The 144,179-nt window shown below is 38.7% G+C and overlaps 2 protein-coding genes across 6 annotated transcripts in view; both read right to left on the bottom strand.

The window, feature by feature from the left end:
- CHPT1 (choline phosphotransferase 1) overlaps positions 1–19,013 on the bottom strand; it is a 31,189-nt gene extending 12,176 nt beyond the window's left edge. For 3 of the 5 annotated variants that reach the window (XR_004300929.1, XM_032416448.1, XM_032416451.1), the window contains exons 1-3: positions 18,542–19,013; positions 5,627–5,774; positions 5,189–5,330 (exon numbers count right to left, since the gene is read on the bottom strand). Coding sequence is in view for 3 of the 5 variants with exons in the window: in XM_032416448.1 (XP_032272339.1) it covers positions 5,189–5,330; positions 5,627–5,774; positions 18,542–18,814 (563 nt within the window). In the remaining 2 variants the exon portion in view is untranslated. The remainder of the gene's footprint in view (positions 1–5,188; positions 5,331–5,626; positions 5,775–18,541) is intronic. The other 2 variants (XR_004300930.1, XM_032416450.1) reach the window with 2 other exon arrangements.
- A 14,227-nt stretch (positions 19,014–33,240) lies between these two features.
- Positions 33,241–104,930, bottom strand: MYBPC1 (myosin binding protein C1). The gene is made up of 29 exons (XM_032416908.1): positions 104,826–104,930; positions 91,205–91,316; positions 90,664–90,699; positions 88,969–89,079; positions 87,099–87,247; positions 86,645–86,762; positions 85,120–85,171; positions 83,006–83,062; positions 77,655–77,821; positions 75,196–75,328; positions 73,349–73,473; positions 72,355–72,460; positions 71,249–71,415; positions 69,650–69,812; positions 68,581–68,687; positions 68,115–68,248; positions 60,156–60,315; positions 58,739–58,843; positions 57,765–57,953; positions 56,755–56,889; positions 53,540–53,593; positions 52,440–52,607; positions 48,787–48,875; positions 46,327–46,522; positions 44,259–44,398; positions 41,197–41,356; positions 40,096–40,232; positions 38,281–38,467; positions 33,241–33,517 (listed from the first exon to the last, which is right to left on the bottom strand). Exons 1-29 carry the CDS (start codon positions 104,928–104,930, stop codon positions 33,417–33,419), a joined length of 3,663 nt encoding a protein of 1,220 aa, XP_032272799.1. The 3' UTR covers positions 33,241–33,416.
- Between the last annotated feature and the right edge of the window lie 39,249 nt (positions 104,931–144,179).

Genomic DNA, 144,179 nt, shown 5'->3' with positions numbered 1-144,179 from the left:
CTCCTGATTCTCCTACCTTGCTGGAAGCTCTTCTCAGGCTCCTTCCTAGACTGCAGCTTCTTCCATATCTTAAATGCTACTATTTCCAGAATTCTATCTTTTCTCCTTTTAGATTTTCTTAACAATTATATCCATACTTAGACTACCATTTATAGGCTAAGGACCTCAAAATCCCTATCTCCAAATCCACATTTTTTTTTTTCTGCTGAGCTCCAGATTTTTATATCTGTCTATCTACTTGAAATCTCTGCTTGGATGCCCTGGACTCTTTAGATGCTAGAGGAATACTTACTGCTCTGCAAATATAAGATATGTAGCAATTACATGACAAAATAAAACCAGACAGGTAAGAAAATACTTCCAGACTAAGTTACTTTGGGGGCAGTTAGTAGGAGAAGGTGAACTGAACATTAACCCACAAATAAAAGGAAAATATAAAAAATGATAACCAGTATTTATAACATCAGTGGCAGGCAAACCAAGGCCTCCGGGCTGCAAGTTAGTTGAAAAAAGTAAACATAATAATATAACATGTAGTACTTTGTAGAGAAAAAAGGAAGTAAAGTACTAACATTTACTGAGCATCTGAGTCTTATCAGCTATAAATTATTCCAATAAATTATTTTTTGGAGAGGGAAATTGAAATGATTTTTCCATGCCTATACTGGAACAGCTGAATATTGCCATAGGAAAATGAGTCCGAGCCAGCACTCTTTCTACTACACTTATGAGTCATTATCAGAGTTTTGTGCTCTTTTTCCAGTAACAAGAGTAGAATTACATTAAATTATCCGTAATTTTCCTAGGTTATGACTAGTGACCAGAAGCAACTAGGAAAGCTGGTAGGGAACAGAACAAGCTTTCTCTCAATGAACTAAATGACCCAAATGAGGATTGAGCTAGGAACCTTGGTTTCACATATGCATCATTCATACCACAGATTTTAAATTAAACTCAAAGCTTCATTCTCCCTCTCTGCCTTTTAAGGATAAACTAAATAAATGACAATTCTTGAGTCTGGAAGAAAAAAGCTGAAAGGATAGATAAAAAAGAATAGAATCACTTATCAAATACTCAAACATCTGAACTGTGAAGAAACAGTTGAAGCTTGAAAAATATATTAGACAAATAAGAGAATATTCTGTATAACAATTTATAAACTTAGAGAACTCAATAATGGGTCCAAGTTTTGGATCCAAAAAAGCCTTTAAAGGATATTGGGGATATTGTGCAAGTATATCCTTAATCCCCAGTTGTTATCATGGAGGACAATCTACAACAGTGTTATTCAAAGTGTGGTCCAGGGTTTGTAACCAGTTTGCAATGAGATAGGTACAGAAATTGAGAGTAAGCATTTCAAAACTTTTATGCTAATTCGACAGAGTAATTTTGTATTTGTTGAATTAAATGAAATATTGAGGGCTGTATTTTTTAAGTTGGTTTTTGTTTTTTATTTTTAAACCGCATGTTATTAGTCCACCATGGATTGAGGGTAGGGGCAGAAACTAGTCCTTTACCATAAAGTTTTTTAAGAAATGAACCTAATACCATATGGAAATTCTCATGCTTTTGAAATAAAAGAAAATTATCACCAAGTCTAAATGTCCACATGTAAGTAACAAAATAGTACATAATACAAGTAAACATTGGACTTGGTTTAGGTTTTAAAATTAAGCTTTAAACATTGCTCTATAGAATTGCACAAGGTACCTGCTACAGGAGAGCAAACATGCTATAAATAAGATATGCCCTATTCCACATGGCAAACATTAATATAGAGACAGATTTTAACTATAATCCTATATTATGCTAAGGAAAATACTAATTAATGTATTTACTAAATTTAGTAACTGTTAAAGATTTACTAAAAAAAATCTTTAACAGTTGAAAATTATAGTTAAGGGGCGCCTGGGTGGCTCAGTCGTTAAGCGTCTGCCTTCGGCTCAGGTCACGATCCCAGGGTCCTGGGATCGAGCCCCGCATCGGGTTCCCTGCTCAGCGGGAAGCCTGTTTCTCTCTCTCCCACTCCCCCTGCTTGTGTTCCTGCTCTCGTTGTCTCTCTCTCTGTCAAATAAATAAAAATTAAAAAAAAAAAAATGAAAATTATAGTTAAAAATACTTATTAATGTTTTATAGTTTAAATGATCTAATTCAAGGTAACAAATTCATATTGGCACTGAAATCCACATATTTTCAAAAGATAAAACATGTTACAATGAAAATATCCACAAGTAAAATAGTTTTTCTATTTCTCTTCTGTATTCCAATAATATAAATACTATAAAAATTAAGCCTCTCAATAGATGAACAAAGAAGATATCACACACACAAACATGGGAATATTACTCAGCCATAAAAATGAACAAAATCTTGCCATTTGCAACAACATGGACAGAGCTAGAGGGTTTTGCTAAGTGAAAGAGATGAGTCAGAGAAAGACAGATAACATACAATTTCACTCTTTTGTGGAATTGAAGAAATAAAACAAACGAACAAAGTAAAAAAGAGACAAACCAAAAAACAGACTCTTAATTAAAAAGAGCACAAACTGATGATTACCAGAGGGAAGGTGGGTGGGGGGATGGGTGAAATAGGTGATGAGGATTAAGAGTATACTTATCATGATGAGCACTGACTAATGTATAGAACTGCTGAATCACTATACTGTATACCTGAACTAATATAACACTGTATGTTAACCATACTGGAATTAAAATTTTTAAAAAAATTTAGCCTCTCAAAAAGTGACAAATTTTCAGGAAATCCATCCAAGCCAACAGATAATTGATTCTGACACAGTTTGTAAGCATTGCCAAAGGTGCGGCCGATGTCCTACATGTAGATCCTTCTTGTAATGTTAAGCTGAACCATCAATCTAGCCTACTCAACGCTCCATGATATTTTTGACAAAGTGAAAAAAATATACTACTTAGGATCTCTGCCATCCAGTGTTAGTATTTAATTAATTAATTAATTTGGGGGGGAGGGGCAGAGGGAGAGAGAGAATCTTAAGCAGGCTCCACGCCCAGCATGGTGCCAATGCAGGGCTCAATCTCACAAACCTGAGACCATGACCTGAGCCGAAATCAAGAGTTGGACGTGGAAGCCTAACTGACTGAGCCACGCAAGCACCCCACAGTGTTAGTATTTTAAATGGCTGCCCACCCCCAGCACTCAGGATCTCTTCCTGCCCCTACATGCTGGGGACTCAATCACAATAGTCATTTGCCTAATGTTCTAAGAACTTTCTTTCCTGCCTAGGGTGCTTTTACTCCAATTTGTCTGGCATAGTCCATCCACAAGTAACTCATCTTTGTATGTCCAGTTCTAGGCACACATTAGGTTCTCAATCAACAGCAAATGAGTGTAAAATTTACAACTAGGCCAGGGTGAACTAATTCATTTCAGAAAGATTTTTAATGAAGTTAGAAGCCAAAAAGGTAAATGTTAGTCATTAAATAGTAAAAACATTAATAATTAACCAGAACACTGCATTATTATACTACTCTAGTTTACCATAGCAAGTTCAGCCAATTAAAATGCATTAGATTTTGCAAAGCTACTTTTCTATTTTAGCATATCTTAATTTATAAATACATACAGATCTTAATTTCACATAGTTGCCTTGAATTTTTAGCCAGGCTTTTTGATCCTTGGGCTCTTGATCAGTAGATAAGGAATCAGCTAAAGACTCACGTTTTCCATAAAAGCTTTCTTAAACTAATTCAGCCTACAGTTACCTTCTTACTTAGGATTTCTTCAGTGCTTATGGAAACCTACAGCAAGTCATTTTACACTTGGTGATGGACTGTATTAACAATGTCACAGGAGTATTATCTCATCCCTTTAATACAGTGTACTATATAGCTCCTAAAACAGGGATTTTTTTTTTTTTAAAGATTTTATTTATTTATTCATCAGAGACAGAGAGAGAGAGAGAGAGGCAGAGGGAGAAGCAGGCTCCCCGCTGAGCAAGAAGCCCGATGCGGGACTCGATCCCAGGACCCTGGGATCATGACCTGAGCCGAAGGCAGACGCTTAACCATCTGAGCCACCCAGGCACCCTAAAACAGGGATTTTTAAAAAATGCATTTTGTATCCTACAGAATCTAACACATTGCTGATCTCATGGGTCTAAACAGCAGTCACTAAGAATATTGGGTTTGGAATCAAACAGATTTGAGTTTTATCCCTCACTCTATACTTATTAGCAGTGTAAGAAAGTTACAGAATCTCTGCCTCATTTGTACAGTGGAGGTTAATGTGAGGAATAAATGAGATAATGCATGTAAAGTACTCAGTATAGTGCCTGAAACATGCAAGGGCACATAGCTGCAATTACCCATAATTTAGAATCAATGTGATGAGTTGCCTAAGGCCTTCCCTCTGTTAACATGATCCACAGATTTGAGCTTCTCTCATTTTTATCATCATCAGAGGTTTTGGATTTTTGGTTTTTTTTCCAGAGCTGTTTCTCCTATGCAGCAATAAAAGAGGGGCCAAAAAGAATCAGTAGACGTGGGAAGGCAGAGCTGAGAATGAACCAATGGCAGATAGTTCCTGAAGGATCAGGCAGAGAGGGAGCTAATGGGAAACAGGAAGAGTATTGAGCTCCTGCTTCATGCACTGTTTCCTGGTGTCTAAGGCATCAAACACATATATATCATCTAATGTTTAGCTCTAACATTTTCAAGGTGCTTTTACACTCACCAATTGCCTACCACAACTGAAGAATCTCAAAATTACCTGTTGTTGGTGACTGATGTAATGGGTGCCCCTTTTTGGGCACATGAAGATTTGACCAAAAAGGACCTTTAGATTCCATATTTCATTATTTTATTATATAAGTCAAATGTTGTTTACTTAAGTACTGCATATTCTTTTTCTATATTATTCAGGTCCCTTATTTTTCTTTCTCCTGTATAATGTAAGCTTGGGTTAGTAAGCTATTGAAGTGGAGAAAGGGAGAAAAAATAAAATTATTATCAAATACGTAGCTATTTATAACATGCAGAATACCTACAAGACTTAAATTAAGGTGTAGCATTTATGGATGCTCCAATAATTTAAAAGATAATTTAAATTCCTGATTGAAGCTTTGTCTTTCTTATGGATAAATAAAATATAAAAGATTGTGAAAATAAATTGAATTATATTTTAAAATGTACAACTTAAAAAACATACTTACTTTCCAAACCTCAACACGCCTGAAACGTAAGTCTGCCAATGAGCACAATAAAACATGAACATCCCAATAAAAGAGCAGAAAAACAACCAGTCAGGATGAGTTCCTAAGCGCACAGCAATTGAAGCTCCAACTGCCATAAATACTGAAAGAAACAAGGTTTAAGAACCATTAAGAATTAAAAATAATTAATGAAATAATTGCCATGAATTGTTTAGAAATACAGTTTTAAAGTATGTAATCTTGGCATTACAATAAGGTACACTAAACAAAATTAATTTTTGAATATACTTTCAAAATACACTGTGCAAATTTGCTCCCAAATGTACACCTACCCAAAAAGTTGACCATTCAAACAGCTCAGTTCATTTTAGTTTTTGAGCCATCAGCAAAAAATAAAAAATAAAAAAAGAGAGAGAGAAAAAACCTTCACTAACTTACCTGTAGAAAGAGAGTCACAACCATGGTCAAAAAGTTCCCCTAAAGGAGAACAAGAATTTGTTCTTCTGGCTTGTTTCCCATCAATAGCATCCAGTGACTGGTAGATAAAGAGTCCCAGTGCACATAAAAGGTATGTCCAGTACGGTGCCTAAAAATAAATGTAAATAATACTATTAAATGACAACAAGCTAGCTTCCGTTTGAAAACAGTTCAACCTAAGCCAATGGACACATTTTCTTGTGTTCTCACCTTATATCACCTCCGAGTGTTAAACATTCATAACCCTCCTTTTACAGATGAGAACTAAATTGAAGAATCAAATGAACTGTTCTAAGTCCTATGGGTAGAGGGACAAAGAAGTCCATATTGTGAGAAGCACAAAATTAAATGAGCAAGGATTAGGACCCTGATTTTAGTCCTAATCCACAGCTCTCTCAATATGTTATTTACAATATGGCACTAGATTTGAAATTATTCAGTAAGATTTTGCTATGAAAAAAGATCTTAAAGACAAATCACAGACTTCTTCCATTCATGATGGAGTATCAGGGGACTGGATCTATTTTCCCCCCTCATATAACCAGAAAAGCAGTAAAATAAATGAAACAAGTTTTCAGACAGTGCAGGCAGTGAAGCACTGTGATCCCTGACAGGGGGAAACAAATGAGGTGAGCCCTGTAACTACTCCAGCTTAGTACCTACGGGCAGTTTTCAGACCACAGTATAGGAATGTGGAACCTGAACAGAGCCCAATGATCTTGCTCTGTTGAGGAGAAACGTAGCAGAATTCAGGAAGGTCAAAGCAGCTGGGATTTGTGGAGCACAGTACCAGAGAAAAGAGGGACACAAGACCTACAGAAGGGTACCTTTGAGTCTTTGGCTGAGAAGTGACCTGTGCCTGAATGAGATAAAACTATTAACCAAGGCCAGGGAAAGAAACACTGAACAGCAAAAGGCCACATAATTCTTGAAGGCCACACAAAGCTGGGAATTTTTCATGTTCCCACTAGGCACAGCAGAAAGACTTTGTAATACCTAGGACATTGGGTAGAGTTCTCAGAAGTGTATTGCCCTAGCAGTGGAGAGAAATTAGCCTGAGACTAAAGGCCTCTTGGAAGAGTCCTAACAGACATAAAGTCCAGCCTAAAAAGAACCCAATTGATCCTACTTAACTCAACTATAACCAACACAAAGTACGATATCTTAAAGGGATTAAAAAAAAATCTAGTACCCAAAGATATAAAATTCACGGTGTTTGGCATCTAATCAAAAATTACCAGTCATGCAAAGAGGCAGGAGAATATGATCAACAACTAGAAGTAAAATCAATCAATACAATCAGACCCAGGAATGACAGAAAAAAATGGAATTAGATGGAATTAGATGAGGCCATTAAAAGTTATTATAAATACACTTCATATGTTCAATAAGGTGAAGGAAAACATAAAAGACTCGGGTGAAACCCGAAGATATTAAAAAACAGTATTTGAAATGTAAAATATACTAGATGAAATTGGACAACGCAGAAAAGATCAATGAACTTGTAGACTACTGATGGAAACTATCTAAAATGATGCACAGAAAGAAAAAAGACTACCGATAATTGATCTGGGTATCAGTGACTGGTGGGACAACAGAAGCAGTCTAACATTTTTATTGGAGTCTCAGGGGAGAGAAGAGTGGGTTGGACATGAAAAATGTAAGAAATAATGGCTGAAAGATTTCCAAATTTGATGAAATTTATACACTCCCATATCCAAGAAGCTCAACAAACACCAAACAGAATAAATATTTTTTAAAAACCCACCAAGGCACATCATAATCAGAAGCCAGAGGAAAACTGAAACATTATATACAGAAGTGTGGATAATACTGACAGAGGAAAGAGTCTGTAAACTTGAAGACAGGTGAATAGAAATGATGCAATTTGAACGAGAGAGAAAAAGATTTTAAAATGATCATTCTTTAAGCACTTTGTAAATATACTCTTCTTCCTCAGGGACCTATGTGATGATAGGAATGGTCAACCCAGATTTCTTTTCTTTTTTTTAAAGATTTTATTTATTTATTTGAGAGAGAAAGAATGAGACAGAGAGAGAGCATGAGGGGGGGCAGTGTCAGAGGGAGAAGCAGACTCCCTGCTGAGCAGGGAGCCCAGTGCGGGACTCGATCCCGAGACTCCAGGATCATGACCTGACGCTCAACCAACTGAGCCACCCAGATGCCCCTCAACCCAGATTTCTATGTCTTAGAGAGGAAGTACAGCAAAATTATTAAGAAGTAGGGTTTTGAAGTTAGATCTGTGTTTCAGTCCTTGGCTCTGTCATTTAATAGCCAAGTGACCCTGGGCAAATCACTTAACCTCTCTAAACTGTGGTTACTCACCTGTAAGATATGAATACTTACAGTCGTTATCAGATGAAAAAATTCTTAGATAGTTTTTTACACAGAGCCCGACACACAGTAAGTGCTCAGTAAAGGTTAGCTATTCTCACTAAGTTGTTCTGTATACTTTCAGTGGCAAATATAATTTTTAAAATACCAATCTATGTATGGTTTATGGGGGAATTCTACAAATATCCAATCAACCTGCTAACTCGTTCCTCAATCTTTCTAAGTAAATAGAAGTTTACTCTGAATTAACTTTAATAAAAGTTTCCTCATTTGTTAATATTAGACGCCCAGTATTAATGACCACGCTACTAATTGCTTAAAAGGACTTATTGAGTCTCTTCCAGTTAAAAGACAAGCAGTATAAGAAATAATTTAAGAATAGAAGCAACCTGAGTTATGAATATGCATATTAAAATACCATAGTCAAAGAAACCGTAAGTGTTGGTGAGGATGTGGGGAAGAAGGAACAGTTGTGCACTGTGGGTAGGAATGCAAACTGGTGCAGCCACTGTGGAAAACAGTCTGGAGGTTCCTCAGAAAATTAAAAATAGAACTACCCTACGACCCAGTAATCACACTACTGGGTATTTACCCAAAGAATATGAAAACACTAATTTTAAAGTATATATGCACCCCTATGTTTATAGCAGCGTTATTTACAATAGCCAAATTATGGAAGCAGCCCAAGTGTCCACTGGTAGATGAATGAATAAAGAAGCTGTGGCATATATACAAGGGAATATTATTCAGCCCTAAAAAGAATGAAATCGCCATTTGCAACAACATGGATGGAGCTAGAGAGTATAATGCTAAGTGAAATAATCTGAGAAAAACAAATACCATATGATTTCACTCATGTGGAATTTAAGAAACAAAATAAATGAACAAGGGGGAAAAAAAAAGAGATAAACCCAAAAATGGACTCTTAATTATGGAGAACAAACAGAGGGTTACCAGAGGGGAGGGGGTTGGGGGGATGGGTGAAATAGGTGACAGGGATGAAGGAGTGCACTTGTTGTGATGAGTACTGAGTGAGGTATAGAATTGTTGAACCATTATATTGTATACCTGAAACTAATATAACCCCGTGTGTTAACTATGTTGGAATTAAAATAAAAAACTTAATAAAAAATTAAAAACTTAAATGTCACATTCAATTCTGATTACCATGCTTTTAAAGGCTTATCTGCAAACTATGAAACAATTAAGAGGGAGCTAAAAAACAGAATTGATAAATCATTATGACAGTATAAAAGTGGAGAAAGCAAAACAAACCACCTAGAATCTTTCTTGAAAGAATCCCAAAGTGTTTTGAAGAGAACAATCCCAGTGACTCTTTTCAAACTAGTAAATTCTTACCCATTTTTTCCTACTATGAAAAATTATATTGTTTTAATTCTGATAACCAAAAGCGAGCAAAGTTATATTTCAAATCTATGTAAAATTGGAAATTGAAGTTATTAAAATTTCTGGAATGACTAAAGTCACTTTTCTTATCTATTTACCACCAAGCACCTTCCCCCTACATGACAGACTTCTAAAAGTACATCATCTACCTGACAGGTATTCCATTTCTCCCTTCTATGCACAGAACCTTCTTATACTGAGACACTGGAGCCAAGGTCCATGTTAAAACCTTATTTCTAACCTCTGATTTGGGAGACTGGCTGCAGGCAAATCAAAAGGTCAAAGTGTTAATGGAAATCCATACTAAGATAAATTTGGTCACTCCTGGACACCACAGTTGAGGGTGGACTCTGCCCCTCATTTGGAAAAAGGAAAGGAAGACTGGTTCACTAGTTTAAAACTACTTTATTAGGATACTAGAGGAGTTAAGATTTAGAGCTTAATTAGGTAAAGAGTACAGGGGAATTTGAACAAGGAAAAGAGAGAGGAGGTCTTAGCCCAAATGAAGGTTGAGGCCTGGAAAATGCAAGGTTTACTCATGAGTCAGTGACCAGATCCCTGTTTCAGGATCAGAAGGTCAACAGGGAATCACAGCAATCAGATTGGAAATGTAGTAACATTATCTTAAACAGTACAACAAAGGGCATTTTTCAGCATTATTTTATTTGATATGGCAATCCACAGAGACAGGACAGTTATCATGTTCTTTTTATTAAAGTCAAAAGTAAAACTTAAAGAAGGGGTGGTGACATCCCATCGAGATGAGTGGCCAGACTGGGCCTGGGAATCAGACCCGGGTCTCCTGCCCTGCCTTAGGATAAGGGATCCATCATGCCACAGGCTGCAAAGACCTGGATTCTTACTTCACAGAGTACCTTTTCCTTCAAACCTGCTGAGAAGCACTCTCCTGCTCACACAATCCAATTTCAAATGTAGTGAGCCTAAGAATATGGCTGTGAGCCACGGGGGCCAAACCTATCTTTTCTTTTCCCTGATGTCATCACCTCCACCCCCACCTGAAAGCTATTAAATTAAGCCTGCAAATTGTCATCTTCTTGGGGCACCTGGGTGGCTCAGTTCGTTAAGCATCTGCCTTCGGCTCAGGTCGTGATTCTGGGGTCCTGGGATCGAGCCCCACATCAGGCTCCCTGCTCGGCGGGAAGCCTGCTTCTCCCTCTCCCACTCTCCCTGCTTGTGTTTCCTCTCTTGCTGTCTCTCTCTCTCTGTCAAATAAATAAATAAAATCTTAAAAAAAAAAAATTGTCATCTTCTTTTCTAACCTGTTATCTCTGCAAAACCATCTCCAGGTTGGAGATCCACTGGCCAGGAACCACAGGACCCTTCCTTCCAGGAGTCTTCTCAAAACAGGTGTAATTACAGAACAGACTCCAGGTTGAAGGAGGATCTACAAAAGCCACCCCAACTCATTTCATCTTTTCATGTGGACTTATTTTCAAAAATTTAAACATAAGCATGGAATAGTCAGGCTTAGATTACGCATTATAAAGTCACAAGCAATTTATCAGAATACTACTATAGAAGGAACCTAGTCAAAAAAGTAGAACTTCTCCAGGTAATATTAGATTCCTAACATTTAAAGTTTTAAATTATATAATTTTCATAGTATCTACTATATCTTTTAGGATCAGAATTTAAGAATATGTCATAGGAAGCTTTCCAGGTCAACCATCAAGAGCTACATCAATCTTTTAAATGATGACATGTATTCAATTATGTGGTAATATCACACATAATAACTTCACTAATAATGAATCTTTCATTATTTCATGAAAAATTATTATGGAAGTTTATTCTAGAAAACAAAATTATTATTAAGAATCAATCATAACCCCTAGTCGTTTAAAAAAAAAAACACTAATAAATTTAAATTGCTTTTCAGTTACACCACTAAAAAAGAGCCGTATAAAAGTAAGTTTTGGGTAAATTTTACTTTTTCAGTTACTTGAATTATAGGATGCTATTATTCATTTTACAATTAGAGAAACCAGAGTTCTGAACCAGACCATATGGCAATTGTTCTCATTAAAAATAACTCTGGGTCAGAGAGAACACTCACATATAAACCAATTATTTATCCTCTTTTTTATATGTGGGTCTGAATGAGCACACATGCATCAGGAAAAGGAAGAAAAGACTTAGAAAGTGATCAGTGAGCACTCTCTGCTCACTGGACAAACTTAATTTACAGGCTTGGACCTTAAAATACTCAGTTTTCTGGAACACATACTTAGGTCTTCTGTAAATGAAAATGCTAGACTAGATAGTCTCCAAGGTCCCATATTTCATATTAGAATATAATTCTCTCAAGGGGGCATACTATCTTGTTTTTAAAATCTGCTCTACATACCACAGAAGCTAAATTACTAGGTAATCTAATTGTTCTTATCAGGTAAAATGGTTTCCAAAGAGAAGAATTCATGCCCTGGGTTGTTCCTGCAGAGTGGGCGCCCGGGTGGCTCTGTCGTTAAGCGTCTGCCTTCGGCTTAGGCCATGATCCCAGGGTCCTGGGATCAAGTCCCACATCGGGCTCCCTGCTCTAGGGAAAGCCTGCTTCTCCCTCTCCCACTCCCGCTGCTTGTGTTCCTGCTCTCGCTATCTCTGTCTCTGTCAAATAAATAAATAAAATCTTTAAAAAAAAAAAAAAAGAAGTGTGCAGTCTGGGACACCTGGGTGGCTCAGTTGGTTAAGGGTCTGCCTTCAGCTCAGGTTGTGATCTCAGGGTCCTGGGATCAAGTCCTGCATTGGGCTCCCTGCTTCTCCCTCTGCTTCTCTCTCTCATGAATTAATAAAAAAAATCTTAAAAAAAAAAAAAAGTGTGCAGTCTGGACTCTATCTGCACCCAGATCCTTGCTTTCATCACTAGCTGAGTATGGATGAGTTACTTAACCTTCCAATGCCTCAGTCTCCCTTTATCAAACATGAAAATAATCACTGTTCCTGTCTCATCTGAAAATCAAAGTATTACAGGGAAAGTGTTGAGAAAAGTGCCCGGCATGTGGAAGGAGCTCAGTAAGTTTTAGTTGTTGTTATTACTGATACCACAAAGACAATTTTAGATGATTCATGGGTCAACTTTCATTTTAATAATTATGTCTTTATTTTAATATATTTTGGAAATATTTTAACGTATTTAAAAAAGAACTAGCATTAAAAAAAGCTAGCATAGCTATCACAGCTATGACTTTATAGATATTAAGGCTGAGAAAGAGTCCACGTCTTTTTTTTTTTTTTAATTTTATTTATTTGTCAGAGAGAGCACAAGCAGGGGGAGCAATAGAGGGAGAGAGAGAAACAGACTCCCCGCTGAGCAGGGAACCCGATGTGGGACTCAATCCCAGAACCCTGGGGTCATGACCTGAGCCGAAGGCAGACGCTTAACCAACTGAGCCACCCACGTGTCCCTGAGTCCACATCTTTAAAAAGGAAGAGATTTAAAGTTGATGTAAAGAAAAATAGTAAATAAAAAATAGTGTATATATAGATAATACACAAAAGTAAAAATCTCCCCAAATTAAAATCTAGGAAATACTGGAACTATATAATGCCTGTTTATATAAATTTTTATACTTAAAAAAATTATCTCTTTGCTTTAAATGGCCTTGGGTGTGAGCTGACACATATGCAAAAGGTATTATATAACCAGTAACAATTGGGTCAGCTGCTAACAGGGAGATCTCATTTATCCAAACAGCAATTGACTTCTCTCTCCATAAAAACAGAAAGTGCATTTATAAGAGGTAGGAAGAAAGAAAATTAGAAGAGGGGGTCATGAAATGTGAAAAAATGTAATGCTATGTGGTGTTAAAAAGTGGATTTTTTTAAAAAGAAAATTCAGGGCGTTTCTAATTGACAAGGAATCTGACACCGTTTTAGCCCTGTGATACGATGAAGAGGTTGTTTACTGTGCGCCTGTGGCTGATGGGGCACTTCCTTGTTTACAGAGGGAGGGTTCCCACCAGGCCTAGAAGTTTCCAAGAGCAGCTGGTGGTCAGGAAGGGTAAGATAATTCTCAGTCTCACCAATCAGGAAGGAGCCTAGGGGCTTACTGGTTTCAACTAAGACCTTCAGGCTTCAGCTATGGTTAGGAGCCAGCATTTGAGAAGAGCATACCCATTTTCAGGAAATGAAGCAGGTTACAAGTAGGCAGCTTATACAAATGCAGTTTGACCAGCAATTCAGGACCAACAGGGCTCTCTCCTGACTTTAGAAATTACTTTGGAAAGGTAACTTTCTTTCTTTTTATATTTTGGGGAATAGTCCTTTTTTCCTCTCTTTTTTGTAAACCTTCTTTAGTACTTACTAGAGTTCTTGTTGAAAAGGCCAGTCTCTCACTGTGCTCAGGGAAACAAGAAGGGAGAGGGGTACGAAGAGAATCCTTGGGTCAGATGGATCATCAACATCAACTCTACTGGGTGCTTTCACACCTGTTCTGTTCTTTAACGTTGCAAAACCCAAGTGGTCAGAGCCTCGGCGTAGGTCAAAAGTCTAAGGAGGAAGAGCTTATATAATCAAGTATAGGAAAACCATAGGAATCAAAGGGACAAGCCCCAAAGCAATTACCTGCAGAAGCTCCTTCCAGCCAGAGCTGGGACTGTGGTGAGGCCAGTGAGCTACCTAGGCTTCAGAAGTTGAGGCGGCATTTACCCTCAGGGTCAGGGTCCTGCATCTGCCTCTTTAAGTCCTGAGGCCTGAGTGCCTGCTTGCCTCATTTTAGTGACTTCCCTGCCCCGCTCTCTAGAATTTTCACCTCTGGAAAGGAGTTGGAGTTTATATTTTGTTTTATTAAGAGAAGCCACTCCCTTACAAGAGTCCTGCCTTAATAAATGATGCTTGATAAGTTACTGAACTGGTTAAAAGAAAAAAAAGACGGAGATAGGTAGTAAAAAAGGAAATACTAGATTTTGAAGAAACCAAACCCAAGGAAAACAATCTGAGTAGGAATCTAAAGATTATTGCCTTTTCTTATTATTCCCCAACAAATAATTATAGTGCAAAGGCAACTATAATCTGAATTATTTCAATAGGGAACAAACCATTTCTTAAGGTCTTTCTGACTTCCTTAGAAAAACTTCCTTTTTGGTTCAACTTTCTATCATCATTAACAAAATAAATATATTAATGCCCTCTGACCTGACCCTATGCTAGGTACTTACTTGCTATAATCAATGACACTGGTGTGTCATTGAGGATGTCACTAGGCTAGAAAGAACTAGATTCGAATCACTGAGTTTTCTTATATACAGATTTAGGAATTGCATTAAATAAGCTCTGAAGTCCTTCAAACTGTAGAAGGCTGTGATTCTATTTTAGGATTAGGCAGGAAGGAATGGGGGCCAACGACTCCATGCAGAGTAGTATTCAGATAGAAATGCTTCATCCAGGTGAAGAGGGGGCAATTCAGTTCCTCTTTTCTCTAGTAGCCCTAACTCTTGCTTACTCTTGTTAAAATTCCCAGGACAAACAACCAATAAGTATTTAATCCAAGACCAGCTTAAACTGAGTAAGGGTGGAAAAACATCATCTCCCAAAATGACATTTCATTCATGCCGGCAATAATTTAGTGAATATTTACTAAGCCTCTGTGTTATGCAAGGCGTTGTGCAGTGCAGAATGTACAAATGGGCAATCTTGTCTGAACTTAAAAGCTGGAAGGTTGTCCTGCTCAGTAAGGACACACATAACCAAAATGAAATGGAGAAGTTCCACAGGAGACCTACAAAGCCCCATGGCTGAAGCATAGCATTCTGGCTTGGAATCCTGGTCTCCATTTAAAGCTATGTACCCTGGGACTCCTGGGTGGCTCAGTTGGTTAAGCGTCTGCCTTTGGCTCAGGTCATGATCTCAGGGTCCTGGGATAGAGCCCCACATAGAACTCCCTGCTCCACGGGGAGTCTGCTTGTCCCTCCCCCTCTACTCTTACTCTGTCTCTCACTTTCTCTAATAAATAAATAAAATCTTAAAAAAAATAATAAAATAAAGCTATGAACCCTGGAAGAGGTTAATTTCTCTTCAGTTTCCTAATCTATAAAACGGGGATAATAACAGTACCCCTTCATAAAGTTGTTGAGAGAATTAAATGAGACAATAGGCTAAAGCACCTTAAAATAATGCCTGATACATAGTTAATACCCAGTAAATGTTAGTTGATATTGTTATTTTTATTGGAGTTTAGAGGACTGACTAGAGAAGGAAGAAAAATTTTATAAGGAAGTCATGTTAGAACTGGGCATTGAGAGATGGAAGCAGGACAGGGGGAAGGAAGGGGAAGGAGAAAAGAGAGGGACAAAAAGAAATCCTTGCTATAGCAAGTAGTTAATTTGGCTGGAGTGGAGAGTTCCTTAAAAGAATGGTAGCATGACATGCAGTTCAGAACACCATTGTAGAAAAAAAGAAAAAAGAAAAAAAAAAAGGAACACCCATTGTAGAACTTAATATAAATCATTTAATTTTTTCTATTAACTTCCCTTCGTCCCCATTTATGTCCTAGAAGTTAACACAGTAGTTAAAAAAAAAAAAATAGATCAAGTGTTATTATTAATATAGATATATAGTCAGCATTGCATTAGGATTACATCCCATATGGGTACATAAGCCTAAACATCTAAATCCAAAACCTTATGTATTTTTCCTAACCCTTTCTGGAAGCAATCTGTCAAGTTTGAAAAAGCACTAAGAATCCTTAAGTCTAAGAATCAGAAAACACATTCCAATCCTGGTTAACATCACTTAACCCTACGGGCCTCAATTTCCTCTTAATAAAAACGTATATACTACTATTACTTCAGGATGGATGGATAGAAGAAATACTAAAATGGTGGAAAGGCCATTCTAGGAAGGGAAAAAACTTGCCAACCTCCTTGGGTGGATAAAACACAAAGGCAACAATGGATGTGAAAGCATTTTACATACCTGATAAATCTTATATAAAACATAAGGAATTTTTCCTGCATACAACATAGACAAAGGCAGGAACACTGGACCAGAAGGTGGTGATGTGTTGTAAATATATATACATGTATACACACATACATACACACATAGGCTTTGGGGTCAGATCGACTTAGATCTGAATCCTGTCAGGTCCACTCATTTACTAGCTCTGTGACCTGAAAGCAAAGTAGCTTGAACTGCCACACTTCTTTCCTGCGATTGCTGGGATTTTATCAAACAGGCACTGTGAATCCTATAATGGCTTGTCCCCTCACTGCTTCAGCCACTTAGAAGCATGTGCAGGAGGATCTAATGACATACATTCCAGAAACTCTTCTCAGTTTCATCTTATTATTTTAACTCTTATTCCTCCTTTTGGGGCCATTCTGATTTTCTGATTTCACTTTTTTTTTTTTTAAGTGTCTGAGATTCCTGCCCTCCCCAACCTTTTTTGTTTTTTTTAAATGAGGCTGAGCCTAAAAATTAATCATAATTTTACCTCTTCCATCAGGCCCCGCTTGACACAACTAAACAATCTCTTGGACTTGGTTGTGTGTCCTGGTTTTTAAGTGCTCAACAAATGGTCCTTAAATTAATAATATCGACAAGGTCACAGTTCCACTGCCAAGTATCAGAAACGCCCAAATGCTGTTAGCCAAATTTAGGCCTAATAAAAACTAAATTTTATTATATGTTGTCAGGACGTTTTTAATAACAGTGGTATTTTTAATGTGTTGAGTAATATTTTAAATTTGTTGGGCAAATTGCCATTTTCTACATTTCTCTTCAGGTAATACAGTATTTGATCCTCACTGTATCCTTGTGAAATTGGTTTGGTAGGCATGATTTTCTATTTCACTCATGGGAAAACTGACCAGCAGGGAGAACCCCAGCCTTCCACTTCTAAACCCAGTGCTCCTTCCATTCTAGCACACACCTCTAGGCCTCAAGGAAATTCTGTAAACAGGCTGCAAAAACCAAAAACTAAAGAAACTTACTTTTTGCAAACAATATGGAAATGAATAACAATGGAAACATCTGCCAAGAACTCATATGTAATAAATATAACCATCGATTGGCAAGATAGGTTTAAAACGTCGGCTCCATTAAGTATTTTTTTAAATGGATGCATAGCATGGAAGGCATAAAATATTTCCATTGTATTCCTGCTATTCAACCTTAATTTGAATTCGTTCCCCACAGAACCTATACTCAAATATGATTATAAAAGGGATTTCACTATTTGGAAGACAAAGATAAGAAAGCAGTGTCACAGAATGTGCAATGTGATATTTATCTCATGTACTCCACATTAAAGCTAAAAATTCGAGTGAACCCCCTCGGCCTCCTATCCTGTCCCGAGCCCACAGGGTGCGGTGCTTCTGATTAACAGTTGTCCAAAGCCCACGTTATTTACTCTTATTTCGGACACATACGCATTGCTAATAAAATCTGTCGGCTTTTGTGATCCCTGCGTCATGATAATAAGGATTATCTCCTTGCCAATACCTTAGTGTTTTTTTGCATGTCAATGAAGCAAAGAGGAAGTTACCTCTTGGAAGTAACTTTCTTTGATCAGTGCTACCAGTAATTTCAGGATCACCAGCACAACCTTGAGAAACACGCGATTATAAAAGTGTCCAAAGGATAACTCGGGCTTGGCCAACCCGACCTCAAGCCCTGGTGCCGGGCCGGGCGGAGCCTGGGGGCGTTCAGTCCCCAGTGTGCAAAGTAACCGACGGCTTGTCCATCCCACAGCTTGGCGCCGGACCGGGTGGAGGCCGGGCAGGCGGCCCCCGGCTCTCAGTGGCCCGGGGGTTGGCTGGAGTGGAGCCGGGGCTGAGGCAGTGACCTTGACAACCCCTCCGCCGCCCGGGGAGGCTCGGTGTGGACGCGGGGCTGGGGTAGCGGCGCGTCAGCCTCCAGGCGGCCGGGGGAGTCTCGGGGCGGACGCGGCGCAGGGCAATGGCTGTGTCCGCCCCCCCGCCCCGGGAGGGTCGCCGCGCGGGGGTCTCCCCGCTCCCCCGGCGCCTCCAGCGGCGGGACAGCGGCGCACTGGGGCGGGGTTGGGGTGGGGGGGACGCGGGGATCCCGGGACAGCAGTTGGGGGTCCCTCCTCCTCCGCGGCCGAGGCGCGGGCCGCGGGCGGGCGGCAGGCCCTACCTCCTCGGTGGCCGTGGGGCAGTAGGAGATGAGCACGAGCGTGGTGAGCAAGTTGATGGCCAGGCCCAGGAGGGTGATGGAGTTGGGAGCCATCCACAGCGGGATCCACTGGAGCAGCCAGGTCCAGTAGATCTGCAGCGGCGGCTCGAGCAGCGAGACGCCCGCCGCGCTGTAGCGGTGCTCCTCCAGCCGCCGCAGCTGCGCCGCGCTCAGCGGCTCGGTCAGCGCCTTCAGCCAGCGCGGCGCGGGCCTGCCCCCGGCGCCCGCCGCCATGGCCGCCTACGGGCCCCGCCGCTGGGAGGGAGCGCGGCCCGTGCCGGGCGCCAGGGCGGGGAGAAGGTGGAGGGAGGGGCTCGCGGGCCAGGGCCTGCGCTGACCGGGTGGCGCTGACCGGGTGGCACTAGCCGGTCGGGCCGGCTCGGGCGAGGTCGAGGTCAGGCCGGGCTGCCCCAGGTCCCGGGGCCCCCGCCCCCAGAGCGGCCCGGCCGCGGGTGCGACAGCCGGGGGAGGGGGTGAGGGCGGGGCCTCGGAGGAGGGGACCTAGGGGAGGGGTTGGGGAGAGTATGGCGAGGTGTCAGGGAGGGTTGGACCGGCACTCGCAAAGCCACCAGGTCACCACTAGGGTCCCACAGACAGTAACTTTCTGGTTGGCGTGCCAGGGACTTGACTTCAAGGGGCTGATGCACCTGCCTCTAAGGTTCGATTCTTCTCCAGGGACGTCTGGCAGCGCTCCCGTGATTAAAGGCTCCTCCCAGGCTGGGCAGTTAGAGGCTGGTTACTCTAACGTGTGGTCTTGTGCACAACTCTGTTCTAGTGTGGGTGTGCTCTGGCCTTTGGCTAACCACTGCAGGACGACGCTGCCTGCGGAGCCCGGGAGGAGGGGGAGGGGGTTTTGTGAGAACATGAATTTGCACGTCTTGGGTCACTGGCCTAATGGCCCCATCTGTCTGCCCAGAAAGAGGTCCTCCTTGAAAAACACACAACAAAAACAATTCTTCCAACGCTGAGGACAGGGCCCCTGCCATTTATTAGCTCTAGAGAACACTCACTGGGGGTTCAAGGTTCAGGGTTCAGAGACCAAGGTGTTGAAACGAAAAATCAGGACTTGGAAACATTTGCTGAGAAGGGGACTGAATGGTTGAAACCCAAATGCCCCCCCGCCCCCCCGCCTTTTTTTCAGAGCATCCAATACCAGTAACAATGGATATTTTTACACGCAGCCTTCTCTGGGGATAGAGGACACGGATCCAGGCAATGTCCTCCCACTGCAGAGTGGACTAAGCACACTTTGCCACACAATGGTAGTTCAGCAGCCCCTTACCTCACAATGCACCCGTTTAGGCAGGGGACACCCTGTCATAAACATTGCACAGCCTGAGATAAGCCTGCCACTTGCCTTTTTTTCACTTCCTGGTTCTGATCTTTATGCAATTTTCTAAGGCATAGAACAAGCTCAGAAACTGCTTTTGAGATAGTATGTTAAGCAACGTCTATCAGCAGTTGGAGTTTGTCCCACAGGATTCATTACAACACCTTGGAGAGGAGTCAGCAAACTACTACCCAACCCACCACCTGTTTTAGTATAGCCTATGAGCTACGTGGCTGAAAAATGGCTGAAAAAATTCAAAAGAATTTTTTTGATGCGAAATTATATGAACTGCAAACTTCAATGCCATGGATAAAGCCATGTTTATGCCTTATATATTGTTTACACTACTTTATCACTCCAAAAGCAGAGTTCAGTGGTTGTGACAGACATTGGCCTGGAAACACTGGAATATTTACAGTCTGGCCCTTCACAGAAAAAAGTTTGGCAATCCCTGCCTTAGAGCAATATGAGAGTTCCTACAGACCAAACCATCCATTGAATATACATCTCCTAATCTTTAATGTGAAAAAAAAAAAAAAAAAGATGCTGAAAAATGCAGGAAAGGAATCAGAATGACAGATCCACTTTTAACTATGCTGGTTTTATGTACAGTAAACTTGGGGACATCGGCTTTTTAATTTATCAATGCCATGAATAATCCAAGGAGAAATCCTTTTCCACATTAATAAATTTAACTATATTACAAATAATTTTTCGTGTACATCAAAACATCAAAGGAGAATGAAAAGACAAGCCACAAACCAGGAAAAGGTATTTCCCTCAAATAAAATCCACATTGACTAGTACCCAGATTATATAAAGAATTCCTAAAAATCAATGAGAAACAAAAACACTCAACTGGGCTTGAATTCAGATACCTGTAACAAAAATCCCCCAAATCTGGTGATTTAAACAAAACAAAAGTTTATTTTTTTCTTGCCTAAGTCTAGAATTATGGTGGCGTCGTGATCACCAGGAAGGTTATCTCTTGGTTCTGAATGGCTGCTGTAGCTCGAGCCGTCCTGTTTGCATTTCAAGTAGCAGGAAAGAGAAAGATGGTGAGAAAAAAAAGTTGGATACCATTCAGCTGAGCCAGCAAAGTAAGGTGCTTTTCTAGAATTCCCAAATGACACTTCTACATACATCCCACCGGCCAGAACTTAATCATGCGACCTACCTGAGTGCAAGTGTTAGCAAGGAGGAATAGATGGGGACAACCATTTTGAAAAACAATCTGGCATTATCTGGTAAAGTTGAAGATGCACACATACTCTAACACCACAATTCTGATCCAGGAGTATATCCTAGAGAAATTGCTGCACATGTGTCCTAGGAGACAGGTATAAGAATATTCAGAGCATCTTTGTACAAAAATCAACAAATATAAATATCCTAAGTGTCCAATAATGCTGAATGGATACACTGAGGTCTTTTCATATAATTTAATATTACACAGCGAGTTTAATATAGCAGTGGAAAACTGATAAACCATAGCTACACTTATTAACACGGATGGACTGCACAAGTATAATACTGAGAGAGGAAAAAAAGCAGGTTATAGAAAAAATGCACACAGTATGATTTCATCCATACAAAGGTTGAAAACATGCATGACTTTGCATTTAGGAATATGTACATATGTGACAAAGCTATGAAGAAAAGGAAATAAATGATATATACAATTCCAGAAATGGGATTGTAGAGGCACACACAGATGGCTTCCAAAGTATTGATAATTATATTAGGATACAAAACCACATGGCCTAAATATGATATGTGTATTTTTCTCTCATGTAGTGTCAGGCAGTTCTGGGCTGGTATGGCAATGCCAAAATGTCAGGGACACAAATTCCTTCCATTTTATTAGTCTGCCACCCTTAGGATGTTGCCCTTTGCCCTTGTGGTAAAAAATGGCTAACCATAATTTCCAATCAATTGGAATGGTTAAAAAGAGAAGGCGATGCTTCGCTCATTTCCTTGCTGGGGCGTGGCCTAAAGTGGACACGTCACTTCTGCTCTCATCCTACTGGCCAGAACCTGGTCACATGACTGTACATAGAGGCAAGAAAGGCTGGAAATGTAGTTTTTAGCTGGCCAACCATTTGCCCAGCTAAATAATTTCTATTACTACTGAAAAGTGGGAAAATGGATAATAGAGGACCCTCTTGTTATCTCCCCCACAATTTTTAAACTTAGGTGGTAAGAACATGGTTTTCATTTTATTATTATTTATGCTATATATGTATAATCATTTTCTTTGGCAAATATGGAATATTTTATTTTATTATTTTTTAAAGATTTATTTATAAAAAAATATTTTATTTATTTGACAGAGAGAGAGAGAGCACACAAGTATGGGGAGCAGCAGAGGGAGAGGGAGAAGCAGGCTCTCTGCTGAGCAGGGAGCCTTTTGGGGGGGCTCACTCCCAGGACCCTGGGATCATGACCTGACCTGAAGGCAGATTTAACCGACTAAGCCACCCAGGCGCCTGGGTGGCTCAGTCATTAAGTGTCTGTCTTTGGTTCTGGTCAGGATCCCAGGGTCCTGGGATCAAGCCCCGCATCCCTGCGTCAGGCTCCCTGCTCATAGGGAAGCTTGCTTCTCCCTCTCCCACTCCACCTGCTTGTGTTCCCTCTTTCACTGTGTCTCTCTCTGTCAAATAAATAGATAAAATCTTAAAAAAAAAAAGTAAAAGTAATAAAAAAATTAAAAGCACATTTTTTTTTTTAACACTCATGCTCCTAAGCTGCTTTCCCCCTGGTTTTTTGTTTTGTTTTGTTTTTTGGCAAGTTTTTGGAAATTCAAATGAATTCAAGACCTAGTAAGGCCAACCTGCCTAATGTCAAAGAAAAGTAGATTAGAGATTTTCTATTATCTTATTTTTTGCATCATGACTCCCTTTGATTATCATGGTGATTGATGTACACAGATTTTCCTTTTCTTGAACTAACATGGTAGCTTACATTTATGAGCTCCAACGAGGCACTATTCTAAGCATCAGGAGTTATTTCATTTAATATTCATAAAAATCCTGTGAAGTAGGTACAATTATTGTCTCCATTTTGCAGATTTTTTCACTGGAGCCCAGTGAGGTTCAACTTGCTACAATTGCACAACTAGAAAAGTGGTGAAGCAGGGACTCAAGACCACAGTCAGTCCAGACCCTATACTCCTTACCACTGCAAAATGCCACCTAATAAATTATATATATATTAAATATTGGACTTACAGCCAGAGAAAGACAAATACCATATGATTTCATGCATATGTGGAATCTAAGAAACAAAACAGATGAATGAACATAGGGGAAGGGAAAACAAAAAAAGAGAGGGAAGCAAACCATAAGAGACTATTAACTATAGAGAACAAACCGAGGGTCACTGGAGGGGAAGTGGGTGGGGGATGGGCTAAATGGGTGATGGGCGTTAAGGAAGGCACTTGTGTTAAGCACTGGGTGTTATCTATAAGTGATGAATCACTAAATTCTACTCTTGAAACCAATAAATAAATAAATAAATAAACAAATAAATATTGGACTTAGATGGGTATTTTTGTCAATATCAAACAGTCCAGTTTCTGTAGATCATGTAGATTTTGTGCCATTCCAGTCCATTCTAAATATTATGTAAAAAATTGTTTTACCTAAATACTAAAACTGACGATGAATTCCCCTGTTCAGATGCCTTTGGTAAAGCCCAACCTCCCTAGCTTGGCATTTGAAGGCTGAATCTAATTTTTCCAGTTTTATCTCCCAAATGTCTCCTCTTCCCTCACTGCCCTTTCTACATCCCATGCTTCAGCTTCCATTAGCTGTTCCCAAACACACCCAGGGCTTCCTCATGCCCTGATTTGCTCCCTGGGCTTGGAGAGTAGCCTCCATCCATCATTACCCTTAAAGCATTGCCCATCCATCCAGGCTCAGCTTAAATTCCACCTTCTCTGAGATGACCTCTCACATTCTTCCAGTTTGACCTCTCCTGCTTCCACAAAACCAGAGACTTTGTACTTATATTCCAATCTGTCTTTGGTCACTTACTTATGTACCAATCTGCCTCTCACCCTGCTTACAGAGTACCAAGACCACAGCCTGCACTGAGTGTTCCTCAATGCCTGACATTCAGTAGACATCCATACTTTTAAAAAATTTTAATTTTGAAATAATTATAACTCAGAAAGTTGCAAAAATTATACAGAGAGATCTCTTGTACTCTTCACCCAACCACCCCCAATGGTAACATCTTAGTACAATAGGTCCATAAACTTTTATTTGCTTGTTTAGCTGAATTGAATTTCTTTCCCCAAAGACAAAGGATATCTTGGTTTTACCACTGGTTCTCTTTGTGTATGTAACTTTCACTCACATTTCAAAACTCCTCCCTCAGCATCCTCAACATCTTAGCCAACTTCCCACGAATGTGACACAGTAGTCTCACACAGCCAAATTAGGTGCATCTGTTGTGATATAACCACTCCAAAAAGCCACTGACTTTTACTGGTTTTGGAAAAAGGCATGGGTTGCCATCAAGAAATCCACTGGCTAGATTTTTGGTGTAGCAGAATGTTATCATTTAGGGAGTCAAGCTATCTGTGTGTTTAGAGGTTTAGACTCATAGGCTGGAGTATTTCTAAAGATTAGAATGGTTCTGCAGTGTGAAGACTCATCCTTTTTTCATTTACTTCCTTTGATCTAATTCCTTTTTTCATTTACTTCCTTCCTGTACTTTGAGACGTAAAGTCCACAAATTTTATAGAACTATGATGCCTTACAAAATGTATGAGTAGACATGCAGTGTTTACTAATAGATTGCCAAAAACCTTTGCTCTCCTCTTTTACAAATGCTTGATTTCCTGGACGAGATCAGAAAACAAAATTTCACAATACTGTCCCTAAGATGTTGTAATTGTACTTTTTATCTGAAATTGCGAAAGCAATTTAGGATTAAGGAAACTGATTTCCCTCAGAGACAGTTCTTAGCACTCTTTTTTAATATCCTTTAACCTTTTTTATTTATTATCCTTTTCTGAGTTCACATCCTGCTGCTTTAAAATTTTTTCCACAGTATGATTTGAGGAGCATGAGAGGGGAATGTCTTTCCTCAAAAATTCCTTCTTCAGCAGTCTAGGGGGTCTGAAATCCCAAGAGTTATTCCTTTGTTCAGGTTAGGGCATTTAGGAGTGACAGGTTAGGTCACATTTCTTTTTTTTTCTTTTTTTGGTAAAGAGGTCAGATTTTATTTATATGTAATTGTATTTATGATTTCATTTTCTTATAAACAATACCTGCCTCATAATATCATGTGAGGATTAAATGACATAATGTTTGGAAAGCAATTAGCACAGTACTCAGCATGGTAGGCACTCAATAAATGTTAACAATTTTTACTATTTAATTTTTATAACATTTTTCCCCATTTTTAAAATTTAAATTCAATTAATTAACATATACTGTGTTAGTTTCAGAGGTAGAGGTTAGTGATTCATCTGTCTTATATAATACTCAGTGCTCATTACATCATGTGCCCTCCTTAATGTCTATCACCCAGTTATCTCATCCCCCCACTTCTCTCCCCTCCAGCAACCCTCAGTTTGTTTCCTATGATTAAGAGCCTCTTATGGTTTGTCTCCCTCTTTGATTTCATCTTGTTTTATTTTTCCCTCCCTTTTCCTATGATCCTGTTTTGTTTCTTAATTTCCACGTATGAGTGAGATCATATGATAATTGTCTTTCTCTGATTGACCTATTTCACTCAGCATAATACCCTCTAGTTCCATCCACGTCATTGCAAATGGCAAGGTTTCATTTTTTGATGACTGCATAATATTCCTGTGTGTGTATGAGTGTGTGTGTGTGTGTGTGTGTGTGTACCACATCTTCTTTATCCATTCATCTGTTGATAGACATCTGGGCTCTTTCCATAGTTTGGCTATTGTGGACATTGCTGCTATAAACATTAGGGTGCAGGTGCCCCTTCAGATCACTACATTTGTATCTTTGGGATAAATACCCAGTAGTACAATTGCTGGGTCATACGGTAGCTCTATTTTCAACTTTCTGAGGAACCTCCAGAGTTTTCCAGAGTGGCTGCACCAGCTTGCATTCCCACCAAGAGTGTAAGAGGGTTTCCCTTTCTCCACATCCTCGTCAACTTTTGTTGTTTCCTGTGTTGTTAATTTTAGTCATTCTGACTGATGTGAGGTGGTATCTCATTGAGGTTTTGATTTGTATTTCCCTGATGGCTAGTGATGTTGAACATTTTTTCATATGTCTGTTAGCCATTTGTATGTCTTCTTTGGAGAAATGTCTCTTCATATCTTCTGCCCACTTCTTAATTGGATTATTTGTTCTTTGGTTGTTGAGTTTGATAAGTTGTTTATAGATCTTGGATACTAGCCCTTTATCTGATATGTCATTTGCAAATATCTTCTCCCATTCTGTCGGTTGTCTTTTGGTTTTGTTGACTGTTTCCTTTGCTGTGTAAAAGCTTATTATCTTGATTAAGTCCCAATAGTTCATTTTTGCCTTTGCTTCCCTTGCCTTTGGAGACGTGTCTAGCAAGAAGTTGCTGTGGCCAAGGTCACAGAGGTTGCTGCCTGTGTTCTCCTCTAGGATTTTGATGGAATTCAGTCTCACATTTAGGTCTTTCATCCATTTTGAGTCTATTTTTGTGTATGGTGTAAGGAAATGGTCTAGTTTCATTCTTCTGTACGTGGCTGTCCAATTATCCCAACACCATTTGTTGAAAAGACTGTCTTTTTTCCACTGGATATTCTGTCCTGCTTTGTTGAAGCTTAGTTGACCGTAGAGTTGAGGGTCCATTTTTGGGTTCTCTATTCTGTTCCATTGATCCATGTGTCTGTTTTTGTGCCAGTACCATACTGTCTTGATGATCACAGCTTTGTAGTAGAGCTTGAAGTCTGTAATTGTGATGCTACCAGTTTTGGTTTTCTTTTTCAACATTCCTTTGGCTATTCAGGGTCTTTTATGGTTCCATACAAATTTTAGGAATATTTGTTCCAGCTCTGTGAAAAAAGTTGATGGTATTTTGATAAGGATTGTATTGAATGTGTAGATTGCTCTAGGTAGCATAGACATTTTAACAATATTTGTTCTTCCAATCCATGAGCATGGACCATTCTTCCTCAGTTTCTTTCATGAGTGTTCTATAATTTTCTGAGTACAGATCCTTTGCCTCTGGTTAGGTTTATTCCTAGGTATCTTATGGTTTTGGGTGCAATTGTAAATGGGATCAGCTCCCTAATTTCTCTTTCTTCTGTCTTGTTAGTGTATAGAAATGCAACTGATTTCTGTGTATTGATTTTATATGCTGGGGTTGGATCACATTTCAGTGTTAAGTTAGGTCATTATCAGGAATACCTTAGGAGGGACACTTTTATCAGAATATCTTTTCTTTGGGCAGGTGAGAAAGAATGGCCCCAAGTAAAGATCCATGCAAGGAACTAGAAAGAGGGTTGGAACTGCACCAACATGGACAGGTACAGGACTCACCTGGAGATCCTGTTACAATGCAGGTTCTGCATGTGGAGAGTGAGTGGTGCTGAGAGTTTTCTTTCCTAACAAACTGCCAGGTGATGCCCATGCTGCTGGTCATAAGACCCCACATTTTGGATGAGGAGGTACTGAAACATCCAGTCTTAGAAAGCTTGGGTGGAGGCACTGCTCTGAAGAAGACCCTTGAGCCCCAAGTGGAATGGGGCTGGAGCAAAACAGAGAGAGAAAGCACTCAGGGCAGTTGAGGGTCGAGAAAGACTAGTTTGGCTCACCTGATTTTGCTTAAAGCTATTCTTTCCTGGGTGGCTCAGTCAGTTAAGGGTCTGCCTTCCACTCAGGTTATGATCCCAGGGTCCTGAGATCAAGCCCCACATCAGGCTCCTTGCTCAGCGGGGAGACTGCTTCTCCCCTGCCTGCCGCTCTCCCTGCTTGTGCTTGCTGTCTCCCTCTCTCTCTCTCTCTCTCTCTGTCAAATAAATAAATAAAATCTTTTTTAAAAAAGCTATTCTTTCCAGGGCAAAGAGGAGTTTGATAGATAGATACTTAAGATTTTGTATTTTATTTTATATTTCTGATTTTATGTTATATATATCTATTTATTTAAAACTCATTACATAATACTCTCTCCAGTGGAATTGAAATCTACTTGTTGGTCCCTGGTGAAGGTGTTGGGTGTTGGTTGTTGATGAGGCTTTTCTAAGATTATACCGTGCTTCCCAGACTGGGACACCTTTAGCTCCCTGACAGTATGTCTGGAACAACATCCATTGGAAAATCTGGGAGGAAAAAAAAAAGTTTTCTATTAAAATAAACTCCTATATCACGGAGAAGAATACAACATGTGGATGAACTTCAATGGGTAAGCATACCAGGGGTTGTGGTCATAGCTTCAGGCTATGCTCTCAGGTTCTGTCCAAGGTTTTCCTTTCTTCTGCAAAAAGGAATAGGGCAGTGGTAGACAAGTTAAGAAATCACAACCGAGATAATGCCTGTAAAGCACATAGGTGGTGTGCTCTTTTTTTTTTTTTAATTGTTGATTTTCTCAATGCCATTTCCTCTTTCTTCAGTTCTTGCCTCCTGAGGTTATTTCTGGATTCATTTCTATCTCACTGCTCTTGACTTCCCTTCCCTCTGTACAAATAATATGTGCTAGTCTGTCCTCCTTTTCTCCCTCTTGTTTGATGTTGGTTCTTGGTCTTGGCCTTCACTGAGTCCCTTCTTGCCATCTCCTGCTGGTCTGTCCATCACTCTTGCTTAACTTCCTCAGAGAGTGGAGTTACGAATGGCAGACTTTGGGTCAGAGTCCATGCTTGCCATTGTGAGGACTTGACAATCATGGAAAAACTTATCTTAACAATGAGCTCCTACTATTGCTAGCTAATGTTTATTGAGCCCTAACTATGAACTATTAAGAAGTGCATAAAATAACCCTGTGCAGAGATACTCTGCCTCTTCTTGGCAACCTGCACTACCACCCCACCTCCCTCCAGCTCAGTGGTGCCTCCCTGTGCAGGAATGGGAACTGAATTGACAATGACCCCCAATGGACACTCAGGAGTGGGACTGGGATGACCAGTCCAATGGCACTTCATCCCATAGCCTGCAGGGGATACATTACTTGGCTCTCTAGTGCCTGGAATTTTCCAGATAACTGTATGACTCCCAATCAGCTTTGGTTTATTTTGCAACATGATTCCTTTCCAGTTACCCCTTGTCCCAATCATTCAAGAGGTACGCTTTACAAAGTCTGAATAATGGTTCCTTTCCTTGCCATGGTGTTGCTGGTAACCTCTAGTTTTTATTTATTTATTTATTTATTTATTTATTTATTTATTTCATTAACTAAAAAACTTTGAGTCAAGATTTTAAAATTGGTATATAATGTCTTTAAAATGTTTTCTTGGGCTCCACGACTAGGACAAAGGTGAGAGTACAGTAATAAAGGAGGGATACTCTTGCCTGTGGATAACAGTAAGTGCCTATCTACAAAGAACAGAAAGATGTTTTCTAAAGCTATTGCTTGGGAACGAAAGAAATTATGCTGGATTGTGCACTTGAGTGCAATGTTTTTTCCTTTCATGACTTGAGTCAGCCTGTGCCCCAAGTCATACTGAATGACCCCTCTGGAAGTGTTTAACTGTCTTGCTGCCTCTCTGGTATTTTGTTCCTAGTAATCTACTCCAGATAGAAGAAAAAATATTCAGCTAGGCCATAGATTGCTCAGGCCAGTGCATTTAGGGACAGAGAGAGATCATCAGGTGACATTAAGAGGGTGATGACAGAGCTTATAATCAGGAGAACTGGTTGTTCCACTAGGTGGTTTCTCTCATCCATTCTAAGTTATCAGAGTTTAATTACAAAGGATTTTATAAATATCTACATGTAGCAACCACCTGAATCTTTGGTACAAGGATGGTAATTATTGGCCTAGCTAAAATAGGAAATAAAACAAATGTAGAGTTCAATCTAGAATCAATTAATATCATAGGAGAATTGGTAAGAAGACTGTCTGGTATTGTTATTCCTGACTCTATTCCTACTCCCAGGAAAAAGAGGCCAAACTTGTATTTCTAGACTCCCTTCTAGGGAACCTAAGTGAGGAAGGAGAAGGAAGGTCAGACATGGAGTTTGGGGAGGAGGGGAAGAGTTTGGGGGTGGGGTGGGAGAGATGTTGGATGGGGATACAGGGAAGGAAATAGGTGGAGGGCTGGCTGACCCTTAACTTTAAAAACTCGTATACATAAATAGTTATTATAAATCAAGCTAACAGATAGTTAATAAAATAGTAGTATCCTCTAGTCTTCATGAGCTGAATCCATAATGATTTGGAAGGCCAGGTTTGAATTGTAGAATTATCAGATTCTTCAGAGATACTTGCCAAAATGTTGTGACCCACGGCCAGTCTCCAGTTTCCCTGCTTTTCATATCCTAGCTCCTTCCTGCACCACACTACAAGGGCTCTCAGGCACACATGTGCAGATGCCCCAGCCTCAAGCACAAGCTCTAGTCACATTCCCCACACTCCAACCTCCTGACAAACAGGCGTCTCTAAGCCAACCCTTGGGCCTCAGGGTGCATAAACTGGTGATGTGTTTCTTTCTTGGGGGTTTGAACTCAGGAAAAAGGCCCATAAAGGTCCTAAAAGTGAGGTTGGGTTCAGTCTATAAGAAAGAGGTGTGGGAAGGGTTCCAAGTAGGCACATCCCCTTGGCTTCATGGCCTTCCTGTCCTGTGGAGGGAGATACAGGTGGAGGAGGGCCACAGTGAGGCTCTTGAAAGTAGAGGGGTCCCTCTTGCCCAGCTCTAAGGCTAGTACTAAGTGGTAGAACTCTCCAGTGTTCCCACAAAGAACATCTTTAAAAGTAGCAGGTAAAGAGCCAAGCTATGGCTTTGGAGGTTGAAAGACCCCAGGTCCACACTTGTCCAGGAAGTTTCGGAGTCACTTGTCTTTGAGTGGACCATAGTGGGCTGGACACAGACATCTCGGTAGTCATCAGTGTGGATTAAAATGGAGAGACCTTCTTTCTCTCCATTTTCTAGGCACAAAAAATATTCCAGCTAACCCAGAGCCTGAAGTAGGACCTCCAAACAGGACAGAGAGAATTTCTCAATCTCCCTGCCTAGTGGAGAGCTTATATTTTAATTTGACTTAGAAAAATAAAATCACACGGCATGTCTTGTACTTCATCCTAGTGTGATACATACATGGATAATAACAAAACATAAGCCACATTATCCAACTTTTGAATCCTTATAGTGCTCTCTTACACCTGTTGTCTGCCCTGTTTATGTGTTTCCCTTTGTTTACTAGTCTTCTACGTTATAAATTCTTTGAAGGCATGAAGATGCTTATTCATCATTGGGTTCTGGATTTGCACGCATCAGATATTCAATAACTCATTTGTTGAACTGAATAGGATGTTTCAGAATTATTAAAAATGAGTGGCTAAGGACATATTACCTTATTCCAATATTTCTTGGAGTTAGTGGGTTTTTTTCAATTTCTGTATTAATTTAGATGAAGTATTCATTAAGCTTTTAAAGTAAGTAAGTAAGTGCGATCCTTTAAAACATTTTATAAATGTTTAGTTTCCAAAAAGAATTCCTGTGATATATAATTTTTCTCAAATAAAATGAAATTCAAACAAAATTAGGACAGAGTTGTAGGAAAGCTAATAGCAATGACAGCTTTGGACATTTTTTGCTCTTTGTAGTTTCAAAATAGACTTTTTCTTCTTTTTGGAACTTTGTGGTGCAAGAGCACCCTTAATAAGAGAAGAGATCATATGTAGAAAAATAACATTATCTAGTACAAAATATTTTTGAGAGCATAAGTCATGACTGGAGAACCAATATTTTGTAAGGATACTTTACAGTCACTTTTAGGCAATGTTTATAAAAAGCCTAACAAACTTGACCCTGACTTGGCAAAATCAGTCAATGAGGGTTTGAATTAAGCAACCAGCTCAGTTGCTGGGGTCCTGGGGTTCTGACCTCAGCAGCCAAACTGCTGGGGCCACACTGATTGGTTTTGCCAGATAGTCATTTATTGGGTTTGCACACAGAGATATGATCTTCTTGACTTTATAGATTCACTAGACTTCTCTTACATAAAATAATGTGTAAATATATTTTCTGATTAAGATGGGTATTTACATAGGGGCTGCACACATTGCTATTTCACAATTATTGAGAATATGGGACGGTAGCCAATACTCTTAACAACCAGTAAGGCAAGATCACCAATCCATCAGAACAGAAGAGGCCAGAGTTTGGACAAGAACACGAGTTTTCCCTTGCTGTTCCCAAAGGTACTACAACTACCTGGATCATCCGCTCCTTCCATCGATGAAACCCACATCAACCCAGGAGTGTGACCACCACAACTTCCTAGCCCTAATCTGGAAAGGAAGCAGAGCAGATATTTTAAAATGCTGTGCCAGGATGCTATGGGCCCATCTGCAGGTCACAATGTATTTAGCTCCTAGGACAAAAGACCAAAAGGAAGAAATGGAGGGAGGTGAAGGAGTAAACAATAGTGGTGAGTTGACCTACTCACACTTCACTCCATTCCCTGACTGAAACTTTCTCTAGAACATCAGAGTGAGAGGAAAGCATCGAGAAGATGGGGAGCTCCTACAAATGTTTCTCAGCTTCCGGATTTTGATGGTCTCCATCAATTGGAAAGGATGCCATCAGCAAACTCTAAATCTGTAATTTCTCTGTAGTCTTCAATAGCTCTCTGTCACCATGACTATCTGTTTTGGCAGGAGCCCTGGTGCATTCGGCCAGGAGACCGCACCAGAGACCAATGAAGGTCAGGCCCAAGTTGGGTAGCACCCCAGCTCCCAGCCTTTTGTCCTCAGTTCTCTCTGAGCACACAACCCCAGACACATCAATGAGCACTGTGTCACCTCATCATAAGCACTTCAAATTTATTGTACCATTTATTGAATACATTTTCCCTTCCATTAAGAAAACTCATCTGAAAGACTTTATGAAGTCTTACAGTGAATTCAAATGGCAAAAAGGGTACAGATCCACTGGTGTTAAGCAGGATTGTGTGAAATAAACAGCCCTGCTTTGCTTAGAAAAATCTCTAAGATCAAGAAAAGAGGGGGTTTTCAAGAGAAAGATGGGTTTTCAGGATCTGACTGTGCTGTATTGTACGATGTGTTTTTATTCTGGGAAAAAGAAAGCATTTACCGCCTACTATTTTAAACTAAAACGACTGCTTTTGCTAATTTTATAGCTTGCTTTTTTTTGTAAAGTGCAGTGACCAAGCATAGACAATAATGACCAAAAAAAACTGACTGCAAATGAAATTTTGTATGCAATTTTTAATTAAGCAATCCGTGCAAACATTTTTTTTTTTCTTCAACATCAGGAGGAAAGAAAACGACCACACTTGAGTGGCTGGTGGAAAAACAGAAAATGCTTTCTCATTGCAACCAGATTTCAAAGCAGTGGAGTGTAGGGAGGCAGGGCCCAGGCCCTTAGTATTCCTCAGGATTGCTTGATTGCAAGTCTCGCAAATAGGAATCAATTATGTTAGGAGGCACACCTTGCAAGAGGAGCCTGCAGAAGGAAAGGCCACCTAGAGAAGACGAAGAGGAAAAGGCAAAGTCAAAACCGTCTATGTGAAAGATTACTCAAATACTACTTCCTGACTAGCTGCCTAGAAATGGGACTAATTATGTTCCAGTTAGTTACAAAGATTCATTCAGTCCCTCCTTGGAAATCTTCTAGAAGGAAAAGCGAGTTCTCGGCAGACCCATAGCAGTTTTTTGTTCCCTATTATTCAATCTTAGTTGAAATTCCTGACCGGTTGGAAAGCATCTATTGCTCTTGGAGAGGTTTTGGGATTCTTCTGCAGATGATTTAAGCCTTCTGACTGAATGGCAGATAAATGCAAGTCATGTTATGAATCAGTGGGAAGAGCTGTTTCCTGTTTGTTAATGTTCTTTTTTTTTTTAAGATTTTATTTATTTATTTTAGAGCATGAGCAGGGGGAGGGGCAGAGGGAGAAGGAGAGAATCTAGAGCAGACTCTGCCCTGAGTGTGGAGTTGGACGTGGGGCTCAATCTCACAACCCTGAGATCATGACCTGAACGGAAATCAAGAGTCAGACGCTTAACCAACTGAGCCACCCAGTGCCCCTTGTTAATATTCTTTTTAATTAAGCACAAAGAATTCCTATTCAAGTGCATTAGAGAAGAAAAAAGGGACCACTCCTTTAGCTTTGCCTATTTATACCCTGTCAAAACTGCAAAAATTGGAAAGATTTTGTTAAAAAGAGTAAAACCCATCCAATACTTTCTGAAGGTGAAACACCTACTAATATTTCAAACTTACCTTCCAGGTTTCTGAATTATATTTAAAAAAATAAAAATACTCCTCACAAGAGAACCCATGAAACCGTAAAAATTCATGGTCCTTTAAGGAAGTGTTTCACTACTTGCTAATAAATTCACGTCCAGGCAAAAACAGCATGCCATTTGAACATTCTTAAAACTTATTTAATGCAAATTTGGGAAAGTCATTCTCCTTTTTTAAAAAAAAAATATCAAGTCACATATTGGTAGAAATGATGCCACTTATGTACATGTCCATTCCTTGATGCAAAGCGTTCAGAATGCTTGGGTATCATTTTCATCTACATTAAATGCTTTAAGTCATGCTCTACTGCATTCAACAACTTGCTTCATGTCAACAGGAGATTGTTGTGATGAATAAGTACTAGCGGTTAATTCCAAGATACTTAAATACAAATTAAAACTACAAAGTTAGAGATTTTAAATAGTCTATTTTCATTGGATTACATAATGAAAATCATGCCATACTCCACAGGCTTTGTATGGCTTATGACAGTCATAAGCTTCATATGCCAAAACCATATGAAAGCTTACCTTAGATGATAATATACATTCAAAAATCCTTACTGTGCTACGACTAAGGGAAAGAGAGAGAAAGAGAGAGAGAGAGAGAGAAGTTGTAAGCATTAATAAAGTGCTAAAACCAAAGTTGAGTACTTGTTGGATGAAATTATAGTCACGATTATGATGAGGTGATTTCATTAATCCTTAGTCATGTGAAAGATGGAGGAAAATAGAAGCGCATGGAATGAAGGCCAGGATCCAGTCACTTCAAAAGGATCATTAATATGTAAAACATTTATTAATATGCACAACCACTTGGCCTGAACAGGTGGTAAAGCCAATCTGATTGTACAGTGAATATTTATGGTAAGAGCTTCCAAACCATTAGCTTAAAAAAAAAAAAAACCCTACAACATATATATATTGTGTTTTTCAACAAAAGAAAAACAGAGACAATAGACAAAGAATTAGTGTACATATATATATGTTGAAATTCTAAAAGGCAAAATTATCAAGTAGATGTAATATTAGACTAGTGTATTTTATAATATTGTATTCTGAACTGATTATATATGACTGATCTAAATAAACATAAGGCTTAAACAAACTTAGACTAGAAAGTGACTCTATGTATAATCTAAAAAACCTTAAAGAAAGAGCCCTAATTCTGTCATCTTTTGCAAGCTGACATTATCTCTGGGAATTGTAAACTCAGGCATAGATTTACATCATTAGAGTTTACGTCAGGTTGCTTACCCAGGCGCAAAGAACTTCTTAATTCATTCTTCCAAATGGGGGTGCATTATACATATAGGATAGGACTCATTTATTGCTTAATACACTTAGTAATGGGGCCTGGAATTTTCCTTCAAGTTCATAAATATATGAAATAATTTTGATCCTATGAAAATATCCAAAGTGCCCAACAGATAGATGGCTCACAGATATTCTACTAGTAAGTTTTTCATCGGAAATCTTAAATATGAAAGTTTCTAAATATTGGATCCAAAGATTTCCAAATATTTTTATTTGTGTCCTCTCTCCATCCAAAATGTCCAGAACACTTTTTCTACAACTTAGCAATTTAAAAACATTCAGTCTTCTGAATTTTAACAGGAATCTAAGGAAACTACAGTGGAAACTATCTTAAAGGAAGATCATATTTCTCTACATTTAAAAAATGAAAATATTAAAGAACTGTCAATGAGTCCCAAGTTTTAATCATCTGATGTCTACCATGAGGTTATCTTCAAATGTAGCTCTCTGGCTTTATTTATGGGGATGTGTGGTATGGTACTTAGTTTTCCGACAAAACATAGTGCCTACATTAATTAATATCCTTGAATAATTTGGCCTTCCTGTTCATGGCATAAATACTGTATGCCATGAGCTGCTAAGAAATACAATGAAAAGCAAATGAAAAAGTCAAGCTTTACATGCAAAGTGCGATTTCATGTAAGAGGAATGGAACAGAAAGTAGAAATATCCAGTGGGATATGAACTTTTAAAACCTGTTGCTGCCCCTCCAGGAAGACTGGTTGTCCAGGGGTATTTACTCCTTGATATATCACTGTAGAATTAGAATATTTGTACCAGTATTTATTTATTCTCAGTTGACATTCTTACCTTTTTTTTTTTTCACAGCTTAACTTGATTCAAGTCACCTATTATCAGATAACAATCTGATGATCAACAATCTTGGCTTTACTCTTAGGACCAAAAGTTTTCACCAATACAGCACAGTTGGTACCTTATTATGAACTTACATACTAGTGTACATTACTTGTATTATTAAATGCAATCACTATACAACTTACTATACAATTACTATAAAGGATATATCATCCATATGTACAATATTATTTGCTTCTATGGAGGACCCCAAATGTTGAGCCATTTGTGAAATAATCATTTTATATCATTAGCAACATTTGTTTATTTTCAAAGCATGCAGATGTGGTACTGGGTTTTTGTTGTTGTTCTTTACTGGCTATTGAGACATAAGTACCAACAATACCTTGATAATAATAAAGCTAGGAGTTGAGAAACCAGATATATTTGCAACTGTTAACTTAGCCTGCATTAGAGCTAGTAAACAGCTAAAATAATATTTAAACTTGTAAACACTCAATAGTCACATTTGACATTTTCTAAGAGTATTTTTGTTTTATATTTGAGAAAAAAAATTTTCCTCTTGTTCAGTTATGAATCTATTATTCTGTATTACTTGAGGATGGACAGAAATCATAGCAGAAAGAATACTGTTTTTTTTTTAAGTTATAAAAAATTTTTTTTCAGGAAGTATCTTTACTGTATTTTATACTAGATTTAGGACTAAAACCTCTTTTTATATTAGTATCTTAAGTATTTACTATGTTTTTTTCTAAATAGATATTTACAAAGTTATCTTTCAGATTTTTGGATCATAATTTCTTCATTACAAAGAGGTAGAAAAAATAAAGATTTCGGTTATCACAGAAAGGCAATATAATATAAGAAGAAAAAGAGAAAAGACATTTGGATCATGTCACCCATTATCTCATAACAGTGACTTTGACATCTGTAGGAGTTCTCACAGTATCCCAAAGTAGGTTTTTTTTTTTTTTTTATTTGACAGAGAGAGACACAGCAAAAGAGGGAACACAAGCAGGTGGAGAGGGAGAGGGAGAAGCAGACTCCCAGCTGAGCAGGGAGCCCGATGCGGGGCTCGATCCCAGGACCCTGGGATCATGACCTGAGCCGAAGGCAGACGCTTAACGACTGAGCCACCCAGGCGCCCCCCAAAGTAGGTTTTGATTGTCAAGAAAAAACTTCAGTATAAAAATTATACTCAATTACTGTAAAAACTGATTAAGATGACAGGGTATTATTCTGAGACCTTTCTACCACGTAAATCCTTATATGTTTTCTTGGTTTACATTAGTTGCAACACTTCTAAAAACTAGTATAAATGAAATGCATATCTATAAATGGAAATTCTCTAATGAGATTTTAAAAGCAACTGATTATCATATGGATATGTTATATTCTATATGTGCAATAGTAAACACTAAATTAGCAAACTGACCCATATATATATTAGAAGTTTCACAGAATAGTAAACTTATTAAAAATAGTATAAATTCCTTAATTGCAGTTTCATTAGATGAGCTTTTGCACTAGGCTTTTTTCCTAATAAATGGATATCACCAAAGTCATATCCCCCTGACTTTATTCATTCCCACTGTGTTATACACATACTAGCATTCCACTGAAATTAATATTCCTTTAGGTAACAAGAATTGCAAGAGATGAGAATAAGTCTACTTAAATAAATCAGAATGAATGCAGAACAGAATAATGTCTTCTCTCCCAGAATTTTCTCTCCCCTTCCCCCACCACCCCCAGACATTTTAGAAAACAATTTGGATTTTGCAGTAAGGGCAATAATCAAATGATTTTCTTTCATTTTAGTCTATACATGAGATCTTCGATGTCATACCTTTCACCTCCAGTTTGCATTCGATCTCCACCATCCCAAGGTCATTGACTGCTTTACAGCAGTAAGTGCCTCCATCATAGGGGCTGGGCTTGCGAATCTCCAGAGTACAGACCCCTTGGTTGCTGAACATCCTGTACCTTGGGTCATCCACAATAGCAACTTTGTTTTTCATCCAGGTTATTTTGGGCTGAAGATTGAAGTAAATAGGTCAAAACATATCAGTACCTAGCATAATAATAGACCATTAAAACCAGTGACCAGATTTTAAAGTGTGGCTTAGAAAGAAAGTACATCTAAGAAGAATCCACATCTGCTTGAGCACTGTTTCTTTCAAATTAAATTCTACTTAGTGCTTGGCAAGAAGACAAATGAGCAGTTCTGAAGAAGCAAGCCAGACTTGTTCAGAGGACAGCTCTGGGGCTCTCTTCCCAAACAGATTCAGACCCATTCCAATTTGATCTACAGGTCCCTGAGGTGAGCTCATCCTGGAGAATGTATACTGCTGGGCATTTTTCAGAGAATCCCCATAAGGTGTCATAACTATCTGCTTTTCTTCACTTCCTTTTTCTGACATTCTTTTCTAATTCTTTATGTGCTGCTTATGCCTCCCCACCATTTCATCTCTCTTCCAGTGGAATGGGTCCACTTCAGATAATGCAAGATCAGTAACGACCAGTCAGTCACCCAGGAAGATGACTTTATTCTCCTTGGCCTCTGAATTATATTCGATACCCTTGACCCTCCCCTCCCTTCCCATACTGTCTTCTCCTCCCTTTGGTAAATGCATGCTCTCCACATTCTCTCTTCCACCTCTTCCATGCTTTTACCTTGCTCAGACCCTAGAGACTTGCTTCTCTGTCTCCTTCATACCATCACCTTCCTCCTTCCTCCTTTCAAATGGGACCATTCCCTGAGGCTTACACCTTGGACTTTGGCTTTTCACTCACCACTGTCTTTCCTGGATGATATTCCTTTCTAGAGCTTTGGCTCCAAGAGGTGGAACATAGCACTCCCATGCCCGGGGCTTCCAAATCAAGAGTCACAGCCCTGGCCTTTCTCCTATAAGCTCTGGTGAACCGCTCCTCTCCCTCCTGGTCATTCCCATTTGGATATACCGATGTCATTTCCAACTAAGTATGAATTCAGGATCTTCCTCTCATCCTTAGTCTACCTTCTCCCTTGACTCTGTTCCTGCTCATGGTATAATGCAGGAAAAATACCACTTTGCAATTTTTCCAAATCCTAGGGCACTTATCCCACAGTGTCACCCAGGAATAGATATCACTATGGGCAACATTCATTAATTCATTGTTCTTTTCAAATGCCAACAAGAAACCTTAAAACCTTTCTGAATCTCTTCAATCAGATGCAATTTCTTCCTTCCTAGTACTCTGTACCCTTATCCCAGCACATTTTAAATTCTGCCTTGTATTATAATATCATCATTATTTGCTTTAATCTGTTTCAGAAAATTTGATGAATTAATATTACCACCTAATTTTTCAGGTGAAACGATATTACTTCCATTTCCTTAGCTCTCAGCTCTTTTAAGACTAGGTGTTTTGGTTTTTCCTTAGTAGGTATCCTTTAGTTAATAAAGAAATATAAGCATGTTTTATTACTGTATTTAAATGGTGGACCGAATTATCCACCAACACTATAACACTGCACCCTTCTTCCTATCCCAGAGAAAGACACAAGAGCACTTGGAAGGTCAGTTTATATTATTACCCACAATAATAATATGTCTAATATAAAAAAGGGAATTTGGGACTAATTCTTAAATTTAACTAATGTGATAAAAAAAAATGGTACCTTAGGATTTCCTCTCACACTGCAGTTCAGGGTGGCATTGTAACCAGCCACAGCATACGTATTAACCAAAGGCTGAGTAAACATGGGTGCCTCTGTGAAATCAAAATCTTCATACACTGGATTTTTGTAGATTTTACCTTAGAAACAAGCATTAGAAATATACAAATTGGCCTGAGAATATATTATTCTTGGCATACTTTACTCATGATTAAAATTCCCCTGAGCTTAGAAAAACTTGTAAAAACATGGGTGAACACCACCGACATTCATTCTGAAGGGTACAAAGGGACAGCCAATCTCACCTGGGACAGAAAGCTAGCGTGGTCCTCTGTGACTGAAAGAAATATTGAGAAGAATTTGGTGTCTGAGTATTTTGATCAACAGTGTGCTTTAATGTGAAAGCAATGAGCAAGAGCTTTAAAGGAAAGTGGCTTATTTGAAATGAAATTCCTATACCTATGACTTGAGCCATTTCTAGACCCACAGCCCAGAAACTGGAATGAGTTAAAGCTTACATTTTTAAAAAATGTAATATTAAAAATAAAAAAATTTTTACTGGTAAAATGAACATTTTACTCGAAAATTTTTACCACAATTTAAAAATGTGTGTTTATCAGTTTCTGAATTCCCATTCATCACATCTCTTCTTCCAGGCCTCTCCATCTAGTCATGGAAAACTGAGGTTTCCAGATATCCAGTTGTTATATTGTGATTTATAATAAGAAGTAGATATTTGGTCTTCTGGCCACATTTCTGGCACAGAGCTCTCCTAAAATCCTTGAAATTTCCTAAGTGAGAGGAGCTGTAAAGGGGTCTTTTTTACATTAATGAAGTGACTTTTGGACCCAAGGATGGGGATCAGTTGCCAGGGAAACCAACCTTGTGATTAGTGGGTTCAAATGTTCAGCCCCATCCCCAGACCTCCAGGGACGGGAGAGGGGCTGGAGCTTGCATTCAATCACAAGGCCAGTGATTTAATTAACCATGCCCATGTACTGAAGCCTTTACTAAAAAAAAAAAAAAAAAAAAAAGGAAACCCCTCCCACCCCCACATACTGGTGAGTGCAGAACCCCCTTTATACCAGTCCACTGCTAACTCACCATCCTTGGCAATCACAGCGCTCTCCTTAGTCATTGTTGCATCCTCACTGAGGCCACATATGTTCTCAGCAAAGACCCGGAAATAATACTCATTTCCTATGACCAGTTCGGTAATGGTGGCACTGGTTCGGTGATAATGCTCAATGACAGTGAACCATTCCTATTTGAAAAAAAAAATTTTTTTGAGAAAAATCATCTAAAAATACACAACTATTCCCACTGTTGACTAGAATAAATAATAGGGATGTTTCATTAACTAAAAGAAAAATAGTGCTGATTTTTATATTGAGAGTAGTAACAATGTACATTTAATTTGTTTAATACTTTACAATAAACTTATACTTGACTATGGATAATTTAATCTTCATTTACACATTAGATTCATATATCCTAGATGTCAACTCCTACTTTTATATTTTCTTCATAAGTATATAGTGTCTGTCACCTATCTTTTGTATAACAAAGTCTAATTACAGAATTTTAATTTAAACTTATCTATTCTGAGGAAGAGATGATGTTAAATCACTAGAGAAAAATTAATATCACCCAATAAATTTGCCTAATATTATTAACGTAGGTTTTTCCAGGTCTTTGCTCAGATATTACCTCCTTCTTAATTGTTTACCCTCCCACCACTCTAGGCTGGTCATACTCTATCACCTTAACCGGGCTAGGTTTTTTTTTTTTTTAACAGAACTTGCTACTTTAACTTTTTTTTTAAGATTTTACTTATTTATTTCACAGAGAGAGATAGCAAGAGCAGGAACACAAGCAGGGGGAGTGGGAGAGGGAGAAGCAGGCTTCCCGCTGAGCAGGGAGCCTGAGGGTGGGACTTGATCCCAGGACCCTGGGATCATGACCTGAGCCGAAGGCAGACGCTTAATGACTGAGCCACCCAGGTGCCCCAGAACTTGCTACTTTAAATTACATTATATATTTACTATTTTACTTGTTTACTCTCTACCTCCTTCACTGAAATGGACACACCATGATGGTAAAGACAGACTTTTCTTCTCACCCCTGTATTTCCAATGCCTATTATAATACCTGGCACATAATAGGTACTATGCAAAAAATAAATATTTATTGGATACTTGAATGAATGAATGAGAAGCTAAAACAAGTAATTTTCTTTTCAATTTTTTCCTCACCATACTGAGAAACATAGTGGTCTCAAAGTTTGTCTTGCAACCAGTAAAGAACCATATTGCACCATGTATGTTTAGTACCACTAATTGAGAAAATACGTTTTCTGACAAAAAGTTCATAAAGGAGAATTTTTCCTAGAATTTTTAGGGGCCATCATCTCTGTATTTTGGATATTTTTAAGGCACCAGACAAATGAAGTTATGCCCTCCTTTATTCCCAAAGCACTTTATTCCAACATTTATTCCAACATTTAGGGTCCTGTGCTATCATTTGGTTTTAGGATGTCTTTCTTCTTGCCTAGATTGTGAGTGCTCCTTTCTTTTTTTCCGATCCAGCAGCTAGAACAGTGCTCAACACATAGTAAATGAATGAATAAATTAATGTGTTGCACACATAATGAAAACGATGTTTATGAAATCATGAATAACAATAGGAATTTAAGTGAAGAATAGCACCTGTAGCCACAATGAGACAATGGTGGGTGATCTCCTGGGACTTACACTGGGCAGAGGGAGCATCTTTTGGTCTATAGGTCTGTCCCTGTTGAAATGCAACAGAAACACAGGGGTGCAAGGGTTAGGGATCAGCCCCTGTCACCAGGTAGAACTCAGTTACATGAAGCATTGGGAAAGTCCTGGTTCATCTGGACTTGACTGGATATCTCAGAAGACAAACATCAGGCAAGTATGCTGGGGGTGGAAAAATGGGGGGGGGGCGCCAGAAGGACCCTCTATAAGAACCATGGTACCCCTGGATTCACTGCTAATATCTGGGCCAAGATCCAAACAAGAGCCCTTCTTGCTGAGGAAATCCAAAGTGTTCAGATACTTCCCTTGCAAAGCAATCCACTCATCTCGCTCTGAAGCTGTCCAGGTTTAGCAGGAAAATGCTGCTTTAAATGTCAAATCTTACTTAGTCATGGAATACCCACTCAGGAAACAAAACCAAAACCAAAAAGGACATGCTAGAAATAGTTTATGGAAAGGAGAGGCTCGAAGTTCATTCTTGTTACCTAGCCTGCCCTTTCCAACCCTCTCCCCTTCATAACTTAGGGTATGAAATTACAATCTGATGTGATTTCATAACCGAAGTTCTTACTGAGATCTACTAGCAAAAATGCCTAAGGATTTCCTATCAATATCATTAAATATGATGTTTTACTCTTCCTGTGAGAATGAAAAATGGCTCTATGCCGTTGTGTGTCCAAACAGTCATTTATTCATTCATTCACTTACAGGTAGGGCAGTAGTACGGTGTAGTGGATGGATTCTGATGTAGGAACATGTAGACTTTAACATTTAAAATCTGGTGATCTTGAGCAAGTCATTTTGTCCTTTCTGAGCCTCAGCTTCCTCAGCGATAAAATATAGGTAATAACAATTCATACTCTGACTGGGTTGCTTCTGGAACACACTAAGCTCCTCCCCTCTTCAGGACCTTTGCACATGCTGTTCCCTTTAGAATCCTTCTTTTCTAACTGGTGTCTTTCTGTCCATGTTACCCAACATTTATTTTATAAGGAGAAAGAGTTGCATGGATTAAATCTGAGTTAGAACCCAGAGTGAGTAAATATTTGGCGAACAAATGAATTTATTAAATTCCATTGAGCATTGTGTGCCAGCTGCTTTATATAGTTTTAGCCTCACAATAACCAAGCAAAGTAAGTATTCGTATCCCTATTTTACAGATGAGGAAAATGGAGATCAAAGAAGTTAAATGACTGTCCATGTACACATGCTCTTAAGTGGCAATGCGGGGATTCAAGTCCAATGCCTTTGCCTTTCCATGAGGCCACATTATTTACCCATGCCCCTCCCCCATGCATTCCCCTCCACAGAGGACCTCATGCCCCACCTTTACCTCTGATAAAATGTGATTTTGCTGCTGCTGAACCAGAGTAAGCCAGACCTTACCATGCTCTTCTTGTCAGCCTTCTGGATCGTGTACCCTGTGATGGCTGCATTTCCATCATCCTTTGGTGGTATCCAAGATAGAGCAACGTTCTCTCCCCACACATCCTCAATCTTCACCAGCTGAGGTGGACATGGACGGTCTATAAGATGAATTCATGGCATCACTGTGAGATCACCTTCCCTCCCAACCTATGCGGTGGTCTCCTCCTTAACAGCAGTTTTGCTTTCTGTGGGCAACTGATGTCCAGAAGCCAGATGCTCCTCCTTCTGACATAGTGTCAGAAGGTCGATGGTAGCCTAACGCGATGTCACAATACCTGCGTCATTCACCTCACTTCATGTCATCACATAGGCATTTTATCATCTCACATTACCATCATCAGCAGGGTGAGTATAGTACAATGAGATATTTTGTGAGAGAGACCACATTAACTTTATTACAGTATATGGTTATACTTGATCTGTTTTATTGTTAGTTATTGTTGTTAATCTCTTACTATGCCTAATTTATAAATTGAATTTATCACAGGTATGGATGTATAAAACAAAATATAGCATATATAGGGTTTGGTACTACCTGTGGTTTCAGACATCTGGGAACGTGTCTCCATCCACAAAGGGGACCGCTGTACCTCATTACAGGAGGATATTTGAAATGCCCTTCCTTCCCTGCATTTCTACCTGCATTTCTTTCACCATTCTTAAACATCAGAGAAGTAGAATGCACTCCAGCTAAGTTTATCTGGAAACTCTTGACTTTCATCTTCATGGAATGAAAAGGATTTTGAAAAGGAAATTTAAATGAAACTTCAAACCTCATTAGCCATCCCTCCAAGGGCAGGCTACTGGCAATGAAGTACAAGGCTACCCTGCCTAATGGGAAATGAAAGCTGACCTCGGACTCCAAATCATAGAGCCCATCTGGGCCAAGCATCTCTGGCTTTTGGTGAGAGGCATGGAGGCCACAGCCTGTGAGTGGGTTCCTCTGTTGTACCCAAAAGACACCTTTAGTAGGCATGAGGAAAACTTGTTTTATCTCTCTGCCAACATAAATTTGGAACTAGTAAAATAACTAGAACGATAATTATTATTTATTTGAGTGTGTAAGCAATGGCCCAGGCACTTAGAACTACCTGATAAAGTAACTACGTGTCAAAGAAAGGTTCTTTTGTATGTTTCAGAGGGCAGTGCTCTTCCAGACCCTCCCATGGGGGCTCCCATTACAATGGAGCCCGGCCAGATCCAAGGGCACAGGGTAGCCTCAACACTTCTCAACTTAACAATAATCAAGAAGGTTTAGCCAATAGGAAGAGAGTACTTAATTTAAAGGGCATGAACTTTTATCCAATCTGCCATAGGAAGTTGCTCCTTTGGTGAGAAAACCCCTAGTTTCAGCAAATTTGCTGAAATATAATAATAAAAATGACTGGAAACAAGGCTTCTGTAGCTCTGCTCTTAAATGTATTTCTTGACATGGCAAAAATTATAGCAAGTGAGAGGAGTCCATCTGTTAGCCTCCTCTATTCCCCTAACTCTAGGCAGAAGTAAGAACTACACTTATTTATTGTTTGGACAGGTGAGTGAGTATCTAGCCCTACAGGATCAACCATTTTAGTTTAACTGTTTAGGTAATCTTCCTTACACTTATTAAAAACTTTTCATTCTCCATTAAAACTTTATTATTAGCATATTTTAGGTGTAGTAGGAAACATGTTAAGTTATGTCTAGAATCTACTATGTTTTTTATGCAAGAATTCAAAACAGGAAATACTTCATCACCAAGGAGTTGAGAAACAGAATAAGAGAGAAGTGGATTATAAAGCAGTACAAAGCATTTGCACTAAAAAGTATATACATTAATTTTCTTTAACATGTATGCCCTAAGTCTCCAATGATTAGTCTTTTTAGTCAGTAAAAAATTATTTTAACAAGTCTTACTAATTTATCTATATTTTTTTAATTCTAAAAAAAGAACTTAACAAAAATTCTTACTCTTGCCTTAATGATAAGGACAATTAGTCCAAATACTGCTTTGACAGAACATTCTAGTTCCCTCTTCCAAACCTACCAACGATCTGGATATCGATTGATGCAGTTTCCACAAATTTTTCCACTTTGACTTGCAGATCATATTTCCCAGAGTGGCTCCTCTCTGCTTTTCTGATAAATATGATTGTATCAGTCTCAGAGTTGCGAATGTTTATTTGATTCTTATCAATTTCTGCACCATCTTTCTTCCAAGTTAATTCTGGTCTTGGTTTTCCCTAAAAAGACAGAAAAAGTAGAGGGGGAGGGAAATCAGATGGTCTTAAGACTTTATTTTCAGCAAAAAATGACAGTTGCGGGGCACCTGGGTGGCTCAGTCATTAAGAGGCTGCCTGTGGCTCAGGTCATGGTCCCAGGGCCCTGGGATCGAGCCCCGCATCCGGCTCGCTGCTCCGCGGGGAGCCTGCTTCTCCCTCTCCCACTCCCCCTGCTTGTGTTCCCTCTCTCGCTGTGTCTCTCTCTGTCAAATAAATAAAATCTTAAAAAAAAAATGACAGTTGCTTACCCCATTCTAGGCAAAGCTGGAGACCGTCTGGTGGTCAGCAACTATGGCAGAAGCAGCGGTACTCACATTGCCTGTTGACTGCATTCTTTGTACAAGGCACTACATTAGGTACATGATGTTTACTATTTCCTTTAATCTTCACATTAAGATAATAAGTATCATTATTTGGATACTTTTGGATAAAGGAATTAAATGACTTGCCCAAGGCCTTGTAGCTTAAGGAAGTGCTGGAACCAGGTCCAGCTACAGGTCCAGCTACAGCCGCGTCTCTCTAGCTCCAAACCTGGTGCAACACAGCATAATGGTTAAGAACATGGGCTCTGGGGCCCTGGAGTCTGTATTTGGATGCAGTGACCTCTCAAGAGCTCTATGACCTTGGTCAAGTTACTTAACCTCTCTGTGCCTCAATTTCCCAATCTGTAAAATGAGAACAATGATAGCACCTATCTCACAGGATGGTTATAAAGATTGAAGTGACAAGCTGGACACACAGGCCCCCAAAATGTGGGAACTGGGATTAGTACCAGCAGTAGACAAGGTGGGAAAACTGGAGGGCAGATTCGGCAGCCCCAGTCCACCCTGAGTGCCTGCCTAGTGCCAGCTCCTGGTTTTAGTTGAGGCTGTGGGGAGAGAGAAGTGGGAGGAACCTTGCCAAGCTATCTCCTTCCTCCTCCGCTGTGTTTATACTCGCATCCTCCTTGGCTTTCCTTCTGATTTCACACACTATATGTAGAAGGTAACTGCCTCTTTTAAGCTGTAGGCCCCAAGTGCAATGAGGGTGGTCTGAACTGGCTGTCCTTTAGCTTGCTTGTCATGCATGGGAGCCTGGGTTTGAATGAGCTCTGTGTGTGTGTTCAAATGTGTGCAGACCTAAATTTTAATTCTAGAGCCATGCTGTCTGAGATAAGAGCCACAAGCTACATATAGCTATTTAAACTAAAACTAATTTAAATTAAGGAAAATGAAAAATTAATCTTCCCAGAGGCACCTGGGTGGCTCAGTGGTTAAGCATCTGCCTTTGGCTCGGGTCATGATCCCAGGGTCCTGGGATCGAGTCCCACATCGGGCTCCCTGCTAGGCGGGGAGCCTGCTTCTCCCTTTCCCGCTCCCCCTGCTTGTGTTCCCTCTCTTGCTGTGTCTCTCTCTGTAAAATAAATAAATAAAATCTTTAAAAAAAAAAAAAAAGAAGAAGAAAAATTAATCTTCCCAGTTGCACTGGTTCCAAGTATCACATTTCAAGTGCTCAGTGGTCGTATTTGGCTGGTGGCTACCATATTGGACTTTGATGCTATAAAACATTTCCATCATTGTAGAAAGTTATATTGAAAAGTGCTGTCTAGAGGCATAAAGAGTCCAGCAAGTAATGGGGTGGTGGTGCAGTATGTGTGTGTGTGTGTGTGTGTGTGTGTGTGTGTGTGTGTATGAGACCAAAATTGATTACTGTAGGTGAAGCCTGGTTAATCTTGTAAACAACAGATTCTTTTGCTGGAGCAATGTTTAACAACGTTTGCATCTTTTCGTTAGTGGCATCAAGATTTCAACATTCAGTTATCCCTCTTCCTTTGGCTTGGAGTGATTGTGGGAAGTACGTACATGTTGTTTTCCTGAATGTTACACCAAGAGCTTCACTTAAAATGAAGACTAGTTTTATTATAGATGTGCAGGGCCAGAATCTTTAAGCATTTCTTATTTTGGCATCTCTTTGGTATTTCCTCTCTGCCCAACCTTAGTCCCTGAGCTTCAGACCAGTCCAACCTAGGTGTCATTCACCTCATGCAGAAGGAAAATCTATCAGTTTAATAGATTCCTCAGCAAGCACGAGATTCTTTACTCACTCCCCAAATCTCTTGCATTATTTATCCACTTTTCCTCTGAGGAAATCCTGAATCATGATGAGCTGAAGTGCTTGAGTACCTGTTTCTACTTCTTAAACACCTCAGCACTGGAAAGAGAAAATAAGTGACCCTAAATTATTACCTGGAAAGGTATAACCAGATTGACAGCTTCTCCAACTCTGCGGATATAAGTTTGCTTCAGGTGCCTTGGGATGCGAATCTTTGGAGGCTCTGAGTGAGGGTAAAATAGCATAATTTTGTGATCAGTAGAGTACACTGGAAATAGCCTTACATAAGCACACTGGCATGATACTCACTGGGATATCCTTGTGCTGACGTCTCTACAGTAAAATCTTAGATGTGCCATTACCAGATAATGTACAGTAACTTTGGTTCCAAACATTTTCTTCAAGCAGAGATGTTTTCACAGTTTGACTCAACAGAATCTATCCTTGACCTCCTTGATTTTATGGCAACTTCCTATTTTTATAGTCATTAGAAGTCTAAAGCAACTTTATAGAAAAACACCAAATTTTCTCTTAGGACCTTACATATATTTTTCATAGTTTCTCACCAGAAAAAAACAAAACAAAAAAAGTTTTTGCACCTAGCACTTGTTATTTAGGTAATTCTGTTGGAACTGGATAGTAACTTTCTCCCTGTGTGGCTAAGAGGTACGTAATAGGTGGCTCTAGCCCACTATGTACTGACATTCATTAATTAAACACCATAAAGATACTAGAACATGTTGTTACAAACCCATCAGAAGCAGGGAGTCAAAGGCTCAGAGGCTCACAGGGATGAAGCAGTTCTCATCATTTGAGTGCTTAGTACGTGACAGACACTGGACTAAATACTTTTCATGAGGGGACTAATTTAAACCTCAAAGCCACCTTGTAGGATAGGTACGGTTTTACTTCATGATAAAGAAACAGGAGCATAGGAGGTTAAGTAACTTGCCCTTGGTGACACAGCCAGGATTAGAAGCTAGAGTTAGCCTTGAGTGCTTATGATCAGAAGCATGGACTTCAGATCAGAGATCTGGGTTTGAGTCCTAGATCTGATATATAGGGGTTCTGGTTTCAGACTCTTCCATAAAATCAGAATGATGAAAGCATCTAATTTGTACGATTGTTGTGAGGATTAAATAAGGTTATCCACGTAAAGAATTTAGCATAATGGCTGAGCATAATAAGTGCTCAATAAACTTTAGGAGATGATGATGATGATGATTACTGAATGTTGGGGCTGGAAGAGAACTTGGAGATCCCCTAGCTCCCTAACTTTATATATGAGGAAAAAGAAACTCAGCCAGATTCTGTAGTAAACCATTATCATAATAAAAGCTAACACATATAGAGAGCTTATTATGTGGCAAGCATTCTGTTAAGCAGCAACATGGATCAATGTATTTAATCCTCACAGCCTCTTGATGGGTCAGGTATTATTATTACCTCCGTTTTGCAGATGAAAAAATTAAGGCTCAGGAAGATCAAGTCTCTTGCCTGAGGTCACATGGCTAATACCTAATGAAAACAGGATTCAACTTATAAAGGCTGTCTCCAGAATCTACTAAGAAAATGTGCAAGCTTCATGCTTTCTTTCATCCATCCATCCATCCATCCCACAACTCACTTCCGAAAGGTTTCAGGCAGCCACAACATGAGACTGTGGCAGAAGGTGGTCTAGGACCCAGATATCCAGGCCCCCCGTCCAGTGTTCTTTCCCCTGGAGCAGCAACTCTCAAACATTTTGGTCTCAGTATTTTCTCACACTCTTAAAAATTAACAAGGACCCTTCCCAAAAAAGCAATTGCTCAGCTATTGTTTATGTGGGCTGTATCTATCAATATTTACCATATTAGAAATTAAAGCAGGACATTTGAAATATTTATTCATTTAAAAATAAAAACATAAATAACATTTTAATGGCATTAGTTTATATTTTAGCAAATCTACTTAATGTCTGACTTAATAGAGGATATCTGGAGTCTCCTATTTGTTCCTGCCTTCAATCTGTTATAATATGTTGTATAGGTTGAAGTCATTTAAATGAAGAAAATCTGGCTTCACACAGACAGAAGAAATATTTTAATAAACTTTTTAGACAATTTTGGATATTCCTTTTTGCTTCTACACTAAAACATGATAAATTATAATTTCTTAAAGGTGAGCTGCAATGTGGAATCTGAAACCATTTCAATTAACTCTTCACACCCTATTACATTAAAATCCGCTGGTCTAGCTTACATTTTTAATATATATTTTACCCACGCATATTTTTAACATGTATTTGTCATTTGGAAAATATTACTTCACCAAATTATGTAGATCTTCCAAATGTTGACACATTCCATTATTCATTATCAAAAAATTACATTCATTAATATCACTGCCTACTTGATGAGAATAGTTATAAGTGTTGAGAGCTGTCAAGTCCATGGGGGTGGATATAAGTTTTCCAAAATTCTAACTTTTGCTTGAAAGCTCACATTTTTTTTCATTGAAATGCTGACAACAAATACTATAAGTTGTTTTCTTTGAAGTGGCAGGCTTATTGTTTTCGTATTCTACAAAATGCCTGCCAAATAGCCATTTTTTTCCAAGTAAAAATGGAATTTTCTGAAAAAGGTCACTAGTTCAGCCTCGCACTCAGTTGCATCAGTGCTATTTCTAGACACAACCACGGCACCACGGTATGCAGGGTAAGGCCTCTGTGCATACTTTGCAGTTCATTGCCACATAGACATAGGAAAAATGTGTACTCAAGGACCAAGGTTTACTAAAATTAATAATGTTTATGCTTCATCAAGAACATGCCGAGGGGTGACTGGGTGGCTCAGTTGTTAAGCATCTGCCTTTGGCTCAGGCCATGATCCCAGGGTCCTGGGATCAAGCCCCGCGTCGGGCCCCCTGCTCAGCGGGAAGCCTGCTTCTCCCTCTCCCACTCCCCCTGCTTGTGTTCCCTCTCTCGTTGTGTCTCTCTCTGTCAAATAAATAAATAAAATCTTAAAAAAAAAAAAAAAGAACATGCAGAGGTGGGGCACCTGGGTGGTTCAGTCGGTTAAGTGTCTGCCTTCGGCTCAGGTCATGATCTCGGGGTCCTGAGATCGAGCCCCGCATCGGGCTCCCTGCCCAGCAGGGAGTCTGCTTCTCTCTCTCCGTCTACCCCTCCCCCTGCTCATGCTGTTTCACTTGCTCTCTCTCTCTCAAATAAATAAATAAAATCCTTAAAAAAAAAAAAAAAGAACATGCCGAGGCAAAGCTGGCCCTTTTATTTTAACTGTGAGTGCAAGGTGGTGAGGGAGACAGAAATCACTAGCATAGTTTGGTGGCACTGACTGGGTCTGTGCTGAGGCCCCTGCAGTTTTACTCACCATCACTTGTGCACCATCAGTGCAGATGTCAAACATTGAAAAGGGCAACTAATGTGTCCATTTCATTATGAAGATGGTTCTGGCCTTGCAGACCCATCGGAGCCATGTGGCGGCTGTTTGTTTGCACGGCTGCATTCATGCTCCCTCTCTTCAATGGGAATCAGCAGCCCGGCCAGAGATGGGTCACGGAACCTGGTGAGGTTAACTAACTGGTCCTCATACCGAGTTACAAACCCCGAGCTGACCTCCACACTGGTGGAAAGGAGCTGTTTTGTTCGTTCCTAACTCCCAGGGGCATTGACAATACATCAAAGCAGTGACAGCAAAATAGAAAGTTTTGAGAAAAAAAAAGGGGGTTAAAACATAAAACCAAATAATGTTGGAAATGGAGACAAAATTTTGAAAGTCTTGCCACCTACCTATGATTTCTTTCACCAGAATGGGCTGGGAGTAGTACTTCGGCTCGCTGGCACCTGCCGCGTTCACAGCCTTCACACGCACAAAGATCCTCGCATCCGTAGGCAGACCTGTGATGGTGAACTTGGTCTTCTCGATCAGCTCTGTGTTTGCAACTATCCAATCTGCAGCTAAAATCCACAAAAGAAAAAGAAAAGAAGGAGAAATTGTGTTTAGAGAAAGAAATCATCCTCACTGGTACAGTCGGCTCCAAACTAGTGATTGACTCATAATTAAATCAGTTGGAGGAAATATGATTTTGGTCTGGAGTCGTACTACATGGGTGAGCATTTTTCATGTTGAATGAAAAATGGTCTAGAATGGTAATGTAAATGACAGGAAGAAGGATAATCAGATTCTGCTATTTCTGAAAAACCTCTTATTCAGGATACTATAATACTAGAGTATCTGAATTCTTGGGGACAGTTGGGGTTACTTTTCTGAATCACAGTAACTGTCCCCAGGAATTTTGTAGCAGTTTTATTCCAATTCAGTTTTATAAGGATTGACATAATCATGACATTTAGCCACCAACATACGTTAAACTTCAGAACAGGAAAATGCTACTCTTATGAATGAGAGACACAGGCCTTTATAGTCATATAATCTGTTTTATCTTAGCTGGTTTTTTATTATGAGGCACTATTATGGGCCCAGGGAGTCAGATCATGCTCCCATTTATGAAACAAGAAGTTAATATCCATGGCAAAAAGGAAACACAGCTCAGGAGCCAAGACCTCATAAGGAATTGGCATAATTCTTTTACCTTGATCAAAAATGTTGATATTTTTAAAAGGTTTTGGTAGCTTTGTCTATAACCTCAAGAGAGGGGTTTGCAAATATTTCAACTTCTTAAAAGTTTCTATGCATTATGCCCTCGGGGCGGGGGGGGGGGGGAACGCTTGCTTTCCACATTATTAGCTCACTGCCCGCCCACCCCCTTGATCTCTAAGGGCTTTTTTGTGTGTGGGTAGTAGGTGTACTTCATGCTTGGTCATGGAACATTCCCAGAAACTTTTATCATATAATAAGAAAGTTTGAAAGCTTTCACAGAATACTTTACCTGGTAGATCATATGCAGCCTCCCCATTTTCATCAGACTGATTTGCTGATGTACCTTTGAGAATCCGTCATTAAAATTAATTAAAGACACCCACTTTCACACCAGAAGAATATCGTATCAGTAGTCAGCATTCTCTGTTAGTAAAGTATGCAAAGTATGCAAAGATATTTGTCTTCAGAGCAGTGACGGAAGAGACCAAACACATTAGGGAGAGGGGGAGTTCCTCAGGAGAGCCACAGCCTGCTCTGTTCAGACTGTGGTTTTTGTCCTGAGTCCTCTGCCACAGAGAAGAGGAGGAGAAAAGAGGTTGGGCACTTCCAGCTGTGGGAACAAGAGGTAGAGAGGAACAAAGCAAGACCCTGAAGAGAAAGGAGGAGCAGGTCTTGGACTCCACAGAGAAGCAGCACACAGTGGAACAGTCTATCCCTTGACCGGTCCTTGCCCCCTCCGCCTGGGAGGGTCCTCCCAGGTACCCAGGGAACACAGTGCTCCCACTATGGGGTTTAATCCTCACAGGCTGGGAGTGAGGGCACTCACGATAAAGCCAGCCCTGTCTTCCCAGCAGCTTTGGAGGCAGCCCACTGTTGCCACGGCAACGAGTTCTGCAGTCAAGGAAACAAATTGAGCCTGCCTGGGTCCCTGCGTTCCACATGGGGTGGAGGGAATGTCGCTGGCTCATGGGCTAGTTGTGGGTATACCCCACTGGTTTAGGATGATGCCTTTCTACGTTCTCAGGAGAGGAGCAGGGGAGTGGAAACCCCTGGAACCTTCTCCTCTCTCTTATTCCATCCCTTCTAGGAGTATCAGGGAGAAGAAACAGGGAGGAGAATATCCTGGTGGCTGAGAGGGCATGCGGATTGATAAAAATTGAAAAATTTCAATAGGACATCGAAAAAGAGATATGTCTTTAAGCCAATGGTCAGATTGGGAGCTACCGTGCTGATATTTTCGTAGTGAAGAAGCAGTTGATGAGAAAGTGAAAACAGGAGACAGAAAACGTGCTTGAAAGAGTGAAGAACTAGTAAAGGAGAAATTTCAAGAGAAAACAGGATGAAACAAGATCAGAGGGGAACAAAAAATAGCCCATCCCTTCACCTCTGAACGACTTTAACTGAGGAAAACAGGAGAAAGAAAATGGTGTCTGAGGGATGGGGAAGGAATACGAAAGTTATTTGATACACGAGGAGAATTTTTAAGAAAGAAAAGAAAGAGCTAGAGTGAAAGAGCTACAAAGAAGAGTAATGTGCTGCAGGCATTAAAAAAACCCAAAAACCGAAAAACAAAAACAAGAGAAAGGCAGAGTCAAAACCAACACACTATCTTATAAAAGAAAGAATTTTCTTACAGAATAAAACCTGCCATATCTAAAAGCATTAAACACTACAGAAAATTAGTCTGGAGGACAACAGCCATTAAAAAGAATGAAGAATAGGGCAGCCACATAAAGAAAGAAAAGACTGCAAGAAGAAAGATATACACGTTATGAAAGAACTTCCATAGAAAGCTAATTCCAAAACGTTATGTGGCAAAATATATACATAATAATGACTGTGTACATATATATATGTATATACACATATACATATATATCTACACAGACCACACACAGAATTATGTAAAATACACTTCGTTGTATTTTATCTAAGGTGGGTAACATCAAAATGACAGCCATCTATCATTTTGCTGTATCTTCTTACTTTTTAAACCTATCAGAAAGAAAAGAGTAAAGAATTTGCTCTGTTTCATACATATACAAATGTTCGTGCTCAGCAGCCACATCACATGTAAGATTGGGAGATTTTGCTAGTGGGGTGATATAAATAACAGAGTGGAATACTCAGGATTTTTTGAAATAGGGGGAGGAGGAATGGAATGGGAATACACCATATTTTGAAGCACTCAAGAATTTACCTGTTGCGTTAGTAATACTACCTCCCTCCCATGCTGGGATACCTGGGAACTTTCTCATAATGTCCCCACCAGTTTTGGTTAGTGGCTTTCTAAGTCCTGGAGAAATCAAGCAGAGTGTTCTGTGAGCTGAGCACGTGAAAATGGAACTGTTACCAGGATGCCTTGCCCCGCCCCCCCCCACCCCCTTCTTGTTCCCTCGCAACCACAACCGACATCAGTGGTGGTCATTTCCAGGGATGCCCCAATCCAAGGGCCTGGGATTTCCTTTTCAGCAGTTTTTTTCTTCATACGAAGTTTCTTTTCCGTAGAAGTTTTCCTCCTGGAAAGGTGCCTTTGTGTTCACATTCCTGATTTCTCAAATGTGCTCAGTAGCTTCTTTCCTTCATGTAAGATCCACGTTAAAGTTTGGGGTCCAAAGAGTTTTCTTAGAGGTTAAATCTTGGCCTATCATTTGTGGAGATAGGAACAAGCTTCCCCGGTGGACTGTTTACCTACCGTCATCTAGAGTGGAGCCTGAGTTCAAACTGGGGCAGTTTTATTCGCTGATTTTCAAATCACGTCAAGCAGGAAATCAAACAACACAAGAGGCTTTCAGTGAACTTCACATCATTTTTGGTTTTAGGTACACTCTGGCCCATATTTTCTTGTGTCGTTTCTCTTTTTCTATTAACTTTTTTTTTTTTTTGCCTGTTTTCTCTTCTCCTCTTAAATTTAAGTGATTAAATTTTTCTATACCGAGACAAGTTCTGTCACATGTCAAACCATCACAAGCACCCTCTGGGATTGAATTCTGCTTCCTCTAAGCATTGAAAGTTGTCCTTAATTATTCTTCTTCTTTTTTTCCTTTAGGAAGGCGGGGGATGATCACCAGCTAACCAAATATATAGACTTTCTTTATTACCCAGAAATAAGCAGTACTTTTGATAACTGCCCTCTGCTCAGTATAGAGTTCAGAATTTCCAACTTGCTTCATCCTAACTAGACTTATGTTGCTTGGTACAATTTTGTTCCACCAATTCAAGAAGTGGAAATCTCCGAAGTTTTGTCAGACTCCCTTCCTCCTATGTCTTAGAACTATCATGTTGTCTGATCTGGCAGACTAGCTCGGATATTTTTGAGATCTCCATTTGTTAGCATCAAGTACCGAAGAAAGGCTAAGTTTTTATCCACCTTATAAAGATGACCTTTGCTTGTTGTCATTTTCGGTTGGAAGGAGATTTCCCAAGAATGAGCAACAAAAGAAGGGCGGGGGCGTATCTCACCTATTGATGATAGTATTCATTTTAACTACCAGTTGTACTTACTTCCTTCAAAGCAATACTCTAGCACATAGCCATCTAAACCTGCTGCACCAATCTGGTCTGGGGGCCGCCACTTCATCGTGACAGTGGTGTCAGTTACAGAGTCAACGGTCAGAAGGGTAGGAGGGCTGGTTACAGCTTCAAAGATAAAAAAAAAGAGAGAGAGAGAGAGAGAGAAACAGAAGACATCATTAACTATGGTGTTACAGCACAAGTGGTGATAAAACGAACTAGGATACAAAAAAATGTACACAGCAGGCCCATGTCTTAATAAAATTCAGTGAATACTCCTCAAGCATATGCTGTGTGGAAGGCAAAGATCTGCTAGGCATAGAAAATTTTAGAAACACTGCCACACTTTCCCTCCCATTCGGGAGGTTGGCGTTGGAGGCTGGGAGGGCCAAGGAAGTTGAAAAAGTCAAAGTTTGAGATCTAATAATCCAGAGTAAATTTCCCATAACCTTCTAACTTTAAAGTGCAAACTCTTGTACTAAATCTTCTTTCTATTGAAAAAAGTACTTCACTATCAAAAAAAGAGACATCTTATCTTGGTGCCTTTGTCTTTACCAACTGACTGCGTTGGATCACTAGATAACATTTAAAGTGTGATTGTAAAGTGAAGAGACTAGTTTTTGAGTGTGCTTTGTTGTAGTGGTCTCTGTTTTGGTTATAATGATTACACCTAGCTGCTGGGTTATACCTTCAGAAGGACATATGGGGAGTGGTCATGTGTCAGGGGGCTCAGCTAAGTGCTTTAAGCTGGAAATAGCAACCAGAGCCACCTACGGCTCTCATTGGAATTCTGGTAATAAATTCCAGGTTCTACGTTATGAAGACACTCAACTCTACCAAAGCTGTTTTTCAGTTTCTTAGAAAATTGCCCCTGCCTCCAACCTTCTGCTCACCCACCACTCTAAGAAGCCTCCAGGTCTGCTCCAGTTAGAGGTTGGAAGGTAGCAGTCACAAGCCAGGGCAATGATTTGCATGACAGAGGTGCATCTCTCTTGACTCACCCAAAGGAACAAAAGGCCTGGAGGGCATACTGGGCTTGGAGATGCCAATGGCATTGACCGCAAAGATGCGGACCTCGTAGGCCACACCTTCAATCATCTTCTTGGGCTCAAAAGTTGTTTCTTTGCAGAGATCAAAATTTAGCCTCATCCATCTGGAGCTTTGTTTCTTCTTCCTCTCAATAAAGTATCCTGCAAGTGACACAAAATGGAAACTGAGGTTTTTCCATGGGCTCCAAAATTAAACTTTGTCAGGTGTTAGAATTCTTAAAATTTCCCATATTCTTAGCACCCTAAGTGAAATAGTCAGGTATGCACGTATTTTTAGGCCGCCTTATTCCATCAGTTGTTTGAGAGAGATTATAGGGAATACAAATATTAATGTCATAGGATATAGACAAAAAGAATATAATATTAAAATATTAAAAATAATACAATAAAATTGTACAGGAAGAGAAGAGAGAAAAATAAATCACAGATACGTAGACTGTAGAAACTTATACCTTTTCTATAGTTGGGTAATAGATTTGGCTCCGAGTCCCAACAATGTAGATAAGAAAAGGGAAATGACTAGTTTTATGAGTTTCAAGTAGAAAAAATTCTTGTTCCATAGGGGAAGCAAATTCTTCTAAGTATTTACCTCTAAAAGAAATTTCTTCATAGACATAGTTCTATGGAACTAGACATTTACTGACTGGACAATTTAAAGTTAGACTTCTAGATGCTGCAAAATTAGATATTAAATGTAAATGTCAAACAAAAAAAGAGGACAGGCAGTTAGATGATACTCATCAGAGTTATTTAAATCTCAAGTATTTACAGAGAATTCCAAAATATATTTCAATTTGAATGGATATTTAAAGTTACCGTATGGTAGGTTTTCTTCTAAATGCAATATTTTAAAATGTGCTCTATACTAATGAGCATAAAGAGGTTTCCAACTCCACTGGCAGTTCCACGGACAAACAAGTAGTTACCTAAGATTGGGGACCCTCCATCATAAGCAGGAGGTTCCCAGGTCATGATGCACCAATCATCTCCCACATCTGTCACATTTGGTGCCACTGGAGGATCAGGGATGTCTGTAGCAAACAAAAAATGGAATAGAATAGAACAGAATAAAAAAATAAAATAAGAGTATATGAGAGCACAAATAAAAATGTTAATTGGAAAATAGATTTTGATGATAATCATTGAAGCATTCTTTTCTGAATACTTTTCCATTCTTATCGAAATGCACATAGTAACTAATTTAGGCAAAAAGTCATGTTCCATATGAGATAAGGGAAGGTGAGCCCAAAAAAGATAAAAATAATGATGTATTCAAGTCCTTTAAACTAGTGTCACAACATTAGAGAACAAGCCCCATATGGAACTCAAGACACTTGTCCTTTACTTTGAAAATGGCAACTAAGAAATTATTGCCTAAATATCAGATGTGATTTTGTTTTGTGTTTTGTTTTTTTAACTACAAAGTGAACTTTTAGCAGAACTGAGTCAAGGACTAATTGTTGTAAATCAGTTGGAAGAATCAAGATGTTGACTGGTAGAAATCCAAGTCAAAAATGGCAAGTGACCATGTCTTGTTAACATAGTTCAGTGCCTGATAAAATGACCCTAGTTTCTGATCCATTTGAAATATATTTCTTAAGGGAAAAATAAAGTGAGATGAAGAGACCATGAGAAACTGGGCCATCAATAATCGCTGGACTCATTTCACTTGGTTTCAGGCTTAGGAATAATGTACTCAGGAGGTCATCTAAGGACTGATAAAGATCTTACTCTTCTATGATGATTGTGATGATGGAAATTGTTTAGCAAGTGTGTTTCAGTGAGTTTAGAGGGCACCAAAAGGGAATATAACTGTGGAGAGCTAATGACCAACAGCCCCAAATGGTTAACCTTAGTTATGCATTCCTGCAATTGGACCTCGAGACAAGAAGAAAGAAGAGAAAGAGAAGGGAAGGGAAGGGCGGGAAGGGAAGGGAAAGAAATTTTAAAGATTTTTATTTATTCATTTGAAAGAGAGAGACAGAGAGCACACAAGCAGGGGCAGACATAGAGGGAGAGGGAGAAGTAAACTCCCCACTGAGCTGAGAGCCCGACGTGGGGGTAGATCCCAGGACCCTGGATCTACCTGAGCAGAAGGCAGATGCTTAACCATCTGAGCCACCCAGGCACCCCAGGAAGGACATTTTTAAAAAATGAAAGGAAAGGAAAGAAAAGGAAACGAGTGGCAAAGGTAGAAAGATGGTGATTTATAAAATATAGCTATACTGTGTTTTTCATTGTTGGCTACCCAGAAGAGCCAAGAGAACCAAGAGCTGCCAAAGTCTACTCTGGATATGGACATGTCAATTTGATTCTAGAAGTTTGTTGACCCAGAGGACTTACCCACAACTTTAATCTTGATGTTTGCATGTGCTTCCCCAGCTTCGTTTTTCAGATTTATGTGGTAAACACCGGAGTCATCTCTTTCAGCGACATCAATGACCAGAGTACTGCTGTCAGGGTAAGATTCTGCTCTTATCCGGCCGCTGCCCTCCGTAATAGCCTAAGAAGAAGCGAAACAAAATATGGCATGACCTATATGACAAGGACTACTCCAGAGTGTCTTAGAACTTAAGCTGGATGTGGTGCTAATGCCTAAAATACATGTTCTTAGTGTGATCCTCCACCAATCCTAAGGACAAAAGTATTAACATTCCATATTACACAGCAGAAAGCTGTGGGATTTGTCTCAAAAGCCCACTAACCATGAACTCACCAAAGAGAAAGTTGGAGGACTAAAAATATGACGGCAGAAGTGTTATTTTAGGAGAGGAGTCTCTTTGGATGTGAAATTAGAACACTTAAATTCATATCAGGAAATAATCATGATTTGCTTATTTCCTTATATGCCTTGAAAATTTAGAAATACTGAAAAGGGTTGAAGAAGACCACAATGCCGATTTTCTATACAAGTTGTTGAGTATTGATTTTTCCCTTCTAATAGGACATGAAAGAATGAACATCTAATTCCCAAAGTAAAGACAGGGTAGGTTGGGCCTTCCATTATATTTTCTTTCTTTTTTTTTCTCCTCCTCCTCCTCCTTCTCCCCCCTTTTCTTCCCCTTCACTTCTTTCCTTCTTTCTTTCTTAAACCAGAAATTTAAAACAGCATTCCAATGTTCTGATTCCTAGGTCATATCTCTTACATGACAACGAACAGCCCGTATACAATGAGAAAAAACAGAGAAGGTCAAGGTAATTTAGAAACTGGGTAATTTTCTAATAACTATTAAATTAACTCCTTACTCTTTTGGGTCTGGATTAGGACTCATACATCTTCAATAACAAAAGATTGTGACAACAATAAGAATACCTGTGATAGTTTATAGTTTTCATAATTCTTCTGTTTTACAATTGAACAAAATTTCCTCAGATTAGCTAAATTCTAATCTTAAGATTATAAAAGATGTTCTGCTTTCTTTTTAATGTGAAGAGAAAAATATTTATTTAGGGTAGTATTATATTATTTAGTTTTCTATATTTTGTTTGCTTATCTATTGTGCTGTCATTTACATAGAGTAAAATTCACACTTTTTAGACATAGAGTTCTATGAATTTTGACAAATTTGTGTGATTATGTAACCACCACCACAATCAAGATACAGACCATTTCTGTGACCGCCAATAGTATCCCCATGTTCCTTCACAGTCAACTCACTCACTCCACACTTTGGTCCTGGCAACCACCAACCTGTTAGTTGTCTCTCTAGTTTTCCTTTTTCTAGAATGTCATATAAAGGACTCAACCTGTATGTAGCCTTTTGGATCTATCCTCTTTCACTTAGCATGATGCTCTTCAGATTCATCCATGTTACTGCATGTTTTACTAGTACCTTCCCTTTCACTGTTGAATAGTAACCTATTCTATAGTCTATGTGCCGTTGGTTTATGCAAGTACAAACTGTATGTTTGTACAATTGGACTTCTGGGTTGTTTCCAAGTTTTGACAATTATAAATAAATTGTTATAAACATTCATGTACAAGTTTTTGTGCAGACGTATGTCTTCATTTCTCTAGGGTAAATACCTAGGAATTTCACTGTAGAGTTGTATGGTAAGTGCATGTTTACCTTTATAAAAAAAACTACCAAACTGTTTTCCAAAGTCGGTGTACTATTTTGCATTCCCATCAGTGATGTATGAATCTTTAGTTGTTCCATATCCTTATAAGCATTTGGTATTGCCAGTTTTTAGAAATATTTTTGTTGTTGCTGTTCAGCTTCTTTCATTCAGCATAATTATTCATCTAAGTTGTTGCATACATCAATAATCCATTCCTTTTTATTGCTAGTAGCATTCCATTGTGTGAATATCCTATAATTTGCTTATCTATTCACCTATTGATGGACATTTGTGTTGTTTGCAGTTTCTGGATATTATAAATAAGGCTCCTGGGGCTCCTGGGGCTCCTGGGTGGCTAGTTGGTTAAGCATCTGCCTTCGGCTCAGGTCATGATCCCGGGGTCCTGGGATCAAGCCCCGTGTTGGGCTCCCTGCTGAGCAGGGAGCCTGTTTCTTCCTTCTCCCTCTCCCTCTGCTGCTTCCCCTGCTTGTACTCACTTGCTCTCTCTCTCTCACTGTCAAATAGATAAATAAAATCTTTAAAAAAAATTATAAATAAGGCTACTGTGAAGATTTGTGACAGCGGATTTTTTGTAGGTTACATTGAATTTTCTACATCTACGATTATGTCATCTATAATAACAAAAAGTACAGTTTTATTTTTTCCTTTCCAATATAGATATCTGTTATTTCTTTTTCTTGCCTGATTGCCCTGGCTAGAACCTCTAGTACAATGTTGAATAGAAGTGGTGAGGATGGTGGGCACCTGGGTGGCTCAGACCATTAAGTGGCTGCCTTTGGCTCAGGTCATGATCACAGGGTCCTGGGATTGAGCGCCCCCTCCTCGTGTCGAGGGTGGGGTGCTGCTTCTCCCTCTCCCCTTCTTGTGCTCTCTTGCACGTGTGCTCTCTCTCTCTCAAATAAATAAAGAAAATCTTAAAAAAAAAAAAGTTGTGAGAATGGACATCTCTCTTTTGCTCCTGATCTGAGAGGGGAAAGCATTCAGTCTTTCGCCATTAAGTATAATGATCATTGTAGGGTCTTCACAGATTTTTTTTTTTCATGTTGAGGAAGTTCCTTTTACTTCCTAGTTTTCTGAGAGATATTTATTAGGAATGGATGTTGGGTTTTGTCAAATGTTTTTCTGTCTTTTGAGATGATCATGCTTATTTTTTCCTGGTTTGTTAATATGGTGAATTTTATTAATTGATTTTCTTTTTTTAAAAAAAGATTTTATATATTTGTCAGAGAGAGAGAGAGAGAGAGTGAGCACCAGCAGAGGGGCTGGCTGGCAGAGGTAGAAGCAGGCTCCCTGCTGAACAAGGAGCCTGATGCAGAACTTGATCCCAGGACCCTTGATCATGACCTGAGCTGAAGGTAGACACTTAACTGACTGAGCCACCCAGGCATCCCTATATTAATTGATTTTCAAATGGGAAACCAATCTTTGCATTCCTGGATAAAACCCAGTTGGTCATAATGTATTATTCCTTTTATATATTGTTGGATTTGATTTGCTAAATTCTGTTTAGAATTTTTCATCTATGTTTATGAGTGATATTGGTTTATAGTCTCTTCTAATGTCTTTTCCTGGTTTTGCTATAAGGGAATAACTGAGCTTCAAAAATGAGTTGGGAAATATTCCTATTCTCTTTTCAATTTTCTGAAAGAGTTTGTGTAAAATTGGTATTTTTTTTTCTTAAATCTTTGATAGAATTCTCCAATAAAGCCGTCTTGGCCTGGAATTTTCTTTCTGAAAGGTTTTTAACTACAAATTTCATTTCTTTAATTGATATGGGGCTATTTAGTACTGATTTAGTAGCATTATGCAAATTCTGATATGTGGTGTGCTCATAAATATTTTCTAATTTCCTTTGTGGTTTCTTTTTTTGATCCATGATATATTCCGAAAAATGTGTTTCCAAATATTTGAAAATTTTCTAGAAATCTTTGTTATTGATTTCTAATTAATTCCATTGTGATCAGAGAACATACTTTGCATGACTTAAATCCTTTTACATTTATTGAGACTTATGGCCTATCTTGGAAATTTTCCATATGTAATTTTAAAATAATACCCATTTTGCATGTGTCAGTTGAGTATTCTATAAATGCTAATTAAATCAAGTAATGTTCAAACCTGGAATATCCTTACTGATGGTCTGTCTTCTTCTTCTTCTTCTTTTTTTTAAAGATTTTATTTATTTATTTGACACACAGAAAGAGAGAGCACAAGCAGGGAAAGCAGCAGGCAGAGGGAGAGGGAGAAGCAGGCTCCCTGCCTAGCATGGAGCCCAATGTGGAGCTCAATCCCAGGGTCCTGGGATCATGACCTAAGCCGAAGGCAGACGCTTAACCAACTGAGCCACCCAGGTGCCCCTGTCTTCCTCTTCTATCAACAACTGAGAGAAGAGTACTGAAATCTCTAATTTATCTATTTTTCTTTGCAATTCTATTATCTTGCTATTTGTTTTCTACTTGTCTCATCTCTTCTTTATGCCTCTTTTCCTGCCTTCTTTTAGATTAATTAAATATTTTTTGTGATTTCATATTATGTCCTTTGTTGGCTTATTAGCTATAACTTTTTATTATTTTAGTGGTTCCTTTAGGGCTTATAGTACACATCTTTAACCTTTCAGCCTGCCATCACGTGATATTACAATAGCACACCTCCCTTTCGACCCTCCTAGTTCTTACCTTCCATTTCTTCCCTCTTGACCTTATGTTTCTATTGTCATAAATTTTACTTACACTTTTGTTACAAACACCACAGTGCATGGTTATTATTTTTGTTTAAACAGTTAATTATCTTTTTAAGAGATTTAAATAATAAGAAAAAACTCTTATGTTTATCCATGTAATTATAATTTCTGATGCTCTTTGGTCCTCTGTGAAAATGTTTCCGTCTGGCATCATTTTCCTTCTGATTTAAGGACTTCTTTTAGCATTCCTTGTAGTGCAGGTCTACCAGTGATGATTTCTTTCAGCTTTTATATATCTGAAAATAATTTTATTTTGCCTTCATTTCTGAAAATTATTTTTTACTTAGTATAGAATTCTAGGTTGATTTTTTTTAGAATTTGTAGAATTTTTTAGAATTCATAGAAATCAAGGTTGACAGTTATTCCTTAAAGATGTTCCTTCACAGTTTTCTCACTTGCCTTGCTTCTAGAGAGATCTGCTATCACTCTTGTCTTTGTTTCTCTATATTTAATGTGACTTTTTTCTCTGTCTGCTTAAAAATCTTTTCTTCTTTCTTTTTTAAAAAGATTTTATTTATTTATTTGAGAGAGAGAGCGAGAGAGAGATTGAGAGAACGAGTGGGGGGAGGGGCAGGGGGAGAAGCAGACTCCCTGAGGAGCAGAGAGGCCTACATGGGACTTGATCCCCGGACCCCAGGATTATGACCTGAGCCAAAGGCAGATGCTTAACCGACTGAGCCACCCAGGCATCCAAAAATCTTTTTTTCTTAATCACAGGTTTTGAACAATTTGATTATAATGGGTCTTGGTGTGGTTTTATTAATGTTCCTTGTGCTTAGATTTTATTGAGCTTCTTGTATCTGAAATTTTATTTTTTATAAAATTTGGAAAAATTTTGACCCTTATTTCTTTACATATTCTTCTGTCCTCTTTGGGGACTCCAAATACACATATATATTTACTGGTGTAAAGTTGTCCCAAAGCTCAATGATGTCCTTTTTTTTTTTTCTCCAGAAAACAGAAACTCATTTTTTTGGTTAATAAATTATTATTATTTTCTTTTTTAAAGAGAGAGAGTGGGGTTGAGGGGCAGAGGGAGAAAGAGAATCTTAAGCAGGCTCCACGTCCAGAATGGAGCCTAACACAGGGCTCAGTCTCACAACCCTGAGATCATGAACTGAGCTGAAATCAAGAGTTGGATGCTTAACCGACTGAGCCACTCAGGTGCCCTAATAAATTATTTTTTGAAGCAGATTTAGACTCACTGGAAAATTGAATGGAAAGTACAGAGAGTTCTCATACATACCCTTTCCCCACACATGCACAACCTTCTCCACAACTGACATCCCACATCAGAGTGGTATATTTGTTACAGCTGATGAACCTACATTGACACATCATTATCATTCAAAGCCTACATTTACATAAGGGTTCACTCTTGCATAATACATTCTGTGGGTTTTGCCAAATCTATAACGACAGGTGTCCATAATTATAATATCATATGGAATAGTTTTACTGCCCATAATACATTTTATATAGGGAGCCACAGAGTGACACTTGAGCTTGTACTACTCTACCACTCCAACCTTACTATTTTTCTCCTCCTCATTCACTCTGACCCAGCCATACTGGCTTTTTTTTTCAACTCCTTCAACACATCAAGCTCATTCTCTCCTCTCATCTTGTCCTTTGCACTTGCATTGACTTTACCTGGAAATCTTTTTTCTTTAATCTTCATATAATGGTTTCCTTGTATTTCATAGAGACTCTTGTTATTTACCTCCCAATCACATGCTAATAATATTACCCTGTTTTTAAAAAATCTTCATAGCACTTATTACTATCCAAAGTGATTTTGCTCATTTATTTATTTAATAATTTATTGTCTATTTCTCTTCCACCTCATTCTCTGAACCTATTAGAATGAAAAATGGGCCACACGCAGAAGAATGAACCTGGACCATTTCCTTACACCATACACAAAAATAGACTCAAAATGGATGAAAGACCTAAATGTGAGACAGGAATCCATCAAAATCCTAGAGAAGAACACAGGCAGCAACTTCTTCCTCCTCGGCCTCAACAACTTCTTGCTAGACCCATCTCCAAAGCAAGGGAAACAAAGGCAAAAATGAACTACTGGGACTTAATCAAGATAAAAAGCTTCTGCACAGCAAAAGGAAACAGTCAACAAAACCAAAAGACTACCCTGACAGAATGGGAGAAGATATTTGCAAATGACATATCAGATAAAGGGCTAGTATCCAAAATCTATAAAGAGCTTATCAAACTTGGCACCCAAAGAACAAGTAATCCAATTAAGAAACAGGCAGAAGACATGAACAGACATTTCTCCAAAGACAAATGGCCAAGAGACACATGAAAAATGCTCAATATCACTTGGCATCAGGGAAATACAAAACAAAACCACAATGAGATACCATCTCACAATGGTCAGAACAGCTAAAATTAACAAGATTTTGGCGAGGATGTGGAGAAAGGGGAACCCTCTTACACTGTTGGTGGGAATGCAAGCTGGTGCAGCCACTCCGGAAAACAATATGGAGGTTCCTCAAAAAGTAGAAAATAGAGTTACCCAAAACCCAGCAATTGTACTTCTAGGTATTTATCTTAAAGATACAAATGTAGTGATCCGAAGGGGCACCTGCACCCCAATGTTTATAGCAGCAATGTCCACAATTGCCAAACTATGGAAAGAGCCCAGATCCAACAGATAAATGGATAAAGAAGATGTGGTATATATATATATATGTATATACAAGGTAAATATATATATATATATATACAATGGAATACTACTCAGCTACCAAAAAAATGAAATCTTGCCATTTGCAATGACATGGATGGAACTAGAGGGTATTATGCTAAGTGAAATAAGTCAATCAGAGAAAGACAATTATCATATGATCTCACTAATATGTGGAATTTAATAAATAAAACAGAGGATCATAGAGGAAGAGAGGGAAAGATAAAACAAGACAAAATCAGAGAGGGGGACAAACCATAAGATACTCTTAATCATAGGAAATAAACTGAGGGTTGCTGGAGGGAGATGGGTGGGGGGATGGGGTAACTGGGTGATGGACATTGGGGGGCACATGATATAATGAGCACTGGGTATCATATAAGACTGAAATACCTCTGAAACTAATAATACATTATTAGTTAATTAATTGAATTTAAATTTAAAAAAGAATTTAAAAAAAGAGTGAAAAACGGGATCTTGTTTACTGTACATAAAAACTTGCCTGGTGAAAAAACAAACAGCAACACACACACACGCACACACACACACACACACACACACACACACACTTGCCTGGTCACATAGTAAGTAGTTAGGAATATGAAAAGTAAATGAATGATGATTATATTTGCCTGAAAATCAGTGATCTTTCTTAATAAAAGGAATTATATCTACACTGAACCCCTGTACATATATTTGCTTTCTTTTTTTATCTGACTAATGGAAGGCAGGAAGTGGGATGGGCAGTGTGTGTGTAAGTAAAACAAACCTTATCTGCTCGGCTCCAAATGGCTTTGGGAGGTGGCTCTCCAGTGATGGGAATCTCAAGACGAAGCTTGCTTCCTGCAATTACTGTCACTGTATTGTCCGCATCAAGACCATCCAGGATGATCTTAGGAGGATCTAGAATATTGAACATGGCCTTTGTTATCAGACAATCATTTCCATGTGAATATCTGGGCTAGTACTTTGCTAGTGCTAAATATTGGTAGTAACCAACATTTTATCTGGCCAAAAAGAATATAGGAGAAGTCAAAGTAGTTGGTGCCTGGCACCTTGCACAACAACTTCACTATAAGACTTCTTAATAATCAACTATTATGATTAATGACATACCAATTCATGTACTTTTTCTTTAAATATCACAGTTTTGAATGTGTTATATTTCCAAGATAAGCAAACAACAACAACAACAAAGCAAGAGCACAAAACTCTGCAATGATTCATCTACTCACCAATAACATGAACTTTGGCAGGCAAAGTAACAGAGTAAGCATCTGGTGCAAATACATAATCACCTTCATCCTCAACGACAGCATTGGCTATCACTAACTTGTGGATTCTAAGGAAACAAGAAAAACATGTCTAAGAATTTACAAAGATTTAGATTGTTTATGGCCCAAGTGAAGAAACACCCAGCCTTTATCTGATTAACTTATTTAGTGCCAGTTGGAGAGAAAGACAGATCAGGAAACAGAAAGAATATGAATGTGAAGGCTTAATTATCCTATTTATTGACCTACACTAAATATTCATTTTGGAGTATATGGAATTATCTGTTCAAATACAGCTTGCTTATTATGCATGCAAGAGTCTATTATTCCTTTCTCATCATATAGCTTTAAAAAAAACCTAAAATATAACATCTCACTAGTGCCATACTTTAAGATTTAAGAAATTACCAAGAATAATCTTGACTTTGGCTTTATATGCCAAATCTAAAAGCAGTAGTTCTTAACTTTTTGGGGGTCAGTGAATATCTGATAGACACCATGGATCCTCTCTCTAGAGAAAAGTGTGTATTTTTGTATACACAGACCTTGCTTACAGCTTCAGAGATTTATGGGGCCCCCTGAAGTTCATTCATGATCTCCTAGGATCCACAGATCCAAGGTTAAGAACTCTTGCCTTAGATCTTTGCTAGATTCTAAGGTATTATGTCCACCCAAAAAATTGTGGGAGGTCACATGACACATATTAGTTAGGGACCGTTAATCCATTTTGATTCATTCCTTAACTAGGATTCAATATCAGTCCTTTAACCTCACGTTTAGATGGAAAGAATCAGTTGATGGCTTTTGAATAGACAAAGTACCATGCCATGAGGTACAGATAAAGGATCACTGGTAGGACAGGATGTAGAACAGAGAAATCCTATGTTCTTGCTATTTGGAGCAAAGAACCAGACATAGATCCTCTCTTTATGACTACTCTCCAACACTCCTCACCAAATATGTAATTTAGGAAGTGGAGAAAGTGGATATGGGGACCAGCCCTCCCTTATGGGCCACCTAACTTGCTTACCTTCCCTTGTGAACAATCTTTAGATGGTCACTTTCCTGAACAGGTAGGCCATTTTTAGTCCATTTTCCTGGTAGGTTTTCAGAGATTTCACACTTCAAGTAGATTTCTTTTCCAAGATGTACAGTTTGATCAGTCAGAGGTGTCAAAATCTTCAGAGGTTTCACTAGAGAAAAATAAATAATTATAGGTGCCAAACTCAAACTCCAGACAGGCCAAGATGGTATCTTTTTTTGAAAATGAGAATTTGTTCCAGTGCAATTGATATGTTGGGGACAACTGGAACATAACACAGATTTTGTGTTTGATGATGCATAGTTTTATTCATGAAAAAGAGAAAATGGCACCCAGCTGACTGAGCCAGGTAGGACTGCACAAAATGCACACACACAAACACACACACATCAAACATCCACCAGCTACCTGAATTCACCCACGTGGTATGAGCCACACTCATGCACATCTGAGATTACCACTGTCCATTCAATTTCAAATAACCTCTTTCTATCACTTCACGGTGGCTCACTAGCTACAACACTTCCCACACCACTTACACAAGCAAATTCCAGGTCTCATTTAACATAAAGTGCCATATTTATTAACTATTTGACCTGTGTAAAACTGTGATAGTGTTTTTTTTTATTAGGTTCTTATTGTTTTTTTTAATGTGTGGCTGACAGAATTTTTGAGTGTTGTGCCCATAACCTCACTTTCCCCATTAATCTTGTGGTTTTATTGCATGACTTTGTATAGCACAGTGATTTTAGAAATGCGTATATTGCATTATAGCAGAACTGACTGTAATTGCTTTAAATGAATACAAATATAAAGTAAGGATCTGCCTATGGTTGAAACACTTTTTTGATATTAAACTAAAATGGCCGCAGTTCCGTGAAGCATAAGGAGCGTAACTAAGATAACCTCTGAATAATTCAGTGATCCTATGGATCACAATTGGACTAAGAAAGAAGTAAGGAAGCAAGACTTCTGCTCTGCATGTATTACCAAACTTCCTGTGAGATTTGCTATTTTAATTTTCATGGCTAACTGGAAGAGACAGACTCTGCTGTTGAGGACTGACTACTATTCAGGGGGCATTTGGAGAAGTACATAAATTCTCTTATGCCTCTGGATCCTGGTAGCAAATGAATTCTTACAATGTTCTCATTTGAGCCTCCTTGGTTTGAGCAACTTCCTTCACACTCCAAATGTAATTGCAGAATGTTGAATGTTTATTTAATGAATAGATAGCAAATTCACCCCTGGGTTACGCAAACATCAGGATTTTATATCCTATCTAAGTATTTACCATCTATTTATGTGGTCGTGGGATTAAAGTATTTCTTGACTATTTGGATAACTTCTCTGACAGGTGATTTTTATACTCCCCAATACTGTGTTTTACTATTAAATTGAGTAGTCGGTTTCTATCTCAGAGACCCTGACTGATATGACATAGACACTTAGTTAGAATGGAATCCAATTTTACATATTTAAAAATGCCACAAGTAGAAATCAAATAGATTGAAACTAAAATTGAATTAACAAATGCAACATCAATAGTTAGCCAACTTGGAAGACACCCAAGGAAATCTTACTTACAGTCGACATTAAGCTTAGCAGACGACTGTCCTCCCGTTGTCATTACAGAATATTCGGCACCGTCAGCCTTCGTTGCTTCTTCTATGATCAAAATATGTCTTTTGCCCTCAATTTTAATTCGGTATCTTGATCTTGGACCAGGGATAATCTCTTCACCATTCTTAAACCTGAGTTAAAATAGATTATAAAATAGATTATAAAAAGAGTTTTATAAAAGACCCTTCAGAAGATGGACATTATTGGTCTTGTTTTTTTTGTTATATCCTGGAATCTAGGAACTATTTGTTGAATTAAAGAACATATGGATCATAATATCAAATGGATTAGTAATGTAACAAGTATTGTCTGAAAAATTACATAAGAAGAACACATAAGCCCCTTCTTCCCATTCAAGATCAATCCGATGAAGATGCTAAGAGCGGATATTACCTCTTGACCCACACTAGTAAGAATAGCATCATTTAATATGTTCTAAAGTTAGCTATGATTCTAGATTAGAATGAACATTCTACTCTGTACCAATTACCACAGATATATGCTGTGTAATTTACTATACTTCTCAACAAAGCATTTCATTTTAGGATTCTGAATCTCTTAGCTTTAATTTTGAGGTTACTCACATAGAACTTGAGAAAACACTCCCTATCCAGACCAAAAAAAAAAAAGCTTTTATTTTTTAAAGTAATTGGTGATTCTTAGTCTAAAATATTTTCCTGTGGTACTATAACAATAAGGTAACTGGGGATTAAATGAAAAATATATATGTAAGTAAGTTGCCAGCATGGCATAGTGAGAGTAAGCAGGTATAGAAGTTAAGAACATCCACAGGATTTGGAGTCTAACAGACCTGGGCAACTGTGAGTCACCCATTTCTTAGTAAGTGCCTACTTCCCTACATTTACCAATTTAGATTTCTGGATTGATTTCTAGTTTCATAGGTGAAAAAACCCCCAGTATCTTCACAGTTTTTGTTACCATTTCTACTAACATGAACGAGGTTGCTATTCTTTTTTAATATGTGTAAAAGCCATTTCCTGTTCTCCAATCTATGAAGGCACATTTTTTTAATCTATTAAAAATGGACAGACCTCAGGAAAGCTATTTACCATTTCACATTGGCATCGTCTTCAGACACTTCACATTCTAATTCCACTCTTTCCCCACAGTAAGCATTCGTATCTTCCAGCTGTTTGGTTACTATAACTGGAGGCTCTAGTGTGAAAAAAGGGAGAATCAGAATCATTAAATGTCCAAAACCTGCTCACGACCACAGATTTGTTCACAGACAAAAGACCAACAGCAAGGAAGTATTATCTACCACAGGGCTATGGTTAGATGGTGGTAGATAGTAGGTGGGTTTTTTTACACCTTTTTTGGCAAAATAGATAGCTAGTAACCCTGTGTAGGTTTTCCCAATTTTCTCAGAACTCTTCAAATCAAATAAATTACTGTTCTGGAGAGCAGACAAAACATGTATCAAATAGCCTTCTTTTGGCAAATGAGAAACCATGTGGTATACTTTTCTGATGAAAGAGAATCTGTAACAGTATGATTCTTTGATTCTGGTTCTAGACGGATGATAGAGATTGCAGAGCTGTCTGTATTCAGAGGGCTCATGGACACCCTCTGGCTCTTTCATAATGTTTTAGTCAATGATCATCTTCAGCACCCTCAGTGGCAACCATTGATACCCTTTTATTAATGAAGCTGGTTTCAAGAGAAATCTGTGATCAGCTGAATGTGTGAAATGAGGACTATCCAGTAGAGTTTGTTGGGTTTCAGAAACTATAACCAGAATAATTATATACTGCTTGCTTGAGTCAAAAGCATGTGGCATTTTGACTCACCTGTTTTTTTTCTCCCCTCAGCTTTTCTAGTCTTCAACAAACTTGACGATTAATTAGGATATACAATAACTGCCAGTGTAGAGGAGCTCCCATGCAGAGCCAATCTAACACCCAGGCTAACCCATTTCTAGAGGTACTATTACCTCTGCTCTAGAGCTCAAGAGCTCAACCTCTCATGTTCAGTTTGATTACTACCCCTGGGAGGAAGAGTGCTCAAGGCTGTTGAAGACTACAGTAAGAGATTTCACCTTACCTCTCACAAAGAGCTCGGTGGAACATTTCTCATCACCAGCTGTCACATAATACTCTGAATCATCCGTCAGCCCACAATTATTGATAAACATGATTCTTTCACATCCTTTATGTTCAAAGATGTATCTGTTTTAAATAGGAGGGAAATAACAGTCTGTGAACTTGATTTTATTCTTTGCTTTATTACCAGCATATCTGGCTTATAATTCAGGAATGTTTGAAAGTCAGGGATATAATTTTGATCTGCAATTTATGTAGCACACCTTATGTAGTTTACTTAACACAAAACATGAGGCCAATTGTTATCTTTCTAAGGCATAATGTAATACATATGCGTATTTACACATAATATGTAATTTCTGTATTTCTATAGAAGGTTTTCATTTCATCTATAAATTAGCACTCATATATTTGCTATTTAATTTTTTTAACCCATTGTTGGGAAATGGGGTTGGCTGAGATTGTCAGAGAGATTTAGAACTCTGTACATTTTTTTAAATGACCAGTTCATCTAGTTTATAGGTAGACAGAGACTCAGACTTACTCATTGATTCATTGATTCCACTCATTGCCTAGTGCAGTGTCACAACAGATTTTGTTAGGTGAATAAGTGGTTATACGGTTTAAGCAATAATATGAACTTAATCACTAATATAGGCAGTAATTTTATAGAATGTGATGGTCTTTTAAATGAGCTTAAGAACTAGTGTTATCGTATCCCAGTAACCACCTACTAAAAAAGAACTTGAGCATTTGGACACAAAAAACTAAAAGCCAGGAATATCACAAAATTTAATTGTCTGTGATCTGGATTATGGATGAGTATATTAGGGCATTAAAACAGACTAATGAAAAAAATTCTCATTTGGAAAATTCTCAAATTGAAGACTTCGAGAATAAAGCATTACACAACATTTTCTAGATAAAGATAACTGATGAAAATTGTTTTTGGTAAATTCAAGCCACTTTCAAGAGATTTTTATCAGACTAAACATTATCAGCACAAAGTCACTTTGTAGGCATGGCCCCATTAAGAAGTTGGAAACCACCTAATTGTACTCCAGAAGCGACAGATTTTCAGGATTAAAGTCTTTTATAAATGTGCATGTGACTCCTGTTAACTTAAAAAAATATACTGGAGTTGAAAATCTCTCAGGCTGGGGCGCCTGGGTGGCTCAGTCGTTAAGCGTCTGCCTTCGGCTCAGGTCATGATCCCAGCGTCCTGGGATCGAGCCCCACATCGGGCTCTCTGCTCCGCGGGAGGCCTGCTTCTCCTTCTCCCACTCCCCCTGCTTGTGTTCCCTCTCTCGCTGTGTCTCTCTCTGTCAAATAAATAAATAAAATCTTTAAAAAAAAAAAAAAAAAAAAAAGAAAATCTCTCAGGCTGAGAAGGATCTCTGTACAGTAGTTTCATAATAGACTAGTGATACCATCAGACATCAGGGATTAGTCTACTTCCTTCATTTGAGAGAGGGCCAAAACATAAAACGCAGGCTTTAGATGCTCTTCCAGAAAAACAAAAGTTCTCTAATTATAAGGTGTTATTTCCAGTTGGTATATCAAATATGTATTTCAAAATTTTATTTTAAAAATTGGGAGAAGTTTGACAATGCTCTGAAATAATCACATATGACCTATATTGACACAAAACTGGAACTGGAATCACTCAAAAATGGTTTGTATAGAATTAAAACATAAAACAAGGTTTTATTTATATAGCATTATAATTTTAATGTGATTTTGCATTAAAAAGATAATAACTAAAATGTGTTTTTATTCACAGGAAATTGAGTCAAACTATTGTTAGATTTATATAGCTATCACTGATTATTTGCAAAGCCCACTTACTTTGTACTGGGTCGAATTTCTTGACCATTTTTATACCATTTCACCTCCAACTTTGGGTCTGCCAGTTCCACAGCAAACCTTACTCTGCCTCCTTTATCAACCTGATATGCAGGATCAAGAATTTTTGCAAAAGCTGGTAGAGAGAAAAAGCAAAAACTATGTCAATATGTGCATACATATGCTATGAACTTAGTCAATGTATGTATAAGAACCTAAAACTAAATGAAAAATTGAGACTTGAAGTAGAAACAAAATAGGAATCTTCCAAATTATCCTCTATATTTTAGAATTCTGTGTTGATTTATATATGATAAGATGCTTTAAAATTTGAAAAGGATCCACATGTTTTTGAAAGAAACATAAGAATTATTGAAGAACAAAGAAACTAAGGGTTGCTGGAGGGGAGGTGGGTGGGGGAATGGGGTAACTGGGTGATGGGCATTAAGGAGGGCATGTGATGTGATGAGCACTGGGTGTTATATGCAACGGATGAATTACTAAACTCTACATTTGAAACTAATGATGTACTATAGTTGGTTAATTGAATTTAAGTTTAAAAATGGAAAAAAAAAAGAGAAAAGAATTATTGAAGAGCCTTTAAAAGTGACTGTCCTAATTCTTCAGGAAATTATAAAGCCTCCAAATGAAACTGAACTTGAAGAACATGCCTATTCTTCTAGTATGATTACTATCAGGATTATTGGCATTATCTTTGTACTTCTTGTATGTCACAGATAGTTTTTTATCACAGAGTTTATGAGATAAATTCAATGACTCATAAGATTAAATTGAATGCCTTTGACTAATTGAAATAGTGGGTTTATCAAAGTTTTTGTACTGTGGAAACTTGCCCAAATAATGACACATTTAAAACACTCCTTACCTATATACGGTTAGGAACTCAGGATTTCAAAACATTTTAAATAACAGAGAACATAGTAGTTTAAAAAAATATTGTCTTTGAAAGGTCCTAAGCAGATGTTAACCTCTTTTCTTAATTTAATAATCTTTCCCTGATTTTAATTATAATACTCATTTAGACAGTTTGGAAAATACATACAAGTATGGAATGCCTCATGGAATTTTTATGCTTGCATTTCCATCATTCCAATTTTGTTATACTATTGCTTAAATAAGCTCACTTCTTCATATTTTAACATGATAAACACTAACTTTAAAAAAGTTATCTATCGGGATGTCTGGGTGGCTCAGTCTGTTAAGGGTCTGCCTTCGGCACAGGTCATGATCCCAGGGTCCTGAAATTGAGCCCCGCATCCGGCTCCCTGCTCCGCAGGAAGGCTGCTTCTCCCTCTCCCACTCCCCTTGCTTATGTTCCCTCTCTCGCTGTGTCTCTCTCCGTCAAATAAATAAATAAAATCTTTTTTAAAAAAAGTTATCTATCATATACCTCAAGACATCAATTCAGAGCTAAGCAATAAGAATTAGACAGGCCAGTGTGGGGAAAACAGATGTCAGCTTGGCATCCACATGTTTGTGACTCTACCATCTCAGACACCTCTCAAGAATAAAACTTCTAAAAGCTTTGAAGTTTGGAAATAGTGGGAATGGCTGAGTTTTGTAAACACAGCATAAACAAAGCACTTCTGTATTTCTCTGGGTCCAATTGCTCAACAAGTTTACAGTGAGGTTTAGAAATAAAGGGCAGATTTTTTAAAAAGAGGTGGTGAGAGACTTTAAATTCTATTTGGATACCCAGGTTGGGCGCCTAAATAAATAAATAAATAAATTCTATTTGGACCTTAACAAACAATAAACAATAATAGGATTGATATGTTACCTTGATGTGTCACAAAACGGGTAACTGATGATGACCAAGTACAGGAAATTTTGAAGAGCTTATGATCAATTTAAAATGTATTTTTTAAAATTTAAATTGCAACATCTCAAAGCATTTTTTAAAACATATTTAAAACCACAACAAAATGCAGTCACTTCAGATCCCTATGCAGAACAGCATAGCTGTTTTACAAAATATTCTGATAACTGCACTGGGTGTGAGAAGTGAATTCCGCACTCCCCATTAAATGAATTATATGAAGAATATGATGGGTATGGTAAAACAAAGAAACATCGAATCTACTCTGCCTAAGCAAGAACCAAGAATTTGAGAGGGAGGGAGATGTGGAGGCTGGAGAAAGGGGCCACTGAGAAATTCCCAGTGACAGCGAAGGTATTTGATGTTCCATTACGTGTTCTATGTGTTACTTGCAAAGTAAATCTCCATTACCTTAAACCTTCACTAGCTGTCGACTACCCTCATAGCTACTGATGTGCAGAGCAGCGAACTACTTCTCCTGAAGCCAAAGGTAAGGAAGAGAAGCTTAGCGCCTGCAAATTTCCATCCCATCCATTCCCACCCTAAACCCAGCCAGAGATACGAAGATGTGGTCCGCAGAGGAGGCGGCCCCTGCAGCCACGCCCCCCCGGGGGGGGCTCACCTGCGCTCTTCTTCTCCACCCTGCGCATGCGCTTGAGCCGTTTGAGCATGCCACGCAGGTCGGTGATTCCGTACTGGAAGGCGATTTTCTCATACTCGTTGGGGTTCGCATTCTTCAGCAGCTCCCACACGTCTACCTCAGGTTCTTCCTCCTGCTGCTTCACCTCCCTAACCCGGGAAAACCATTTCCTAGTTTAGTAGCCGCCCACCGGCCCTTAAGGACAATGAAGGTCGGAGTATGGTACGGATTTCTCGGTTCAGTGTTAAAAGCCCCGTTTTTAAAGCCTGAGTACTTAAAAGCCCACAGTCTCAAGGAAACTTCCAGGCAGTTAAAGATCAGATGTAGGCACTTATATTAGCACTCTCGTTTTCCTGGTTAAAAATAGAATATTAGGAAGAGAGAAAGATAGCAGAAAATATTCTGAATATGTTTTTATTTATTTTCACTCGAAAGTTTAAAAAGATAAGGTGAGATTTTGAGGAATTTAAGATCGGTTGTCATCTAGGATATGGATACTGAAATAATTTCGAAAAGTGGGTCGAGAATGAGAAGATTTAAATACTGGTTTATGAAAGAAAAACGATCTCTTTCTACCTTCATTGTTATATGAAGACAGTACGAATAAGTATTTCAAATCTTAGGGTTTTGCAAATAGCATTTTTCCTACCATATTAGTAAATGTGCACACCAATCATATTTTGCTGTTTTTTATGCAAAAAATTTTTTGAAACTGCAGTAGGTTTTTTTATTTTGTTTTAAATATGATTTTTGTTGCCACATTCACTTTTTAAAAGAATTTTTTTTTTTTCTAAATTGGCAGGGGAAAAGGAAAATGAAGCAAAAAATTCGTTCATATTTCATCTTAAAGCACTATCCTGAACTTTTTTGAAAGCAAGTTGGGTATGAATTATAAAAATATAAATGTTAAACTGTAAAGCAAATGGCTAAGTTCCAATGAACAAGGGGAAAGTAACTTCTTAGTGTAATTATCAAAATTATGACCCCAAATTTTGATCACTGACTAAAGAACATACAGAAAATATAAAGAACATATAGGAATAGGAAAATATAAGATTTAAAATACACTTGTCTGTCCTTATTTTAAAACTAATAAATGAAAGAAAAACTCAAGAATAAACACTCTTTAGGGAAAGAGCCCTACTGTAAATGCAAAATGTAATTTAAATTGATTTCCTTTGTTGGCTAAATAGTCCTGATTTTTTTTTTTTTTAAGATTTAGTTGACTGTTTTTATCATGTTAATTTGGAAATGTTATAGTGACTACTTATTGTGAATAATGCTGGTTTGGATATGATTTTCCAGGAAAACTGGTCAACACATCTTAAACACCAGTGTGAAAACAGATTCATGCTATCATGTTAGCAAAATTACACCTGTTTCTGCATTTCTTTAAGGAAATACCAGATTGTAATCATAGGGAAGGGGAGGAGAATATAAATATTAACATAGAATTTAGGGTGGAGTTAGGCAAGGATGACTTCTGAATATCTAATTTACACTGTCATGTAAGTCTTTTTGCCCAGTGGAGGAGGATGCTGAGGCAAATCTCCTGGAAAAATGGAAGGAAGTGAGAGGTCATTGGTCCACTAGTAACCTTTATGGGAAGAACTGGGGAACACCATTAGAGAAATGTAACTCTTAAAACTCAAGACACAGGGCACCTGGATGTCTCAGTAGAGCATAGGACCATTAATCTCAGGGTCATGAGTTTGAGCCCCACGTTCGGTGTGGAGCCCACTTAAAAATAAATAATAAATTAATTAATTTTTAAAAACTCGAGAAACATGCATTACCTTCATATGTCACTGAAATAATAACTACACCCTCTATTAACACAGGTAAATTGAAAAGTTTAAGAAAATTGTCCTGAATTTGGCATATTGGTAATAACTTGCCAGATCTAATAGGTCTACTGCCTGAAAGCAGTCTAAATTTCAAATACATCCTTTAAATATTTTGTAGGAAGTCTTGGAGAATTGCAATTAAAATGTGTCTGTGTGTACCTATATATAGTCTCTGTAGATGTTTCTTCAACCACTTTATCAATGCTCTATTTTTGTCATATTCCAATCTAAATATAGTTCCCAAACTGTAAAAATATGCCATATTACCTTGTGTTAAATTTGCATTTTAACCAAGAAGAATTATGTACACATTTCAACCATCCTCCTGACACTGGTAAAAGGATTCAAAGATACCAAACTAGATTAAAATAGATAGCAAGAAGCACAAGTCAAACACTGAGACATACCTGGATCCATGAGGTGAATATTTATATAAGGGAAGCCAATATAAAGATCATCATTTTCAGTGTGATTTCTTAAGTCAGTTTTATTGGCAGATTCATAAAACTGATCATCCTCACCATTTTTTTTTTCATTAAAACACCAAAATACACTTCACTCTACCATGTTCTTAATCTTATCAAACTTGGTATATACATACCAGTGACTGCTTGCTTATTCCTTCTTTTTCTCTCCATTACTTAATTCAATTCCAAATTGCAAGAAGTATTCATTATTTTTTACTAGAATGTGAGGTCAAGGCTCCCACCTGTAGCATTACCTTAACTCATCCAGAACATATCTTTACTTACCATGGTGGCTGCACATGGCCCTATCTGCATGGTTATGTTAAATTACAGTAGGGAAAAAATTCAAATTCTGTAGGCACCACTGATGCCTTTTCAAGCATTGGGATAGACCTATATAATATTCACAGTACTTTCATCTACATCAAAATTTCTATAACTTGATGGTCCTAGTAAAGTACAAAGCAATTATAGAAATTTTACATAGAATAAAACTTCCAAGTATATATATATATATATATATATATATATATATATATATATATGTCAAATCCTGTAACAAGATACTGCCTAATAGATTTAATCTGATTTAGTTAATGTCTATTTGAAATACTCTGGCTTTGTTCAGGTCAGGGAGATCTTTTGTTGTAGAGAAATGTTGGTTGTAAAGATTTTGGTTGTAGGGATTTTGCCACACACTCTTGGAGGAGTAGAAATGGTGTCATTACCACAATGAAAACACATGCAATTCAGAAATTAGTAGGGAAACACAATGATTGCTAAAGTTATACTGGTAGATTAGTATAGTATATTAAATGAATATAGTCTTTTGCTAACAACGATTTAATTATGAGTCAAAATCATAATTAAGGGATGTAAAGAAAATGAGAACTGGAGACCTGTTGGCTGCCCATTTTTTTGCCCATTTTTTTTCTAATAATTTTTTCTTTATTCATTTTGATCATTCATTAGATTTCTTTTACTCAGCAAACTACTGGTAATCTGTTCTTTTTTCTTTCTTTTTTCCTTCTTAATCAAAGCATGGGGTTTAATAACTGATTGTGTCACATCTTGATTGATTCGTGTATGTTTGTGTGCATGCGTGTGTATTATTATGTCTTTTTATGAATATAGGCTCCTCAAGGGAAGTGTCACATTTTTGGTGGGAGTGAATATTTGACACCTGCTATGAGCCAGCCTCTTACATAACTGACTTAACTAGTTTTTGTTCTCCACATTTATAGATGTGGAAAACAATCTCAGAGAGGACGTGTAATTTGACCAAAGTTATGCGGTTCGTAATTATGAGATTTGAGACCTACATCCATGTTTTTACCACTACCTTTTTCTTCCCACAAATGTGTATCCAGGCACAAAGAAAGCATTTAGTGTTTTCCTGGTTGAGTAAATGATTGCAGGAGGAAAAAAATGTTCTCTTCTCAAAGTGTCAGTTTGTGTTATAAACCGAATCACCAACTTCCAAGGCAGATTCAGAGTGGTATTTCTTATGTGGAGTCACAGGAAATGAGCTGACTCAGAGAGAAACTTGGATTTAGGTCCCTGCCCTGTCTCTAATTCGTGTGTGTGTGACTCGGGGTAAGTCACCTGACTTCTCTGGTCTTTGGTTTCTCATCTGTAGAATGTTCTCACTGAGGGTCACTTCATTTACTATTGCTTTAAATAAATTTGGGAACTTAATAAATATTATTGAGACTAATGATTATTTGAAGTATCCAAAGAGTGAAAGATGTGTTTGATACTGCCAAGTTCTCTTGATTGGCTAATAGGCATTGATAATTAATAAATTGCACCTGTTAATATTTCTATTCTCAACCTAAATATTTAGAGCTGGGGGAATTTTTTATTCATAGGGACTTGGATAAAGCCATCCAACTAAACTGAGAATGAACACAAGTCCAGTTTATTACTACTTGTAATTTGTTGTGAAGCATATTTATACTTAATGTTTCTTTCGTAACCATGGAAAGCACTAAAAGTAATAAAAAGTGAACCTGAAAAGCTAAATGAAAACTAATATCAATATTATATATTATTATTTTAGAATCATAGTTTTATTATTTATTCACAAATTTGGTATTTAAATAAAATCCCAGCAAAAATCAAGTTCTTTTTGTTGCACTATAGCAAATATCTGGATATGTATAGCTTTATATATAACACATATATATATTATATGATTATATATATGCATATACGGGCAGAAATCCTATAAGATGGTTATGTACTGAATATCCATAATGAAATCTATAAATTTTATTGTAAGAGAAAATGTTAAGGGAGTGTGAGTGATAATACTAAATATTTATTTCCATTTTACTACTATATTTTATCTCTTCTAAAATGCATATTTTTTGACATTTTAAACATCTTAAATAAGGATGTATCTTATAATGAATAGTGTGTCATAATAAACTCTCTGGAGCAATTTTTTTCATTGCTTAGTGATTTATGAAATACAGATATATATTCAAATGAATTGTGTCTTAGACTTGATGTAATACAGTTAATCATAAATACTATTTTAAAGTTGATCTGCCATACACACACACACACACGCCTGCAGAGACTTTTACCAAAATTGTGAAATTGATTTTTTGGTAAAATATCAAGGCAGGACAATAGAGGCTTTATTTATTTGATCATGACAAGGAATCATGATTGAAATGATAGAAATCATCGAGAAATCAGAGACTCCTAGGTATTTAGGTCTTCTGCTTCAGTTTTCAGATCTCCTCATCCCCAACTAAGAAAATATATGAAGACTCAGGAAAAATTTTAAAAAGAAGGTTAAAAAGCATCAGCTAAAATCTTTAGCAGATTAGTATGTAGTGATTTCTCGGTCTCTTTCTTAGTTGACTCTGTGTTATATTCCATAAGCAAAACACATTTTAAGAAAGGAGAAATTCTTCCAAAAACATCCATTTAAACTTGACTTCTCTGAGTGGGTGTCTAAAAGATTTCCAGGCCACAGAGCCTCACTCCATTGCTCGGTTCTCACCTACGTTTCAGGAGACCACTAAAGTCAAGTTCCCCTGCATCGTCTTGACCATCGCCACTGTCATTAACAAAAGAAAAGCAAATCTGGGTTTAATGCTGAGACATATACACAAGAGTTTCCCCCAAACACTCTACATATAACGTATATGCAATTTTGTACTGGCACACAAGTCATGGGACTAAATCAACACAAACTATTTCTTTTCACACAAGTGACATTTTAAGTTTTGGAGTATGTACTTGTGGAAAAGTAAATGTGAGGAGCTTGTGTTACTCTACGATTTCAGAAGACACATTTTTGTAGATTGCATATATAAAACTGCTTGGATTTGTGTTAAAACAGAGTAACACAAATGCACTTAAGCCAAGCACCACAAAGTACTTTGTTTTTCCAAGTTGGGGGCTCTAGAAACCTACCTATGTAAAAAGCAAAGGACTTTTGCTGATCTCTGTTATTCAGGTCAGAGATCGGCTTGGAGGACGAAGTATACCAGTGTCAAATATATAAGTACAAAGCTTATATTCAAAGGTAACTTCTTTGTGTCCATCAGTAGTTGAATCAGATAATGTGATACCAACATAACATAAAAATGGAGCTAGTGCAGAGCTTTTTAAAAGATGCATTCCTGTCTGTTTCGAAGGGATTTCATTATAAGCTTTTCATTCTCGTGTTAATATTTATACCTTTTAAAATGTATTTTTCAAAAATTTGTCTTTGAATTATTGATGAGCCCTTTACTAGGAGTACTTTCCTATTGAGAAATGCATCTTAAATTAGGCATGCAGCCACCTTCATGATGTCATATAAACTCTAAATAGAAGCTATGGAGCTGACATTTCAATGGCACTACATGTTTACTTACATGTTTAATTTTGTTTCCTGCTCTTTACAAATGTTAGTTATGGTTTCTAAGAAAAGAGTCTGCGGGTTTAAAAGTAGTGTGTATAACACGTAAGTTATAAGAATTAAACTCAAATAATGTGTTTTCAAAATTTCTTTAATAGCAGGTATTTAGAGAAGACCTTTTGAAGTAAACCCATTTCTATTCTTTTAAAGCACAAAACTTAGTAGATTACATCTCCCTCTCTTAGAATATGCTTGTACATTGGATGAGCATACTTTTGGACCCTTTGCATTTGCTGAACATGGGGTGAAGGGAAGGTGGAAGGAAAGTTATAGGAATTAAGGTTATGACTTACAAAAGTCAATTGATTGATCAGGTAATATTACATATATTTTTAAGCAATTAAACTTTTCATTTATTCAGAATTTAGGAGAGAAATATGCCTTTTATTAACAGACTAAATCATTGCTTTATAATAGTTTGGGATGACTTTCCTTATTCAACAAAACTAAGTAGATTCAGTCTTAAGAAGAACAAAATATCTGTTCTCATTAATGAACTTATATTATGGAAAAATTAAGTGCAGAGAGTAAAATAATGTCAGGAAGGGGCTAGTTACATTTCTCATAGTCTAGAAAATTTTTTTCATTTTTCTTCCTTGTTCCCCTACCCCTTGTTTTTTCAACTTAGGCAATTGCAAAATAAATCAAATAGGTATCTATATTTTGTCTTTCTATAGTGTTCTTTATTCTGGCAGACTCAGTGGTCTTTCATTTAGTAATCCAATATTTAAATAGCACTAACTTCAGTAAATAGCTACTTAATTGTGGTTTTCTGGACACATGGTTAAATAACTCTATAAATAATTTCTAGATGAAAAGCAATATAAATAAAAGTTTTCTGACATTACTTAACTGATACTATATTATTATATATCTTTCTTGGCCAGATGGTGAAAAATAATGCAATTAAGGAAGAGGCCACATATGAAGACATTAAGAGTATGTTTTTATAAGGCAACTGTGAAACCTAAAAAAAATGGGAGCTTCACTATGACAAGAATATTCTAAAAAATGATCAGTATATGCTTGATTTGACATTAAACTTATGGCTTTTCTAGAACACTAACTTTTGTGTACAGAGTATGTTTGACTATAGTGAAGAGGTGCTCTCTCTGGAATATACAGTGTGGAGGAAGGGAATGTGTGCTTTGAAAACTCTCCACTTGCACATTACACAAAAGCTACCTAGATTCCCCTTTTGAAGTTACCTTCTCTTGAAAGCAGATCTGATGTCAATGTTTGGAGTAGTCCCGGTAGATTCTTTGAAAGGAAAGAAAACAACAAAATAAATACCCATTAAGTAGGCAATTTTGTGCTCAGTTCCTTTCCAGGCTGTGGGGATTCTTTGGATGGAAGGAACGCCGGGTGAAGGGAGCGAGGGGATGGCTCTCCTCCGGGATGGCTGAGCCGCTGAGGTCTCATACCTCATCCTCCCTTACACAGAATCAATGTGGGGACTGCAGGAGTTACCGTATCCAGTTGTCACTCCACCTGCCTTCCCACTAGAATCATCTGAAGAACTTAAAAAAAATCAGCGTCTTGATCTCCTTGTTGGAGATTTTGATTCACCAGATCAGCGACGGGCACCAAGAAATCAATATTCTTCAAAAGCCCTTCAGGTGATTCTCAGAGATGCCTGGTCAGGTTGAAGAGGCACCGCTCAGCACCATATTCCCACTCAATTCAGAAATCTCTACAGTACCTCCATGATCACCCAGCCTTTATTTGACATCTCTTGAGATGGGGCTCTCACTCACACCTTTCCCAGGCTGTTTACAGAGCTTTAATGAAAGAGCGCTCATGCTAAAGTTAAGACCAAAAAATCACCTCCTCATAATTCCTACCTTTAGATTCTAATTTGTCTGAAACACTTTTGTGTGACAGCACTTCCCGTATTTATGAGTTGTGTATGTCTCGCCTGCTTCACATTCAGCTGACTAGGGTGTGGTTTCTGCGTTCTTCATCCTCCTGGGTACGGTACTCCAGAAGAGATCCAGGTTGATGTGTGGTGACCATGGCCAAAGACATTACTCCAAATGTGGAACAAGTAGCATGTTGCAGAGAGTGGTGTTATTTCCTAAACCTAGGTCCTATACAAACCACTTGTAATAGCCCAGGATTAAATTATATCAGCTTTGTTTCTTATAGGTTTATCACACTTCAGATTCACCTTAAGTTTATGATCTTTGCTGCCAAGTCAACTTTCTCTTTGTACACTTATAGAAGTGTTTCTCCGCCTCCCCAATCTACATGTACACCTTTACATTTACTCCTATTAAATTCACTCTGGACAGTACACAGCACGTATGGATGGAGAACTTCCCCATCTGACATTAGTCCTTATAAGAGAAATCCTCCCTTCCACCTGGATATCCTGACATCCTTGTCCCGTATGAAATTATTCCCAAAGTGGGGTGGGAATAAGTGGACCCAATGAAACAGGCATGTTCAGTAGAAGAAAAAATGGCACCAGCCCTTATTTCGGAGATTGAAGGAATATAGGTAGCATGGAGAAGAGATACTTAGCAGTAAAATCCCTGAAATTCCACTTTAAAATCACTTCATAACAATTTAACTCAGCAGGCTTCCTGAGGCTACCACAATCAGAAACACCCAGTTTGAAAGAAAACTTTATTTTCAAAATCTCATAGTATTAAATGACCTTCTTCTCCTCTATCCCCTCACACACCATGAAAAAAAGTCACATCTATCCAGACAAGAAGACTCTCTTACCGTGTACTTCAAGATCGAATGTGCAGCTGTCGAACTTATCCTTATAGGTGACCTCACACCTGTAGTTTCCTGCATAGTTCTCTTTGGCCTTGATGATCTGCATCTCGAATGTGTACATCTGCAATGAAAATGCATCAGGCACCTTTCAGCCCCACCTTGCCGACAGAAGGAAGCTATCACATTTTGATGATTTTCAAAATTCCTCAGCATTGGCTTAAATTTGTGTCTATATCTGGGCATTCCAGCCCAGCATTCTCAGCAGAGGAGGGGTCAATGTGCTTCCCAGCTCCTGCGTACAGCAGGGCAACCATGCTTGAGTGTAGACACCAGGAATGGTAATTCTAGAGAGTTTTCTGGAACTGAAATCGCTCAAAGCTGAACCTGAAAATGACCTTTTCTCCACACAGAAGAAACGACCTAGCCAAGCCCCTGTGCCAGGAGTTAAGGGCCATACCCGAGTTTGCCTTTCAAAGGTTTCCTTCAGCTGGAGGTGCTTCCCAGCTTTGCTGGCCAGGTCCATCCATTTCCCTTTGAACCATTTGATGGTGGGTTTTCTAAGAAGATCTTCAGCCTTGACTTTGGCTATAAAGGTGATATTTTCACCTAGAAAAAGCACACGTGATACAGACTGTGGCTTAAAAATTGCTATTTGTTTTGAAAGGAGTTACAGAGGATTGCACTGTATAGACTATGATGTGCCTGGTGCCCCTGGAGTTGTGCCCTGAATTTTTTATGCATGCCCTAGGAGTCCTTAGGATACTCCAGCTTGTTCTGCTTTTGAAGTTTATGAGGCAGAAAAGGAGAAATGGGTTACTCAGTGGAAATAGTTTCTGTTTGACTTTGTCATATATACATGAAATAAAAATAGAAAGCCTCACAAATGTATGGATTTTTTTTCTATCCTTATTAGGTAGGATGATGGGAAGTCTAGACTTACATGACTAACTGTGACTAAATGAAACTAATCTTTTTGAAATCAACCTGCCTATCTGTTTGTATTGACTGACTGGACCCTAAGGACACCAAAACTCTAGCCCAGCACTTTGGTGTCTTCCAGAAACACAAGGGAGCAAATATTTCCATCTACCTGCAGTGTGCTTCTATATTCTAGACCTGAAAGGAGTCATTTTAGAATATAGTCAGTCCGCTTTGTGCTCATTTGTTCTGATCACAATATATTCCTTATAAAAATTTATTTCACAGGGTACCTGGGTGGCTCAGTTGGTTAAACATCTGCCTTTGGCTCAGGTCATGATCCCAGGGTCCTGGGATCGAGCCCCCCCAACAGGCTCCCTGCTCAGCGGGGAGCCTGCCTCTTCCTCTCCTTCTGCTGCTCCCCCTGCTTGTGCTCTCTCTGTGTCAGATAAATAAATAAATTTTTTAAAAAAATTTATTTGCCAAAATTCCTGGACCTTCAAGTCCTCTCTAACTTACCACCCTGTTTATTTCCTTCATGGCACTTGGCTTTTGTGATTATCTCTTTGTTTAATTTCTCGTTGTCTGTTCCTCCCATTAAGACTGTAAGTTCTGAATGCTCACATGCTATACTCAGTGTTCAGCACAGTGCCTAAAACAGGGTGTGTAATCAATATTTTTTTTAATTAATAGCTCCAAAGTTGAACCCCTGTCCCACTAGTTTCCTCTGAGATACTACACGTTATCATACAGTGTGTACGCAGATTTGTAATCATCTTATGGAATGAGCATGTCATAATGACAGCAAACACTGTCTCAGAGCTTTAAGACATGCCAGGTGCTGTTCAAAGTACTTCACAGGTAGGATCCCAATTTTACAGATGAGTAAACTGATATGAACTCAACCTGGCTCCAGGGTCCAGGCACTCAACTACTACGTGCTAAAGGTTCCTGAAGTGATAGCTGTCACTCTCCTTTTCAGGTTATAAAAAGCAGGATTTAGTATGTAAATACAATAGAATAGTATTCAGCCATAAAAGGGAATGAGGTACCGACTCATGCTACAGCTTGGAGGGACCTCGAAAACATTATGCTAAGGGAAAGGAGCCAGATTCAAAAGTCATATATTGTGTGATTCCATTTATACCAAATATACAGAATAGGGAAATCCATAGAGACAAAGCAGATTAGTGATTGTCAAGGGTTGGGGGGGAAGAATGGGGAGTAATGGCGTAGCGGGGGTACATGGTTTCTGTTTGGGGTGATGAAAATGTTTGGGGACTAGATAGAGGTGGCGGTTGCACAACACTAATAACCACTGGTTGTTCACTTTAAAATGGTAAAGTTTATGCAATGTGAATTTCACTTGCATTTAAAAAGAAAAGCAAGACTTAATGCTTGGCGCTCACCAACTTTCACTGATCCCGTTTGAGGCTTTTCCACGAACAGGGTGGACAGCTGGGAATTGGCATTCTGCTTGTCTTGTTCCTCCGCAGCAGGTGATTCACCAAGAGACCATTCTAATGAGCAGAAAGGAGGAAAAGGATGATTTCAGGACCAAGTTCTTCTTAGGCAGACTTACCTGGGTTTGTTGTTCTCGTCAACGCTGAAGCTTTCCTTTGTCTAATAAACCTGGATAAATATAACATCATTCTCTCCATCCATCTCCCCTGCAGCCATCAGTAGAGAGTGACAGATTCCCATTCTTACAGGGATGCCTCTTTCATGACGGGATAAAGAACATTTTCTATTCCTAGAAATAGTAGAACTTTCCAGGTAGATTGTTACTCTGTGTTTGTTGCCAGCCATGGTTTCTTTGTTTTCCCATTCTGTCTGTCCCCTAACAGATAAACAAAGTGGGAAGTATATTAAGGCAGTACAATGTCATATTAGGTAAATGACTATAGCGTGCCACATCTATACAACAACAGAACTGGAAAAGACTAAAGGAATAAGTCAGTTTGTTGATCAACTGGGAAGGGTCAGACAGCCAAACCTGGCCTGGTATTTCTAGATTCCTTGCTGTTATATGATCGGATGATTCCATTAGGGTTGTATAAATAAGGCCAGAGTTCGACAATTAAGTAACGGATCATGACCTGCAGGCACAAATTTCAAGGATACTAGGTGCATCCTGCAAGAGGGGAGAAACAGAAAAAGAAAAATCAACCCTTTGAGGTTTTCCCGTGAAGAGAGAGAAGCTGAAAGTGAAGTTTATTTTCATTGTCTAGGTTGCACTCCAGGTGCTTAGCTGGTATTAATCAGCAGTCAACTTCAGTGAGGAGGGCAGGAGAGAGAACTGTAGACATTCCCTCTGTCTCCAAGAGCTAAATGTAGAGAAGTTCAGTTTCAGCCACTTAGTAACTGGGAAAAAAATGCATGGGTGCCAGCTGTCTGTTAATGTTTCTTGAAAAGAAGGAAAATCCATTTAGTTATTTTAGTTTATGTATCAATCATGCTGTCCATGGAGATCATCATTTTCACAATGAAGTTATACAATGTAGTCACATGATTATGTGTGAGCAGGGGAGGGGCTGGGGTATGTGTATGTGAAATTCATAGTAATAATGAATTTGTAACACGAGGACAGGAGCGTGTATTGTTTTTCCTTTTTATACCTACAAGTACCTGCAAAAGTGCCTGGCCCATAAGGCCCACAGTAGGATTGTAGTAGGCCCTAAACACGAATTTGTTGAATGAATTGTAGTGATTGCTGACAAGATGCATTTGGAGGCTTTTAGAAAATGTAATAAAGTTCTATGGAAACGTGAATTATTCTCTAACTTTAGCACATCCCCAAAGTGGAGATTTTCAGTTTCTTAATCTCTGTGTACTTGCTAATGTTAAAAAAGATAGTTATAATAACCACAAATGTGTGGTATATGTGGTTAAGTTCCTGTATTTGTGTGTGTGTCATGCAAAATTAATTATTTCTCAATACATTAGTTTTCTTGTAAGAGGATACATAATGAGAGAGTGCTAAAAAAAAAAAAAGCTACAAACCGAATAAAACAAAGATTAGTATCAAAACAGCTTCAAGAAATGAGGTCATTAGTGACTATATTAGGATGGGGTCGGGTGCCTTTCTCCAGGCGAGTGCTCACCTGAATCTTTTCTTTCGAGGGCCCGACTACCCACACCTGAAAGGAAAGCGTGATTTGGATGATACAAGGGCAAGGAGTGAAAATGGAGAGCTGACTTCAACCTTCCTGGATTCCCCCAAACCCCATCTCCCCTCATGATGGGGAGAAAGAACTAGAGTCAGCTTGGGTGGAAAATCAGTAGAGCTTCAACTATGAAAGCATCTATAAAAAGTATGTGTCTTATTTAAGAAACAATAATAAAGTAAAAGAATTCAAATGTCTAAAGAACAGGGGATAATGGCATATAGCTAGAAATAGGAGACAAACATTTTTGCCCCTAAAATTTATATCCAAGATTTACTAATCTTATTTATTTCACAAAGAAATTCTCCTTTTGTTAAAAAAAAATCACCATTAAAGCCAAGGTTTTCCCTCCTGGTAGGGGCAAAACCTGGTGCCCCTGTTCTGCACACTGTCTTATCAAGTTTCTCTGCCTTTTCTTTTTCTTTACTGTCAGTTAACAATAATTAAATTTGGGGTAAGGGGTTGGAATCATCCTAACCTGGAGGCAGGGCGCTAGGCGGGGAGGCTTCCTCTTCATCTGAAACAAGAAATAGGAATAAAAAGTCAAGAAGAAAAGGACTTTGTCCTGAGTAGCCTGCAAAAAGAGAAAGCTGAAAAAGAAGAGAAGAAAACACACAAAACACTTTGAACTGATAAGTAAGCCTTAGAAGACTCAGTACCTGAAAGATTAAACTCAATATTTCAGACCAAAGAGAAAAATAAGTAAGTAAATGGGTGAGAGAATAGAGAAATCCAATGAAAGTGTAGATTGAGAAATGAAACTCTGTGCAAATGTCTCATGTAACTGTACATTAGGAAAAAAATTAATGCTAAAAACCAAACCTTGACAAAGTCAACAATAGAGGTGTTTTCAAGTTCTTATTTTGTAACTAAAGTCAATGTCAGACATAATTCATATACCACAGTCATTTGGACATAGACATAAAAAAGCATAAATGAATGAGAACTCATTCTCCCCTGCCCCTGAAAACCTTGTGATTAATTCCCCTTTTTATATTTAGGAGACAAAAAGCAACATTGACTACATTAACTAAGATAAATAAATTTGTCATACTTGCTAAATTTACCAATATTTATTTTAGGAGCTTTGAGAGCATTTTCCCATGATTATATTGGTGTTGGCCAATGCTGTATACTTTTTTAATCTTTATGAATGCAGGTTTGTAAAATTCAAAATATGCCTTATAGTATTTTTGTGCAGAGGAACTGAATATTCTGTTTCCAAAATGTCTGAATTGCAAAGTGTCTTTACAATTTTAGATGCTTAAATAGGCATTTGGTGTTATCTGAATCTCTGCCCCTTGTTTCCCAAAGCATAAAAATTAATCTTTGTACTTAAAATACTAGAATGGTTGTGAATTTCAAAGCACAAACCTATATGACTATATAAAATAGGATACAGAAAACATATGCACACAGCTGTTAATTTTAAAGTGCTTTAAAAAATTCCCGACAAGAGGTAAAATAGCACATTTTTATATAAGCTATTAGAATAGTTACTACAAAGATTATTTACTAGCCTGAAATTTCTTTTCTAAAAATGCCACCCAGGAATATGTTTTATTACTTTTTAACAAAATAATGAATGTAATATGTAAAGAAACTTAATGTCATATCTTTGAAATCCAAGAGGGGATTCACTGAACACTGTGGGATTTAGGATTCTTCAGAGGAAACTCTCTGGGGTCAAGGAAGCTTGGAAAATGCTAAACTAAATAAAATTAAACGCATGTATTTTTCTGTATTGTATGGGTGTGCACTTACTGAAGGGAATCACGAAGACTGCCTTGTGCTAATGGGCACTGACATTGAGGGGTAGAGACAAAAAATGATCCAGCAGTTAGCCTTTCCCAAACTTCGTTCATTTTTCAATCCTTTTCTCCTGGAACATCCACTAACATTCCACAAAACTGTGCATTTGGGGAAGTATAGGTATGTCTGAGCTATTCCAGAACCCTGTTAAATAATCACAATTTTGGGCACCTGGGTGGCTCAAATGGTTAAGCATCTGCCTTCGGCTCAGGTCATGATCCCAGGGTCCTGGGATCTAGTCCTGCATCAGGCTCTCTGCTCCTTGGGGGGCCTGCTTCTCCCTCTGCCTCTCTCTGTCTATCTCTCATGAACAAATAAAATGTTTTCAAAAAAATAATCACAATTTTACATAACCAAAAATATCTTGAGATTTTTCTGTATTATTTGCCATGCATTTAATTCAGTGTTTAATATTTTATTCTTTTAACTTATTCAGAGGCTTTTATTTACTGAAATATGTAAAGAATCTTGATTTAAAGTCCTGTCAAAATTCTTGAAAATGAAGTTTTAAACCTCAAGCAAATCCTAAAAAGGAGCTTCTTTATTATATGTAAAGTAGAAGCTAGAACCATTTTGAGTCAAATGATCACTTCATTTTAGCCAGGTTTTGTGGTTGCTAGTTTGCTTTGTGCACTGCGCATGGTGAATTGAGTTAATCGTTTGGAATGCAAAATGACTGAAAAAAGAGTATTTACATACTTTCATAAAACTAATATGAAAGGAGAATCCACTTAGGCAAAAATTTGATAGGTGAGTAGTTTCAAAGTCCACTAAATGATGGAGGGAGGTGGGCAGGGGGATGGGCTAGATGGGTGATGGGCATTAAGGAGAGCACTTAGTGTGATGAGCACTGGGTGTTAGATGGAAGTGATGAATCACTAAATCCTACTCTTCAAACCAGTATTACCCGATATGTTAACTAACTAGAATTTAAATAAAAACTCGAAACAAACAAAAAAAACCTTTTGGAGGGACATGCCCAATTATTTTAGACTATTAATGCACCACGTATTAAGGCAGTGCTTCAAGGTATCATGAAATGATACTCTGGATGATCCAACATTACTTCCAAACAGCAATTACTTCTCAATTGGCGATTCATTGTGCGTATATTTTCAAATATACTGAAGTGCTAGAAAATATAATTGACCAGGGGCAAAGTTTTTGATTCCCTTTCAAAAGTAGCTTTGGTCCTGGCGTCCCATTAGATTGGGAAATGTAGTTAGGATGTTGGATCCTGACCTTAAATTCTTGAAAAGTTGCCTGCTTGAATTTGGTTGAATTGGATGAGAATGAAAGGTCTAATTGTTCTTATTTACTGTGGGAAAACAGGTTCTACTGCTAGAAGGGAAACCAAATATCCAACTCTTCTGGGTTGTGCCTAATTCAACAACACATATATGAAAGGCATGGCATCATACAAAGAATATTTTCAAACAAAACAAAAAATACAATATGTAAGTCATATTTTCTTTTTTTCTATTTCCAAGGGACTATCATGATGATGAAAAACATCTGTTTTTGGCTCCTTAGTATATAGCATATCTGAAGACCACAGACCAGAGCAGCAGACTCTCTCCCCTAGCTCATGGAAGGGAAATTTACCAAAGCAGAATTTTACTTCTTTAAGTCATGGGAAAATAGCAATTGTAAAACCATAAAAATGATTCTTGAAATAACTGAAGTTCCCAGAGAAGAAGGCCTGGAAAGTAGAGAAGAAACTCAGTCTCATATTACAAGCCTGGGATTTTAGGGGGGCACGCAGGAAATCTGGAATGCAGGGAGAAAACTGCAGAGACAGTAGAATATATAGATTCTTATGATTCTACATACTCTCTTCGGCATAGAATAACTTCTACCTATGGTTGATTTAAGTTGCCTTTCAAATTAATTTTAAGTCATACAAACTTGGGACAATTGGTCAGTTTTGAAAAGACCAAAAAGCACATAAAATTAAAATATATGTGACTCTCAACAAACCTCACTTAACTGCTGATATAATACCTTGTTTGATTGTGACCAAGTTCTGAATCCTCAAGCAGAGAAATCGGTTGTGGGAAACGTTGGCTCCCATGACCAAAATAACAACAGCGGCAACAACAACCATGTTGCAACAGCATCAACAGCTAACATGAATTCATCATGTTTGGAGGCATTTGATTAATTTATCATAGTTTCTTAATGAAAAGGCTCATGCCTTCACACCTTGATGCTTCTAAAATCAGAATTCATCCTACAGTAAACACATATATTTGATGAGTTTTTTCTCCTCCAAATCTATTAAATCAATGTTGCAACTTATAATGGTCGTGTCCCAGAATTGGAAAGTATGGTAATATTAGCTTTTAACAAAGATCATTACAAAAAAGTAATGTAATTAGAAAGCATAGAGAAAGTCTATGAGATGGTTGGTTTTCTGATACCTAAAGGTAAAATTGCACAAAAAAATTTTAGCATGTGAATAAAAAGCACCAGAATAATAAAGTTATTGCAGAAAAGGGATCTAAATGAAGAAAAAGAGTTTAATCATTTTTTTAATTTAAAGTTTTCATATCATTTAGGAGAAAACTTGCTGGAACTTGTGCTGATTCACTTCCTCATCTGCCAACCACATTCACGCCAAATGAAAGATTCTTCATCTCAAGTTATGTGAGATCTTTAATATGCACAAGGTTCATTCACGATAGTTTATGTGGTAATATTAATGTTAATGCCTGGAAAAAGAAAGTAAGTCTTTATTTACTTGCAGTGATTACCGAAACCAAATATTTTTCTGGAAGAAAAATAAAAAGAGGTAGTAAATATCCCAGTTGAGCTGACCAAAATATAGACAGACTATAAACTATTAAGATGCAAAAACAAAAAAATTGTTTTTAAATGTCAGAAGTTAGGCATTGAAATGAATACTGCTCTTCAAAGTGGTCTCTGATTCTAATGTTCTGACACATCTGGAAGCACTCCCAAGACCAGTTTTGAACTTCCCTTACAGCCAATTGTTAAGGTAGAGAAGAGACCCAATCTCATTACCCTGTGTTCACATGTACCAAGGTTGGCTGACTAAAGAAAGTGTGATCCCACTTGATCACCCACATTATTCTCTACACATGGCCCTCCATGACAATTGTCTGCTTTCAAAACTGTCCTCTGATGATGGTCGCTCTCCCCTCCAAAGCTCCCTAAAGTTGGCTCCAGGATCGCAGGACCCAGCAGCCAGACCCGTGCCTGGCACAGAGCCAACACTTAGTGAAAACTTGCTGAATAAACGGACATTCGAATAAAAGACAGAACTTTGGTCCCCCTGAGAATATAGAAAAGAAGAACCGATACTTAGTACTCCATTGATTGCCACCTGTATTATTTGGAGGAATTCTAAGCCATGGCAGCTTTGTTTTTATGAGGACGTTGCTTCCCAGTACGATTACTCTAAAAGAGATTTGTGCATCTAATTTCTAGTATTGCTGTTTGGTTACACACATTTCTATATCATCATCTCTCTTGCTTCAGTTCCAGGACAAAGTTGGCAGTACTAGGGAGCAGGGTAGCTGGATAGACAACGCCAGAGGCAAGCAAGCAAATAAACAAACACATATTAAAACCCCTTCCTGGGAAATCAGCTATTTACCAGATAGAGACCTTTAGTAAATATGAAAAATTTGGCAAATCTAACCACAAACACTACTTATAAGATTGATATAGGAACCAAACAACATTCTGCAGCTATAAAAAAACTTTTCAGAACATTTCCAGATTGTTGCCAAAAATTTCAGGCAATCTTAGAAAAATATTAAGGCTACATTGCTGTGAAAAATGTTCTTACTGGTGATAGTCTTGGAGCTATTAACTGAATATACTTCAACTAATTCGATAGAGGACTAATTAAAGTGCTGAAAATGTACTAATATCCAGGCATGACCATTTTCAATAGTTTTAAGTGAGTTGGCCTTACAGTAAAAATCATACCTCTGTTCTGAAGAAGAACACTCAGAATGCACAGCACCAGTGTCTCATCCTCAATCTCATTGACTAAGAGTATGCATGGGATATTCATACTCCTGTCCAACAAACATGGTAAATGGAAATACAAATCTATGTAGATGACCACTGTCTATATGATCAACAGCTAAGCCCGCCTGGAAATTCAGTTGTTCATTCTACAAGTATTTATTAGGAGATTACCACATGCAGCTCTCTGCCAAACACTGGAAGAAATGAGCTAAGGGGACCAAAGAGGTGTTAAGACATGGTGCCTGACTGTCAGAAAACTTACAACCTGTTAGGGAAAGGAGTGAACCACTAATACGTGATTTAGTAACAAAAGCAATAGGTCCAAGAGAAATCAGGAAGAGGAAGGGCAGATGAAAGTGAGCTAAGACAGTCAAGCGGAAGCTGCACAGAGGAGTGGAACCTGAATTGACTGGTTAAAGAACAATGAGATGGGCTGAGGGCTGGGGGAGGGTGAAGGGCAGGGAGGGACACTCTGGTCAGTGCTGGAGAACAGGTCTTACTGCACCTGTCAATCTTGTCTATGCTCATGCAAGCCTTCTTTCTCAGCCAGGGAAATACATACAGCCATGATTATTGTGTCTACCTTTTATTTAAGCATTTTCTTTGAAATTTCCCTGACCTTGATGAAAGTGAGAAATAGTTGAAGAGGATTGTGTGTTAGGAAATAACTTCCAACCACCTACTTTATTTAGGGATGTCACTTTGTATCATAAACTGATTTGCTTCCTAGTCTTGTAGAGCAAATATAAACATGGTGGTTTATGTGGTTGGGCACGTGACTACCTGTGGCCATGGCCTTGCTTAACTTCTGCAAATGTCAGAAAAAGTGAGGCTAGGGGCGCCTGGGTGGCTCAGTCGTTGAGCGTCTGCCTTCGGCTCAGGTCATGATCCCAGGGTCCTGGGATCGAGCCCCGCATCGGGCTCCCTGCTCCGCGGGAAGCCTGCTTCTCCCTCTCCCACTCCCCCTGCTTGTGTTCCCTCTCTCACTGTGTCTCTCTCTGTCAAATAAATAAATAAATAATCTTTAAAAAAAAAAAAAAGAAAAAGAAAAAGTGAGGCTAATTTCAGGATTCCCTAGTCATCTAGCCTTGCTCTTTCATCATACTGTGTTCTGCATATAGAAAAGAGTTTTTCTTGATTGGTTGACTGGTTGATTTTAACCATTTTCTCATTTAAGCATACAGATATAATATGATGACTTTTCACATCAAGGGTCAGGCGCAGGCTTTGTTTGAACATTGACAGCTTGCCCTCTGGGATTAAATCATCTACTTTTTTGGTTGAGCCTTACAGCCTAGTCCAACCACCTTTCCAAATTTGGAAACAGGGGTGTATGCCATTGGCCTTGTAGAGAATAATGTTACAATAGCTTCAGCCAGGATGCCTAAACATCCTTGAACCCATCTCATGGAAGGAGTTCTAGGAGTTTGCACTGTCTGCATTCCATAAGCAAATAACCTTCAGACTGTAGCCCACGTGGCCAGGATTAGTGTTCATGTTACTATCCATGGGAGCCACTGAAGGTCAAGGACAAAGTGAGGGCACTAACATTATGTGTTCATTTATGAGAATGTAAGTTCAAGGTAGCTGAAGAAAAGAGGTCCAGTGTACTGAAAGAAAGAAAAAAGTATTTACTAATGTATAGGAGACAATAATACCAGAGGAATTAGGTAATGAAATATGACATAGTAAGCACAAAGAAATACTTAGCATAATTTTGAGGAGCATCCAAAACAAAGAGAAACATCTTATTGCAATCAGGAAAAAATTGGTTATTCCAAAATTTAAACTATGTGATTCAATTCACAAGTAAAAGATGAACGCTTACAAATGATGATACAAACATATAGGCAGAATTGTCAAATCTACCCCTGTGAAAACTTTCTTTTGTGGAAGAGTAATGCTCCTTAGCTTAGAACAGTTGGTCAGTAATGACAATGACTTCCTCCATGGGGAGACAAAGGAATGAATATTTCATGGATCCACAGCAGTACATGATAAAGATTATTCATTTTTTCAGATTGGACTATCTTCATATAAAGTAAAAATAGAATAATATTATAGTGATAAATGAGTTTTCCAATTCAATAAGGAACAACATAATGTTTGCTTAAGGTTGTACTGCCAATACGTATAAGCCATTATGTAAGTCTATGCAAATACAAAGTGCTACAAAATGAGGTGCTAGCCTTCAACATTACTAGTGGAACCTGGAAGAGTTCACACAGTAACACAAAAACAGTTCATTTTTAAAAAAAGTTATGTGTAATCCAGATAACTTTCCAAATTGGTGTAATCCCCAAAAGACCAGACACCTCTTTTCCTTCACATGCATGTAACTTGCAAACTACCAGTTAATTTGCTGACATCTCAACAAATACTTGTGATGTTTTTATCATTGTTGTTTTTCTTTTAGAAATGTGTATCATGAAAACTGATTCATTGTGCTGACTGGTCATGCAGATAAGATGCAAACAAAGAACTCTAAACCACACTGATGAAAGGTAATGCAGAGTTCTATGGGACCACCATGGCAATCATTACTGACCTCTTTCTGCTTCTAATTTTGTTGAATTCAGCTTGTTTTCCCTCCTTCCAACTCACCTTTTGCTGGTGTAGTTCCAGCCTCCTTCTCTTTATTTGGTTCTGTGTGGAAAGTATAAGCACATTTTTAAAAGTGTCTTAAAGAAAGCATTTTATTGTGTGTGAGCAATGGGTGGAGGGTGGGAGAGAAGAAATTAATGACAACAGAAGAGATCATAAATGATGCTACATATTCATTCATTATGCGATACATGGGTTATGAATTTGGGAATGATAATGTAGAATCACATTAAACTTTTAATAAAAGCGATGAATAAATCTGATCACTTTTGAAAAAAGTATACATAGAAACATGCAATACAGATTTTGTTAAAATATACTTAGCTATGCTGGGACTATGTTACACACTCATGTGGAAGTGAGTATAAAATGTGGATTACTTCATTTTAGATCTCAAACGGGACTGACTTTTTAAGGAAGCTTGACGCATGTAATGATTCCAATTGTTTGAACTTCTAGTTAATATTATAGTAATGAGCCAGGGTATAAAATCTGTACTTGTCCAGTAGTTTCAAGGAAAATATTTTGGTGCACGTACTAATCTTCTAGGTTGAGTTGAGTGGCAATAAATGCAACCTGAGAGCAGTAACATCCGATTTCATCAGCTGAGAGAGACCATCTAGCTTACTTCTCTCTGTCCAGAATCATATTAATTTAGATACCTGCAAATGGCATCTGACTTGTGATATATGTAGGAGAATAATTATTTTAAGCATGAATTCTCTCTCTTTCTTGGATTGATGAACAGAGGTCTGAATCTCAGTTAACTAATAACTATTTTAGCAGAGTTTGGGAGGAGACTTGTTTAACAACAGTAGGTCAGTATTATACAATGAATATGAAATATGCCTATGCCATAATAAGGGAAACTTTAGGTGGCCAAATGACAGCAACTGATCTGAAGAATAGAAGGGAAAGGTTATGTCTGTAATGACCTGTAGGTTCTCAGTGTACTCAATACTGTCAAAAATAAATTGGTATGTGCAAGGAGAAAACATACCAAAGAACATCCACATCCTAAGAAGAATGTCACACATCTATATTGGCTAAAGGGAAACTAAACTGAGCTTGTCCCTGTTTGAACTCACATGGTGCTGGGCCTCCTTCATTCATTTACTTTGACACATTTTGACACATTCAATATTCTTCTATATTGCTTAAGGGTTTTGAGTATGTGAATCTAGTATTCTTAGCTGGACAAAGGGGCTCTTGTGAACAGTCAGATTTCTCAAAGTGCCCTCCTGAAAATGATCTCCAGGATGGAAAAGCTTCATAATCCCCTTATAAATGTCCATGCAAAAAGATCACCAGCAAATGAGGCCTAGTTAGTTTCTGCTTTCAGCTAGACTGTGATCCACAGTGACCTCTCACCCCTTTTCATCACACCATATTGTCAATTCAAGAAACCCTGCATTAAATCACAGATGGCCTTGTGAGGTTCTCCTAGTATTGTCTTGTGTTTCAATATGGTGGTTGTATTATACTGAGGTGTTCTCCAGGCTGTATTTTATCTTCTACTTGGTTGTAAGAGAACAGAATCCAGGGAAATGTTTTCCACTTAGAGTTCCAATCCTGTTCTCTTCCTTAGGTCTATGTGAACACAAAAGCGGACTTCACCTGCTGTGCAAAGTAGTAATGCCCACTGTCACTGAGCATTCCCTCTACCGCCCAGGAGTTCCCTACAACTCTTTATGCCTTGCTTTTTTGTTGCCACCTGGTGGACAACAGGGTACTAAGAACTGGAGGAGCGGAGCCTCAGAGGCCACCAAACTGTCCTGGAAACTGTTTCTCCAGATGCTTGATGGTGACATAGTTCAAGTGGGCAGAGGGCTGCTCATCTTCCAGGACTGAGCTGGAATGCGTTCCCTACTCTCACAAGAAAGATGTGGACTTTGTTTGCCTTTAGCTCTATGTGAAAAAGTGTTGCAAATCCTTCATCCCCTTGGAGGCTCAGGCTCCACAACGCTAAAACATGGGCATAACAACAACTTTGGCGTCACTAGAAGGGTTTCATAAGTGTATGACATGCCATCCAAATCAGTTAACATGAGAGGGCTATATAAACACAATGCATTATTGTTATTATTACTACTGTTATTATTATTATAAACTTATGACAAGTGTGGTCATCCCACTTCTCCACAGGAGTTAGGTTAAAACTCACAGCTTCAGTGGAGGCCAGATCATGCTGGGATAGACGTTCTGTATTTGTGGCCCAGACACGTGAAGTGGTATTTTTACTCACCTGGGGCTGGGGCTGGGGCTGGGGCTGGGGCAGACACTTCATTTTCTGGAAATGAAAAGAATAATGGAAGTGTTAGTCTCACTTCTCACAGGCAAAAGCTATTTTCCACAGCCCTAGGCTGCACTCAACTCCAGGCAGCCAACTCACCTGTACTGACAAGAGGGATGGAGCAGGAAAAGCATCAACCTGTGACCAAGTCACACTGCCTTTTGGTGTATGGTGTGAGGTGAGGATCTAAATGGTATTCTATAGACTTCCATGGTGTACTGATGGACACAGCACAGGTAAAATGGGGATCCGGGGTGTCCTTGCCAGTTAGTTATCCCCTCAGGCAGCAGGCAGAGCATTTAATGGCACTGAGCCTGTTTTCCTTTTCTGGAAAAGTGGACGTGACACCCATCCCATATGCATAGGTTGCAAAGAGGATGATGCATAGGTTGCAAAGTACTCACATCCTGTAGAGCCTAAGGTGAGGATGGTGCTCGGTAATGAGAGCCCGCTTTCCCCAGAGAGCAAGGACACTGCAGCATCTCTTATCATGAGGCCAACCACTGCTCATTGAGAAACAGAATCAACCCCTCTCCCAGTCATTTCTGGGAGTGCACATACCTGGAGTAGACTTCTTTCCTTTTTTAAAAGTATTTTATTTATTTATCTATTTATTTATTTGAGAGAGAGAGTGCATGAGAGGGCGAGGGGAGGGGCAGAGGGAGAAGGAGAGAATCTCAAGCAGACTCCACGCCCAGCATGGAGCACAGTGCAGGGCTTGACCGCACGACCCTGAGATCATGACCTGAGCCGAAATCAAGATTTGGAAGCTTAACCGACTGAGTCTCCAGACACTCCCTGGAGTAGATTTCTATCCACACTTATCCAAATTTTTGAGAGCTTTGGTTTTGAGGTTTTATATCTGGCTTTGGATATCCAGAATTATAGAGCAGTCTGGCAGTGAATTCTGTTAAAGAAACTTCTGTTAAAGAATATACTATGTCCAAGTAGCTAAAGGCATATCCCATGACCAAAAGGCATGGAATTTCCCCTGTTGAATCCCCATGGATTCCCTGAACTGGGAATTAGTGACCTGTGTGTGAATCAGCTTCTCCTACTCTAGGGCAGTTAATGAAGGTAATCTCTTTTAAACTTATTTTCTGCTTGATAAATAAATATCAAAGAAAAGTTTTCATATTATAAGCACATGTGGGATCCCAGGAGCTTTGTCTTTGTCCAGATCTAGGATTTTCTACTTATTTTCCCCACAGCTGCCTCTTTCCAAGCAAAGAGGAAAATAGCTCACAACAAACAGTTTAGCCCAAAGGTTATCACTATGCATAGTCCAGGCAGGCTGGAATGAACATGAAAGAAAGAATGGACTGCACCCCAACAGAAATCAAGAAAGGAGGAACACAGGACTGTCAGGATGCCACAATGTCTCCTTCCATCACAATTTTTGTGTGTGTGCTGGGTATAAACTCAAAATTAAAAAAAAAAAACAACAACAACAAACTATTTTCATTCAGATGACCATAAATATGTTGCTATTTACTAAAGAGGGAGAAAAATATAAAACCAAAGGAGAGAAAACTTATAACCTTATGGCAGAAGGTAACGTGGCAGGAGCAATGTAGTTTGAAGATATAGTGAAACAAGTGTCCCTTGGATGGCATCGAGGGAAATGCTTTAGTTTCTTCACCACGTCATGGGAAGGATCTGTAGTGCCAGGTCAACCAGAAGACAAAACCCTGGGCCAAAGCATTTTATTTTCAGAGATCTGAGTGCAGAAATGGAAATCTAATGTTGACTCCTTGGCTTTGGGTGAGTTGTTGCAGCACATGGATATCAGAATACAGAGAGCAAGAAGCCAACTTCTTTGGCATACTATCTTTTGGACAGGGTCATTGTTGCCTAATGCCCGAGGACCTCTGCCTGGCTCTCCCTGCAGACAAGTTTCTCTGCCCTACAGCTGCAAGGATTACTTAATGCCCCAACTGTGTTTCATCCTGTTATTCTACCAGACAGGGTCTCTCTTACCTATTTGGTTAGGTCTACACTCTTTAGGTTCACATTCAAAGCCATTGCCAGTGGGCACTTCCTCCTTCCCTCTCCTTAGCCCACCCTGGTGGCCCCCTCTGTTCTAGAGCTAGTTTCTCTTTTCAACTTCTGACCTTTCTGCCCCTGAGAAGAGTGATGATCTTCTCCTCAACAGACCTTTTGTTTATTCTCTGAATGTGGTTGTGTCAGGTAGACCTCAGTTTGAATCCTGACTCTACACCTTATTAGTTGTGTAATCTGGGGCAATTCCTTAATCTCTGTCAGCCTTAGTGTCCTCATCTGTGAAATAAAAGCAAGGTGCTAATCTAAGTAAAGTGTAAGCACAGCTCCTGCATGTAGATAGGGCTCTATAATTTACAGCAATAACTACTACTGTTATTTTGTCAGTCTTGGTCTATCTTTTTGATACTTCTCTGAGGATTCCCAAAGCTAATTTTCCCTTCTGTTCCCCTCCCTTATTCTCTTGGCATTCTGGACCACATGATAATATACTCTTCATTCATTAATTATTTTAAAATTATTTTCCATTTATCTCAGTGTATCTATGTTTCTTTTCCCTCCCAAATGAGTAAGGAAGGACAGGGATCTTTCATTTCCTTTCCTATCTCCCTAGCACCTCACTTTATTGTTGGAAACACATTAAATGCATAGTGAATTGATAAAAAAGAATTCAAAGGGCTTCATTGGTGATCGTGTAGGGACTATCACATTGGCCATGATTTCTCAGCATCTATGTAAACAAAAGCCCATTTTTGTAAGGGAAGCTGTGGTTACTTAAAATCCTGTTTTGGAAGTAAGGCCAAGGGTGAAATCTAATCAAATAAATAAAAGAGAATTATTCTGGATACTGAAACTGTAAATGTGTTCTGAATGTGAATTGTCCATTTCCATTGTGTTTGTAGGCCCCGTGTTCTATGTAAAAGCCCCCAAACCAAAACAAAATGAGAACTTAAAGGGCTTAGTTCAACTTCCAAGAAATCCACAGAACTTCCGATCATTAACAGCCAACTGTATTATAGTCAGAACTACAGAAATATTATAGGATATTAATGCTGGTATTTTTAGAATGTTTGCAGGAAGTGGAAGTAGGAAAATACATGCCTGCCTAGTATGGAGGCAGAGCCAGAACTTTTCCTTCTTAAAATCATAGAAACCCTGTTTCTTTATAGCTAGTGGAGGAATAAATAGGTAACAACTACTTTTGGCACCCACTGCATGAAGGGCGCAGTGTATGTTAATGTATGTTCATTCTTATCATCCTTACTACTCTCTGAAATCAGTGCTTTAATCATCCCCATTTTGCAGATGGGAAGTGAGGCCCTCCGAGGTCCCGCAGCCCATGAAGGGTGGAGCCAGGCTCTGCCCCAGGTCTGCCTGACCAAACCTGGGCTTTGCCACATGAGGCTGCATTTCCCTTCTCAGCTGTCATACTTGGTGGAGGCAGAAGTGGATTGATGGACTTTTCAGAATTGGTTGGTCTTATCGCCATGGCCACATAGCCTCCAAAGGATGTTGTCCTATCTGTAGGAGTGGAATGTGCCTCAAGTTCCTTTCCTATGCAGTGGAAACAATAGCATAACCTATCTTAAGAGTTGTTGGCAGAAACGGATGAATTCCTGTGGGAGTAGGGAAGGTGGTAGACACTATATACACTTTAATCTCTCTTTCTATGGTTATCATTGTTACCGTCACCATTTTACTCTGACACACCTGGGAGAACGACACTCCTGTTTTTCCACACGCCACTCACTAGAGATTTGCTTTATTTCTAGGTCTGTGGCATCATGTTAGAACATGCTTGGAATTGGGGTGGGGGCTGAGGAAGCAGAGGAGGTAGGCCCCTCACTCCCCTACTGTAAAATGGTAATAATAATTGATGTTTGATGAAATTTACATACACTGCAGTCTGTACAACATAGATAAATTGACCAGCCAGAAAAAGATGAACTCGCAATAGTTTTCAAGACATTTGAAACAAAGAATTCCAGCTGTCCTAGACCTGGAGAAATAGGAAAACTGGAACAGTAAAGGCCATGCATTAAAGGAATTAGACTGAAAATGCATGATTGCAGGTACGTCTCAGGACCCCAAAGCATCTCCTTTTGCCTTAAAGGAACTGCTCTTGCATTTCTCTTACTCCAAGGCATCTTTTGTCACCGACAGGTTCTGCCATGCCCAGCTTCACCCACGCCTCTAAGAGCCATTTGCATGTTCCCCAGATTCATTAGCTGCCTCTATGACAATGATTCATTCATAACGATTTCCACAGTACCCACTGAATGGGGACTGTAGGAAGAAGGACCCAGGCAACCGGAATTCATTGAGCATAAATCCATTATAAATCTCACAAGAGTGGGCATTTATAAGATAAGATGCTTGTGTGTAAGAAGCTCACAGGTTGGGGCACCTGGCTGGCCCAGTCAGTGGAGCAGGCAACTCTTGATCTTGGAGTTGTGAGTTCAAACCCCACGTTGGGTATAGAGATTACTTAAAAAATTTTTTTTAATTAAAAAAAAAAGAAGCTCACAGGTAAATTAACTACTCTTTTCTATCAAGTTAGTCACGAAACCAGGTGGCTTTGCACTCTCAAAACATTCGAAACTCACAACATTTGTAGTTCCTCTAGTGCCTCTGAAATTGCTGTGCACATAGGAATCACCTGGGGTTTTGGTCAAGTGCAGATTCTGATCCTGGGGGTCTGTGGCAGCGTTCAGGTTTCTGCATTTCTAACAGGCTCCCACGTGATACTGATGTTGCCAGTCCACAGCCCACACTGAGCAGGTAGGCTCAGACTATGCCCTAAATATCACCTGATCCTGTCCCATTTCAAACGTGACTGTGAATGGTAAAGGGTCTACAGTACATGGGGACTTCTCCTCTCCGATCACAAGCTTCTTGAGGACAAGGCCTGTCTCCTCCTCCTTTTTCAAATTCTGCACAGCAGGTGCTCTATAAATATAGTTGACCGGCAGGCTGTTCCTACCCGCACAAAAGCCCCTTCTCCTCGCTGCCAAGAAATCAAGAACCATCCGCTGGCTCTCCCAGGGCAGCTTTCTTCATCCGCGTTACCCACAGGGAACACTATGTCTCCCACTGGCGACCCTTCTGCTGGCTGAATGCTGAGAGGCATTCGCCCCACCCCATCATTTCTAACAAGGGCAGGAGAGCAATCAGGCTGGAGTTTTGGCCCTCAGTGCCCATACAAGTCTTGCCTTTCTAAAGAATTCCCCCTTTCAAAATCTGGGCTGCATTTCTTAGCAAATAACCTTCAATCAGCCGTGCCACCTCCACGGTCAACTAGCTTAGCCCTGTCCAAACGCTCAGGAGGCACCAGCCTTGGGAAGCTCTCCACGTCTTTAGATTTAGTGCAAAAGGTTTTTTATTGAACGGAGGCCCTGCTATGCTTGTGCTTATTCAAAAACCCAAAGGCAAATTTTGTAAGACTTTTGTGCCAGGTGAATAAAGTCGGGTTTTTGTCTCCCTCTTCCATCCTCCCCTATGGTCTTGATTAGGAAACACACAGATAGGATGGACTAAAGGATATATAAGTTGCTGTTTTAAGCTTCTTTTTAATAAAAGGAAGAAACTCGGAAACCCAGAAAATAATAAGCCCAAGGAAATATTTTTTGGGACAACATAAAAACTAACTAGATTCTGAACCAGTAAGTAAAGCTACCTCCTTCCTCCTTAGGCAAGGGCGGCTGTTCTTTGATCCTTTCTAGTTCACAGATATAGACTTTCTCTCCCTCTGCAACACTGAAACGCGTTCAAAGGGCTTGATCTATTTATGGTGGATTTTTCCTATGACCACCTTACTGTAAAAAGCACAGGTATGCTACCAATGGCATGCTTGCACCGAGAGTGCCAGAGCATTCTAGCTGCAGGGCGCTGGTCGCAGCTAGCAAACAGACAGCCCATATGTGGCCTTGCTGCTCTGCCGGAAGACCAGGAACCCAGGAACTCCATAAGTGGTTTGGCTTTCTCCGATGCAGTCCATTCCTATTTTCCACGATCAAGGGTTCCATGGTCAGTAAATTGAGGGAGGAAAAAAAAATCTTCAGTCTTAGGAGGCATTAATAAACCTGTATGTGTCTCCACACCAAAATGATATAAACATCCCAGCTCTCTCCTTCCCTTGGGCTCACGGGCTCATATAATACATTGTTTGACCTACTTAAAAATATTTTATGGGCCCTCAGGTGCAATGTAATTTAGCCTTTTGCTAGCTTGGAGAGCATAATTACAACATATGAATATGTTGTATGGCATGGAAAAGACAGGAAGAACATATAATAACGGTTGTTATCACTGAGTGGTAGGATTATAGGCCTTTTTTTGTGGCTTTCTTCTTGTCGCTTTCTTGGGATAAAATAAATGTGCCAAAGGCATGCTTTGGTGACTTGGTGTGCAGGAGAAGACTGTTGTTCCTAACTATTATTTATTCTCAAAGTCGCACTCTTGGTTTGAAATAAACTACGTGAATCCTTTATTTTTGTGAACATTGTGGTGAATGAGGCTCTATCTGGCCAACTCTTGTTTTTGTCATTTTTGGTAATACAGCAAATTATCTTTCTTCTTAGGTTAAATAGGCTAAACACTGTCTGGCATATCCCCCGTTGATAGTGGGGTTTGGCACTGTGTGCATGTGGCAGCCTAGACCTCATAGGCCCAGCACAATGGAAACTGCTTTAATATAAAATATTATTTGCACGGAGGTGTTAATAATGCTTAGGAGAGGTTTTGGTTATATGAATTATAAGCGTCACCAAAAATATCAGCAAACACAAAATGCATTTGTACTGGTCATATTTCTTATGCATCAAAATCTAGATTTTGGACATAAATGAATGTGTAATGTAACATTTTCACAGTTATATGCTTAATTTGTCCCCTATTTTATTCATTATAGGCTGTGGGTGTGGATATCTTATACCTTGGGATTTAGGAAATTAGACATATTTTTAGAGGCAATTCTTTATTGATTTATAATAGTGATTCCTAAAGTATGGTCTGGGATCCTCAAGAGCTCCTGAGACTTTTCTGGGGAGTCTATAAGGTCAAAACTATTTTCATAATAATGCTAAGACATTATTTGCCTTTTTCACTCATATTCTCTCACGAATATGCGGAGGATATATAATGTGTGGTGACATCAATGCTCTGAAACTAATAGAACGGGTACTGTGTATTTTTATGTTTTAAAAATTTATCAATTTTAATTTCTAACATAGTAAAATTGATGGATATAATGCATGTAAAAAAACACATTTTAGTTTCTCAGTAATTATTAAGTGCCAATGTATCTGAGACCAACAAGTTTGAGAAACATTTAGAATTTATAGTAAATCTTCTTAAAAAACTGTTTTGTGGGCGCCTGGGTGGCTCAGTTGGTTAAGCAACTGCCTTCAGCTCAGGTCATGATCCTGGAGTCCCGGGATCGAGTCCCGCATTGGGCTCCCTGCTCAGCGAGGAGCCTGCTTCTCCCTCTGACCCTCCCCCCTCTCATGTACTCTCTCTCATTCTCGCTCTCTCAAATAAATAAATAAATCTTTAAAAAAAAAAATTATTTTGTGTCTGTGCACTTTAGAAAAAAATAAACTCATGTCACATGCTCCATTTAGGAAAAATCTGTAGCCTTGATTAATAAAACGAATGAAGCAGTCAAAATAAAAGCCATAAACTGATTTGGTGGGCTGAAATATAACTTATTTTCCTTTGTGTACAGTACCCGAGACAAAAGGGCAATATTGTCTAGTACCACCGCCCCTACTCAGAATTCAGCTATCTAGCCAACCTCACTTGTCCAGATAACAGCTGCTGACCAGCCAATTTAGAAGGGTCTCCAAAATGCAAATTTGGATTTGTCTCCAGCTCCCCAAGCCCTGTGCACTGAGAGTGCAAGTGCTTTTCTCATAAGAGAGCCCACCCAGGTCCTCAGCAAGCCTGGGAACTGGGACTAGGGTGAGGCAGGCCAGGGGCCAGATTTAAGGAAGCACTCACTCACAAGTGCCAATCCAGCACTTGCACGACCCTGAGAGTGAGTGCCTCCTTAAACATGATGCCGCAGGTGCCCCATGGACACTCCACAGTGCAGCCCCACTCAGGGGGATTAAAGACCTGGCCTTGGGTCCACAACAAACAACAAAGAAAAGAGAGGGCAGCTTCACATACTGACAACAAGAGTAATAAAAGAAGACAGCAGACTTGTAGCAAGGGATGAAACAGGAGGGCTATGAAAAACTGGCCACAAATTCAAAATACAAGTAATATGAGCTCATTTAATACAAAAGCAAATAATTTGGGCTCTCAGGATACACTAACTGACGTTTATAATTTAAGACACAGTTAAGTTATAGGCAACTGTCCTTTGTTTTTAAAAGCAAGGAGTAATATGTTGTATTTTTGGTATGTTTCTATCCAAATTGGTTGAAATAATAAGGTTCAAGAGCGAAATAAATTCTTAGATATCCAAGGAAACCAGCTGTTTCAGAATTCTTCAGTCAGTTAAATCCATATTCATTTACTGTGGCTAAATATTGCCAGACCGTATTTTAAGGTTCTGAAGAGATGAAGTCCAATTGTGCATCAAGTATGCAAATTTTCAATGACTCATTATTCAGCTTGATGGAATTTCCCTGAACCCACAGGATCTTTTCCCCCTCCTAGTCAAATTGTTCTTATGTCTTTCTAATTACACATGTTTCAACTTCCAGATGTCATTCCACACAGGAAGAGGATTAAGATATGGTTAGAATTGCATAGCAACAGACAGCTTCTCACTGTTAACATGGGGCTTGCTAAGATCTGATGAACTGTCTCTTTTGCATTATTCTTACCATATCTTGAAGTAAGAATCAAACAGGGGTTGGAGCGGCATAGATGGGGGTGGTGGTGTGGGAAAATCTCTACTCATATGAAAAAGTTTAAAAATTTAGCACAGGTCACAAGGAAATTATTGCAAAAGTGATTCGAATTGTTAACAATGTCCCCTTTTAGTCCCTGATTATGCCTCTCCCGGGGGTCTGTTCCTGGGCAGACCATCAGCATAATCACACCACTCTTACGTGGTTCTATGGTTATCAGATAAATCCCCTAAAGGCCTTGCCCCAACGCATTGCTGGGCCTCAGATTGGGTGACTTTTTAAAAATAGAGGAAGGACAGGCCTGCTGCCAGGTGGGGTCATAAAAATAAAATTCCACAGCAGTAAACACAGTGGCAGTCAATCAATCACATCCATATGCGGTCATGGAGAGTTCTTTATGTGGATATCCCAGAAATATTCAGACCTGAGGAAGACCCCACCTGCTAAAACACCCCTGGTGGGGAGAGAAATCTTAATGTTCCACAAACCCAAGCCTTTCAACCTTTGGGGGTGGATACAGTTACATGGTCAACTGTGCAGGGTGACTTTCATCTAAGTGGGAAAGGCCATGCTCCCACAATGGAACAGTGAAGAAACAACTGGTTATCTTCATCTGTTTAACAACTGGAGACCCTCAGCTGGACATGGCATATTTCAGTGGGAACACAACAGAGTCTCTGGAGTACAGACCTCTTATTTGATCTGGGCTTCTGTGGGGGAAAGCGAAGATGATTCACAAGTAAAAAAAGGAAATACTCATGGTGTTGGTGATGATGGCTAGGATAATAACAGCAACTGTTTGGGAATGCATTCTAAATATTGACAATATTTATTAAATAAATATTAAGGCAAAGAGCAGGCATTGTTAGGTACCTTACAGTGGTTGTTACGGGTTGGTGGAAATGCCCTCAAAGTTTAGGTGAAGAGGAAGGCACTTAACACCTTATGCTATATTCTGAGTTTGCTGTTTTAGAAGGAATATACTTAAGTTCTTATGTGCTAGGTCCTGTTCTGAACTTTTTACCTTATTTATCTTATTTCCTTTGTGCAAAGACCTAATGGGTTAGGTACTATTATTATTCATACTTCACAGAGGAGGAAGCTGAGGCGAATGAAGTGTAACTAACTCAATACATGGTGCAGCAGGAATTGGAACAGTCTAGAATGTTCTATGAATAGTACACTTTGTTTATGTCACTACACTTAATAATGAATATCAGTTAATATGCATAAGGAAAAAGCCAAAATGCAGACTATATGCAGAACAACTCTAAGGACATCTAATTTAAAAAAAAATGAGAAATTAAAATGAAGAATTATACAAATAGGCGAATTTTTAGTCATAAGTAGAACATTCTGTTGCAAGATATAGAAAATTTTATTACATGCAAAAGCTGATATTTGATAAAGCAAAGAATTCCTGAGGAGTTTAAAAAGAGATTTGATACTATTTAGAGGGAGAGTTGGATGATTTTGGAGGGGAAAAAAAACACCCATTTTCTAGCCTCGGTTCTTATAAATATCTACAGTACAAGTCAAAAAAATGAATAAAACAAAATTATAAGATCTAATATCTGACATAATATTAAACATAACTTTAGGTGTTGTATTGATGTGCCAAATTGGCCCATAAAAAGATTCCTAAGGGAGTGTAAAAGGGCAAAAGGCTTATCAAAGTGGATTTCAGACTTGAAAGGCATAATGAAAGTCAGATTACAGTTAGCTTTTTATGAACTCATTTTAGAGAGAGAAGTAAGCGTGTGATTAAATGATCCTGGTTTGCCAAATCAACCACTTCCCACCCCAGTCTGATGAAATCTAAAATTTTACTCTGGAAATGCATAAAGAATGCATTGCCCATAACACAGGAGTGGAAAACCCGTAAATAATCTGCCCCGTGAATGGGAACATCCTGAAATTCGGCTTGTTGTCTATAGGCGAGGCTGTCCAAAACAAATATACTTTTCATAAATTAAACCTGGGCCTAGCCACGCAGAAGAGGGAAGACAATATCGTCACTTTGATAGTTTGGGCCTGTCTTTATAAAAAGCTGTGGGGACCGAAGCCCTGTTCTCTCTCATTATGAGACAATTTGCCTATTTAGAGGGAGTTAAGTGGTAAATTCTTTTTCATAGTTTCATATTCTTTAATTACTACACTTTCAAATTTGAGGAAACTGCTCTCAAGTAAACAATGGCTACTTCATGATTACCCTAACCAGGAACACTGTAAATCAGGAATTGCCTTTCTGCATAGTTTTGGGGTTTTCCTCGGGTGTCATAGGGCTGGACCAACAAGGACTCCAGAAAAGACATCTGTTCCTGTCAAGAACTGACATGGAATAAAAACAAAGAAAGAAGACATGGCCATATCCCCTCAGGTAATAAAATAAAAATTTTCTGCTTATTTTTGATTGCTCGAGCTTTCTTTAATCCTGTTCTTTATTACCTAACATATCCAAGTATGTCTAGAGATGAGGTCTAGAATTACCAGAAGTCATAGGTTGCCAAGAATATTTTGTGTCTCTTAATATAGGTTTCAAAGACTAATTAGGGAGGAGTGCAGATAAAAATAGTAATTATTAACAATCATAAAAATTCTTCTCTGTGTGTGCATAAAGAGCCTACAAGTAAATTTTAGAGAAAGTAATTATAAGAAATTTCAGCAAAAATAACAAAAATGCTTTCTAGGGCAGTAAAAAACCACAATACTTATTTTGTTTCATGGCAGTTTCATCCCACAACTCCCTAACATTTTAAAAAGGGATATATTTGCTTACAAAAGTATTGCAAAAACATTGTTTTCATATTTGTTCAAGTTTCTAAAAAGACCATTTGTTTAGGTATCGTGCCCGTGCATTTCTTAAAAGTGACTTCAGCCTGGGTGGTTTCTTCAGCGTTCATGTCAGATTCAGAGATCCTTTGAAATTGCTATAAATAAGGAAAGTGTGAATTGTATGTCCATAAGGGGCCTAAAATAAAATGTTTCAAGGCCATGTCTTGTGTCCAAAATAAAGGGAGTCATTGAGTGAATGGAGGCTTGTAAGTGCTTTCCTTCTTTTGTCTTAGGTCCCTCAGACCCACTGAAGAGCCCAGCATTTTCCTTTGTTCATTTCAGGAACTCTCTTACCACTGACTTTGCTGGGCTTTGAAAGGCCTGGGGAAGACTTCTTCAGATTTACTGGTTGAAAAGCAAGGATACAACTTGTTTTTCCAAAGTTTTTTTAAAGCGATATATTTAGGGCGCTTGAGAGGAAAGAATTGGCCAGTCCTTTATTTATCTTCCTAACAGGTGCAGCCCAGGCAGTCATAAAAGCAGGCTACTGAAAAAGAATGATTTTGCCAAGTATTAAGCCTCTCTGGTGTGCATTTGCCCCAGAGTATTCCTTCTCACTCATTCCTCCCTCACTCATTCCTCTACTCACAGCAGAGAGCTCAGATCTGCCCCACTCATCTCCTGTACAGTGTGGCAAAATTTTTTCAGGGGGAAGAACATCATGGTATTCATTCATACAACTTCTTTATTCCTCATCCAAATCTACAACTTGGTCTAAATGAACCATTTCAAATTTGGAGGAAAATCATTGCCCTTGATCAGATAGCTCCTCCCTCTTCCCCCATTCTTTCCCTTTCTTCCTCCAAATTAACTTTCCCCCAATTTGAATGAAAGGTCATATTCTATATGTGAGATGACATTTCCCCTCCCAAAATTTATTTTGCTCTTTGAAATAGGCCATCTAGTCTCATGCAGGTAGAACTTGAAGGTCAAGGAGCAAATCTGAGAGGGAGGTTTGCCATCACCAGGTCACCTTTCCTGTTGATGACTAAGCCTTGGGCGATGCTGAGGAATAAGCAAGAGGTAATGAATCCTGCTCTATATTCAGATAGGTTTGGGGCAGAAGTTTAAAATGTGATGAAATCTCTAGGGACCAAGAAGGAAGATAAAGCAAGGGAAAAACTCCTATGGGCTGAAAGAAAGTTTTCCTCCATTACCATGTTCCCATCCATTCCTACTGAAAAAAGCCAAGATAGTTTTGACAGATAGATCTTGTATGTTGACGTGACAAAAGAGTCCATAGCAATGATGCCGTACCTTTGATTCCTGGAGTTATCAGAATGGTCCCTTAAAATCACGGTCATAAATGAACCTATGTTTTGTCATATGTTTGAGTTTTCAAGAAGAGATCTTACATGGAAGATGAGAAGGCTACAGTGTCTCTCCCAAGGTTGTCTGAGTCACACCCAAGCACCAAGGAGAACTTATGCCTTTTCTGTACAAGTGAAGTACATGAAGGGCCTGATGTATCACAGAACAAAAAGTGAAACTCGTGTTAAGTCCTCAACTTGGTGTTGTTTTTTTTTTTTTTAAAGATTTTATTTATTTATTTGACAGAGAGAGAGCGAGAGAGGGAACACAAGCAGGGGGAATGGGAGAGGGAGAAGCAGGCCTCCCGCGGAGCAGGGAGCCCGATGTGGGACTCCATCCCAGGACCCTGGGATCATGACCTGAGCCGAAGGCAGACGCTTAACGACTGAGCCACCCAGGCGCCCCTTGGTGTTTTTTTAGAAGATAATTTTTCTAAGTCCTATAGATTCTGACAGTTAACAACTGTCTAAGTGTATTAAAGAACCAGATTTTAATGATCACATACTGCAGAGATAGAATTCTGAGGAAATCATTTTTGTGGGTTGAAAAGCCATTCATAGTATTTCTAAACTAAGAGATTCTACCACAGAAGAATTTTCTAATTTCTAATTAGAAATTTTTTAATTTCATGTGGATAAGAATCACTTTTTGACAGGAAAGGAGGAATTTCTAGTGAAAGGTGATTCCTTTACATAGTAGAACCCAGAGGCAATTAACCATGAGGGCTTTTAGAACAGAATCCCAGAGACTAGCTAACATTAAGTGCTCAATTAATAGTTCATACATAAATACATGTATCGGTAAGGCATTCTGGGAGATTCCCACAAATCTGAAACTTCCGCCCACATCCTGTTACTCTTTGATTAGAATAACTTAATTTTGCTAGGCCTCAGGTTCTGCATGAATCCCCAGTGTAAGACAGGCCTTTTATTTCAAACTGAAATACAGATACTATAGTTCTCTAATGAATAAATATACAATTGATGAAGGTGGAAAGGAGGGCAATGGGAAGTGGTTACTCCTTAAAAATAAGGCTTTCTTTCTCCAAAAGGGGTTATTGAGCCATCCAGAATATTTTCAAAAGCCTAAGTCAGGACTGTTGACTAGTGACTTCCATTAGACTTCCTCCTTGATGTCCAAAGTTACACCTGTCCTTCCTCCACCTCCACAGAAGATTTTAGTTCTCCCAAGACCTAACGTGAAGCTCCCAGAATTCGGCCACGGTAGGTTGGGAGGCGGTTAAGAGAGACATCTTTTACAGGTGCTGAAAGCTCAGTCTCTTTTGAGGAGTTGCCATGTCCTCCTGGATCCTAGGCATGTATCCTATCAAGATTCCCTGCAAGTGGTGATGTCCTTCCTGGGCATGGTTCTCCCAGCTGGAGAGGAGATATAAGGAGATCTATAGGGACTGGAGGAACCTGTTCCCTGGGAGTGTTTCTGCCCATAGTTTAAAATGTCTCTGACTCTTAATCTCAGGAAACAAACTGAGGGTTCCTGGAGTGGTGGGGGTGGGAGGGATGGTGTGGCTGGGTGATGGACATTGGGGAGGGTATGTGCTATGGTGAGCACTGTGAATTGTGTAAGACTGATGAATCACAGACTGTACTCCCACAACAAATAATATACTATATGTTAATAAAAATAAAATAAAATAAAATGTCTCTGAAGAGTTGGTTTGGTGGCATGTTTTATTCTTGAGGCTATCATCCAGAGGGATGTTTTTATGGAACAAAACCACCCCGGTGAAAATGAAATCAGTTAGGAGAAGGTACAAGAACCAGAATAGTTCTTGAATTGCCATACTCCTTAGTCCTTAAAGGAAACACTATTAAAAGGCAATGATTTCACCAGGAAAATTGTGTAAGGGGCAGTTCCTTTAAGAATCAGTTCTGCTGGGGGCGCCTGGGTGGCTCAGTCGTTAGGCGTCTGCCTTCGGCTCAGGTCATGATCCCTGGGTCCTGGGATCGAGCCCCGCATTGGGCTCCCTGCTCCACGGGAAGCCTGCTTCTCCCTCTCCCACTCCCCCTGCTTGTGTTCCCTCTCTCGCTGTGTCTCTGTCTGTCAAATAAATAAATAAAATCTTTAAAAAAAAAAAAAAATAAGAATCAGTTCTGCTGATAAGGAAATAAACAAACAAACAAAATCCCTGTACTTCCTCAAAAGATTTTAAATATATCAGTAACCCTCTTTTTATCCGTACTACCCACCATCCAAATTTAAACTAATTGAAGAATCTATGAGTATAAAATTACTGTCCTGGGTGGGGGGACTCCAACACAGAATATCAACAGTGTTTTTATGGCAAAAGATGATCATGGCGACTTTGGCATCTGTATTGATTAATTCAAAAGGAAAAAATAAAAAAAAAATTTTGGGGGGGATGCTGAAGTTAAAGATAGATCTTCCTCTTTGTAGCTCTAAAATTTCATTGTCTCTAAAAGCAGAGTGGGGGGGGCCTGGGTGGCTCAGTCGTTAAGCGTCTGCCTTCGGCTGAGGTCATGATCCTAGGGTCCTGGGATCGAGCCTCGCATTGGGCTCCCTGTTCTACGGGAAGCCTGCTTCTCCCTCTCCCACTCCCCATGCTTGTGTTCCCTCTCTCGCTGTGTCTCTCTCTGTCAAATAAATAAATAAAATCTTAAATAAAATAAAATAAAAGCAGAGTGGGTCAGATTCAGTTGTCAGACCAAGAGTAAAACTTCATCACATCTAGGAACCAGAATAAGTTAATTAGCTTTATAGGCTCTACAGTCTGTCATCTTATTTATTAGTTTTTCAGCTTGTCATTTTCAATGGAGCATTAAAATAACACATGCAAATTCATCCATTAAATGCAGGATAATTAAAACAATATTCTGTCCTTAGTCAGGAAACATAGAATGCATTTCATCCAAATAAGCCCTGAAGAGGCTAGTCAAGTGACAGATCAAATAAAAAGGACACTTAATACACATGTAAATCATTTGCATTACAAATAAGACACTTTAGCAGGGGTTGGACTCACTGCCTGATAGTTGGGATTAAGTTCCCATATTAATGCATGCATTTGGTGTGGTTATTTCGGGTGGAAGACTTCATCCATCAATGCCCTCCACCACTAAGTAAAGCCAACCTGTAAACTGATCACCACAGCCTGTCAACACTGGTTACTTAATTACATAAAGAAAATATATTTCAAAGACTTTTGGTAATTTGGGTAGTATTTCAACTTTAGGTTCAATGTCTAGGATCTTTTTCAAGGTTCTTCAAAACAATGGTTAAAAGCAGTTTTAAGAATTAAAATTGAAAATACTAAATACTATTTTTATGCTTCCTGCTCTTTTTTTTTTTGCTTTTATTTGCAGAAGTCAAAAATAAAGATTCAGTAAGCACTAATGAAGACTAATATGAATGAAATAATATTTTAAAAAGATATTTCCATTAAAAATTAAACTCAATGTACTTGTGCTGTTAATTTGTGTTTTTCATTAGTTATTTTAGTAATTTCTAATTCCAATTTATTTATGTTGCTAATTAGTTTTTAAATATTGATTTTTTCATAGAAAGGAGAAACTACTTATTGGAGGAAGCATTCTTCTAGTGAAGAATATTATAATACTTTCAGTGTAATTATTTTTAAAAGGCTATATATTATGAATAAGTCTACAACAAAACTCATTAAAGAACACAATCTAGCAGTGATATTCAAAGACATTCTCTTTTACCCAGTTGTCCGATTTTGTTTTTTGCATGCAAGAATTTAGCAATATAATAAGTAATGAAGTTTCAAAAGCACTGATAAAAACAAAAAATACCTGCATCTGTATATCTGTATATTTTAAATGTCTTTCCATGAAAAACTATAGCAAATCTGGATATATTGTCATAAATTCTTTTTTGAAATCTTGATCAAATTTATTAACTAAGAAAGCACTGCAAGCCCCTCCCACCACCCACGAATTGCAAATACATGGTAAAAAGTTTGTGACTGAACCTAAGAGAATATACTTGAAAATGCAATCTGTTCATCATGACCAATTAACATCTTTACATGACGTTGTGAGGATCCCTTTCAACTGAATGATAAAATTATAATTTGATCATTTTAGTCAATATACCTTCATAAACCATCTGCATCAGATATATTTCAATTGGTTATACTCTTCTTATATTTTGCCTCTGGTCTGTTTATTCTAAAGGATCTTTTCCTTAAATCACAGTGATTCTATTATTTTTAGTCTGTTTAAGAAATAAACGTATTTTATTAAAAAGCACAACAAAGAGATTTATGGATGAGTCTTACCCTCTTTCTTAGTGGGTTCTGGCATGACCACAAGAAAACGTTATTCTCCAAAGAGTTTGTTCCCCTCTGACACCGGTTGACAGAAACCCCACAAGCAGTCAGAGATGGTGCAGGTCAGTGTGACAAGCAGCTGGCGGGAAGTCCAGGGCTTTTATACTCTGCACAGCAATCATGTTGGCACCACCCTTTCTTCAACACAGGGATGCTGGAACTTGACAGCTATGAGGACCTTTCTCACATTTGTTGTCTGCACTCTGCCCTCTCGCCTACTGGAAGGAATCTCCTGTCCATCTCATGTGGCTATGAGAACACCTCTAACTTTCTAAATTCAGCTGCAGCTTCGTGTTCCTTCTTACTTTTCTCTTTCTGTCTGACAGAGGCATGTGTCAACTCAGGAGCGCAGAATGTTTGTCGGATGACAAAAAATTAAGTTAAAAATCATAATATGCTTCAACATACACCTTAATTTTCACTAAGATTATAAGGGGAAAAAGATATCTGTGTTTAGAGAACAATTTTATGCTCCCATTAGCTTTTCGTATTCACCTGTTCTTAATTATTGGTTTTAATTTTCTTTTTTAAAAGATTTTTTTAATTTATTTATTTGAGAGAGAGAGAGAGTAGAGCGAGCGAGAGAGAGCATGAGTGGGGAGGAGGGGCAGAGAGAGAGGGAGACGCAGACTTCCCACGGAGCAGGGAGCCTGTGAGGGGCTGGATCTCAGGACCCTGGGATCATGACTTGAGCTGAAGGCAGACGCTTAACTGACTGAGCTACCCAGGTGCTCTGGTTTTAATTTTCTTTCCCATTTTTATTAACATGTTAATATTAATTTGTCAAGCCAAATTTCTTTTTTTTAAGATTTTATTTATTTATTAGAGAGAGAGAGTGCACAAATGGGGGAGGGGCAGAGGGAGAAGCAGAATCCCTGCTGAACAGAGAGCCCCACTTGGGGCTCGATCCCAGGACCCTGAGATCATGACCTGAGCTGAAGTCAGATATTACACTTAACAGACTGAGCCACCCAGGGTCCCTGTCAAGCCAAATTATACTGATGATCCTGTCTCATTTTCTTTTCCAAGAATAGCAAGTGTTTCTGTTGAGGAATACTTAGCATTTACCTTTTTTCAAGAAATGTTCTTTAAAAAAAATTACAGGGCATATAAAAGAATGAAGTAATGATATACGCTACAACATGGGTGAGGCTTGAGTGCGATATGCTAAGTGAGAGAAGCCAGGTGCAGAAGACCACAGTGCACAATTCCACTGATATGAAATGTCCATGTTAGGCAAATCTATAGTCAGAAAGTCAATTAGTGGTTGCCAGGGGCTGAAGGGAGCTGGAATTGGGAGTCACTGTTAATGGATATGGAATTTCTTTGGGGGACGATGAAAATGTGTTCTAGAATTAGGTAGTGATGGTTGTACTACTTTGTGGATATATCAAAAGCCATGGAATTGTACACTTAAAAATATATGGACTGTGAGAAAAAACAGTCAGATAGACCAGTAGCCATTGTCTTGCTTCAGGATGGCAAACAGACACATAAATGTAACCTCACATATTGGCAGACTATATCAGATTTGGCCACTTTCTCCCAAAACTCTCATGGAACTGACAAAGAAATATGAACTGCCCCATGGTCAAACTAAAAAAGACACCTTGCTTTCTTTGTCTACATGCATGGCACCTCAAAGACCAGGACTCAAATTAGTTTATGTGACAAGACGACTGTTCACGTATCTTTATTGGTATGTGTTTTTGAGATTATTTTCAAGGGACTTTGATTGATTTGTACTGAACCAGCCACAGTGTCTCGTTTAATTTCCCTTGTGGCTGAGAGTGCAGCTGGTCAGACTTAGCTCTACCAAGCTCTGTGCCAAGCTAACTTTTCATATAAGGATGGAAACTCAACTTAGAACTCAATAGCATCATGCTTTAGCTATGTGGTGGGGAGGGGGAGGAAAGCCAGTTAAGGTCAGTGAACATCTTCTACAACGAAAAACTTTTTTTCAACCACATAGCGAGACTGGGCACATTGTTCTGCTTTTTAAGATATTCCTGTGCTCTTAGACATGAAACAGCTAAATGTCAGCCAGGAAACAGCAGATTCTATAATATAAAGTTAGAAGTGCCTTGAAAGATACAATAACTTTTTTTCCTGAGTCTACCATGATAGTATCAGTTCACAGCTGAAACAAATTAAAGAGGCTAGAATCTGAAGTCAGACCCTTGGGTTCTATTTTTCAACCTACCATTAACCAGCTGAGTTACTCTAAGAAAGTCAGGTGGCCTTTCTAGCCCTCAGTTTCCTTCTGTGTAAAATGAGGGGCTGAAAAAAAAAACGACTTCTGAAGCCCCTTCTAGGTTTAACATCATGATTCTATATGAGTGGTCCCTAAAAAAGAATCCTTTTTTCCCCCAACATTCCCAGCACACTGAACACCACATATGAAATGGACATAAGGACAAAGTGTCATATTGCAGAAGAATGTCTATAGTGATGGACAGATTTCACACATGCCACAAAAGAGGTGCCATGCCACATTGGCTTCTGCAGAAACTCCATGGGGTCTTTAATGCACTGATCATTTTACTGAAGTGAGCTAATGCCAGGATATATTGCAACCCATGGAGAAAATATTTTATGACCTGGAAAACTTTTAGTGATACAGGACTTGATTATAAAAAGACAGAAACTTATTGGAGGAATTGGAAGTATGGACAAATTCTAGGATAAATGGTTGTGAAGTGTATAATATGGTGGAAGTAAGATTTAAATTAGAATAATAAGTAGATTATGTGTAATTTTTCCAGGACTGTATTGTTTTAGGAACACATAACCCTTGTTTCAGATCTTACATATCCATCTAGTAGATACAGACTTCACTCCAACATCACTGTCAGGAAGTGGGGAAAATGGTCAACAAGGCTCTTTTTTTCTTTCACTAAGTGCTTTTTTGGGTTTTTCCTTTTTTATTACTTAGGGTTATATTTGGGTGAATATAGCCCTAAAATAACAACAGTTAAATCAAGATAAAACCATTTCTTGCTCACATAGAGCAAATCCAAAAGTAACTAGTTTAGAGTATTTATAGTGGTTCCACGGTGTCATTAGAAATCCAGGCTCCTTCTTGCTCCACCATCTTCCAGGTAACTTCATGGCCCTAGTGTGGCTGCTAGTGCTCTGGCCATTAGGTCCACATTCCAGGCAGCAGAGAAAAAGAAAAAAGGTCTCACTTTCTCCATTTTAAGAAGACTTTTTTGAAGCTCTAGACAAAACATCTAATACATCCTATTGGCTAGAACTTGATTATATGGCCGCATTTGGCTACAAAAGAAGCTGGGAAATATAGTTTTTTATTCTCAGTGGCAATGGACTTCTATTGCTAAAGAGAATGAAGAGAATGGCTGTTGGACAAGCAAATATCAATCTCGGCCATATCTTCCAAAACAAAAGCAATAATGTTCTGTGCCCCAACCAAAGAATACAGAGAAGTATAAATATAAGCCTCATCCTCTGTCCAACCTTGTTCTCACTCCATGGTGTGACTAAAGGTCTAAATTTCCTTGCATATAAAAGTACAAACTTACATGGGGCGCCTGGGTGGCTCAGTTGGTTAAGCGACTGCCTTCGGCTCAGGTCATGATCCTGGAGTCCCGGGATCGAGTCCCACATCGGGCTCCCGGCTCGGCAGGAAGCCTGCTTCTCCCTTTCCCACTCCCCCTGCTTGTGTTCCCTCTCTCGCTGTCTCTCTCTCTGTCAAATAAATAAATAAAATCTTTAAAAAATTAAAAAAAAAAAAAAAAAAGTACAAACTTACATATTCATATACAGGGAGTTATTCATCTATTTTTTATTTACATTACTCTTCAACTTGCTTTTTCCATTTAACCTGTCATAGACATCCCTTCATGCTAATATATATGTGTGTGTGTGCGTGCATATATTTACATATGTGTGTGTATATGTATATATACACCTATATATACCTAACTCAATCTTTTTAATAGCTGAATAATCATTCATGGTATGGATGTGCCATAGTGTGCCTTATTTTTTCAATTAACTTCCCTTTTGATGGACATTTAGGTTGTTTTCAGTGTTTCACCACCACAATTAACACTGTAGTAAACATCGTAGACTATAACCTTATATATTGATACTTTCAAATTAGCAGGATAGATTCTTAATAGTGAGCTTGTTGGTTCAGATGCCTAATTTGAATCTTAATAGATTTTTACTAGAATACGCTCCCAAAAAAAGGTTGCCTATGCAACAGGTTAATCAGCAATATAGAAGATTGCCTATTTTCTCATACCCTGGATGTTATCATTAAAAAAACCAAGAACGGGGAGCCTGGGTGGCTCAGTCGTTAAGTGTCTGCCTTCGGCTCAGTTCATGATCCCAGAGTCCTGGGATGGAGCCCCGCACTGGGATCCCTGCTCCGCGGGAAGCCTGCTTCTCCCTCTCCCACTCCCTCTGTTCTGTTCCCTCTCTCGCTGTGTCTGTCAAATAAATAAACAAAATCTTTAAAAACAAAGAACAAAAAACTTGTCAACTCAATGCATAAGAAATTATTATTCATTATTTGAGTTTCATGTTTATTGGTGATCTGTTTCTTTTTCTGTGAATTGCTTTTTTCAAATCCTTTAGTTTTTATTAGTGATATTAACTCTGTCATATATGTTTCAAATACTTTCCCCTTTTTTGCCTTTTGATTTTATGATATCTTTTGCTATAACAAACTTTTAAATTTGTATTTATTCAAATCTATCATGTTTTCCTCTTTGGCTTCTGGATCTCCTGTCTTACTTTTTTTTTTTTTTTTAAAGATTTTATTTGTTTATTTGACAGAGAGACACACAGAGAGAGAGGGAACACAAGCAGGGGAAGTGGGAGAGAGAGAAGCAGGCTGCCCGCGGAGCAGGGAGCCCGATGTGGGGCTCGATCCCAGGACGCTGGGATCATGACCTGAGCCGAAGGCAGACGCTTAACGACTGAGCCATCCAGGCACCCCATCCATGTTTTTGCACCTGTCTTACTTTTTTTTTTTTAAAAAAAAGTCTCTCCACCCAGGATTATTCAAATACTCTTATAAATTTTCTTCAAATATTTTTAAATATTAAAATATTTTATTGTATGAATTAGGGGCTATAAATCTGTTTGAGTTCCCTCCCCCCAGCTTAACAGGGACTCATGCCAGCACCATTTCACTGTTACTTTACCACTGACTTGAAATGTTACCTAGAGTTTGTTAAGTTCCCACATAAACTTGAATCTATTCATAGATGCGACGTACATTTTTCACTTGTTGGTGTGTTTTCTCTTTAAACCCATTAAGCAGGGATGCCTGGGTGGTTTAGTCAGTTAAACGTCTGCCTTCAGCTCAGGTCATGATCCCGGGGTCCTGGGATCGAGTCCCACATCGGGCTCCTTGCTCAGCGGGAAGCCTGCTTCTCCTTCTCCCTCTGCCTCTGCAGCTCCCCCTGCTTGTGCTCTCACTCTCTCTCTCTCTGACAAATAAATAAATAAAATCTTTTAAAAAATAAATAAATAAATAAACCCATTAAGCAATTACTCCCTATTTACCTCTCTGTTCAGCCTCGGCAACCAACAATTTGTTTTCTGTCTCTGTGGATTTACCTATCCTGTGAATATTTTATATAAATGGAATCATACAGTATGTGACCTTCTGGGGTATTCTCTCTGAAATTGATACTGAATTCTGTCCCTTTCTGACAATAAATAATTTCCAACTATGAATAAGTAAATTAATTGGGAAAAAAATATTTTTCACCTACAGGATACATTTCCAATAAAATATTATTTTGTGCTTAATAATTATCTAGTAATATCTTTTATGTTACTTTAATTAATTGTGTATAAATAATGCTTGTAACAATAACTTAATTCTGAATACATTGCTAACACTCTAAAGACCTGTGGTCACAGAAAAAAAGTTTTTAAAAATTTCTAATAATATAACTTTTAAGGCAGAGAGATATAAGATAAAAAATTTTTTAAAACTTAAGGTAGGGTGCCTGGATGGTGCAGTAGGTTAAGTGTCCAAATCTTGATTTTGGCTCTCAGGGTCATGAGACTGAGCCCCACATTGAGCCCCACATTGGGCTCTGTGCTCAGCATTCAGTGCAGAGTCTGCTTGAGATTCTCTCCCTCTCCTTCTGCCCCTCTCGCTCATGCTCTCTCTCACTCTCTCTCTAAGATAAATAAATAAATATTTTTTAAAGTGTAACATAAGAAATTATATTAAGTGGGAATAGAATCCTATAGAATGAAAATATTTACTCAGGGAGAAAGGGAATAATGTTATATTTCCAGGGGTTAAAGAACTTACTTATACGTTTTGAATATATTATCATAGGTATTATATCACTCTGACATTTTTATTCCATGGAGATATTTAAAATAGTGAGGTTACAGATTTATTTTTATTTTTGATGCCAACTTTTATAGAAGGTTGGAAATGGCATTCTTTGCAACTATTTAAGCTTATGACAGAAAATTTTAAATAGCAACTGGAAAGGGGTGCCTGGGTGGCTCAGTCAGTTAAGCATCTGACCCCCCACTTTGTTTTTTTAGAGAGAGAGAGAAAGTGTGCATGTGTGCGGGGCTGGGGATCAGGGCAGAGGGAGAGGGAGAGAGAAAGAATCTTAAGCAGGCTCCACACTCAGTGTGGGGCCCAACTCAGGGCTCGATCTCACACCCCTGAGATCATGACCTGAGCCAAAATCAAGAGTCAAGACACTTGCCGGACTGAACCACCGTAAGTGTTTGACCCTTGATCACTGAACCACCTAAGTGCCTCTAAGTGTATGACTCTTGATCTCAGCTCAGGACTTGATCTTAGGGTTGTGAATTCAAGCCTGGAGTTGGATTCTACACTGGGTGTGGACCTACTTAAAAAAAAAAAAAAAAAGCACTTTGAAAATCTGTTAAGATCATCCAAAATTTTCTTTGAAGGTGCATTAGTCAGCTCAAGCTGCCATAACAAAATGCCATAGATTGGGTATCTTAAATAGCAGACATTTATTTCTCGAAGTGTGGACGCTGGAAGTCTAGATCAGAGTACCAGCATGATCAGGTACCGGTGAAGGCCCTCTTCCTACCTTCAGACAGGTACTTTCTCATTGTGTCCTCACATGGCAGTGAAAGACAGAAAGCAAGTTCTCTGGTGCCACTTTTTTTTTTTTTTTTTTAAGATTTATTTATTTTAGAGTGGGCGAGGGGCAGAGGGAGAGAGAGAATCCTCAAACAGACTCCCTGCTGAGTGCAGAGCAGACATGGGCCTCCATCTCACAACCCTGAGATCATGACCTGAGCCGAAATCAAGGGTTGGATGCTTAACTAACTGAGCCATCCAGGTGTCCCTCTGGTGCCTCTTCTTATAAGGGCACTAATCCCATCATGAGGATCCCATCCTCATGACCTCATCTAAACCTAATTACTTCCCAAAGGCCCAATCTCCAAATACCATCAATTTAGGCTTAGGACTTAGCATATGAATTTTGGAGGCACACAACTCAGTTCATAGCAAAGGGTATGTGAACAAAATAGCTTCAGGGCTTTGTTTAAATGACCCATTTCAGAAGAGGACAGTGGTTAGGAAGAAGGGGCCCATAGATCTAAGTGGCAGAAACAGACCCTGCCTCTCCCCCTGATTTTCCTCTCTTCCTTTGCCTGGGCCCTTGGGGTTTTGGGGTGGGGGGCTTTCCCCAAGATTCTGTTGCTGGCCCTCTGCTCTCTATGTACATTCTCTCCCTTGGTGAGCTAATCCGCTCTTGCATTCTCAGCTATTACTTGTGAAAGACTCCCAGAACCCATCTCTGACCTTATTCCCCAGTTCTACTTCTGAACCAACCATGTGTATTGAATATTAAAAATTTAACACATTAGAGGGCGCCTGGGTGGCTCAGTCGGTTAAGCGGCTGCCTTCGGCTCAGGTCATGATCCCAGGGTCCCGGGATCGAGTCCCGTATCGGGCTCCCTGCTCTGCGGGGAGCCTGCTTCTCCCTCTCCATCCGCCTGCTTCTCTGCCCACTTGTGCTCTCTCTCTATCTCTCTGTCAAATAAATAAATAAAATCTTTAAAAAAAAAAAATTAACCCCTTAGAGATGTAATAATTACTAAAATTGTTATATTTCCTTCCATTTTCTTCCCATGCATATTTAATGGAGAGTTTTGAGCTTTAACTAAGTCGTGAAAAGCACAGGTCCAGGATCCAAAATGAGATGAGTCAAAATATAACAGAAAGCAGGTTACCTAGTAATTTAAAATGTGAAGCCTGATCCCACAGAATTATTACTGACATTCTCAGGTCCATCAGTTCTCCCAGTCATAAACTGCTTCATTGTATGCAAAACAAGGAGGAATAAGTGGCAAAGGTGATAAAAGTTTGGCGAATTTGCAAAATTTTAGCAGAGTTTTGCAAAGCAATAACTAAAGTGAATTTTATTTCTCTTTCTTTCCGTGTGTGTGTGTGTGTGTGTGTGTGTGTGTGTGAAGTTTGTTCTATGTGCCCTTAAAGTTACCAGGACAGTGATGTTTCTACCCACGACATCATAAATTGATATTATGAATAACCAATCTTTAAATTTAGCTCACTAATGAACAGATGGTTATAAAATGGAAGATTCCCCCCCGCAAATACTCAATGGGAATCTATTCCATTTTTAAAAACTTTCTTGCACAAAATGTTCCTGGACTCATCATTCTTGAAACGAGAAAGAAAGAAACCTGCCTTCTTGACATTCCTTAGTGTGACTTTGAATTTCATCTCACACCAAGTACAAGTTCATGCTGGAAGCCTTGCAGGCTATCAATAGAACTCTGCTCACCCGCCTTATTTTAAAGCAGAAGCATGTTAAGCTCTCTAAGCCTCCTCTCATAAGACATACCCTTCATCTCCCAAATTAGTCCTGGTGCCTTTGCTGGACCCCTTCCAAGACTCAGATGTTCTTTTAAGCTTCATGTCCTACCACACACCATGCAGTAGACTACAAGCAGTGAGAGTTCCTTTGCCTCAAAAATCTCCATTAATTTATGGACCCTAACAATGTCCAGCCTCCATATCTCCTCTCTGCTAACTGTGCTTATTGAAAACACACAAAAGTTTTCCTAAGTTTGATGACTGTAGATGATGTGTACATTTTTTTTTTCAGTAAGAAACTAAAAATGAAGCAAGACAAAAAACATAGTAGAGTGTAATGTAACTCAGAGGTTCCTGACCTTGACCCATCACTTCCCATCTGCAGATTTTCATTCCTAGTTTCCGGCAGCTGAAGCAGCATTCCTACCCATCATAGTGGCTCCAAAGCTGACCGATTTGGGGAGGATAAACTCAAAGGTGACTTCCTCCACAGAGTCTTTTCTGATGCTCCAGCTGGAAATTATCTCTGACTTCTCTGAATATGGACAATCCTTGCATGGTAATTACAGTCTTGTTTACCTCATATTATCCTTATTTATGTGTATTATTGCTTAAGCCAGAGATCTCAACCTGGTAGCCTATGAGCTAAATCCAATTTGCAGATGAATTTTGCTTGGCCCACATACTTGTTTCATACAAAAAATATAAATATCATATAAAATATAAATGTATGGCTTCCCTTGGAAATATTTGGTCCAGATAGAAACAATATGGTGGAGCTCATAGGGACCACCCCAGTTTGTTTCTTGGGCCACTTCAGTCATTTGTGTTACATGCCTAGTCCAGGTGGGCATTTGAACTTAGAATACTTTGTCTAGACTACAGTATTCTTGATTAAGACAAGATCTACTTGTCTTAATCATATTTTTAGCCTTACAGCAGACGCTTAGTAATTTGCAGCTGGAAAAAAAAAAAAAGTATCTGCTCTGAGAGGCAAGCCTTTCTTTCTTTCTCTTTCTTTCTTTCTTTCTTTCTTTCTTTCTTTCTTTCTTTCTTTCTTTCTTTCTTTCTTCTTCTTTCTTTCTTTCTTCTTTCTTTTTAAACTGACTTTGAGGTATACCATTGGGATCTGGCCAATTCCTCCTCCCATTCCCTTATCCCATCGTAACACTGTTCAAAATCTATCAGTAAGTATGTACTCACCTTCTACTATGTGTCGAAAACTTGGAGATACAAAACAAACAAGTGTTGCACCCTGCCTCATCCCAAGGGGGAAATTTGAGGTAACAAGAAATATACACATGGAATAATTTGTGAGCAAGATATCATTGCAATTTCAAGACCGCACAGAAAAGTGTTAAACAGATGAGATGCTGGAGCCAGACAGAACTGGGTCTAGATCTTGGCCCCGTACTTAGAATCTTCCAATACTGAGCAAAGTATTTACCCTCTGAGCCTCAATTTCCTCCATCTTTTGCTGGCTCCCTTTCAAGAGATCTAGACGGGGACAATAATAACATCTGCCCTATAGAGATGTGAGAGGATTAAATGAGCTAACACATGTGAAGTCCGTGGCGTCATGTCTGGACCTGCTAAGGGTTTTACAGGTGGAAGGGGTTAGTCCTGGCAGCTAAATGATTCAGAATCACCTATGGCAGATACAAGAACATCTCATCACTTGACAAAATTTGCCAAGCCCTCTTTCTCATCTAGTCCATATTATCAGGTGCTATATTCTACTAAAAATGGCCGCTTAATATTCAGACTTTACTCCCATGAGAGATTGCTGACGCTGTGTGTGTGGGTGTGATGAAAAAGATGGGCTTGTCACCGTGAGTCCTTTCACACAGTGGACATATAACGGCCAGCCCTGGATCTGCAGCTGCAGCTGCTATTTGCAGCCCTGGGGCCTCTGAGATGGGATTCTGGGGCTCAGATTTATTTTCTGCCCCGTGCCTTTGTTTGAAAAGACTCTGGTCCCGCTCAGCTGCCCTAACGGTTGCTGCTGTCCTGCAATGCCCTCAGTTTGCCTCCCTGGGTGAAGGTGGGTTTCCTCCCTCGGCTGTCTCTCAGAAAATTCAGGGAAGTCACCGTCATTATTTATTAGTAAACATTTATAGTGTCCTGGACATCTTGCTAAGCATTTTACATGTATTATCTCATTTAATTCTTAAAAAACTCTGTGAGATGGGAAGCCCTTTTATCGTCATTTTAAGATGAAGAAACTGAAGTACAAGGAGATTAAAATTTTTCCAAAGCTCACAGTAAGAAGTGGAGCAAGTATCTGAAAGCAGGTATGTTTCCCAGAATCCATGGTCCTTTTTTTTTTTAAGATTTATTTATTTATTTGAGAGAGAGAGCGCGCATGCAGGGGGGAGGGGCAGAGGGAGAGAGAGACAAGCAGACTCCCCACTGTGCATGAAGCTGATGGGGAGCTCAATCCCAGGACCTTGAGATCATGACCTGAGCCGAAATCAAGAGTCAGACACTTAACCGACTGAGCCACCCAGGGGCCCCAGAATCCATGGTCTTAACCATTAAACTATACCTCCTCAAATAAATATAGGTGAACATCTTTCCTTTGAAAACATATTTCTTCCAATCCTCAGTTGTTTAATGTTCCTTTAGCATGACAAAGAGGGTAACAAAGAGAGTCCCTCTGTAGGCTCACTTCATAGATCTCCATAGTGTCACCTGCAACAGTACTTTAAGGACTCTGACTAGCATTTGGGCTAAGTGAGGAAAAAGGAGTGATCCATTAGCAAAATCTGCAATGGACTTTCAGAATGTCTATCTATTGATTATGAAGTGAAAAGATCCACAAGCAAGGATCTTTGTATCTTAATTTTGAGGGAATGTGTCAATAGAATGATTTCATGAGTTAGGACCACAAATCAGACAAAGTCATAGCATCATCTTAATATTCCTAAAGGGTATATTGTCCTTAATTTCCATAAAACAAAATAGAGAAACATTTTCATATCTTAGGACTTTGTCAAGTTCTAAGTTTTTTTTAAGAGAGAGCACTTGCATGAGCCTAGGGGGTAGTAGAAGGGGCAGAGGGACAGAGGGAGGGAGAGAATCCCAAGCAGCCTGCACTGCCAGCTCAGAGCCTGGTGTGGGGCTCATCTCACATCCCTGAGATCATGACCTGAGAGGAAATCAAGAGTTGGACGCTTAACTAACTAAGGCACCCAGAAGCCCCAACTTCTAAGTCTTTGAAGTTAAGAAGAAAAACATTTACATATCTTCAAATTATATCAACTCCAAAAGTCTTTAGGAATAAATGAGAAACCTATGCACATATCTTAAGAGCTGAAGAAACACAAAATGCGAACATCTGATTAGCATGGTTCAGAGTTGGTTGGGAGCTGCAGACTCTTGACAACGGAGAACTGGGTACTGCAAGATAGAGGACAGCCAGCCTCTGGTCAATTTTCAAAGCCCAAACCATAGTGACTACAAGAAGGAGCTCAGGTTGACAGCGGAGTGCAGAATATCTCTGGAGTTCTAGGTCTCATGTCTGGACAAAATCTCTGGTCCCAAATGATCACTAGTACCTAGAATAGTTTCTTCATTGTGCAAAGGGCAAGCTCAGTTAGCTAGCATAGTAATCATCTTCATTAAGTGATGATGTGTTTTTTTAAACTCTGGAAATATTTAAAACTAAGTGTAGGAAAGTTTCAGAGAAGCAAAACCATAGTATGAATATTTTTGTATTGATCTTTGACATTTGTACTGTACTATTTAGGAGACAGCCTCATAATTCCAATATAAAATGTGTAATTGATTTAAACTTGTGGTTTTAAGTTGAAACCTCATTGAGTTTTTGGGCAATATCAGCATATCTTAGAAAATTTTATTTTATACACACACATGAGTTATTTAAATATTTAAGGCATTATTTAATTAATAAAAGTAAAATCTTTTAAAAGAAAACCAAATATATAAATTTATAAAACTTAGCCTATTAGAGTGATGTGCTGTTTTAGAAAGATGATTTAGCTAACTAGATTTATAAATGGAACAATCTAATGCTATCTCTTTAAAAGTGATGGCTAAATTTTACCACAGGTAAAAATATAATTATTACATTTGTAAGCTCATTTTAAAAGCTTAAAAAACCTAGATTTATAATGTGCAATTACAATAAATTTTTTATTCCAAAATAAATTTCTGAATAATCTTTTCTGCATACAGAAGCCTCCAGCACACCCTAAGCCTTCCAAGTGCAGGAAGCATCTCTAACCTGTCATTTGATTCAATTACAGTCTCCTGAGATATCCAAGACTCCTATGACTAATCCTTGTAAGGGACCTCAATCCAATTCAGTTCAATGTCTATTTATTGAGCATCTCCTTTGGGCCTAACACAGTGTTAGCACTGGGTATTCAACAATGAAAAGACCCAGCACCTGCCCTCAAAGAGCCTATAGTTTGCTGGGGAGACAGACACTAACAATTCACCTCACGGCAGTTCACCATATTATCAGACTCATGGTGGAGGGATGGATTGACACCTCTTCAATACCACCTAGTGGACTAGAGCTCACCGTTGCTGATGCCACTGTTGGTTTAGTATGATTGTTGGTGACACCATGAAACTATTCAAGAAGCCAGATATGATTTCTTTCATTGGTTGAAGAAGAGTCTGTCCCCACCTGCATGAAGGACTTACAGTCAAAGTTGCATTAACCACACAGCATGGCTGTGGCTTCTCGCATATTCCTTACCAAGGTCAATAGCTCTACCACCAACCTAGTCGTCCAAGCCAGAATATTTGATTTCACATTGTCCCCACTATCCTGCAAGCTCTGCTGAGTCTATTTCCACCATAACACCATGGTCATTTACCCTCTTACAGACAAAGGGAGTAATATTATCACATTGCACATCTAGACCAAGTCTCCTGTTCATCCATGTGTCTCTATTTGTGTATGATTTGCCTCCTGGACATATTCCCAAGAAGATCTACAGAGTCATATCCCAAACTTATATTACATAAATGACTTAAACATCTAATAACATTTTTTAAATCCTGTGGTTTGCATGTATGTGATCCTGGGCCTTCCACACAGGACCTTAGTTAGCAATCCCCCATGAACTTTGGTCTGTTCTATAATCCCAATTAGGTAATTAAACATTTTCTCCGAAGACAGTTACTAAAGAGGGAGGAGGTTCAGATACGGTATCTAAGAGCCCCTTAGACCTTCCCTTCTAGAGATTAAGAACTTTCCCACACAGGCCCTTCTGCTCCTCAGGACCATGTGGATGGGTTCTGAACCTTCCAGGCTAACACCACAAAACAAATATTTAAAAACCGAAACTAGAACAACCAACTTGGAAAAATGCCGGGCAATATTTACAAAAGCTGAACATGACCCTGCAATTCCACTCCTAGTTACATACCCAACAGAAATGCATTTTTTTATGCACATGACAAGACAAATAACAGCATTTGTCATAATATAAAGAAAACTGGAAATAATTCAATTGTTCACCACCACTATAATGGATAAGTCATGACACATTGGCTAGCAATGAGAATAAATGATATGGATGAATGTCACAAACCTAATGCTAAACAAAAGGGGTAGAGAAGCAAAAGACACAGAGAGAACATGCTATACCCTTCTATCTATGAAGAACAAAACAGGCAAAGCTGACCTATGCTGGTAGAAGTTGTAATGTTCTGTTTCTCAATCTAGATGCTGGTTACACCAATGCATTGTGTCTGTGAAAATTGAGGTATATACTTATGATATATGCACTTTTCCATATGCATATTATACTTCAATAACATTTTCTAAATGGAAACAATAAAATAAAGTATTTTAGCTATGTAAAAAATCAGCTTTGAGAATACAGGATTTGCTCCAAAATAATACAGAAAGCAAGGAACTTGGTAGAATATAAATCAAAAAGATTGGCTATGAGTTGATAGTTGTTGAAACTGGGTGATGGGTCATTATACCTATATAATGAAGGTTCATTATCATTCTTCTGTTTGAAGTTTTTGATAATAATACAAAAACCAGAGAAAAAAGCTGACTACCTATCTCAGGCTAATTGTGACTGGAAAGAGACTGCCTGGAGGAAATGAAGTCACCTTTCCCCACTTTCTCCTAGTGTGAAATCTTTGGGAAATAACAATTTAGTAAAAGCTTCTTTATTCAACACAGTAAGATGGTGGGTTAATAAAAATAAATCTGATAATTTTTTTAAATGATATGTACCAATATTTTTATGTAAACTTTACAAGTGCACATTCAGTCATCATTCTTTTGGTATAAGACTGCATCTTTTTCTTTTTTAGATATGCTGACTGGAGATCTTTGTTATATTTATCACATAAATGACATTCATAGGATTTCCAACATTTGTTTCTTAAAAACAGAACCAAGACTTAGTCCTAGAAGTCTTCTAGATTATTACCATTTTCTAAGTCTTATAGTTCATGGTTTGACAACTTACGTTGACATTGATTTTTACAATTTGAATTAATTTATGCGTTCCACCTAGTTATTATAGAAACAACTCTCCACATTCATATTTTATCTGTTTACTTAACATTTAATTAAATTCCAATTACAAGTATAACTGGCATACACAAGTTTGGGAACAAACAATACTCTTGGTAAGTTCATCACTCCAGTGGTAGGAGAGATAAGCCTGTGTAGTTAAGAGTATTCCAGGGTGCTAGGGGCATCGGTCGGCACGTGTTTGTAGAGAAAGTAAAGAGAGGTGGTTAATTGGCCAGTCAGTTAAGTAGAGTTCGATAAAGACAGTTAAGATAGTAATATATAGGGACACCTGGGTGGCTCAGTTGGTTAAGTGTCTGCCTTCAGCTCAGGTCATGATCTCAGGGTCCTGGGGTGGAGCCCTGGGTCAGGCTCTCTGCTCAGCAGGGAGTCTGCTTCTCTGTCTCCCTCTGTACCTCTCCCCACCTTCCTGCGCTCGCGCGCGCTCTCTCTCCCTCAAATAAATAAAATCTTTTTTGAAAAATATAGTAATATCTATTATTTCTTGACTGCTTAGATATGGTACCTAACTCAAGCACTATGCTGAGCATTTTGCATAGATTATTCCATTTAATCCTTTATTAAGGATTCTGCATTCACGATTTCATTTCATTCTTCCAATGTCCCTGAAATTATCATCACCATTTCACAGATGAAAAAAACAAGTTTCAGAGAAACCGAGTCATTTGTCCAAATATATAAATATTTAGGAAGTACAAGAGTCAGAATTTCAACTTGTGTGGTCTGTCTCCATCACCCACCCTTTAACTGCTGTGGTCTCTGTTTCTCGTGTTCAGTCAGCCATGAAAAGCTGGGAAGAAATGGTTAAGACATGTCCCCATTACCTAATGTAGGAGAACACCATTTGACCAAAAATGTCCTCCACTTGAAAGTGTCACAGGCTCACATTTTGAGGGCTTACTAAATAGGGGAGAGGGCAAGACACCAGAGGAAGCCAACTGTCTGGCTTCATCTTTCTTAGGAAACTGGTTCTGAAGGGAGCAAAAGAACTTGGTAACCATAATTAGTAGCCATGAGGCACCCTCAGTAAGACAACTTCACTTTCTTTAAATAATTTCTGTGGGTATCTTTACACAAGTCAGATTCTCTTCTCTCCCCCAACTGTCTTGGTTCTTACGGTCCAGTTGCCCCCTTCTGAGGAAGGGAGGAAAAAAAATGTTAAGTTCTAAGTAGATGCTTGCAAGTTGCTCAGGGAATTTGAAATAGAAAATTTCTTTCAGATTTAGGTGGTTTGCAACCCTGATACCCATCAGAATCTCCTGGGGAACTTTGAAAAAAATACCCATACCGGGCCTTTCACTGCCTCGTTCAGGTCCACATTCAGATGTAATTGGGGTGGGTGGGACGGAGCTCCAGCACCAGGATTTTTTTTTATTCACATTCCCCCAGGTGATTAAAATGCACAGCCAAATTTACAACCACAGGTGTCAACAGTCAGACTTTTAAGGACCGAGTGGTGTAGTTGATTGGTCCAAAGGAAGGATTCCTCCAGGTGGAGCTCCCTTTTACAGTGGGGGTATTCCTGAAAGGCCACTGGAATTATAAACACCTCCTTGCTCACTAACTTTATAATTTCAAAAGGCCTATTTTTTCTTTTGTTGTTGCTCACTGACACTTCAGCTTCTTTGTCAAGTAGCAATGATCTAATAATTCTATATCATATAACTTTTTAAAATGTGTGAAAATTCACCACCTATTTTCCCCCCAATATCAATATCATGATATTCCAGGGGAGGAGTCAATGATATGTTCAGCAAACTTAGAACAAAACAAAGATATTTTTGTATTTTACTGGTCCACATCACCCGACTGTTTATGAAATAGTCTGTTAGAAAAGACCCTAACTTTACATTTTCTAACTGATTTGAAAGGGAAATGAGAGAAGGAGAGAAAGATCTGGATATTTTTTCAGAACTATACTTCCGCAGGTTATGCTAATGATGAGCAAACCCTGTGCGTCAGAGTATAAAATCGGCCCCAGAGGGACCAAAGTGGAATTTTCACAGTGCTACATGGCGCAATTGGTCAAATGTGTCATAAATTGTTATCTTCCCTTTCCTGCCAAACCCAAAAGCCCATCTTTCTTATCTATTCTGAGAAAATCCCATGTGTTTGAATTGTTCTTTAAGAGAGACAAGAACTCTGTCGGGACATTTCCATATTTACAGAAAAGGGAAATCATACATTTCCAGTTCTCTCTTATATTTCTCTTCAAGGTTTACTCAAGGTCATATTAATGTTCTTTTTTTGTAGGAAAAACTTTACAGTCGCTTTGATCAAAATGGCTTTTTTTAAAGAAAGTAAAATATTAAACTGAGCTTTTCTGATACATTTATGTTAAAAGACACCGCTGCCTACCCAAAACAAAATGTGTCATCACATTTTTAAAAAATTAGACTTTGCTGTTCCTTCCTTCCTCCTTGGCCATTTTAAACATGTATATTTATAGGTTTGATGAAATGCATACTTTGTATATATTTATCCCATCAACTCTACATACTTAAGGAGATTTATAGAGTCCTTTTCCCAAGCATAATGGACTGAAATCGCTCTTCGTGACCTCTCAATGTCCCTGTAGCTCTGTGTTCCCCTCTGTAAACTGAGCGACCCTCACAGGAGTCTGAAATTTTCTGAGAGAAAGGGACAGCTCCGCAGGTTTAAAAAAAGTTCTCCCCTCCAGAATTTCCCAGTTTCTAAAGACAGAGAACTAGAGACACTGGTTGAGAGGCCCTCCTATCGGGGAAGATTCTTCATCCCAAAATAAACTCTTCCTGCTCAAGTTAGAGCCTCGGGCTTAAAGTCTCAGCGTCCTGGAACCAGAACAATACAAACATGGGCTAAGTGGAATGAGACAGGAGCATTTGTACATGATGTGATCATCGCTTTGTTAGTGCAGACTCAGTGACACATCGGGAATGTGTGGAAGTTAGGGGGCATTTTAGTCAATATAAAGGAAGACTAGGTGCCATCTACTGGTGAAGAAACTGAACACTCTCCATTTTTCCAACAAAACTTAGTGTCTTTTCAGACAATGCAGTGTGCAGGAGCTGGTTATAGGATATACAAATCATCATCCTGTGGTCATGATAAGCTGGAAAGTCTGTCGAGCACATTCCCCAGCCTGCTTTGGAAACTTACATTTTCATTTCCAAAAATTTACTCTACAAAACTCTGAACAAGATGGTAAAGATTATGTAAAAGGATATTTACTGTGGCACTGTTTGCAATTACTAAGAAAATGAGCCAAGGGCCCAGTAAACACTTGCACGAAATACCAAAGATTGTGTAAAATCATGCAGATGTAGAAAAGTTATAGAAATAGAAAGGGGAAAAAATCCCACATGATATACAAAAGAAAAAAATAAATCACCTGAAATTCCACTCCCCACGTATTCAATGTTGTTGGTATATTTCCTTCCTTTTGGTATGGTTTCACACTGTTCTTTTTTTTTTTTTTTAAAGATTATTTATTTATTTGACAGAGACACAGCGAGAGAGGGAACACAAGCAGGGGGAGTGGGAGAGGGAGAAGCAGGCTTCCCGCGGAGCAGGGAGCCCAATGCGGGGCTCGATCCCAGGACACTGGGATCATGACCTGAGCCGGAGGCAGACGCTTAACCACTGAGCCACCCAGGCGCCCCTGGTTTCACACTGTTCTTTACACACACGTTTTATGTGCTGCTTTTCTGCGCCACATTACAATAACTCTAGAAACTGCCCAGTTTTTTTTTTTTTTTAAGATTTATCTATTTGACAGAGAGAGAGAGACACAGCGAGAGAGGGAGCACAAGCAGGGGGAGTGGGAGAGGGAGAAGCAGGCTCCCCGCAGAGCAGGGAGCCCGATGCGGGGCTCCATCCCAGGACCCTGGGATCATGACCTGAGCCGAAGGCAGAGGCTTAACCGACTGAGCCACCCAAGCGCCCTGAAACTGCCCAGTTTTAAAGACACTCCTTCTTACTTCCTATGCTGCATCTTGAGGTAATTTCAAACAAAGCATTCACAGTTTTACCCTCCCATCTTAGCCCCTTCTCTTTGTTAACCTACTTGAAATATTGTTTACATGCCGTCACTAAGGATAAAACTCTAGCATCTTCCAAAATAGAGACCAAGGAAACGATCAGATTTCTCTAATGCTCAACTCAGCATAATAACTTGGCTGATGAAATAAATACATGCTGAAGAGTGGCACACAGGGCCTTGTAAATAAAGGGCTGGTTGCAAATATCACAATTCTTGCAAAATCTGACCAATTAAGAAAATAAGATCCTTTGGTGAAATGAAACCAACTGGGAAGATAGACTTAATCTGGTTGAAATCTGAGTGAAGAACAGTGTAAGCCACTAGGAAAACTTATTTAGAGAAGTACTTAATAAGTCCGGCTTATGTACTTTCTCTTTAATCGACAGGGAGGCTCCTAGTGGACTTGGAAAAGCAAAAAGCAGGGGTTTATGCAACCCTGAGTGTTGACGGAAAATTTTATTCAAGTGCTTGGCTCACCTAAGAAAGGAGGAGAGAACAATTGGGGTGACAATGATAGCGAGCTGGAGGCTTGAGAGTTTTGCTACGTGAGGCCCCACTGTATTACACTGTGAGTTATTTTGGGACGGTCACAAGAGTACTTGAACCCTGAACAAAGAACCTCTCCTTGCCTTATCCTACTGCAGATGGGAGTGAAGTGTTTCAAGTGCCCCAAATCTGAAGCAACTGTGAAACTCCAACCAAAAGGCTAATGGATGGGGGTCTTTTCCATTCTTTTGGTCTGCCTTTCTCCTAAAAACCAGTAACGTTCCCAAGCGCATGTTAGCCCCGTTTTCTCGTGGCATTTATAATTGTCTGCTTAGGGGGCATTTGATAGGACTGATGCAACAGAGTGGGCATCTGATACAGCTGGTGACAGGTACAGTAAGGAAATGTCACTAACTCCGGTTACACTTGGTTTTAGCCAACTTTGTCCTCAGAGCACTGCCTTCGGTACTGGTGGGAGTTGAATTTAGAAAAGGAAAAACAGCACTACCAAGAACACGTGCCCAAAGTCATTTTCCCTTGCCGGTAAGCAATTCAGGAATATTCAAGCCTTCAAGATTTTCCTACAGGAGAATAAGTTTTAAATAATAATACAGAGAAAAACACTTTTTAAGAAAAAAAATTTAGTTAACATACAGTGCAATATTGGTTTCTGGAGTGAGAAAAACACTTTAAGATAAAAAACAAGCCACATTAGGGTAAGTTGGATAATATTAGCTTCCCTTTAAGTTCAACATTACTCAGTATCCACTCTGGAAAATATCCCTGTAGCAAGTGAAAACATAGATCCCAAGCCTTATTATAGATTAGTACTGGCTACCTAGTCTTTTTCCCCTTCTTCCATTGGTCTGAACTCGACTTAGATCCCAAATGAACAAGGACCTTTCATCTAAGCAACAGACTTCCAGGGCAGTTATAAATATAGGCTCAAACTGCCTTCCTCATGGGGTTAGGTTTAACTTCTGATATATGAAGTGCTAATAGTTTCAGTGAAGACCTGGCAAAATATCTGTAGTGTTCTCTTTCCTTGTAATATATTATGATTCTATTACCCAAGCTAATTACAACTCATTCAAATGAAAATTTCTCCTAGCCCCTTTGCTTTCTATCCTCATCCCATTTGGATTTAATTATAATGCTCAAGTTCTATTTCATCAAAACATTTAATATAAGAAGAAAACCATTCTCAACTCTCCATCTCAAGAGGACTAATATAATATTACTCTTTACTGTTTATGACTATAACAATCCTATGTGGAAGGTAGTATTATCATCCTCATTTTTCAGATGGAGGAACTCTTTTTGCCCAAGTTACACAGCTAGTAAATGGTGGAGATGAGATCTGACTCTGGATTATCAGGTTCCAAGCCCATAGTCTGAAGCTTGGAGAAAATATAAGCTAACTAATACCCTCGGGCTTTCATTTTATCTCCCCCCACTCAATATCAGCTTGTTCATGTATTTTGAGCACAATTCAGTGATACGTTTGTTGCTGATACAATTCTTCAATTAATTCACTTTCACACATAATGCTTAAAGATTTAGGCAATAACATCTTCTCCAAAGATACCAGATTATCTTACACCTATGGATAGAATTCATTCACTGGCTGTGCAAATTCTACCATACTAGTAACATCCAACAGCCAAATCAATAGAGTAAAAAAGATATTTTCAGTTACAGTCAGGTGGTTGGGTCACCCCTTTCTCCTTTCCATCCTGGCAACACACCTGCTGTGGTTACTTCTTTCCCATGCCTTATCACTGCTAACTTGGTTCTCCTCTTACGTTTGACTCTGACACATTCCTGCCTGCAGGTTGCCAAACACCCTTGTGATGGGACAAAATAAATAAATAAATAAATAAGTCATGTAAGAGTGTCTACAATTTTCCTTTCCTCTCTGCCTTGCCAAAGACAATTCTCCCTCTTCCCAAAGCCCTAAAAAAAGAAGGATTCTTGCTTAATAGAAGAAAAACTAGGTCAATACAAAGATGAGGAAACTGAGTCATAGAAGTTGCTTTCCCTGGGGCGCCTGGGTGGCTCAGTTGTTAAGCGTCTGCCTTCGGCTCAGGTCATGATCTCAGGGTCCTGGGATCGAGCCCCGCATCGGGCTCCCTGCTCAGTGGGAAGCCTGCTTCTCCCTCTCCCACTCCCCCTGCTACTGTTCCCTCTCTCGCTGTCTCTGTCAAATAAATAAAATCTTAAAAAAAAAAAATATTTAAAAAAAAAGAAGTTGCTTTCCCTAAAGTTCATTCTATGGTTAAATGACAACACAAGATTCTAAATCTAAATGTTGCAGGAATTACATCTTGTTAACGCTTGTACCCCCGTAGCGAGGTGCAAAATGTGGTAGCATGGTGCTACATGTCTGGTCAAAATTTGTTGTGTGAATGAAATAGATAGGAAAGAAAAAAAAAAAAGGAAAAGAGAGAAGAAAAGTGGGGCATCTGGGTGGTGCATTCAGTGAAGAGTCTGACTCTTAGTTTTGGCTCAGGTCATGATCTTCGGGTGGTGGGATCAAACCCCACATCGGGTTCCACACTCAGCATAGAGTCTTACGGAGACTCTCCCTCTCCTCATCCCCCCATGCTCTCTCTCTCTCTCTCTGAAATAGATAAGTAAATCTTTAAAAAAAAATGAGAGAGAAGAAAAGAAAGGAAATTGCTAGCAAGTGGTATTTATTACTGTGCTTGAACGCATGGGAGGCAGTGATAAATTAGGTGAAATTATTATCATGGTTGTTTTTGTGCTTCTTCTAACTAGAACCCGTTGGGCGACATCTGAACATACCTAGGTTTATGCCTAATTCTGCGTTAGAGTTGGTTGTGTAATAGTGAGGTGTTGAATTAAGTTGTCCTTGGATGTCACTGAATACCCAATTTTCTTTCTGGGTTTTCATTCCCCATGGATTTTGCCAACCAACAGATTTGGAGGCCTGTTATTTACTAGTGACTATGCAGGGTGAAAGAGGAACAAAAAATGGGTAGGCATGATAATCTTGTTGGGGGCATCACAATATAGAACCAAATAGTTACAGTACAGGATGGTAGGTGGTCTGGTGGAGAAATGTACCCAGTGCTGGGCACTGTGGACAGTAGTTCCATCTTCTATGGGAAAGAAGAAAATAATCAGGGAAACATTTCCAGAGGAACCCTGGAGGGTATGAAGGACATTCCTGATAGAGAAAGAAGCCAGAGCAAGGGCACGGAAGCATACACATCATGCTGTGTTCAGGGACTGGTGAAAAGGCTGGTGGGGCTGGTGCAAAGTGCCTGGTGGGGCCTGCACAGTGCCAGGGGCAGAGACGAACAAGGAAGCCGAGCCAGACTCTGAGGGGCCTTCTTTGCTCAGCTAAGGAACTCAGGCTTCTTCTTTCTTTCTTTTTTCTTTTTTAAAAATAACCAGGCTTATATCATTTTCTTGCATAGATATATATCTGTGCATTCCTTGTTCTCCAGTCTCCTTCTGAGGGGACCTGCTTCACATGCCTTCACCAGCCTGTACCTTGGTCCTTCTGGCAAGAAGTCCTAGAAAACTCTGTTTTGGTAAGACTGCAACTGCCAGCCACAGCTTGATGAGAAGCCTGGAACAATGGGAATATTCTGGAGATGTGTGTGTGCGTGTGTGTGTGTGTGTGTGTGTGTGTGTGTGTGTGTGTGTGTGAAGGGGTGTGGGGAGAGACATAATAAACATTTGTCTCAAGTATGCCACAAAACATTATTTTTGTTGTCCAAGGAAAAAGTTCCTAAGAAATTTTGTTTCTTAAATCAGCTTTCATTATATATGTATTTTCGCTATTACATAATTAACTAATCTTAAAGTAAAAGGTCAATAAAATTAAAGAGGTAAATAATTCCATTTAAAATACCAACTACTAGCATTTACAAAATTTTTTGTCTTTTTTATTTTAAGCATTGTGTAAATCATTTTTTATATAACTAGTATAAAGCACACATGTCCTATTCTACTTTTTCACTTAGGGTATCTCAGAGTTCTCCATTTGTCTATTCATTTGCTCATTTATTTTATAAATTATAAAGTAGTAGTAGTAACCATAAGGATATGCGTATCTTATCTAATCGTCAAAGCAAATCTATTGGTTAGATACTCTTTTTTTTTTTTTAATATTTTATTTATTTCTTTGAGAGAGAGAGAATGAGAGAGAGCACATGAGAGGGGGGAGGGTCAGAGGGAGAAGCAGACTCCCTGCCGAGCAGGGAGCCCGATGCGGGACTCGATCCAGGGACTCCAGGATCATGACCTGAGCCGAAGGCAGTTGCTTAACCAACTGAGCCACCCAGGCGCCCTATTGGTTAGATACTCTTGTTATCCCTATTTCAAGACGAAGAAACTAAAGCCCAAAGAAATTAACTGACATGCTTAAAGTCACACAGCCAGCAAGCGATAGACCCAGGACTCAATCATAGGCACAGTAAGTATCTAGTTCTGGCCTTTATGATTCTATTACAATGTACTTAGTACATTATGGTTTGCTTAATTACTCCCTGGTTTTTAGCCATGTGAGTTTTCTATTACATTGTTGAAGAAAAATTTATACATTTTTTTAAAAAATAAAAGGGGCCATAAAGAGGGGAGAAGTGGCTATTTCTTCAGGATATATTCCCGAAGTGAGTACCATTTATTCTAGGAAATTTGGTTATGTGGCTCAGTTCCTTTCAACAATGATGCTACTGATTCTTGCAGCCCCCAATGACCTGTCAACATATCTGCTGCTCAACGGTCCTGCCAACAACAAGGGCTTTTCTCCCCGCACTTTATTTGATTTTCTTTTCAAATCTCAAAAGAAATACCTCTTTTTTGCCACAAGCCAATAATACAATGAATAAGCGAACATTCTCCTCTGTAGGATTTCCTCTACCACAAATATCATCCTCCCTCAGATCTCAAGGTAACTAATAGTAACAGTTGAAATAATCCTTCCGTACCCTTCTCTGTCACATACAAATATATTTATACGTATGGAAGGCTTTTCCTCTTACCTTTTCTAACTTGAATGGATTGAGATATACACATTATAGTACAACTTGTTTCCTCACTGTATCGTGAATATTACTTAAAATAAATACATACAGCATTACTTTTACTAGTATGGATATACCACAAATTTTCTTTTTTTTATGTTAATGGATTTAATATTTTTGCTCAAATAATGCCACACTAAACATCCTTGTATAAATATCCTTATATTCTGGTGCTTTTATTTTTTCAGGAGAGACTCCAGAAAGAACCAAAGGGTATGAATGTTTTTAATTTTATTGTATACTGCTACATTTCTTTCCCTGAAAGTTGTAGTAACTCAAAATTTTTTTTTAGTAATTCAAATTTTTAATAGCAATGCATGACAATGTCTATTCCCTCATAATCTTGTCAACACTGGATATTACTAATATTTTTAATATTTCCCCAAATACTTCCCCCCCAAAATGGTATCTCATTGTTTTAATATACATTTCCATGATTACCGGTGAGGTAG

The sequence above is a fragment of the Phoca vitulina genome, unplaced genomic scaffold (assembly GCF_004348235.1).
Source record: "Phoca vitulina isolate PV1807 unplaced genomic scaffold, GSC_HSeal_1.0 scaffold19, whole genome shotgun sequence".
Classification (NCBI taxonomy): Eukaryota; Metazoa; Chordata; class Mammalia; order Carnivora; family Phocidae; genus Phoca; species Phoca vitulina.
Note: the sequence above shows the minus strand (reverse complement) of the source record. Positions and strands in the feature narration are given on the sequence as shown.

Coding starts and splice junctions, on each gene's coding strand:
- MYBPC1 (XM_032416908.1), bottom strand. CDS start 104,930: ATGGCGATAAGACCAACCAATTCTGAAAAGTCCATCAATCCACTTCTG. Junction 56,890..57,764: donor CAGGCCTTTTGTTCCTTTGG/GTGAGTCAAGAG, acceptor TTATCTTTGAAG/CTGTAACCAGCCCTCCTACC. Junction 52,608..53,539: donor GGCTGCATATGATCTACCAG/GTAAAGTATTCT, acceptor TGTGGATTTTAG/CTGCAGATTGGATAGTTGCA.